Source organism: Pimephales promelas, chromosome 23 (assembly GCF_988280905.1).
Source record: "Pimephales promelas chromosome 23, fPimPro1.hap1.1, whole genome shotgun sequence".
NCBI lineage: Eukaryota > Metazoa > Chordata > Actinopteri > Cypriniformes > Leuciscidae > Pimephales > Pimephales promelas.
In genome coordinates this window covers 9,443,634-9,557,232 of record NC_142791.1, presented here as the reverse complement: position 1 = coordinate 9,557,232, position 113,599 = coordinate 9,443,634, and the positions used below count along the sequence as shown (strand labels likewise).

Here is a 113,599-nt window from a genome sequence, read left to right as displayed (position 1 = left end):
CTGTAACGATTTAAAAATGTTTGAGTGCAGGGCAATACTTTAGTCTTAAATCTCGAGTCGCTGTATTCCGTCCTGTACAAACTGCAGAATGGAATTCCTTTGGAATAAGGCATTAGTATGAATGATGGCAGGCCACTGTCAGTGTGAGACGCAAGGGTGGACGTGAGACAGATGGAGACATTATAAAGAGGGAGGATCAAAGTCATTCTGAATCTGCAGAGGGAGAGAGAGAGAGATGACTACTGCCCAATATGGGTGATCAGGAATGTAGCAGACGACTAGATTACAGACAAAACAGTCCTCGTGCTCACTATTGATGAAACTTCTGACTACTTAGTTCTGTTGTTCAGAGTTCAGCTTTCTTATGTCTCGTTAAACTAGCTCTTGAATATGAGATGGTTTGCAGTCTGTTTCTATGCAAATTTAGTGCGAGTTTCAGGGCTTTAGTTTATACTCTCTGCGTCCACCAGGTGGCAATAAAACAGTGTTGGGAGATGAAGTGAGTTTTGACCCCAAAATACAAGGTGTACTAAATGTGTCATGGAAAGATTACACCCGTTGATCAATGCATCCACAAAATAAATATTTTAATAACATGAATAGTATCAAAATATCTCAAGATTTCACCAGCCCCAAGTGGTTTAGGGACGGAGTAATTTGCAACAGTTACAGCAACGTTTTGCATTACAACACTTGCAGGGCTGGAAGCTCCGAGGTCAGTTTGAATAACTCTGATATATTTAACTATCTAGAGCGAAAATCAACTCCCGTTGTGGCCTGTAATGGATGTTATGTTTTGAAAAAAACAGGAGCATCAGTGTAGATCAGCGATTGGTCATTTGATTTGAAGATATATGATAATGGATGTCATATTCTTTTTAGTAGTCAATATTTAATTTGTCATTCTGTGCTGCTAATACACTACAGTTCAAAGGTTTGAGGGTCACACACATATTTATATAATTACACTTTCATTCTTCTATTAAGCATTGAATTGATCAAACGTGTCAAACCTTTTTAATGCTACAAAAGATTTCGGTAACACTTTACAATAAGGTTCATTATTTAACATTAGTTAATGTATTAACTAACATGAACTAACCATGAGCAATACATTTGTTACAGTATTTGTTAATCTTCGTTGATGTTAGTTAATGATAATAAAGCTGTTCATTGTTTGTTCATGTTAGTTCACAGCACATTAACTAATGTTAACAAGATTTTAATAAAGTATTAGTAAATATTGAAATTAACGTTTACAAAGATTAATAAATGTTGTATAAGTGCTGTTCATTATTAGTTCGTGCTAACTAATGTAGTTAACTAATGAACCTTATTGTAAAGTGTTACCAAGATTTCTATTGCAAATAAAAAGCTGTTCTTTTGAACTTTATCAAATAATCATGGAAAAAAAATCACAGGTTTCTTAAAATATTAAGCAGCACAGCTGTGTTTAACATTGATGTTAAGAAATGTTTCTCGAGCAGTAACTGCATATTAGAATTATTTCTGAAGGATCATGTGACACTGAATACTGGAGTAATGATGCTGTAAAGGCAGCTTTTCTTCACAGGATTACATTTTAAAATAAGAAATGAGTTGTAATAGTATTTTAATATTTTGTAATATCTTAAATTATAACAGAATTATAGTTTTTACTGTATTTTTCAAGGTCTGTATGCAATTTTGCGTTTTTCGTGCACAGACGACAATGTTGTCAAAACGATCCGCGAAAACGCTGTATTCATGCCAGGCCAGTTAGTTGGTAAATCGATGTTAATGTGTAAAGAAACACTACGTGCCTATTAATGGGAATGAAAGCGAAGCTGTGAGGGATAGACATACAGTGGGCTGTACTGTTATTTAAAGAGTAACTAAACACTTAACCAACTTTTTTTAGTTAATGATCTGTAAGAGATCATTGATTCGAGTAACTTTTTTGACATTTTTTTTTATAAAGTGTTCTATTTCTACAATATATGGTGTAAAAGCATCTTAGTGCTGCCCTCTTCAGGTTGAGCGGTGGCTACTGCAGTTGAATTTTCCTATTGGATGTTCCGCACTTCGTGACGTACGCAGGTTTCAGCTCACCACGCTCAGTCAGGCTCTGACCAGCCAGGGTTTAGTTACCCTTTAATGTGTTTTTTGGGTTGTTCAGCTGATGAAATATTGCAAAAATATCTCAGATAATCTTCAGTAGACAAAAAATCCTAGACAATATAAGCTGTAGAAAATCATAAGTGATCTAGGAGCTTTTTATAGTGGATGCCATTGAAAATGCGTTAGTTCTATCCCTCACAGCCTGGCTTTCATACCTATAATGTCTTTAGACTAAACACGTAATACAGATGCGCATGACGTCAGTTTTTACAAATTCGCTTCTTTGTAGTTTACACAGAGACGATAATGGTATAGTTTTCAGGCCGCCAGAATTACCGTGTAAATGAACGACGTAGTGTAAATGGCCCCTCAAACTTGACCCTAAACTTTTGAATTGTAGTGTATTTCGCTTTCTTTAAATGGCACTTTATTTCATTGGTTGCTGGTTCTTTCAACGCTGATGAATCTGAGTATCTGAGGCAAAACCAAAGAAGTTTTTTCCTGACTGTGATAGACTTTGGTTCTTGGTTACTCTTACAGGCCCAAGGCTAACATTTCGATGAGTACACAGCAGGTCCTTTAACTGTCCTTTTGGTCATGAGCATCCAAGTCGGGCAAGTCTCAGCTGATGCGTATCATGACGTGCACTTGTCAGCCATTGAGTGCTTTGCTCTTTCATGGTGGGACAAATCTAGCACTGGACATTAGAGGGGAATTCTTTGGCCTCTGAAGTGCTTGGTCCCCTTATTGACAGGGTTTAGTGACTGGACACTTGCCCAGGAGTCTTTGGTTATGTTTGCATGATTACACAGTGTTTAAGCAACCCCGTCCTTTGACTGTGACTGCGAAGAGGTCGGTCCTAAAGTATAACCTATTTGCGTTTCAAAGAAGAGCGTCTCTAGATCCTCTGTAGGAAGGGATCTTTGCGCACAAGTGTTTGTTGTGTTATGGGAGTGGTGGAGGAGCGGTGGAGGTCTGCTGGACTCGTTTGCTTCTCTTGCTGACTGTTGTAAAGCTGCAGGGCTGCAGGTCGGGCTGCTCTCCTGGAGGGAAGCGTTTCATGAAATGCACGTCTCGCTGGTTGGGTAACGTGTTCGGGCCCCTGCGCGGTCGGCCCTTTTTGGTGAAGCCCACGTACCAGCCCACGTAGTGCGCCGACATCCAAGCAGTGTAGTTATTCTCAAGCATTATCTCGATGAAAGCGCAGCCTCCGTTTACGCTGCTGTCTTTCTGAAACGGAACACAGCTCACTGGATTCATTGTGTTTTTTTGCCAGCTTTTTCAACAGTTGTGTAATTTTGTAGGGCTTTCACATTGATAAGTTGCTTCTGGTTATGGATTCAAATCATTCAGTCTGAACCCTTTTCAGAATGGGAATGATGTAAAGGATGTTGGTGATACTATATTAAGGACAGTAATTGTTCAGTGACTTACCTTCCCCACAAGCTTCCCTTTACGGTTCATGCACAAGTAGTAGTTGGTCTCTCTCCCTCGTATTCTCACTTGACTCCCAAAGGTGTCGGCCTCCACCACGAGCTGGGCTTGTGAAGAAACACAAAAACACAGACGGACAGGAATATAAACAGGAGGTAAATTATACACACACATACAGTATATTATATATATATACACACACACACACACACACACACATACAGTATATTATATATATATATATATATATATATATATTTATTTATTTATTTATTTATTTAAGGCTGTAGTACAAAGCTATGTTAATGGTTGTGGATATAATGGTATAACATTTACTATATATATATATATATATATATATATATTATATAATATATAGATTTATTCATGCATATTAAATTATGATTTTTTTTACAATGTTTTTAAGTCTCTCCTGCTGACCCTGCTGAAAGGCTGCATTTATTTGTTCCAAAGAATACACCAAAAATAATATTGTGAAATATTTTTTTTCAATTTAAAATATTTTTCTATTTGAATATTTTAAATGTAATTTATTCCTGTGATGCAAAGCTGAATTTTCAGCAGCATTACTCTAGTCTTCTAATTCTAATATGGATTTGCTGCTCAAAAATTTCTTATTATTATCAATGTTGAAAACAGTTGATGAATAGTTCAAAAGAACAGAATTTATTTTAAATATATATATATATATATATATTTTTTAACATATAAATGTCTTTACTGTCACTTTTGATAAATGTAATGCATCCTTGCTGAATAAGAGTATGAATTTCATAAAAAAAAAAAATCCAAACTTGTGAATGGTAGTGTATAATGTTACTAATCTTTCCATTTCAGATAAATGCTGTTCTTTTGAACTCTTTTCAACATTGATAATGGACTTTTTCAAAGAATCCATCAGTTTTCTAAAACGATATTAAGCAGCACAACTGTGTTCGACATTGATAATAAATATTTATTGAGCAGAAAATTACATTACAAAATGAATTTTGAAGAATCATGTGACACTGAAGACCAGAGTAATGATGCTAAAAATTAAGCTTTGATCTTCGGAATAAAATATATTCTTAAAATATATTCACATAGAAAACAGTAACTTTAAATTGTAGAAAATATTTCACAATAATACTGCTTTTGCTGTATTTTGGATCAAATAAATGCAGCCTTGATGAGCAGAAGAGACTTTATTTAAAGTATAAAAAATCTTACCAATCTGAAACATTTTATATAAATTCAGAATATTAAATATTTTTAATTATGTACATTATAATTATATGCTTCACACACAAGTGTTTATTTATTTATTTATTTTTTAATCAGTAAGTTATTCAGAGTGTTAATCTAATGTCATCCTATTGTACAAGTGAATGACGACACATTCAGATTGTTTCTTACCATATTTGTCCCCATCCTCTCCCATGGCAGTGATTTTCTTGCCGAGCACCTGGATGTGTTTCCCGCTGGTCCGGCTGTAAAGTTGGTAAACCCGATGGTGCTTCCGGCTCAGGCCATCCCGCACCCCAGTCTGATTCTCTACGTGAACTCCAAAGTTAACATTTTCAACTGCTAACACCTGCACAAACACAGGAGTCACCACAAATCACTTTTATTGATTTATTAACTTTCAATTGATATATGGTTTTATTATCGGTAACACATTGCAGACTATAAGCACCTGTAATGGGCTGTAGAACAGTAACACGACCTGGAAGCATCTGGGCAAAGAGAAATAGAAAAGACACATGTGATTGTGTGACATTTGCATTCATTTGAGTTGCTTTTCTAATCTATTTAGGGGAGAATAAGGTTGGTTAGCACACTTTTCATTCTTTGTTAAATATTTCTGGTGAATCAAACCACTAGATAGCTCTATAACACAACTCTACTAGATGTAAATGAAAGCTTAAGTCGTGAGGTAAAAAAAATAATCCATAAATTTAGTATAACAAAATATTTCCCCATTTTTTTTAATTTTTTTTTTTTATGTATGGCTATTCATTGTAGGGGTTGGTTAGCACAGTGTTAAAAAAAACTACAGTTTTAAGAGGGAGGCAACAAGAAAAAAAATGAAAATGTTTATTTGAACCCAAACTAACACCACATGTGAGTGTCTGCCTGTATTTAAAGATCAATGTTCAGGTCTGCTATGAATTGTTAATAATACTTTGTACACATGCCAACCAAGCTCACTCCCTCTCTTTTCTTAAATGTCAGCCAGGCATCATAATGTATCACAGGCCTTTAAATTTTATGCCATAATATAATTGCTTCCAATCTTTATTATTAACCAACATTTATATATTTGTATCTTCCTCTAATTATTTTAAATCCGTATTTTAGCTGAATGGAGTTAAGGGCTTTTTGTTTTGACATAAAAAAAAATCATAAAACGAACTCTCCTTCGCAAGTTTTAATCTATTAATGATCAAACACACAAAGGTCACAGTTTTGAACCCTGATCAATGAACCCTGATCCAACCAATTTATGAACACTTCTTATTCAACAAAGCAGTATGATTTTAATATATGGGTAAATGGGATGCTTTTGTGTGGATCTATTACAAAAAAAAAAAAAAAAAAAAAATCTGCAATTATAACAACTTAGTTGAGATAACTTAAATATCCAACTTAACTAAAGTTTATTAAACTTAATATTTTAAATCAAGCACAAACTTTTTAAAGTTGAAGCAACACATTATTTCTTATTCTAATGTTGAATTTTAAGTTGTGATACATAATCAAATAAATCATTTTTTACAGTGTATTAGCATTACAAAATAAATAAAAGCTAATTAAATATGAAATGGCCTGAAACACCTAATCTATGATGGAACATTTAAAGTGCTGAAATACTTGAACATATATATATATATATATATATATATATATATATATATATATATATATATATATATATATAAAGCAGTAAAGTAATTGTTATCTTAAATTGTCATTAAAATGTTGAAAAGAAAAATCTGGCCACTTAATTAAAGTTATTGTTGTGTAACCAACAAGCAGGAAGCCATTTTGTTGCAATGTTGTGTCAAGAAAAACATAAAACAGAAGGGACACCTTTATACAGTGCCACAATTACCATTTGTTTTACATTTTAAAACAATCAATTTTGACATTGTAAGACATTTGGGTCAAATTAAATGGAGTACAATATTTGTGATTTTCATAAACTGTTTTTTTTTTTTACTTTAAAAATAATATATGTGAAACGTTCGTATTTTGTAGCAAATTAGACAATAATTAATTCTCCATTTTATATAAATTGTCTAATTATTGTTAATTATAAATTTAAGACATCCATATATGTAATTGACTGACACATGACTTTTATTGAACAGGGCAAGCAGGATTCAGACATAGAGAATCTCATCATCATCATCATCATCCTCATCCTCATCATCATCATCAGTGCTGCTATCTGACAAGGTGGGATGTGTTATTATGGGAACACAGCATCTGCTGAGTCTATGTCGTCAGAGCCAGAGATGAGAAACACAACAAATGCTCAGTCTGGACCTACATCAGTAGATGGAGACTAACCAGAAAAAAAGCCTTCAACTCATACTGAATGATCTTACACGTGAAACTTACAGCAGGACAGCAGCGGACAGGATGGACTGCATCGCTCCAGCGCCCCGGACAGTGAGATCTTTGAGGCGATGGTTTTAAAAACTGGAGCCAAAACCGGACACAGACCCAGGTGAGCATCTGAGCGCGCGTTGGAGGATTGTTCAGAGAGAGTCTTCTCGCGAGCAAACCTGTTCAGATGGATACTGGAGAACGACAGGTGAAAAACAGGTCATCCTCCTGTGTGACCCCACACTCCACATGACACACTGACAATAGATGGATATTAAAAAGCTTCCCAGTGTTCCTTCTTGCAATATCCTTAAGAACGCATGCTGTCTTCACACAAAAACGCAGAATTCAGGGGTCCTCCTGCCCTTTAAGAAGTCTTTGCTAGATTTTCTCCTTTTCCAGGCTTCTTTTGTTTGGCTGTGGGGTGGAAAGGACCCCTCTCTCGCCACAGGACAGTGCGTTTGCTGAATGAGAAGGAAGCGCAGCTGAAGTGGAACGGAGATGGGCGGGGTGCGCGTCGCGCAGGGGCAGGGATGGTGATGGGACGATGTTTCTAGTTCACTTATCATCACCAAGGTGGGGCGATGCAAGAGAAGCGGTTCGACCGTCCAGTAATAACCTACATGAAAACTTTTAGCACTTTAAAACTGCTTAACCGAATGACCTTTTAAAATGAATCGTAAATGGTTTCTGAAAGTATTGAGGTCCTGTTTAAAGGGGCATTCAGTCATTTTTTTTTTTGTTGCTAATTAAACGAAATTAAATTTGTTTTGAGAACTACCATGTGCGAGACCACAGTCCTGTCAGTCATGTGGGGGGAAAAATTGTTTTATTCAACATGGAGCGGGGCGCCCCCTCATGGTCGCTGCCATGTTGACATCTGCTGCACAAACCAACTAGACTACAGCCCGCAAATAAATACAGTCATGAAAATATGTTGTGATTAATTCTAATGTCCACTGTATGGACACGTGTTGTGTAAGATTAAAAAACAAAACAAATGAGGAGGCAGGAACGAAACGACAAAAAACACAAGTTTGTTTACGAACAACAGGCGTCAGCAAAGAAACCTCATGCATCCACACCAACAGGTGTCAGTATAAATTCCAAAAACACTGGTAATGTTGGGGCAAATTAGAACCAGCTAAACCTAAACAAACACTTACTTATTGCATCCAAATGTGATTTCTGTACAGCCTGAAAGGAGCACTGAGCAATATTAGGCCATATTTGAACACTTCAAAATAGAAGAGAGGGTGTGAGAGAGGTATGTAAGCAACAAGTCGTTCCAAAATTAACATTTCACAGGGATTTCAGAAACAGAGCCCGCCACCCCCCCTCCTCTGACCACGACAGAACCGCAGACACCAGGGTCAGCCAACAAGCGCCAGCGCTGCATGCTCCTCAACCCCCCTTTTCTCGCCCCAGCACCCCTGTGCCCCATCCGTGAGGAGCAATAGATGTTTGCAAGTGAAGGAGATGGTGTAAATTAGCGAGTAACTAGACAGGTCATGGGCCGCTTGCCGGTTTTTGAAAATCCTAAATGAGCCGCGTCACATTTCCAAAATACAATAACTAATTTCCTCTCACTTTAAAAATCGAATAATTTCCAGAGACAACAAACATTTTTGATTAGTGAAATGGTTTGATTTTTTTTTTTTTTTTTTTGGTCCTGCTGAGGAATTAGCAGGTCATAATGACCTGATATTCAACGTATACACACCCGGGTGTGTGAACAGCCATATTAGACTCAATTAGGAAGCCTGGTTGACTGGATCACACTCACCGTTGTGAACTTGTGATTGTATAACCTTTCGTTCCAGCATTTCTCTGCTCTTTGTCTTTCAGTGTCTGGACTTCAGGCCCTCCACCCAGATTGAATTTTTAGATGAAGTCCAGAGATCTTCATGTGAAAGGTATCAAATGCACTTTCTCTTGAGTTCTTTGAATTTCAGAATAATCTGTTTTAGTTTTCTTAAAGGAACATTTTTTTGTTGATTGCCACACAGACACACACACACACACACACACACACACAAAATTACTCAACTGTTTTTTTTTTAAAGAAAAAAAATCAAGGTTACAGTGTTCTAAATCAGAAAAAAATATGCCTTTTTTAGTTTTTTTCAGAGGCACATACAATTGAGCTGTTTTCTTCTTAAATATTGTGCATTATTTGTACTAAAGCTAATTAATTAAACATTTTTGTTTTAAGGTTTGTGGTTTATGGCGTTGCATTGTTGTAGCTGTAAAGTTGTAAAACTAAATAGCGTGTTATTTAGAAGCGTGTTATATGTGCGTTGGATGCATACGCATTGTTAGAAGCGTCAGTATATGATGCACTGGGATGAGAATGTGTTGGAATATACTATTGAAACAGCAAGTATTTTAACATTTATGAATTAGCCCACACACTCTCATGGCAATTCATAACTACTTTAAGTTTGGCAAATTTGTATGAATTAGTAGCCTACAATCTCATTCATAATCTGTTTACACCCAGGTTTTCATTCAAATAATATGAAAGCGCATAAAATAGAATGTTTTCAACCCAGATTTGTATATATATTTAGGAAAGGATGGAAATAAATTTTTGTGGATGTAGATTGATTATGTGATTTATCAGATACCATAGTGCTAATGAATGTCAATATTTGAAATCAAAGGCTCAGTCAAAGCTCTGTCTGAATGGTTTGAATGTGTGCGCAGTCCAGAACCAAGTTCGTCTATTCTCTGAATGAAGTACCAAACTCTTCTTTTTTTTTTCATCCTCCACTCATTTCTCATGTCCAATTCTACCAGTTTCAGACAAAATAGGAGTTTTCCTTCTTCTGTTCGTCTCCCTCTGTCTCGTTCTTTCTCTTCCTTTTGGCTCATCTTCCATCTTTCCAGACTTTGAAGGGAGTTCAGACTTCTAATATAAGACAGGTCCTTACCACAACAAAGGAGTCAGCTTTAAGTTTGAATAAACACTTTCTCTCCTTTTTCAGCCTGTCTGTACCCCCACTCCCATTTTTCCTTCCCTGTGTTATTTCTCTCTTGGCCCGTGCTGAAGTATGAGCACTTGTTATGCGTTCTCCATGGTAGCCTTTTCTTCTGGAATAGATTAGCAGGGCCGGGGAGGAAGGGGAAGCGGCGGCAAAACCGAAGGGAGAAGAAGGTGTAAAAGGGAGTGAAGTGTGAAAAGAAAGGGACAGAGCGATGGAAAAAGGAAGCGAGGAGCTGAATAATGGAGGGAAAAGAGGATTGTGGAATGTCAGAAGGAAAGAAGGTCACTGTAGGTAACAGAAACACGCTGTTTGGCTTGCGCCCGACGCCAAATCGTTTTTCTTTTTCTTTTGAAACTCAGCTGTGATGGATGTCATCATGCTGGTGATTGCTCCCCTAAAACGCCTTTCCAAATACCTCGCGTGTTTTCGCTGCTTTCACAAGCCTGTTTTTAGCTTCTCCATGTCCTTACATACGCGGCATTATCATCTCTGGACTCTTTCCCTCACTCTACGGCTTATTAACCCGTACTCAGTCACTTCCCCGGCTCGCATTTGCGATGTATAACATCATGAGCTGTCATCACTCCTCTCCCCTTCCCTCCTTCCCTCTCTTTTCCCCTCCTCTGGTGTGATTCGGCTGGGTTAAAACCACAGGTCTCCTCTCTCTGTGCGCTGGCAAAAGCACATGACCGCAGCCACTGAACTGCACGTACGTAAATGGACATTCTCTACCTCCTTTCTGCATAGTGGAGATGGATTCGCTTTAGTCTGCCGACCACAGGCCTATTGTAACCACATAGACACATACGCATGTAGACGCACTTTCATTTTCATGCGTGTTTTGGAGAATATTATCGTCGCATTTGGTACTTTCAACACCTAATTAATCCAATCTGCCTGCAAACGTGATTTTAGCGCTGCCTAAAACAACTCTGAATCCAGAACGAACCATTTCTGTAAGTAGCAAGAGGAAAAAGAATGCGTGTGCGTTTGAATTGCTAATAGGTAGAACTGTTCCTTTGAGCTTTGTGGAAAAAGTGTTTAACATTCAGGCAGGGCCGTCCTCACAGACTGCCCGAATTCCTCAAATCTGTCAGCCATGCTAGCCAGCTGTCACTCACCTCTAATTTGCTACAACATCATTGACCTTAGGGCTCCTGGCAAATAAACATACACACATATGCTGAAAAAAAAGGAAAATTTCTTGTCTTGTGAGGAGCAGTTTTTGTGTGTGTGTGTGTGTGTGTGTGTGTGTTTCCTGATGCTGGAATGTTGGGTTGCATTATCGTCAAGTTTTGCAAGAGCTGTGCGGCTGCCAGGTGCCTTAGCAAACATGCTATTCTACAGAGAACGTCTGTATATTTTGGGGAACTGTTGTTTTAACCCAGCGGTTTGAGCAACAACATTGACTCTGAAGGATTAACTGCCCTGAAATCAAGAGAATGAAGGCTGAGATGAAATATGAGATGGATAAACAAAAATTAGATCAGGTGCAATCCATAACAGTGTGTGTGTGTGTGTGTATGTGTGTATGTTAGCTGTTCATTCATATAATCAGACACCATTGTTATTATTTATTAAATATAATATTTAGGGTTGTCAAACGATTAATCACATCCAAAATGAAAGTTTGTGTTTACATAATATATGTGGATGTACTGTGTATAATTATATATATAAATATGTTAAAATATGGACAAACCCAGCCATTGGGTTAAAAATGTAATTTAAAAATGTAACCCAATGGCTGGGTTTGTCCATATTTTACCCAAAATTGGGTTAAAACAACCCAGCATTTTTTAGAGTGTATATATATATATATATATATATATATATATACACACACACACGCTTGTATATATTTAAGAAATATTTTCATGTATATGCTAGATTTATATATAATTTATATTCTATATAAATATAGATATTTTATATATAAATAATATTTTTTGTCACATGTATGTGTGTGTGTATTTATTTATATATATTGAAGAGTTCAGATGCAAAAGCCTCTAAGTGCCATTTGAAATTTTCTTCTAGAATGATCATTTTCATCAAGCTTGTATATTTAAGTTCAGTGATTTCACTTAAATGGCAATGATAATTACCTATTAATTGTTATTTAAGTGAAATTACTGAACTTAAATATACAAGTTTGTTAAAAATCATCATTAAAGAAGAAAATTTCAAATGGCATTTAGAGGCTTTTGCATCTGAACTCTTCATATATATATATATATATATATATATATATATATATATATATATATATATATATATATATAATGTAAACAAAAACTTTTATTTTGGATGCGATTAATTGTGATTAATCATTTGACAGCCCTAATACAATTATTTATTTAAGATAATAAAATGTAGGCTTTTTCTCATTTAAGTGCTTGGAAATTTCTCTGGTTATTCATTTTAAACTGTATTATTATTATCTATATTATTATTATTATTTACAAGGAAACCAAAAAATATATTTTAATTCAAGGACTACATATATTTAACTTAATATAGCTGTTTCCATATTCCGAAATCAGAAACATGCTATTCTCTCCTGGCCTATACTAAACGGAGTAACATTTGATTTGAAACAGCTCTCATTTTTTTCTAAAAAGAATTCATTTTAATAAAGTATCAGTGTAGGAGTGTTGTGTTTTATGCAGGTAGAGCAGTTGTTGTGAAAGACTATAATGAAATATAATGCATTTGACAGATGTTGGGAGGACACGCGCATGCACTGCCCTGCGGACACACTCTCACTCTCTCTCTCACACACACAGTGAACCGTATCAAGGTCAAGCCCTAATGCACCTGCTGTGCGTTTGCCAGTCTATGGTGCTTTCCTCTGGACTCCACCAGATGATGTTGCACACACACTGAATGCTCTTAAAGCTCTTAAACTTGTCTTCTCCATTGATTTCCACCACATTATATAGATTTAGTGTTCAAAGAGAACATATTTTGAAACCGTTAAACAATGCTCAAAGAGATAGGACTATTTTGTGAAATTATTAGCAGATGTGAGATAAAAGGATTCCTGGGACTCCAGGTAAGTGTTATTCTGATTTACAGGTGAAATCAAAACCGCTACAGTTCACAAATGCATCCAATTATTTAGATGCCTCTCATTAGAGGATTAGAGAATCCACACTGCTTAATCTGTAATCAAATAGATCAGGATAGTGTATCTATTTACAATATTACATTCTCTCATTGAATTAAGCATCAAGCCACTTCTAGCTTATAACCTGTGTTTTGATCAGGGTCAGAACAGGGTTAGTTGTACCTATATAAGATTTCACTGTTCATATAATTTTGTGGTTTAGGTTACACTACGAATTCATGATAGTCATTTAGCTCTCACACATTTTTGAGAGAGCGAAATCTGATTTAAATGCATTACATGTGGCTTTTTGCCACGTGCCTCATCTGTTTTCACTTATAAGTAAGTTTTAGTCAGGAGCAGTGCTGCCGCCACCCTTCGGACGTATAGAGAACTGCTTTAAAAGTTTGCCCAAATGTTTCATAACTGTTGACATGAAAGTCGCTATTTCTAGATACACACGTGCTTTTTTTAAACGGCGTTGCGTTCTTATGTTTCCCATACAGCAAAAATAATTAAAAAAAATATATAACTGTATTATAACAGAATTTAAAATATGTAAATATATAATACATTTAAAATAAATAATTATTTGTAAATAAATAATAATTATAAATGTAGTTATTTGTTTAATAATTTGATAATAATCGGGTAAAAAGAAACGTGCATTTTCTTTTTTATTGACGTACATTTTGTAATATATATATATATATATATATATATATATATATATATATATATATATATATATAACATAGAGTATATATATATATATATATATATATATATATATATATACACACACACACACACACACACATTTATTTATATACAAATTTGTATACAAATTTATTTATTTATTTGTGTTTAAACCTCCAAATGCCAAAGATATAATACAAAATGTACGTCAATAGGAAATAAATTGTACTTTTCTTTTAACCAAAAAAATAAAAAATGAACAATAAAATAATATATTTAGTTTGACAATAAATTAATGTTTAGATCAATTTACATAATATATATTTTTTGAAAGTAGGCCTAATACATTTACAACAAATTATATTATATATATATATATATATATATATATATATATATACTGTATATGTGTGTGTGTGTGTGTGTGTGTGTGTGTTTATTTTATATTTATTTATTTTATATTTTCAACATGTATATATTTTTTAATGGCCAAAATATATTTCAAATGTTGGTTTAAACCTCCAAATATGAAATGTACCTCAGGGAAATGCTTCACATTCGTGTCCTCTTTTTGGCCATTAATGAGAGTAAATGTGTTTGTTTGGTGGGTCAATTTAAGTTGCTTTATTTCCGACTCGGCTCTATGCCATTTAGTATGCACTTAAGGTAATGGAAAGCAGGAGAATATCATGGGAACCATGTAGTCTGCTTCTCAACCAATCGCGAGCGGCTGGATTATGCCTCACAAAACCTTTTAATACCTCTGTTCACTAATGATCCGGACCCGCGGCCCTTTAATCCCCACTACATTAATTAAAAAGAGCACGAGCCCTCGGAAGATCGTGCCATCTGCCGCAGTTTCATTCCACAGACAGATTGTGTTTGATGCTTATTTAAAACAGAATTTCTTTACTTGTCAGGAAAAGCAGGAGGAATGAGAAAGGAATAAGACTGCAGGGATAGTAGGGAAGAAGCTAGTTATTTTAAAATACGTTGAAACCTCTTTGCCTCAGCTTCATCTGCTTTTGTAACCCACCACAATATCTTATTGCTAAATGTTAGCCTGAATATTAAATGTAGGAACTAATATCGAAAATTATTTAAGATTAGGCCTATTTCGTGTCTTTTTTATGTTTATAAGCTGTGTGTAGCCACGCCCCTTTTCAGGGCTGCACATGTTGTGTTCTGTCTTCTGGTTTGTATTTCTACAGCATGGAGGTAAGATCTTACGGATTTATGAATGAGCCACTCGTTTTACAATCTTTCCAGTTTACTGGCATTTGTTATGACATTCGCTTTAAACATTACAATGCTTGAGATAACTTTCATTAACTCTACAATTAGTAAATCCACTTCACCAATTACATTTCAACAGCGATGGTGCCATAGAAATATAGATCTACCACTCAAAGGGAATTTGTAAGAAAATTTGAAAGAATGTGCATTTGTTTCCAGCGAATATGGATAATGATGGCTTGTTGGCTTAGCTTTCTCCCCTTTTGATTGAGATGCACAAAATAACAACAGAGTGGATGTGGACAGGATGGGTGGATGATTTCCTATCTCTCACACACAACCAGTTACATTATTACTTTAGTTTGAACTGGATTGAGATGGGAAACAACATGTAAAACATTGTCAAATAAATTTAAATACCCAAATTCAAACATAAATTACTTTCACAATCACTATTTACACACTTGGTGCAATCTGATACACTGTAAAAAAAATATTTTTATGATTTGTAATCACAACATTTTTTCTTTTGTCAAATCAACTTAGATCATTTATATAGTGCAGATAACATAATATTTTGAGTTTCTGGTGATTAAATTAAGCTCCTTCATTGTATTAACTCAATTTTTCCATTTTAATGAACTTAAAATTTTAAGGCAACCAGATTACTTAATTTTTTAAGTTAAACCAACAATATTTTTTACAGTGTAGGTCTTATTTAACAAGGTAGAAACAGGGTTGACATTCTGACCTAAAATCAACCACTGCACCATGTCTGAGCAAAAAGAAGCAATAGTTCGGTTTATCTAATAAAGAATAGCATAGTTTTTAAAGTGATTTTTTTTTTCTTAATTTTTACCTTAACAGGCTGGATGTTGTGTTGACCACATCAAATTTGAAGGTTAAAATTTGTCAAAATAGACAGTTAAATCTCATTAGGATCTCACTTTGCCAAATTGTTTTTTTCTCCAAAGTAGTGATGGACAGCTTTATGATGTAATGTAATTTAATTTCCCAAATATTCATTTAAAGGGACAGTAGTCAAAAACAACAGGGTGGACAATAAATTGAGGCACTAGCTAAAAACCTTGATTATAATTTCAAAAATTGATTAGATTGCAAGTGTTGCATTTTGCCTGAAATTGGGATACACAGACCTGGAGACATAGGTCTATAATATGGTTCAGAATGCTGTAAAATGTCAACTTCCATATGTTAAGAATTCAAATTGTGTTATTTATGACTTTACATGTCTAAGTAAGATCATGATCTTTACTGGGGACCCAAAATGCAAATAAAAAAGATAGGCACCATTCTGTAAAACGAATGTAATCACTCAACATATTATGGTTAATAGCAGGCAAATTGGGGTAATAGTATAAGCCGACGTTTGTTTTTTTTTTTTTTACGTAATGGCAAAGGGAGATAGCCCCCAATTGTGAAACCATTCGAATTTTAACAGAATGTAATAAGAAATGTATTGAAAATGAAACCACAATAAAAGCATAGTGTTTAGTGTTCACCTCCTCCCCATCTGTCTCCCTCATCCAAACACACACACGCTCTCTCACTCTTGCGCACGTGCCATTGGCCAAAGACGCGCACTCCAGAGCTAAAGTACGAGGTTCAGGGACTTACCACTTCATTGTCATTAGCGTGCTCATTCTCTCACGAAATGTTACTGTGCGTTTGGGTGGATTTTTTGTCTACCATTTTAAAGCTTCAGCTATGAGTGTTTTGTTTGGTCGTTCATTTGAAGGCACGCAGGAAGGGGAATATATTTAAATGGAGCTGTGGATATGGACATGGCAGGTAACCTGCCTGGCGCTCATCGCGTCTGTGACGGATGTGGTTCAGGCACAGATTCGTTACACGATCCCAGAAGAACTGGAGCACGGGGCTTTTGTTGGAAATATTGCGGAGGATCTGGGATTAGACACCAACAAACTCTCAGTCCGCCGATTTAGAATAGTCTCAGGTGCAAAACGGCAATATTTAGAGGTGAATTTAGAAAACGGGGTTTTATTTGTCAATGAAAGAATTGATCGAGAAGAGTTGTGCGAACAAAATCCATATTGTTCATTCCATCTTCAGGTTGTGATCGAAAACCCATTAGAATTGTATAGGGTCGAAGTTGAAATATTTGATGTTAACGACAACTCTCCAGTCTTTCCATGGAGTGAATTTAACCTGGATATCTCCGAATCCGCCGCGCCGAGATCGCGCTTCCCACTGGAAAGCGCGCAGGACCTGGACGTCGGTGAGAACTCTATGCGCTCGTATTTGCTGAGCGTCAACGAACACTTCGTCCTGGACGTCCAGACGCGTAGTGACGGCAGTAAATTCGCAGAACTGATCCTTGAAAGTCCGCTGGACCGGGAGCAGCAGAAGACTCACTTGATGGTTATTACAGCGGTGGATGGAGGCTCGCCAGAGCGATCGGGCACTGCGCAAATAAACATAACGGTACTGGATGCCAACGATAACGCGCCTGTGTTCGATCAGAACTTTTATAAAGTGAAGCTGGCTGAAAACGCACCGCGAGGCACAGTCGTGATAAAACTAAACGCCACTGATATCGATGAAGGATCCAATGGAGAGATCACATACTCTTTTAGCGGCCACGCTCCAATGAGAGTGCGCGAGCTGTTCAGCGTGGATTCCCGCACTGGAGAAATCAAAGTAAAAGGTCTTATAGATTATGAAAAGGCACGAATGCACGAGATTTATGTACAAGCCAAAGACAAGGGACCGTCTGCGGTGGCAGTGCACTGCAAAGTTATGGTTAACATCATAGACGTCAACGACAATCTTCCAGAAGTGATTCTTACATCAGTATCTACGCCTGTCCAAGAGAATGCGCCCCCTGGCACAGTGATAGCAGTCATTAGCGTTATGGACAAAGACTCTGGGGAAAACGGAAATGTTGATTGTGAAATTCCTCACCACGTTCCCTTTCAGCTGCACTCATCTTTTAAAAACTATTACACTTTGGTTACGTGTGATTTTCTAGACAGAGAGACCATTTCAGAGTATAACATCACCCTCACGGCGCGTGATATGGGCTCGCCTCCTCTTTTTACCAGGAAAACTATTTTAGTGCAAGTGTCTGACATAAACGATAACGCGCCGCGTTTCAAACAGCCCTCCTACACGGTCTACCTGACTGAAAACAATGCGCCAGGAGCCTCGATTTGCACCATCACCGCACAAGACGCAGACGCGGATCAGAATTCTTACTTATCCTACTCTATTCAAGAAAACGACGTCCAAGGAATGCCAGTGTCCACTTACGTGTCCATCAATTCAGATAACGGCAACATTTACGCACTGCGTTCTTTCGACCACGAGCAGCTCAGAAACTTTCAGATCGTGGTTCAAGCCGAAGATGCTGGTTTTCCGCCTCTCCGCGCTAACGTAACAGTGAACCTGTTTGTTTTGGATCAGAATGACAATCCTCCAATCATTGTATCCCCAATGCCCGAGAATGACACCACAGCGGTTGTAGTTGTCCCTAGAAATGCTGATGCCGGATACCTAGTGGCTAAAATCACCGCCATGGACGCGGATGCCGGGCAAAACTCGCGTCTTTTTTATGAAGTCCTTCAAGCTACAGATCTCAGTTTGTTCAGCGTCGCGTTGTACACTGGGGAGATCAGGACAATCCGCCGGCTGATAGATAACGACCCTAGGAGGCAGCGGCTGGTGGTTTTGGTCAAGGACAACGGTCATCCGCCCCTCTCGGCCACGGCCTCCATCATGTTGTCAGTTGTTGACAGCGTGCCAGAATCATTGCCTGATTTTGGTGACCTCGCGCTCAGCCCTCACTACAGGTCAAACCTCACGCTGTATTTAATCGTGTCTCTGGGCGCGGTTTCATTCACGTTTCTCGTGGCTATTATTGTCCTGGCTACAATTAAGGGACACAAGGACAGAAACTCGTGCTGTGGGCTTCATTCTAAGGACCCCTCCAGTGACGTCATTAAAAAGTCTAACTTGAACATTCACATATCACCGGGATCAAAGGGGCCCACGCACTGTGTGGAAGTAAACGCGAACCACCCAATAGGTCAAAACTACTGCTATAAAATGTGTTTAACTCCAGAGTCATCTAAAAGTGACTTCATGTTCCTCAAGCCTTGTAGCCCAATGGGAACATCTTCGCGAAATAACATCAAGGAAGTGGAAAATAAAACTTTGACCTGGGGCCCAACCAGCCACAGTCTTGGTACAAGGAATGGGACGACCTCTCCAAACGAGGTAATAATCAACAAGCCCGTTTTCACCCCAAGGCGTCATATACTGACGCTTTTGCCAATGCATATCCATCCAATGCACATGGCACCCTTTAGCGTCAATATGAGACGCATATATATATGGGCCAGAGGGTGCCTCCTAGTGGTCTAACCCTAACCCTACCCCAGACTTAAACCTGTCCATTCCCGAAGCGTGTTATATTGACGCTAAAGGGTGCTATGTGTGTTAGATGTTATATCAAGTTACAAGTCCACTAGATGGATACATGATGTTCTTAAATCAGGCCAGAAATTGGCAGGAGATTAAATAATACAAATGTGAGCAATAGCCTGTAAATTGTAATTTAATTACAAATATAAACAATATCTGGGCATGCCAATGCAAAATGCAAAAACCACACGCTGTGAACTAGACCTTAAAATTCTTAATGCACAGTTCATAAATAAATAAATAAATAAACAAATGCATTTTTTGTCACTGCTGCAAATTGTAGGTATACTGCAACCAGGTGATGAATTAATAAAGTCACTTAGGCTTTAGTGACTGTTTTTGATGTGTTCTGAGGTCTTTTCTTCTTCTTGGCATAGACATTGTGCTTGTAGTATATTTGTGTGCCTCTCATGTGTAAGTGCGTGGAGTAAATATTTCAACTCTTTTTTTTTTCTTTGCAGCTCAAACAGGGGAACAAAGACCAAACACAGACGAAGAACCAGCTCAATTATACATGCAAAAGGTGATTAAAATAAAAGCTGAGTTTGCTCTCTCTCTCTCTCTCTCTCTCTCTCTCTCTCTCTCTCTCTCTCTCTCTCTCTCTCTCTCTCTCTCTCTCTCTCTCTCTCTCTCTCTCTCTCTCATGCACAAAGCATCTGACTTGTCCATGTTTTTGTTTTTATAGCCATACTCCAATAAACACAGGTAGGACTCTGCAGCGCAGACTGATTCAGGACTCAGACAACTATGCTTACACATCTGTTCCGCATTACTGGACCTGGGGAAATCACATGCATGGTAAAATCATTATATTTGATTTATATTTGATATCCCATCCCCAAAAACTGTTCAGTTAAAAGGCATGACTTTTCTTTGTCATTTAAAACAGATTATAAGACCTCACCTAAGGTTGGGGGCTTTCCAAACCACTCATGGACACGTTACAACCAACCGGATTCAATTCAACCCTCACCAGACTATCAACATAATGTTTACATTCCCGGGACACCATCAACACTCTGTACACTCAAGCTGGCAAACAATGGGGAGATTGAAGTCTACAACTCTTTCTCAACTTTTGGCAAAAAGAAAAAGCCGAACAATAACCGCCAAGAGGATGCAATAATAACCAATGATTTTTTCAAATGATTTTTCCATTTGTATTTTTCATGTTAATTCCTGTATATAAGATGTATATATTTCACTCGGATTATATGTGCCGTGCAATTTGCCTTCATAACTTTCACAGCAAGACAGCACTTAAATTGTTTTTGTTTTCCTGATATCTTCACGTTAAACAGATAATTTCTTTAATTATAATCACCCATATTGGTGAGAATACAAATTATATTTTCCGAAATTAAATCCTTTTTTCCACAATGTATTGAATAAAGAATATCATTGAATTGATTAATTTTTCCTCTTTTGTCCTCCTCATTGTGGTTCTTGCATTCCAAAATGACAAGAAAAAGCATGATGGTATAAAACTGCATTTCTTGTCTATTCTTTTACAGAAAAAAAAGTACAGGTAAAGTAGCAACATATGCAGAGCTTGAATTTATAGGTGGATCTTACATGTGTAAGATGAAATCAACATGGCATGGTTAGTTACACAGTGGCATTAATCTACAAATGACTTGAATAGAAATGTATTCACAGTGCTTCTTTATTAATTACACACATGTGATTGTTACTGATTACGTTTAATCTTTACAATTTAGATATATAATTACAATAAATTATAGCAGCTTGTGTGGAATATGAGTGTTCATATGTTCAAAAAATAAGTTTTCATTACAGTAATAAGTGATGATTCTCGGGCAGACATGATTGTTGTTGTTGTTGTTATTGTTTTTGTTAATTTTACGCGCCCTAAACATGCTTTTATTTTGCTTGTCTTGTCAGCGGAACCAAGTCACAAGATGGCTCTGTCCGTGGTGCTGAACTTGCTTCTTCTTGTTTCCTGACGCCCAACAGGAAAAGAAAAAGAAAGGAAAAGAAAATGTAGTACCATATATATATATATATATATATATATATATATATATATATATATATATATATATATATATATATATATTTATTTATTTATTTTATTTTTTTTGCTACTTTCAACATTTGTAGACAAGCTGTGCTAGCTTTAAGACTCACAGAAAGCTAGGTCAAAAGTAATTATATATATATTTATTTTTATTTATTTTTTATTTTTTTATTTTTTCCTAAAATATCTATAAATTTTCTATGTAAACGTATATCTTCACACGATGTCGCTGCACTAATGCTATTCACTTTAAGGGGGATGCGAGCACAACCCATGCTTTGCTCTCACAATGCTGTTGGACAGAGACTGTCAGCACTGATGCTCAGATGAATCTGATCAGCGGGTGGGATCCACGGCACGGCGCTATATGGCGGTGCTCTGCTGGATGCTTTTAAGATGCTTTCTAAATACCTGCTTATCCTCCATTCGTTATCGAAAACATTGCTATAATTCTTGTGAAAGGCAGCGAAAGCATTGACGTGTGCACTGCAATGGATCTAAGGAGGAGATGGCGCCTCGGTTTCGCAGTCATCTCCGCGCTGTGGAGTCTCGCCTCGGCTGTAACAAGATACTCCATCCCAGAAGAAATGCCAGTGGGCTCCGTGATCGCAAATATCGCCTCGGATTTGGGCCTTGACGCGCAGAGCCTGTTGGAACGAAAGGTAAAGCTGGATTATATTAATAGCAAGAAATACCTAGAAATAAATAACGTCACCGGAGAACTGTTTATCGCTGAGAAAATTGACCGGGAATATTTATGCCCGGCCAAAACATCATCGTTCTGTTTCCTCAAGATGGATGTGATAATCGAGAAACCAGTACGCATATTTAATATCGAATTGGAAATTATGGACATAAATGACAACGCGCCTCAGTTCAGACGGGAGAGAATACCGCTCGATGTTTCGGAATCAGCGACACCTGGAGAGAGATTTTCTTTAACAAACGCGGTGGATGCAGATGTTGGAGAGAACTCGATCGAGACCTATTACCTGAGTGAAAGTAACGAGTTTACCATTGAAATCCAGACTGGAAGTGACGGGACTAAATATGTCGACCTGGTGCTAAAAGCTAGCTTGGACAGGGAAAAACAGGCCGTCCACACACTAACCCTCACCGCTGTGGACAGCGGCATACCTGCGCGTTCAGGCACGGCCAGTATTATCATTCAAGTGCTTGACATCAATGACAACGCCCCTCAGTTTGATCGACAAGTGTACTCGGTTGACCTCATTGAGAATGCACCTATAGGGACGCTGATTATGCAGCTGAATGCAACAGATTTGGACGAGGGTGTCAATGCGGACGTCATATACTCTTTCACTTTATACACATCTGAGAAAACACAAGAAAAGTTCTCTTTGGATCCTAGCAGTGGAGAAATAAGAGTAAAAGATGTGATCGATTTCGAAGAAGTGAAGAGTTTTGAGATGTATGTTGAAGCCAAGGACAAGGCAGTGAATGCGCTTTCAGGTCAGTGTAAAATTTTAGTGTTCATCACCGATCTAAATGACAACCATCCTGAGATCACGATCAAATCTTCACAGACTCTGATTAAAGAAAATGACCCCGTGGGAACGGTGATCGCCGTCATCAGCGTGAGCGACAGGGACTCCGGAGATAATGGCAAAGTTGTTCTCTCCATCCACAATGCTCAGATGTTACCTTTTGCACTTAATAAGTCATCGGAAGACTTTTTTACGTTAACAGTTACCCAATCACTTGACCGTGAGCAAATCCACAGTTATGACATCACTCTTCACGTGAACGACAGGGGAAGCCCTCCTCTGAGCGATAACGTAACGATCAGTGTTACAATTCAAGATGTCAATGATAACGACCCAACGTTTCCTCAAACCCTCTATACCATTCATCTGATGGAAAACAACGAGCCCGGAGCGTTGCTAGCCTCACTAACCGCTCATGACCCAGACCTGCATGAAAATCAGTATCTGGTTTACTTCATCATAGAAAAGGAGATAGCCAACACCTCAATGTCCATGTTGTTTTCCATCAATCCTGAAAACGGCAACCTCTACGCTTTACGCACCTTTGACTACGAAAGGGAGAAGGAGTTTCTGTTTCACATTGAAGCGAGAGATTCTGGGCTCCCTCCTCTTAGCAGTAATGTGACCGTACACATCATCATCCTGGACCAAAACGACAACACGCCCCTCATAGTTTCTCCCTGGCGTCCGCAGGGCACTGTCATAGAGCAAAAAATCCCAAGGTCGAGCGATAAAGGATTCCTGGTCACCAAGGTTATCGCGTTGGACGCCGATTCCATGCAGAACTCTCGTATAACGTATCAGTTCCTGCAGGTCACAGACACGCCACTGTTCAGCATCGACCAGTACAACGGCGAGATACGAACCACGCGAATGTTCAGTTACAGAGACCCCAAAGATCAACACCTGGTCATCATAGCCAGAGACAACGGAGAACCTCCTCGCTCTGCCACGGTGACCATCAAGATCTCCACAGTGGACCAAGTGGTCACGCAGTTAACCGAAACCACAGAGGTGCCTGTCGAATACGACCTGATCACTGATCTAAACCTGTACTTGCTGATCGGTTTGGGGTCGGTGTTGTTTCTGCTCCTCATTACCATCCTGGTGATCATCGTGCTGAAATGTCAGGAACCGAAGCCCTCACAAGCGGCTCCCCAGGGTAGGAACAGCATCCTCAGCCAGAGGAACTCCTCCACCATCGCTGACTCTACTCTCATCTCAAGTGATGCCTACTGGTACAGTCTGTTTCTGGCAGAGACTAGGAAAGGGAAGGTGGTGGTGCGGCAGCCTCTTCCTAACGGGACGGGGTTTATTGTGTCCAGTATCCCAGGAAGTGCTACGCTTACTGAGACCAGTGCATCAAGGTCTTCCACTTTACAGGTACTGGAACCACTATATGCACATACAGTGACCCCAAAAAGTACTCATAGGCAACACACATAAACAAGTGTGCATTAACATCAAGCCAAGTGCATTTATTTGAAATAAATATAGCTCAAGAACACTTTTTAAGCAAAACATTTAACCCTCTGGTGTTGTTCGGACATTTTTGACTGAAAATTTTTATCTGTGGGATGGAATTTGGTAAAGGTTTTGGTACTTGCTGTGTGAACAGAAACAAACAATGAAACAACAATAAAAAACATGCATGATTCAAAAAGGTTGGTCCTGAAAAACAATAGTCACACTTGTATTGGTTGCGGTCAAAAATGAATTGGAAATGAATGATAAATGAAGTTCATCTATTGGGTTCTGCGCACAAACAAATTCGTAGTGAAAGCTAATTTTTTTGGAGATATTAACCTCAAATTTGGAATATATATTTGGAATATAAGTTCATATATAAGTTGACTTTTTTAAACTTCATCAATAATCTGGTAAGTGTAATCTTTAAAGGGTTAGTTCACCCAAAAATGAAATTTATGTCCTCAGTTCATCTTCGGAACACAGTTTAAGATATTTTAGATTTAGTCCGAGAGTTTTCTGTCCCTCCATTGAACATGTATGTACGATATACTGTCCTTGTCCAGAAAGGAAATAAACACATCATCAAAGTAGTCCATGTGACATCAGTGGGTTAGTTAGAATGTTTTGAAGCATCAAAAATACATTTTGGTCCAAAAATAACAGAAACTACGATTTTATTCACCATTGTATTCTCTTATGGTTCTGTTGCCAAGTCGCATTCAGTGACGCTGGTGACGTAAGACGCTGCTCTACTGACGTGTATCTATTGGTAATATTTCCATGTGGGTCATGTCATTTTTGACCCACATGCAAATATTACCAGAGGGTTCAAATGAATAAACTAATATTGTTCAAAATCACTAAGGCACATTTTGATTATCAGACAGTAAATGTATAAATGTAAACCTGACTTCAAACATCAACTGAAAATTACTTGACCTGTTTGTTAAAGGACATTTGGAAGAAAAAAAAAGGTTTAAAAAGTGTGTACTGTAAACGATAAACAGCAACAAAACAGATTGTTTTCTTATATTTATTATACATAAAGTTGGACACCCAGTGTTAACGCATCAGTATGTGTCTAAATTTGGATGTGAGTGTGCCCGAATCTGTCTCAGATAGCTTATTCTGAGCTGTCTCTAAACTGTTGCTATCACTCACACTATATGCAACCTTAATTTTAGAGTCTAGACCTCGAGACTGCAATCTCTCAAATTAGAGATTGCACATAAAATTGCAATATAATGTATACCTAAAATGTATTTTTGTGTATTTAAGATTGGAAATGTGTTTTCTTGTCCATTGAAGTACATTTGTAATACATTTAGCTATTTGGAGGTTTAAATCTATCATTCATCATTGATTCCTTCAGCGCAAGCACATAATGAAGCATGTTTCCTCCAAAAAAATTGACACCTTCCCATCTGACGGCAGGTCTTCTCTGAGCGTTTGGTGCCATGTTTTATAGGGTTGGCCCAGTAATATTATGTTTTTCACCCTATTTTGTTTCTAAAATCTAATGTTCCATGTTACTATAACAAAAACCACAACTAAGCTATTCAAGAGCTGTATAAATGCATGAAGTTCAGCATTCCTATAGCTCAAACTATAGCAATGGCAAGGTTTCATTTCCAAGGAGTGCACACACTTATAAAATGTAGATCTTTGAATGTAATGTAAGTTGCTTTGCCAAATATAAAATGTAAACATTCTGTTCTGCAGTCTTGACTGTTGGATTAACTGTGTTATCTTTATTGACAGGAGTCGAGCAGTGATTTACCATGATCTGGACATGTTGACTGATGGTTTACAACCTTCCGCACCAGGCTCTGTCCATGAGGGACAGATTGAACTTCTGAACCATTTTTCAGGGTTTCATTAGATTCAAGACGAATTGGTCAAGGATCTAATTTGAGTTTTTAAATAGCAACCTGTGTGTGTAGCTTCAAGAGAGCATTTTGAATATTCGTTCATGTTTTTTATTCATTGATACGATTAGTCATTTCATTTATTACCGTAATTGATCACTTCTTCTCCTGCTTCCACTTCTTCACGTTGCCTTTTGGGCGAATTTAAGAATTCATTTTAATTCAAATTGACAATTTCGGAGACCAAGACCAACATTGCGTCCAGTGAGAAAGACATTAATTCAGCACAGCTGGATCTCATATTTGTGGTAATTTAATGCTGGGTCTAAGAACTATATGTGAGCCATTTGTAATCACATTGAGCATGACTTTGCATGGCTAAGACAACAAGATGGACTTTTTGTATCTAAAAGATTTCTATACAAATTCTTTGACAGAGGAGAGAGATGACTACCTGAAGAACCTGGACTTTCACCCATTTGTGGTTCCTGTACGATATGAACTACAAAGACAAAGATGGATCAAAGTTCTGGTATCATATTTTTGCATAGTTTCAACTCGCTGATGAGAAAGCTGTGATCAGATGAGCACAAGCGAATGAGCAGGCATGGTCTACTCTTTACCTCTAAACATTTGGTTTGACATGTAGTGCATATGTACACATAAATACATGTTTATTTTTCTCCTGCCCTGTAAACGGCTTAAACTGAAAATTGAAGTATTTTAAATCGGACAAATGCAACAAGTAATAATTACATCAGCATGGCAATTGCCATAGTGATGTGTCATTTTCTGAAAACCAAGGAGACAAAAAATTGCAAATTCAAAAAAAGAGTATGAATCTAGCCAGTGCCAGAATATTATCCTGCCACAAAAATGGATTGAAAACAATAATATATACATTTTTTTTTGTATGAGAATCAACAATTGTATTGTTAAATTGCTATTCAGTGTCATTTATGGCCTTGTTTACTAAAGTTTTTGAAGTTTATATTGTTTTTTATTATGAAAACAAGAAAAAAATGTATTTAATGCTCCTTCTTTTATGATGACAGTGTAATGTTTTAAGGAATTATTATATGTGGTGAGATATTTGGCAGTTTCGTTATATCCTTTTAACCTAATTATATCATTGCAGAAATTCAAACTACATTCCTTTCCTTTTATTAAAATGATTTGTCGCAGCTCCTGAAGAAGGAGTGGGAAGGTGGAAAGGAGTACAAGAAAATGTTGTGTAGGAGGAACAAGGAGAAAAAGAGAGGGGAAAAACAGCAATATAGGTCACTTGAAACATATGATCTGTATTGATACATGCTGTGACCAGGACACAGAATGACACTCAAAGTTACCATTATTTGAAAGCCATGTAATTCAGTTGAAATTACTATGCTGAACGGTGACAGCTCAAATTGGAGTTCCGAACAGCAGATTTGGGAATTTAGAAATAAATGACACAAGTAAAAAAACAAAACTGCTGTGTGCCTTAGGGCAAAGAAACGTGTGCCTGAAATTTAAAACAGCCAAAACTGGATGAAGTTTAGTATTGTAATACTATTAGCCTATACTCATACATCACAATCTCATCGACATGCCTTGGGTTACTCATTTCGGTATTTGTTTTTACTTTCTGTTGCCTTACTTGCGAAATGTCCTTATGCAAACAATGCCTTTGTGTCCTTGCTGGACGTTATGATTTGCCCTTTGCCTGTAAATACAGCTGTAAATAAAAGCTTTTACAGTATATTTCTGGAGTTTCAGACACACTGTCTTGAATTGTGAGAGTGTGTGTGATCTTACAAAACACACCGTCCGTCTCATTGGTGCTGACCTAGGCAGCACTGCCTCCATAGAAACAGTCACCATGACAACACCTCCATCTCTTCATATTTAGAGAAGCACACCATTTTTTAACCTCCCCAACTCATACTTTCAAACTGCCCGATTCTCCCTCTGCCTCTCTCTCTCTAAAACATGCAGATTCTCATGCACACATCACATCTAACATCCTCTAACTGAAGCGATAGTTATAAAATACACATATTAAAATAATTAGACAAACTGCTGTAGCGGGTATTGAGAAGAGAATATTGTCGTTTATGATTGGTTATTTCATTGGTTCATGTAGTTTGTTATGGTGCAGTACCGAAAGACTCCAGCAGGGGGTAGGGCGAGCATGGAGAGTTATTGTCAGACACACGGTTGCCTTCCCCCTACTCATAATAGAGAATAGGAACGTGACGTTAGAGATTTGAGGGAAACGCAACAAGTGTTTGTCCTGATAATATTTCCATGTTCCCCTCTTCAGGTAAGCCCTTTAAATATCTGAATATTTGATGTTAAATCTTAATAACTTATGTTAATATGAGTTGTGAATATAGAATGTTCGATAATTGTTATATACCCGTATTGTGGAAAAAGAGATGAGATTGTCGCACATGGCGAACGTGAATATTTTTCGATGCTACCACACGTCTCAATGCACTGTAGTACATAAAGTTTTGGTTTCTAACAATTCATATAATGAAAGGACAATGTTATTATGCTGTTAACATGAGTTTGGCTGTAATATTATCGTCTAACACTGTTTTATGTTTATTTGAGTTTCTATCCTATACGAGTGAGTGTTAAAGGGTCACGTGCTGAACCGTCCATGTTTAAGCTATATGTGTGTGTGTGTGAGAGAGAGAGAGAGAGAGAGAGAGAGAGAGAGAGAGAGAGAGAGAGAGAGAGAGAGAGAGAGAGAGAGAGAGAGAGAGAGAGAGAGAGAGAGAGAGAGAGAGAGAGAGTAGGCCTACAGATTATAATATACAGTATTACATTCATTCTGATTAGGTTGTATCAATTTCAATTTCTTTATGAAATATTTTATTCATTTTCTTTATTTAATCTTTTACTTTGTCACACATTGTGTGTAACAGTGTGGACATAGTGTTTTTTGCCAATTGATGCTATATGCTTTATTTGTTCTGACTTTGTGTCACTTGAGAATGCAATATTGTAGCAAAATTCCTGGTGAAAATTTTAAGTTGACTAGTGTGATCAACAATACCAATTTTCTTCAGATTTTATTTAATATTTCCAAAATGATTACAAAATAAAAAATAAAAAAAATACACAAAAAATGAGATGCCTACTCTCAAATGAATGAAGCCTATGATTATTTAGATGCAAATCGAAATATAAAACCAGTCCTAATTGAAAGAGAACATGTTGACAAAAAGATCGAATCCAAGATTGGGTTAAAATATGGTATAATGAGTGATTTATACGTTTATTTTTTTGTTTTGTTTTTTTAATGGGCCGGTCATTTTTGACTGGGAACACCACAGGTGTTATAGGGTTTTGAACACCACATGAGGGTTAAAGACAAGTGGCAGCATGTTTACTATTAGAGTACTGTTGGCACACATCTAATGCACATTCATATTTGAAAGAATATATTTGAATAATTGTATTTTTCCTGATATAGGCTATATTTGGCAGTTTCTGTATGTTATAAGTTGCACGATTACCATTTACAAATGTTCAAATATATCAACATGTTTTTTGTTTTTTGTTTTTATTAGATTTATATAATTGTATGGATTCAAGACATTTATTTTCCTAATATTTGTCAAAATATTTAATCTTTCGTCAATTCTTCCAGACAATTTATGGCTTTATGCATTTCCAAAACAACCTATTTAAAGCTATAAAGGATGTTCAGACAAATTCACATTGTTTATTAGCTTGCATACATGTGCTTATTTATATAGAATGAATTTAGAATGAATTTAAGCATTAGTAGGTTTTGTATTGTTTTTTCTTTATCTTTTTTTGTGAAATATTATGTAACTTTGTCAGCTATTCCAAAACATTATAAATGTTTTTGTTTTAGTTTTTTTTTTTATAAGAAGGGAATATTAGAGTCAATTTAGAGTTTATTATCATTACTGTGTACACACACACATCAAACTGATTTTGCTTATCGAATCATTGGACTTGATCATGCTGCTGCCATTTGGTCTCTGCTTCCTGCCTCAAAATGTCCAGTATGTGCTTCAATGTGGCCTCTGTGTGAATATTGTTTGTGTCATGTCATATTGTTTTATTGTATGACATTTTTTTTATGCCTTTGCAATCTGTGTCTGCTCGTCTATTTGTTTGAATTGTGTGTCACATGTTTATATGTCTCTCCCCTTATTTTACCACTGTTGTCTGTTCTTGTCCAGAGAGGTAAAATGGAGTAAGAAATTGCAATGAGATTTATTCATAAATTACTTTGGATGATTGTTTATTTTAGAAAATTATTGTTTTTTTTTTGTTTTTTTTTACTTGCTTTACAAGGCTTGCTGTTTTAAATCGAGTCATTAAATCGAGTCAACAGCAACAAGAAAAAACAAGGTTTTAAAAATGTAGTGGTTGGTTGTACTTGATGTGGCATGATTCAAGTTGACACTTGGACCTCAACTTCTTCTTATAAAACATAAAAAGGCAGAAGAGCACAGAGTAGTGCAGTCCTGAAGACAACCAGGGAAACGATCAACACTTAGCACTTGAAATCATCTTAGATTGAGTACTTATATGTCAACATGAAATTCACTGAAACACGAGAGATGAACAGAGCTTATGAAGAAGAGGGTGAAATCTATGCCAATGAAGACGTGATATATGATGATGTCAGAACAGGAACGGAGGACTTGGATGCAAAAAGACTTCAATGCACAGGTATACACACTCACCTCATTATGATAGTGAACAGGAACACACACAGAGAACATGTTCAAATTGTAAGCTAAAGAAATTGTCATAATTTGTCATTTTTAGGACGAGATTCTGTGTGGAAGAGAATGTACGGAGCAGTTCTGGTGTGTTTGGTGCTGCTGTGTGTTCTTCTGCTGACTTTCATCATAGTGCTACTGTACGTGTTCAGCTTAATGCAGAGACTCACCAACATCAAATGGACAGAGAGACCTTTGCAAATATGTTAGACCAGGTGCAAAATAATAATACAATCCTCATAAGACAGAGCACACTGTTACTTAAGAAGAGTACAGACCTTGAGAAAGAGAGAGATAAATTACAAAATGAGAAAACCGTACTCGCATATAATGTAACCCAGTTACAGAGCACTATTACCTTCCTCAAGAATGAGAGAGACCAGAAAACAAACCAGTCTATAACCAATACGACCATTACAACTACATGGATATGATTGAGAAGCCATCAGTCTATATATTGTTAATTATTATCTAATAATAATAATAATAAAAATCTCACACAGCAATGCAAGTGTCATGGTCTGGAGAGTCTAGCAGAAACAAAGTAACTAACTTTAAAAAGCAGAAACAAAATGTTTCTAAAAAGATTTCCCTAACCCATTACAAGAATTTGTTTATTTGGAACAATGTAAACATTCATAGAGGATATTATCTCTGCAACACCATTACATGTATGTGATATTTTTATTTTTTTTTTAAATACATTGCTTTTGTAAATTTAACATGTTCTTTTTGTTATGCTGGATTTTTCAAAATAAAGCTTTGAAGTGATGAAACCAGACTCATTTCAAATTTGTCATCCATGCAGAGCAGAAAAGAAGTAACTGCAATAAAACAACAAAACAATTAGTGAATTAAAGTATGTGGTGGTGGCAAATAATTGTACTGTATGCGTAATGTATGCGCTTACATGACAACAAACGTCCAATAGTGGAAAATTACTTAGTGGAAAATAATCTATAGACTAGAGAATGAGAGATGTTTTTTTTTTTTTTTTGTCTCCATATATGGTATAGATCTTCTTTCTAAATTAAAATTACAGGAAATCAACAGAGTGAGGTGTGGATGATGCATAAAAAGGAAGTCCGCCTATAGGCGAGGTTGCCCTTCACTGCAGGAAACTAGTTTAGTAGTTTTATACTGCAAGTAAACTTGTATTATTATTTTTTTAAGTGAACTTAACATCATACTTATAATTTATATTATTTTTGTGAGTATAGGAACAATTGAACAATAATTTAATATGCTAATTTGATGCAAAAAAAAATATTATCAATGTTGGAAACAGTTTTTTTCAGGGTTCATTGATGAATAGAAAGTTCAAAAGAACAACATTTATTTGAAATATAATACTTTGTAACATTATAAATGTCTTTACTCTAACTTTTGATCAATTTAATTCATCCTTGATGAATAAAGTATTGATTTATTTTATTTATTTCCCCTAAAAATGATAAAAAATAAATTCTTACTGACACAAAACTTTTGAACAGTAGTGGATATATAATAGAGTATATATTATATACTCTATTATATTATATATATTGAAGGGGTGGTCAAAATCCCTTGCCTCTTCAGTATATATTTCATAATATCATTTTGAATGATTATGTATTTCTTTTATAAAATCAATAATTAAGTATGTTTATTGTTACTTAATCATTTATTGACATAAATGTATTCTTTGTGCTTTTGCTTGTGAAATAATATTCTTAAATGCATGCTGATGTAAGTCACCAGCTTCTTTTAGGTGCACAAGGCCATTTGTCTCTTTCTCTGGTCTCAGGAGAAAGGTTTATGGATCCTAAAGGCGTCGTGAACACATATGTCCAACACATATGATACTTCTCTGTACAGATGGTCAAGCTATATTGAGCATTGCTTTATTGAACTTTAATTGTTATATTAAACTGTATTCTTTCTATTATATTTGCTTTCTGAGAAGCAAATGTTATCTGTTTTTCTCCCAAACGAGTGAATGTTTTACCATTATGTTTTGGTACACTTAACTGATAATAAGCCGCTCAGACTCTCTTCAGCCTTGATGGGAGCTCCTATTTGCTAGTGTCCTAGGTGAATGCAGTAACAGTGAAAATAATAGGGAAATAGATATTTTGGTTTATGTTTGAGTGTTAAAACATAAAGGGGTCATTAAATCCAACAGTTTAAGGCACTATTTCTTTGTTAAAGTCTTACTCCAGTTAGACTAAAGTTTAGTGTTAGTCTTCTTGGTTGCAGGTTAAGGAACCACTGCCATTATTGGAGATTGAATGAGTTGTTCTGGACACACTGGCGCCAGCAACCCAAATCTGTGACCTGGAAGGTCATGACATGCCTCATCGATGGAGATATGTTTCGTCTATCTGTATATGTGTGGAAAATTACTGTGTTTATCTATATCTTAGCCAATGAGAATCATTCAACGTGTAAGCAATGACGTAGCTTAGACCTTGAAAACAGTATAACTGCTGTGATTGTTGTAACTGTAAGGGGGCGGCCTACGAACTCCTGAGTGAGTCTTGAAGCTGACTTCTGCTGATGAAATGGCAAACTATGTTCAGTAAAACTTTCTTTAATTTTTATAATTCCGACTCCGGGTCTTCATTCTTCATATCTGGTTCTGGGTCCTTTAACTGTTAACCCCTAACAATATTATATATACTCTTTTATATAATATATAAAAGAGTATATAAAAGTGTATATCTTTTTTTTTTCTTTTCTCCAGAAGACGTACTAATAGCACAATAATAGCATAGCCATGAGATGCCCTCAGGACAGAGATTGTGCACTCTAAATTAAACATGGAAGAATTGAAAAAAAAGGTTTTTTTTTGAACAGTTTAAATGGTTCTTTAAACTTTTGAACAGTTTAAATGGTTCTTGTGTTTTGTTGCTTTGGGCGGTATTATAACACAGAAAAACACTGAGCAAAGAATGCCGAGTTCCGTGTCTGCTGTCTGTGACGTCACGTAAGAGACTTTACGTGCGACAGTACAGAAACCGCAGACCATCTACACAAGAATACAGAGACTGTGGCCTGTGGTGAGATACTGATCGCGTTGCATCTGCAGTCTGCTGTGCCGAGCTTTCGCATGCTAAATAACCCCCACTAGTGGCAGAAATATGTATAACGCATCTAGACGGTGTCGGCAGTATTTCTGTCCTGCCTATACAACACCAGATCATCACCATTTATTAGGTTGTGTGTGTATCCTTGACTTCCCAAGTCAAAAAGATCTCAATCCTGAAGAAATACACAGACAAATTATAGAAGCACAGCAACATAAATTTGAAATGGGCAGTGTACTAATGCACAGTGTACTAGTCTTCCTGAAGAGGGGAACATAGAAATATTATCAGGACAGACACTTGTTGCGTTTCCCTCAAATCTCTGATCAAAAATAATATAAACTATAAGAATGATGTTAAGTTCACTTAAAAAAAAAATATAATAATACAAGTTTACTTGCAGTATAAAACTACTAAACTAGTTTCCTGCAGTGAAGGGCAACCTCGCCTAGGCGGACCTATTTTTATGCATCATCCACACCTCACTCTGCTGATTTCCTGTTATTTTAATTTAGAAAGAAGATCTATACCATATATGGAGACAAAAAAAAAAACATCTCTCATTCTCTTGTCTAGATTGTTTTCCACTAAGTAATTTCCATTGGACGTTTGTTGTCATGCAAGCGCATTACAAGTACAATTATTTGCCACCACCACATACTTTAATTCACTAATTATTTTGTTGTTTATTGCAGTTACTTCTTTTCTGCTCTGCATGGATGACAAATTTGAAATGAGTCTGGTTTCATCACTTCAAAACTTTATTTTGAAAAATCCAGCATAACAAAAAGAACATGTTAAATTTACAAAAGCAATGTATTTAAAAAAAAAAAAAACTCGTCACATACATGTAACGGTGTTGCAGAGATAATATCCTCTATGAATGTTTACATTGTTCCAAATAAGCATATATTTCATGTAATGGGTTAGGGAAATCTTTTTAGAAACATTTTTTTTTCTGCTTTTTAAAGCTAGTTTCTACTTGGAAATGCTAGTTACCTAAAGCTAGTTACCTTTATCACCAGACCATGACACTTTCATTGCTGTGTGAGATTTTTATTATTATTATTAGATAATAATTAACAATATATAGACTGATGGCTTCTCAATCATATCCATGTGGTTGTAAAGGTCATATTGGTTATAGACTGGTTTGTTTTCTGGTCTGTCTCATTCTTGAGGAAGGTAATAGTGCTCTGTAACTGGGTTACATTATATGCGATACGGTTTTCTCATTTTGTAATTTATCTCTTTCTCAAGCTCTGTACTCTTTTTATAGCAACTCTCCTCTCTCTTTCTCATGGTCTGTACTCTTCTTAAGTAACAGTGTGATCTGTCTTATGAGGATTGTATTATTATTTTGCACCTGGTCTAACTTATTTGCAAAAGCCTCTCTGTCCATGATGTTGGTGAGTCTTTGCGTCGAGCTGAACACGTAGCACTATGATGAAAGTCAGCAGAAGAACACACAGCAGCACCAAACACACCAGAACTGCTCCGTACATTCTCTTCCACGCAGAATCTCGTCCTAAAAATGACAAATATGCCAATTTCTTTAGCTTACAATTTTGAACATGTTCTCTGTGTGTGTTCCTGTTCACTATCATAATGAGGTGAGTGTGTATACCTGTGCATTGAAGTCTTTTTGCATCTGAGTCCTCCGTTCCTGTTCTGATAACATCATATATCACGTCTTCATTGTCATAGATTTCACCCTCTTCTTCATAAGCTCTGTTCCTCTCTTGTGTTTTAGTGAATTTCATGTTGACATATAAGTACTCAATCTAAGATGATTTCAAGTGCTAAGTCTTGATCGTTTCCCTGATTGTCTTCAGGACTGCACTACTCTGTGCTCTTCTGCCTTTTTATGTTTTCTAAGAAGAAGTTGAGGTCCAAGTGTCAACTTGAATCATGCCACATCAAGTACAACCAACCACTACATTTTTAAAACCTTGTTTTTTCTTGTTGCTGTTGACTCGATTTAATGACCTAATTTAAAACAGCAAGCCTTGTAAAGCAAGTAAAAAACAATCATTTTCTAAAATAAATAATCGTCCAAAGTAATTTATGAATAAACCTCATTGCAATGTCTTACTCCATTTTCCCTTTCTGGACAAGAACAGACAACAGGGGTAAGGGGGGGGAGAGACATATAAACATGTGACGCACAATTCAAAAAAAATACTGTAGACAAGCAGGCACAGATTGCAAAGGCATAAAAACATTTATAAAACAATATGACATGACACAATCAATATTCACACAGAGGCCACATTGAAGCACATACTGGACATAACATTGAAGCAGGCAGCAGAGACCAAGTGGCAGCAGCACGATCAAGTCCGATGATTCGATAAGCAAAATGAGTTTTGATTTGGAAGACATAGCATTGTAACAAGGTAAACAATTTCTTTCTTATGAAACTCAGGCCTAGGCAATCGTTTTTTGTAGTTTCAGCTGCGATAAACAACAGAAAAAAGTAACTTTGAACATTGCAATCTTTATCCTCAATATGGTTCTTATGGAAAAACAGAATACAAAGGCATTTCATGAACTGAGACATTCTGAGCAATAAAAGATATATACATTTTGCGCACAATGTTAGATCTTTTCAAAGATTCACAACTAAAAGTGAAACTAAGTTATAGATCCACTGTCTGTTTTCAATTGTTTTTAAAGTTGTTCTTACATACCGCCCTCACATAATTTTCATAAAATTGAAATAAGGCCAATCAATGGATAGTTGTAATTAACACACCTAAATATGTGATTAATTAACATGATTTGGATTCAATGATTTATGTATTTAGACAATAGTGATTGCAGTCTGGTTTTAGCTTTACATGTATTTTTAATTTTTTTTCTCATTTATGGTGATTGTATGTAATGCACTTTTATTGTCACTGTCTGATTTGATCTCTACAATTTGACAGATGTTTGATTTAATCAACAATCCAGCTGAAGTTATGGTGAAACAGGTTGTTGGACTCAATAAGATTGTGGGTCTTTTTTCATCCAAATGAGAAACTGCAAGTGAGACACTTTGAAGTAATTTGAAGATTTTTAACAGTTGCAGTTTCATCAACTTACTACAGATCATATCTTGTTTTGGCAAAAGTATTTTTTCTGATCTGAATATGTATCTGCTCATTTATTGTCTCAGTACCAGTCTTATCACTTTGGTAGTGTTTTGTCTTATGTAGACAAGAAACACAAAAAGAATAATTAATTTGGTAAATGGTCAGAGCCAACATGGTAACATGCACACATGCTCAGCATTCTCTCTACTCGTCTCTCCTCTCACTTCACAATTAACTACAAATAGGCAACTTAAGTGTCTTCTAGTGGTGCAAAATAGTCATGTTTAGCAACGTTTAAAAAGTACAGTTTCATTAGTTTGGACGTTTATAAAATATTATGAAACAAAATTATTATTTTTAAGTCTTAAAAAATAAAAGACGATTTTTCACTTGTTAATAGGATGATACATTTTGTTTTAAGTTGTTTCAGCATCGTGTTACTTTGTTGTTTTAATTTTGTTAATAGATTTATGCGCAGCTTTGGGATTTCATCAATTGATTTGCTTATACTTCTTTTCTACTTTCTCCGTGACTTTTTTTTTTTACAGACTACAGGAGTATTTTTTATTAACCAACTTCTTGACACCTTAACCTTCTCTTTTTTATGTTGGAACACTTATTTTGTTATATCATCTTGGTGTTTGTTTATTAGCTTGCATTATTGCCAAACTGTAGCCTTCTGTTGCAGAGCAAAGTCACTTCAGTACCATGGACAGCGGTAATTGCGTTGTATATTTATTCTCATACATTTAGTTGTTGTATACAAAGCATAATATTTTTTTCTGTTTTGTAATGACTGTGTAAATATGAAGGTTGACTTTATGAAGATGGTAGCATGATTATGTTTTTTATAGAGTAGAGCCTAGCATTTCAATGTTTTGTCACTGTTATAACACGTGGTGGCACTGCAGACCATGACTTTGATTTGAGAGTCACCTAAGCTCCTCCTTTACAGCAACAGAAAGGGTGCAAATAACCAAGGCTTATAGTAGCAAGTGCGTCGTGATTTCGGATTGTATCGAGAGAGGTTTATTTAGTTGTTTTAATTGCTTTTAGTCGCTGGATATTGACTGCACAATCATGGGTGTTACAGAATATTATGGCTTCTGGATCGTTGCATTTCTGTCTTTATGGAAATCTTCGGTTGGCCAGATTGTCTATTCCGTCTCCGAGGAGGTAAATAAAGGAACCGTGATCGGGAATATTGCAAAAGACCTCAAGATCAGCGCTCAGGAACTGGAATCACGCATGTTTCAGATAATGCCTGGATCAAATGCAAAGTATTTTGATGTAAATGTGAAAACGGGGTCGCTGTTTGTCAAAGACAGGATTGATCGTGAGGAGTTGTGTGGCTCTAATCAGAAATGTACATTGAATTTAGAGGCTCTTGCTCAGAATCCGCACAGACTTTATCGACTTGAAATTATAATTGTGGATGTGAACGACAATGCTCCGTTATTTTCTACCAGCATGCACGTTGTCAATGTTACAGAGAATGCAAACGACGGGGACAGATTTCCTCTTCCGATTGCAAAGGATTCCGATGTTGGCAGTAATTCTCTGAAAGATTATAAACTGAGTTCAAATGAATATTTTTCTTTAGATGTTCATAGCGGGCAACAGAGTATATCTGCTGAGTTAGTACTACAGAAAGCTTTAGACCGAGAGAAACAAGCCGTTATTCACTTAATATTAACCGCTGTTGACGGAGGAAAACCTCCTAAATCTGGAACCTTGAGTATTGTTGTTGACGTCATGGATATAAACGATAATAAGCCTATTTTCAGTAAACCTTTATACAAAGTTAAAGTAAAAGAAAACACACCAATTGGAACCAAAATGATTTATGTTTCTGCCACTGATTTGGATGAGGGCATCAATAGTGAAATTCAGTTCGCATTCATTGGACATGGAAATACCGATGAATTGAAACTGTTTAGCATCAATCCTAACTCTGGAGAAATTGTTGTTCAAGGACAAATTGATTACGAAGAACACCCTGCAATTGAACTCCGTGTTCAGGCGAGAGATAAAGGCAGCCCTCCAAAAAGTGCACATTGTAAAGTTTTAATAGAAGTTGTGGATGAGAATGACAATGTGCCAGAGATAGTTACGACTCCTCTGTTGGAAAGTGTGAAAGAGGACGCAAAGTCAGGAACTGCTGTTGCTTTAGTCACAGTGTCTGATAAAGATGGAGGTAAAAATGGCATTGTTCACTGTGCGCTGAAAGGCTCGTTTCCTTTCAAACTGGAGACGTCATATAACAATCATTATTCTCTAGTGGTAGACGGACCTCTGGACAGAGAGAGTGTTTCTCAGTATAACATCACAATTACAGCTTCAGATGAAGGAACTCCGGCTCTTTCCAGCAGCACTGTTATAACTGTTCATATCTCTGATGTTAATGACAATGCCCCACATTTCTCAGCACCCGTTATTACCGCTTTTCTAAGTGAGAATGGTCAAGCTGGAGGTCTCGTGACAAAAGTGACAGCTGATGATTCAGACACTGGTGATAACGCACAACTTTCATATTCACTGTTAGACAGTTCCAGCTCCAGAGTTCCTGTAACAACACTGATCAATATAAACTCTTTGAGTGGAGAAATATTCAGTTTACAATCATTTAATCACGAGGAAACAAAAAGATTTCAGTTTGAAGTGATGGCAACAGACTCTGGTATTCCTCCTCTGAGCAGTAATGTGACTGTAAATGTGTTTATTCTGGATGAGAATGACAACAGTCCAGTTATTTTACCGCCTTATTCTGATCCTGGATCAGTTAATACTGAGAACATTCCCTACTCTGCTGAAGCGGGATACTTTGTAGCCAAGATCAGAGCTGTTGATGCTGACTCTGGATATAACGCTCTTCTGTCTTATCATATAAGTGAAGCCAAAGGAACTAATCTCTTCCGCATTGGAAGCAGCACTGGAGAAATAAAGACTAAGAGAAGAATGAGTGACAATGACTTAAAAACTCACCCACTTATTATTACAGTGTCTGATAATGGAGAGCCATCACTCTCAGCGACTATGTCCATGGATGTTGTGGTTGTTGAGAGTCTGGATGACATAAAGACATCATTCAGAGAAGTTCCTGTTAAAGAGGAGAGTTTCTCAGATCTGAATGTGTATCTGCTCATCGCTATCGTCTCAGTATCAGTCATCTTTTTACTGAGTCTCGTGGGTTTGATAGCAGCTAAATGCTACAGGACAGACGGCAGTTTCAGCAGGTACAGCGCTCCAGTGATCAACACCCATCCAGACGGAAGCTGGTCCTTCTCTAAATCTACTCAACAGTATGACGTGTGTTTTAGTTCGGACACAATAAAGAGTGATGTAGTCGTTTTCCCCTCGCCGTTTCCACCAGCAGACGCGGAGTTGATCAGCATTAACAGTGGAGAAGACACTTTTACGCGCACACAAACTCTTCCCAACTCAGAGAAGGTAAGACACTGGTGATTTCTCGTTACATAGGCTACTATTATTTATTTTAAAAAATTTTTTCAAATGTTTGGTTATCATTATATTTGTTCTGGAATTTTAATTATGTGGCCAAATTAGTCTATGTTTTTTTTGTTGTTGTTGTTATTGCTTTCAAATCGTAGCAGAGTAAAATATACGCAACCACATACGCTTTCTTCCAAAAATACTTTGCTATGTCTCTTTACTTATCTGTGCTAAGAGCTCATTGTTGAATTTTTATTATCTTTGAAGATTTTTCAACTTTCAGATCCTCTAGTTTCTGGATAATCCACGTTACATTTCAACGCATTCTCATCCAAAAGCGCCATATAGGACGCTTTTGCAAAAGCGTAAATATCCAACGCACATGGCACCCTTTAACGTCTAATGAGACGCTTCGGTTAATGGTTAAGTTTAGGTATGGTGTAGGGTAAGGGTTAGACCACTAGGGGGCGCCTTCTGCCCAAATATATATGCGTCTCATTTCACGTTAAAGGGTGCCATGTGCGTTGGATATTTACGCTTTTGCAAAAGCGTCCTATATGGCGCTTTGGGATGAGAATGCTACTGCATATTAAAATGGCTGCAAAATATGCGCGCTAACATTTTGCCAACAATAATGGAGGATTGTTTTATTGTTATTATTTTCATTTTCCGTGAATAATGTAAAAAAGAACATTAAAAATTACGTATTTTTTCTATTTCAGCAAATAGTTCCTTTCTGAAAAATTAGACCGTCAACCTCAAGAGGTTTTAATATGAGCTATATAATTTTTTTTGTATTTAGTTTGCGACCTAAATTTAGGACTCATTCACAAAACCTACACAAAACTATTCATAATAGTGGCGATGGTGATTTTATTTTTTATTATTTCGTGTTTGATCTTGTCTTAGTATCATATTTCGGAACTGGACAGCGACAGTCCAGCCCTTACTGTGTAACATCCCATTTATAACTGCCATTTTTTGTCATCACAGTTTGTTTTGTTAATGATTCAAACACGAACCTAAGTTAAGTCTTTCCTCTTTACGAATGTGCATTTATTTTTGCAAAACACCTACACTAGATTATGTGATGGTTATCAATTGTGGAATTGACATGGGTATAGGCTATTTACTCAAACAGTCAATCTAATATTTAAACTAATATAATCCCACAAAACCTTATTTTCCGCCCTGTTGTATTTTGTCGTGGAAGTGAGTTTTAAAAGTCAAACTAACGCATTTGTAGTTTGTATTTCCTTAAATGTGAAGCTATTCCTTTGGAAACTTTGATATTGCACTGCAATTCCATTAGAAACCGCCTGGAGTCGCTGTTAACCGTGAAAATTTAGAGCACCATAAATACTCGCGTATTTGTATATCTCCTCCTTCCAAGGCACCATTCTTAAACCATCTCATATCAGCATTGTCGTCTGCGGTTCTAGTGAACCACAATTCAGCTGGTCTTATGATTAAATATTTGTTTGTTTCTTTTAGATTTTGAATAGTTGATTTTGAGCAGAGATGAATCAATATGTTGGATCCATATGGACTGCGATTCTGCTGTCTTATTGTTGGACTTTATCCTCCGGTCAGATTACCTATTCCGTCTCAGAGGAAGTGAATGTTGGAACCGTTATCGGCAATTTAGCAAAAGATCTTCACATCAATGTGCTGGAACTGCAACCTCGTATGTTTCAGATTGTATATGGAACCAACAAAAGGTATTTTGAGGTGAATTTAAAGACTGGGACTCTGCATGTGAATAATCGTATTGACCGAGAATCGCTCTGCCCGCCTGATGAGAAATGCACGATGCTTTTAGAAGCGATGGCGCATAATCCACTGAGTCTGTATAGAATAGAAATAAATATAATTGACATTAATGATAACGCGCCATTGTTTCCGATTAGCAGTCAGGTACTGAACATAACAGAAGTGTCCTCTCTTGGAGAGAAATTTTCTCTTCCTTTGGCTGAAGATCCGGATTCAGGCAACAATGAGGTTAAATCCTACAAGCTTAGTCCCAACGAACACTTTTCTTTGGATGTACAGAACGTAGAACAGAGTGTTACTGTCGAACTGGTGTTGATTAAAGCTTTAGATCGAGAAAAACAGCCTCTCATTCATCTAACACTGACTGCTGTTGATGGAGGGAAACCTGCAATGTCTGGAACATTAGAGATAATAGTCAATGTTTTGGATGTTAACGACAACTCTCCAGTTTTTAGCAAATCTCTTTACAAAGTGAAAGTGAACGAAAATATTGCCCTGGGGTCCCACATCATCTCCCTTTCCGCCTCTGATTTAGACGAGGGAATAAATAGTGATATAACATTTTCTATCTTCAAGCAAGGCAGTAGCAAAGCGTCAGATCTGTTTTCAATTGATCCAGATAGCGGACTTATAACAGTTAAAGGTAATATTGATTATGAAGAAAATGCTGCTGTTGAGTTGAGGGTGGAGGCTAAAGATAAAGGCCAGCCTCCCAAGAGTTCACAGTGTAAGGTGTTAGTTGAAGTAGTTGATGTGAATGACAATCCGCCCGAGCTGATGGTGACTTCGTTGGCCAATACTATTAAAGAGGACTCAAAAATCGGAACAGCTGTGGCTCTTATTACAATCTCTGATAAAGACGGAGGTAAAAATGGAGTAGTGCACTGCAGTATTGTAGGTCAGGTGCCGTTTAAGATCGAGTCCTCTTATAAAAACTACTACTCTTTAGTTGTAGATGGAGCACTGGACAGAGAAGAAATTGCCCATTTTAATATCACAATAATAGGTTCAGATGAAGGGACCCCTTCACTCTCTAGTACCAGTGTTATCACTGTTCATATATCTGATGTGAATGACAATGCGCCACGCTTCCCTGAAGCTTTGATGAACGTGTTTCTAAAGGAAAACAGCCCAGCAGGTGCAATTATAGCGACAGTGACCGCGCAGGATCCAGATATCAACACGAACGCTCATATTTCCTATACTTTAGTTAACAGAGACAAAACTGTGATTCCATTGATCTCTATGATTGACATAAATAGTGAGAGTGGAGACTTGTACAGTAAGCTATCATTTAACTACGAAGACCTTAAATCATTTCAGTTTGAAATTCAGGCGACAGATTCAGGTCTTCCATCACTAAGCAGCAGCTTGATAGTAAATGTTTTTATAACTGACGAGAATGACAACAGTCCAGTTATTTTACCGCCTTATTCTGACCATGGATCGGTTAATACTGAGAACATTCCCTACTCTGCTGAAGCGGGATACTTTGTAGCCAAGATCAGAGCTGTTGATGCTGACTCTGGATATAACGCTCTTCTGTCTTATCATATAAGTGAAGCCAAAGGAACTAATCTCTTCCGCATTGGAAGCAGCACTGGAGAAATAAAGACTAAGAGAAGAATGAGTGACAATGACTTAAAAACTCACCCACTTATTATTACAGTGTCTGATAATGGAGAGCCATCACTCTCAGCGACTATGTCCATGGATGTTGTGGTTGTTGAGAGTCTGGATGACATAAAGACATCATTCAGAGAAGTTCCTGTTAAAGAGGAGAGTTTCTCAGATCTAAATGTGTATCTGCTCATCGCTATCGTCTCAGTATCAGTCATCTTTTTACTGAGTCTCGTGGGTTTGATAGCAGCTAAATGCTACAGGACAGACGACAGTTTCAGCAGGTACAGCGCTCCAGTGATCAACACCCATCCAGACGGAAGCTGGTCCTTTTCTAAATCTACTCAACAATATGACGTGTGTTTTAGTTCGGACACAATAAAGAGTGATGTAGTCGTTTTCCCCTCGCCGTTTCCACCAGCAGACGCGGAGTTGATCAGCATTAATAGTGGAGAAGACACTTTTACGCGCACACAAACTCTTCCTACTACCGATAAGGTAAGCCATTGCAACTTGTGCAATGTATTGCAATCACTGCTTGACTTGCAAAATTACATTTTTAGAAACGATTCAGTTGAATGTTGGGTTTTTATAAACTCCCATTACAGTTTATTTTCCAGTTTATGTCTGTGGAATAATATAAAAAATAAATATCGTTTTTGTAGCTTTTTATTTTGTTTGCTTTTTATTACGCGCATCCCGATACTCAAGTTAATACCTAACATACTGGACATCTTTTTCAAATTAGAAATGTTATTTAAATTTCTCACTTGTTGTTACGATGACGCAGTTTAGTTTTGCAAATTAGTTCATTGTCTTGTGATTTTGGAAATACACTACTTACGATGACGCAGTTTAGTTTTGCAAATTAGTTCATTGTCTCGTGACTTTGGAAATACACTACTGGAATAATGACCTTATCTTACAAACTGCTGTTTATATATATATATATATATATATATATATATATATATATATATATATATATATATATATATATATATATATATAACGTTTAACTGTGGCCTATTTTGTATTTAAAAAGATAAACATATTCAGCACCTTGGACAGCGGTATTGGCGTTATATATTCCTTCTCAATATTTGTATTTGCTGTAATACAAAACAAAATCTTTTCTGTTTCGTAATGATTGTGTTGATATGATGATTTCGATTTGAATTTACGAAGATATGTTTTCGTTTAGTTTACTCTTTGCTTTATAGAATCCTTTATGAAGTACCATTTTGTTTCATCACTATTACAACACGTGGTGGCACTGCAGACCACAACTTTGAGAGTCATCTGAGCTCCTCCTTTACAGCAACAGAATATGCGTTGAAAGGGTGCAAATAACCAAGGCTTATAGTAGCTTCTGCGTCGTGATTTCGGATTGTATCGTGAGAGGTATGTTTAGTTGTTTTAATCGCTTTGAATAGCTGGACATTTTCTTGCACAATCATGGATTTCTCCGGATATTATGGCTTCTGGATCGTTTTATTTCTGTTAAGGAAATGTTCGGTTGGCCAGATTGTCTATTCCGTCTCCGAGGAGGTAAATAAAGGAACCGTGATCGGGAATATTGCAAAAGACCTCAAGATCAGCGCTCAGGAACTGGAATCACGCATGTTTCAGATTATGCCTGGATCAAATGCAAAGTATTTTGATGTAAATGTAAAAACGGGGTCGCTGTTTGTCAAAGACAGGATTGATCGTGAGGAGTTGTGTGGCTCTAATCAGAAATGTACATTGAATTTAGAGGCTCTTGCTCAGAATCCGCACAGACTTTATCGGCTTGAAATTATAATTGTGGATGTGAACGACAATGCTCCGTTTTTTCCTGACAGCGTGTATGTTGTCAATGTTACAGAGTTTACAAACGAAGGGGAAAGATTTCCTCTCCCGATTGCAAAAGATTCAGATGTTGGTAGTAATTCTCTGAAGGATTGCAAACTGAGTTCAAATGAATATTTTTCTTTAGATGTTCATAGCGGGCAAAAGAGTATATCTGCTGAGTTAGTACTACAGAAAGCTTTAGACCGAGAGAAACAAGCCGTTATTCACTTAATACTAACCGCTGTTGACGGAGGAAAACCTCCTAAATCTGGAACCTTGAGTATTGTTATTTACGTCATGGATATAAACGATAATCAGCCAGTTTTCAGTAAACCTTTATACAAAGTTAAAGTAAAAGAAAACACACCAATTGGTACCAAAATAATTTCTGTGTCTGCCACTGATTTGGATGAGGGCATCAATAGTGAAATTCAATATTCATTTCATGGAAATACCGATGAATTAAAACTGTTTAGCATCAATCCTAACTCTGGGGAAATTGTTGTTCAAGGACACATTGATTACGAGGATGATTCTGCAATTGAACTCCGTGTTCAGGCGAGAGATAAAGGCCATTCGCCAAGGATCACACACTGTAAAGTTTTAATAGAAGTTGTGGATGAGAATGATAATGCACCAGAGATAGTTACGACTCCTCTGTTGGAAAGTGTGAAAGAGGACTCAAAACCAGGAACTGCTGTTGCTTTAGTCACAGTGTCTGATAAAGATGGAGCTAAAAATGGCATTGTTCACTGTGCGCTGAAAGGCTCGTTTCCTTTCAAACTGGAGACGTCATATAACAATCATTATTCTCTAGTGGTAGACGGACATCTGGACAGAGAGAGTGTTTCTCAGTATAACATCACAATTACAGCTTCAGATGAAGGAACTCCGGCTCTTTCCAGCAGCACTGTTATAACTGTACATATCTCCGATGTTAATGACAATGCCCCACATTTCCCAGCACCCGTTATTAACGCTTTTCTAAGTGAGAATGGTCAAGCTGGAGGTCTTGTGACAAAAGTGACAGCTGATGATTCAGACACTGGTGAGAACGCAGAACTTTCATATTCACTGTTAGACAGTTCCAGCTCCAGAGTTCCTGTAACAACACTGATTAATATAAACTCTTTGAGTGGAGAAATATTCAGTTTACAATCATTTAATCACGAGGAAACAAAAAGATTTCAGTTTGAAGTGATGGCAACAGACTCTGGTGTTCCTCCTCTGAGCAGTAATGTGACTGTAAATGTGTTTATTCTGGATGAAAATGACAACAGTCCAGTTATTTTACCGCCTTATTCTGATCCTGGATCAGTTAATACTGAGAACATTCCCTACTCTGCTGAAGCGGGATACTTTGTAGCCAAGATCAGAGCTGTTGATGCTGACTCTGGATATAACGCTCTTCTGTCTTATCATATAAGTGAAGCCAAAGGAACTAATCTCTTCCGCATTGGAAGCAGCACTGGAGAAATAAAGACTAAGAGAAGAATGAGTGACAATGACTTAAAAACTCACCCACTTATTATTACAGTGTCTGATAATGGAGAGCCATCACTCTCAGCGACTATGTCCATGGATGTTGTGGTTGTTGAGAGTCTGGATGACATAAAGACATCATTCAGAGAAGTTCCTGTTAAAGAGGAGAGTTTCTCAGATCTGAATGTGTATCTGCTCATCGCTATCGTCTCAGTATCAGTCATCTTTTTACTGAGTCTCGTGGGTTTGATAGCAGCTAAATGCTACAGGACAGACGGCAGTTTCAGCAGGTACAGCGCTCCAGTGATCAACACCCATCCAGACGGAAGCTGGTCCTTCTCTAAATCTACTCAACAGTATGACGTGTGTTTTAGTTCAGACACAATAAAGAGTGATGTAGTCGTTTTCCCCTCGCCGTTCCCGCCAGCAGACGCGGAGTTGATCAGCATTAATAGTGGAGACGACACTTTTACGCGCACACAAACTCTTCCTACTGGAAAGGTAAGCCATTGCAACTTGCTTGCTTGTGCATTGCAATCACTGCTTGACTTGCAAATATTTTTATTTTTATTTTTTAGAAACGCTAAGTTTTTTTTTTTATAAACTGTCATTAGGCTACCCTTAACATTCCAGTTTAGATGTTTCTAATAGTAAATTAGGAAATAATAGGAATTATCTTCTTATTTATTTTATTACACGCATCCCAACCCGATACTCAAAATAATACGTAACCTACTTGACAGATTTGCCAATTTAGAAATAGTATTTTAATTTCTCACTTGTTACGATGATGCAGTTTAGTTTTGCAAATAAGTTCATTGTCTCATGACTTTGTAAATACAGTACTGGAATAATGACCCTATCATACTAACTGTTGTTTGTGTATTTTTATATTTTTTTATTTTTTCAAGGTTTAACTGTAGCCTATTTTGTTTTTAAAAAGCTATATCAATTCAGCACCACGGACAGCGGTATCGCCGTTGTATATTCCTTTTCAATATTTGTATTTGCTGTAATACAAAAATATTTTCTGTTTTGTAATGATTGTGTTGATATGACGATTTCGATTTGAGTTTATGAATGTTTTCGTTTAGTTCACTCTTAGTTTTATAGAATCCTGTATGAAGTAACATCTCATTGTTTCATCACTGTTACAACACGTGGTGGCACTGCAGACCACAACTTTGAGAGTCATCTGAGCTCCTCCTTTACAGCAACAGAATGTGCGTCGAAAGGGTGCAAATAACCAAGGCTAGTAGTAGCAACTGCGTCGTGATTTCGTATTGTATCGTGAGAGGTTTATTTTTATTTGTTTTAATCGCTTATAATAGCAGGACATTTTCTTGCACAATCATGGATTTCTCCGGATATTATGGCTTCTGGATTGTTTTATTTCTATTATGGAAATCTTCGGTTGGCCAGATTGCCTATTCCGTCTCCGAGGAGGTAAATAAAGGAACCGTCATCGGGAATGTTGCAAAAGACCTCAAGATCAGCGCTCAGGAACTGGAATCACGCATTTTTCAGATTATGCCTGGATCAAATGCAAATTATTTCGATGTAAATGTGAAAACGGGGTCGCTGTTTGTCAAAGACAGGATTGATCGTGAGGAGTTGTGTGGCTCTAATCAGAAATGTACATTGAATTTAGAGGCTCTTGCTCAGAATCCGCACAGACTTTATCGGCTTGAAATTATAATTGTGGATGTGAACGACAATGCTCCGTTTTTTATTGACAGCATGTATGTTGTCAATGTTACAGAGAATGGAAACGAGGGGGAAAGATTTCCTCTCCCGATTGCAAAAGATTCAGATGTTGGTAGTAATTCTCTGAAAGATTACAAACTCAGTTCAAATGAATATTTTTCTTTAGATGTTCATAGCGGGCAAAAGAGTATATCTGCTGAGTTAGTACTACAGAAAGCTTTAGACCGAGAGAAACAAGCCGTTATTCACTTAATATTAACCGCTGTTGATGGAGGAAAACCTCCTAAATCTGGAACATTGAGTATTGTTATTGACATCGTGGATATAAACGATAATCAGCCTATTTTCAGTAAACCTTTATACAAAGTTAAAGTAAATGAAAACACACAAATTGGAACCAAAATAATTTCTGTTTCTGCCACTGATTTGGATGAGGGCATCAATAGTGAAATTCAATATTCATTTCATGGAAATACCGATGAATTGAAACTGTTTAGCATTAATCCTAACTCTGGGGAAATTGTTGTTCAAGGACACATTGATTACGAGGATGATTCTGCAATTGAACTCCGTGTTCAGGCGAGAGATAAAGGCAGCCCTCCAAAAAGTGCACACTGTAAAGTTCTAATAGAAGTTGTGGATGAGAATGATAATGCACCAGAGATAGTTACGACTCCTCTGTTGGAAAGTGTGAAAGAGGACTCAAAACAAGGAACTGCTGTTGCTTTAGTCACAGTGTCTGATAAAGATGGAGGTAAAAATGGCATTGTTCACTGTGCGCTGAAAGGCTCGTTTCCTTTCAAACTGGAGACGTCATATAACAATCATTATTCTATAGTGATAGACGGACCTCTGGACAGGGAGAGTGTTTCTCAGTATAACATCACAATTACAGCTTCAGATGAAGGAACTCCGGCTCTTTCCAGCAGCACTGTTATAACTGTACATATCTCCGATGTCAATGACAATGCCCCACATTTCCCAGCACCCGTTATTAACGCTTTTCTAAGTGAGAATGGTCAAGCTGGAGGTCTCGTGACAAAAGTGACAGCTGATGATTCAGACACTGGTGATAACGCACAACTTTCATATTCACTGTCAGACAGTTCCAGCTCCAGAGTTCCTGTAACAACACTGATCAATATAAACTCTTTGAGTGGAGAAATATTCAGTTTACAATCATTTAATCACGAGGAAACAAAAAGATTTCAGTTTGAAGTGATGGCAACAGACTCTGGTGTTCCTCCTCTGAGCAGTAATGTGACTGTAAATGTGTTTATTCTGGATGAGAATGACAACAGTCCAGTTATTTTACCGCCTTATTCTGATCCTGGATCAGTTAATACTGAGAACATTCCCTACTCTGCTGAAGCGGGATACTTTGTAGCCAAGATCAGAGCTGTTGATGCTGACTCTGGATATAACGCTCTTCTGTCTTATCATATAAGTGAAGCCAAAGGAACTAATCTCTTCCGCATTGGAAGCAGCACTGGAGAAATAAAGACTAAGAGAAGAATGAGTGACAATGACTTAAAAACTCACCCACTTATTATTACAGTGTCTGATAATGGAGAGCCATCACTCTCAGCGACTATGTCCATGGATGTTGTGGTTGTTGAGAGTCTGGATGACATAAAGACATCATTCAGAGAAGTTCCTGTTAAAGAGGAGAGTTTCTCAGATCTGAATGTGTATCTGCTCATCGCTATCGTCTCAGTATCAGTCATCTTTTTACTGAGTCTCGTGGGTTTGATAGCAGCTAAATGCTACAGGACAGACGGCAGTTTCAGCAGGTACAGCGCTCCAGTGATCAGCACCCATCCAGACGGAAGCTGGTCCTTCTCTAAATCTACTCAACAGTATGACGTGTGTTTTAGTTCAGACACAATAAAGAGTGATGTAGTCGTTTTCCCCTCGCCGTTTCCACCAGCAGACGCGGAGTTGATCAGCATTAATAGTGGAGAAGACACTTTTACCCGCACACAAACTCTTCCTACCACCGAGAAGGTAAGAAGATGGTTGAAAGTGTGTGTATATTTTTTACATCTTTATTATTTTGATCAGCTGTTTTCAATTATTTATTATGGTTGTCACAAGTCACAACTGTTGATTTGGTTTTCACAACGTGGTTGTTTCACTTGTTTAACATTTACGAATTTGTCTTGATAACTTATACGAATTATGAATACTATTATTTATCTTGTCCAGGATGCAGGATTTTTTTTTTGCCATATATATTAAAATAATTAGTATAAAAATAATGGAATAATCTATATAGTTTACAAAACATAAAAAAATGTCAATCAAATATAACAATATTAGAGACGTAGGTTACAGGAATTATGCAATTAAAATAAAAAAGAAACTTATTATTATTATTATTATTAATAAGTCCGGAGCTAAATGCAGATTGGTCAATAGGCTACAGCATTCCAACATTGTTATTTAACATGATAGTAACTGCTTTGACGTCTTCAGTATTTCTCTGTGCAGCTCCCCAAGAGGATCATTATTTTTGTTGCAAAGCAGTTTTCCTCTGTCATAACCTGGCCCTAGAATATTTTTAGCCATTTCTTCTGTTTGTTTCCAGTCTTATAGCAGCATTAATAACTGAATTATATAGGCTATATATACACCCTAGTGAAAAAAGTAGGCCTATACTTTATTGTATTTAAAATATATTACATTTTTCAATAGTACATTGCAAATATAACAAAAATAGGCCTACTTTCTTCAAATATTTTAAAAGTATATTAGCATCATGCTTTTACCTTCACAATACAACGTTTAACACACTTTAAAATAATTATACTTAAGTATATTTTCTAAAAATTTAATTTAGAAAAATATGCTTGAAGTGAAAATTCAGTTTATTTTTTAAAAGTGTATTTATTTGCACTTCATTAAAAAATTTATTTTAGGTATATTTTAATGTGTATATGCTGGAAATGATCATTGTAACAATGCACTGAAAGTATACTTTCAAAATAATACATTATACAATAATTTTTTGGTCAACGTATAATTTTATTTGTGTAATAATGTACATTTGCTATTGAAAACAAAGTTCAACATGTAGTATTTGGAGTAAGCCAAATGTATTAATTAGCCTTTACTTTTTATTCAAATATATCAGACCACCCGTTATATCATTATACACCACGATAGCCTCGTGGGCCAGTGCACCACCCAAGTTCGAGTCCCGGCTGGAACTTTCCTGATCCCCTATACTTGAAGTTGGTATTAAGTACACTAAATGGACTTAGTTATGCTTTACTATTAAATTACAGCTAAAATATACTTAATACAAAATTAGTCACTTCAGGTTAAATAGCTAATCATTAACACACCTACTGATAATTAGTTTGGCCGCAAGTATACTTTTACTTTTTTTTCATCAGGGTAGTATTGCGGTGATTTTCATTGTTGGATTACTTTGAAAATGGCTGTTGTTGTTTCCAAGCATAATGTTGTTCCTTCAGCTATTTTGTATTATTCCTGTTGTGGCATAGTTTCAGCACATGGTGTCACTGCAGACCGTCAGTTAGAGGCTTAAAGGATTTGTCCTGAAGCCTGTCTCAGAATCTTGGTGTTATAGTGTATCTGGCGTTGAGGCATGGTGATGGTCTCTGTTCCGTCTCGTGTTGCCTGAATGCAAACAAGATTCCCGTGCGTTTATATTTTGTTTTTATATCATTACGCCAGCTGTGAATCCCCATTATGGAATTTGCGGGATATTTCGAGTGTGGATTTATATTTTTCCTTTCATTGCTGGATTCTGCGTTTGCTCAGATCGTCTATTCCATACCGGAAGAGGTAAATAAGGGAACAGCTGTTGGCAATATAGCGAAAGACCTGAACATAAATGTTCACGACCTGGAATCTCGCATGTTTGAGATCGTGACTGGATCAAACAAGAAGTATTTTGATGTAAATCTGAAAACGGGCGTGCTGTTTGTTAATGAAAGGATTGACCGTGAGGAAATATGTATGTCGAACCAGAAATGCTCTTTGAATATAGAGGCCCTCGCAAAAAATCCTCATCGTCTTTTCAGAGTAGAGGTTAAGATCTTGGATATAAACGACAATGCGCCACATTTTCCTGTTAAAGTGTTTACTATAAATATAACTGAAACAGCCAATCCTGGCGAGAGATTTCCTCTCCCGGTGCCCGATGACTCTGATGTTGGCAGTAATTCACTGAAAGAGTACAAACTGAGTCCGAATGAACATTTCAGTCTCGATACACAGAGTGAAGACCAGAGTGTGTCTGCAGAGTTAGTGCTGAACAAGGCTTTAGATCGAGAGAAGCAAGCGATTATTAAGTTAGTTCTCACCGGGATAGATGGTGGAAAACCACCTAAATCAGGGACTTTAAATATTATTATAAACGTCATTGATGCTAATGATAATAACCCAGTGTTCAGTCAACCTCTTTACAAAGTCAAACTGAAGGAAAATGTTGTTGTTGATACTAAAGTTTTATCTGTGTTTGCCTCTGATTTGGATGAAGGAATAAATAGTGAAATCATGTACTCATTTGCTGGTCACGGAAAAAAACAAGACACTTTTACCATAATCCCTGAGACAGGAGATATTGTTGTAAAAGGACAAATTGATTACGAGGAAAATCCTGCTATTGAGTTACGAGTTCAGGCAAGAGATAAAGGCCATTCACCAAGGACCACACATTGTAAAGTTTTAATAGAAGTTATGGATGAAAATGATAATGCACCAGAGATAATTGTGACTCCTCTGTTGGAAAATGTGAAAGAAGACACAAAGTCAGGAATTGCTGTTGCTTTAGTCACAGTGTCTGATAAAGATGGAGGTAAAAACGGCATTGTTCACTGTGCGCTGAAAGGCTTGTTTCCTTTCAAACTGGAGACATCATATAACAATCATTATTCTCTAGTGGTAGACGGACCTCTGGACAGAGAGAGTGTTTCTCAGTTTAACATCACAATTACAGCTTCAGATGAAGGAACTCCGGCTCTTTCCAGCAGCACTGTTATAACTGTTCATATCTCTGATGTTAATGACAATGCCCCACATTTCCCAGCACCCGTTATTAACGCTTTTCTAAGTGAGAATGGTCAAGCTGGAGGTCTCGTGACAAAAGTGACAGCTGATGATTCAGACACTGGTGAGAACGCAGAACTTTCATATTCACTGTTAGACAGTTCCAGCTCCAGAGTTCCTGTAACAACACTGATCAATATAAACTCTTTGAGTGGAGAAATATTCAGTTTACAATCATTTAATCACGAGGAAACAAAAAGATTTCAGTTTGAAGTGATGGCAACAGACTCTGGTGTTCCTCCTCTGAGCAGTAATGTGACTGTAAATGTGTTTATTCTGGATGAGAATGACAACAGTCCAGTTATTTTACCACCTTATTCTGATCCTGGATCAGTTAATACTGAGAACATTCCCTACTCTGCTGAAGCGGGATACTTTGTAGCCAAGATCAGAGCTGTTGATGCTGACTCTGGATATAACGCTCTTCTGTCTTATCATATACGTGAAGCCAAAGGAACGAATCTCTTCCGCATTGGAAGCAGCACTGGAGAAATAAAGACTAAGAGAAGAATGAGTGACAATGACTTAAAAACTCACCCACTTATTATTACAGTGTCTGATAATGGAGAGCCATCACTCTCAGCGACTATGTCCATGGATGTTGTGGTTGTTGAGAGTCTGGATGACATAAAGACATCATTCAGAGAAGTTCCTGTTAAAGAGGAGAGTTTCTCAGATCTGAATGTGTATCTGCTCATCGCTATCGTCTCAGTATCAGTCATCTTTTTACTGAGTCTCGTGGGTTTGATAGCAGCTAAATGCTACAGGACAGACGGCAGTTTCAGCAGGTACAGCGCTCCAGTGATCAGCACCCATCCGGACGGAAGCTGGTCCTTCTCTAAATCTACTCAACAGTATGACGTGTGTTTTAGTTCGGACACAATAAAGAGTGATGTAGTCGTTTTTCCCTCGCCGTTTCCACCAGCAGACGCGGAGTTGATCAGCATTAATAGTGGAGAAGACACTTTTACGCGCACACAAACTCTTCCTACCACTGGAAAGGTAAGAAGATAATTGAAATTTAGAGGTAAAATATTTCCATCTTTGGTCTCAGCAGTTCGCAATTGTTTGTTATTGTTGTCGTTGTCCTAATTGTTGGTTTGGTTTTCACAACGTGGTTGTTTCACATGATTTTTTGAGTCACATGAGTTGTTGTGCTAAATTATGAATACATTTAATCTGTAGTTTTACTAAAAATACTATGATTAATATATATATATATATATATATATATATATATATATATATATATATTGCCGTTTTAAAGGATCAAAACAATTAATGTTTAAAATAATGTAATAATCGATATAGTTTACTGCGATGTCAAGCAAACATAAAGTTAGACAGACGTACAGACGGGCAATGTGAAATGAAATTGCTGACCGAAACGAAATAATAATAATGACAATTATAAGAATAATAATAATAGCCTAATAATTCTAATCCTTAATGGCAATTGGTCAATACAGCATTCCATTTTTTTTTTCATGATATAACTGATTTGACCTCTTCATTGAGTTATTATTATTATTATTATTATTATTATTATTATTATTCATTGTGTCTCTGTGCAGCTCCCCAACAGGATCGTTATTTTCTTTCGCAAAGTAGTGTTCTGTGCCTCTGTGCATAACCTGCCCTAGCCTGACTTCGTCATACAGGCTAAACCTGCCCCGTGTAGAATATCTTTTAGCCAGCTCTTTATTTTCCCCTATTTGGACGGTTTTTTTTTTTTCACTTTGTTTTCAGTCGTATTAGCTAATTAGTGGCATTAGGATTATACAATAAATAATCTGTTACTAATATATATATATATATATATATATATATATATATATATATATATATATATATATATATATATATATATATATTGGGATATTTTTTATTGTTGAATTACTTTGAAAATCAGTATCTTTTTTGTTGTCTCCAAGGCAAGAATTTTGTTGTTCCTTTAGCTGTTTTGTATTATGTATCATTCCTGTTGTGGCATAGTTTCAGCACATGGTGTCACTGCAGACCGTCAGTTAAAGGTTTAAAGGATTTGTTCTGAAGCCTTTCTCAGAATCTTGGTGTTATAGTGTATCTGTCGTTGAGACATGGTGATGTTTTCTGTTCCGTCTCGTGTCGTCTGAATGCAAAGAAGATTCTCGTGCTTTTATGTTTTGTTTTTACTATCATTTCGCCAGCTGTGGATCCCCATTATGGCATTAACGGGATATTTCGAGTGTGGATTTATATTTTTCCTTTCTTTGCTGGATTCTGCGTTTGCTCAGATCGTCTATTCCGTACCGGAAGAGGTAAATAAGGGAACAGCTGTTGGCAATATAGCCAAAGACCTGAACATAAATGTTCACGACCTGGAATCTCGCATGTTTGAGATCGTGACTGGATCAAATAAGAAGTATTTCGATGTCAATCTGAAAACGGGCGTGCTGTTTGTTAATGAAAGGATTGACCGTGAGGAAATATGTATGTCGAACCAGAAATGCTCTTTGAATATAGAGGCCCTCGCTGAAAATCCTCATCGTCTTTACAGGGTGGAGGTTAAGATCTTGGATATAAACGACAATGCGCCACTTTTTCCTGATGAAATATTTACTGTGAATATTAGTGAAAACGCAAGTCCTGGAGAGAGATTTCCTCTCCCTGTGCCCGATGACTCTGATGTTGGCAGCAATTCACTGAAAGAGTACAAACTGAGTCCGAATGAACATTTCAGTCTCGATACACAGAGTGAAGACCAGAGTGTGTCTGCAGAGTTAGTGCTGAACAAGGCTTTAGATCGAGAGAAGCAAGCGACTATTAAGTTAGTTCTCACCGGGACAGATGGAGGAAAACCACCGAAATCAGGGACTTTAAATATTATTATAAACGTCATGGATGTTAATGATAACAACCCAGTGTTTAGTCAACCTCTTTACAAAGTCAAAGTTAAAGAAAATGTTGCTGCTAATACTAAAGTTATCTCTGTCTTTGCAACTGATTTGGATGAAGGAATAAATCGTGAAATTATGTACTCATTCGTTGGTCATGGAAAGAAGCAAGATCTGTTTTTCATTATCCCAGACACAGGAGATATTGTTATAAAACGGCAAATTAATTACGAGGAAAATCCTGCTATTGAGTTACGAGTTCAAGCAAAAGATAAAGGCAGTCCACCAAAGAGCACCCAATGTAAAGTTTTAATAGAAGTTATAGATGAAAATGATAATGCACCAGAGATAACAGTGACTCCACTTCTGAAAACTGTTAAAGAAGACACAAAGTCAGGAACTGCTGTTGCTTTAGTCACAGTGTCTGATAAAGATGGAGGTAAAAATGGCATTGTTCACTGTGCGCTGAAAGGCTTGTTTCCTTTCAAACTGGAGACATCATATAACAATCATTATTCTCTAGTGGTAGACGGACCTCTGGACAGAGAGAGTGTTTCTCAGTATAACATCACAATTACAGCTTCAGATGAAGGAACTCCGGCTCTTTCCAGCAGCACTGTTATAACTGTACATATCTCTGATGTTAATGACAATGCCCCACATTTCCCAGCATCCGTTATTAACGCTTTTCTAAGTGAGAATGGTCAAGCTGGAGGTCTCGTGACAAAAGTGACAGCTGATGATTCAGACACTGGTGAGAACGCACAACTTTCATATTCACTGTTAGACAGTTCCAGCTCCAGAGATTCTGTAACAACACTGATCAATATAAACTCTTTGAGTGGAGAAATATTCAGTTTACAATCATTTAATCACGAGGAAACAAAAAGATTTCAGTTTGAAGTGATGTCAACAGACTCTGGTGTTCCTCCTCTGAGCAGTAATGTGACTGTAAATGTGTTTATTCTGGATGAGAATGACAACAGTTATTTTACCACCTTATTCTGATCCTGGATCAGTTAATACTGAGAACATTCCCTACTCTGCTGAAGCGGGATACTTTGTAGCCAAGATCAGAGCTGTTGATGCTGACTCTGGATATAACGCTCTTCTGTCTTATCATATACGTGAAGCCAAAGGAACGAATCTCTTCCGCATTGGAAGCAGCACTGGAGAAATAAAGACTAAGAGAAGAATGAGTGACAATGACTTAAAAACTCACCCACTTATTATTACAGTGTCTGATAATGGAGAGCCATCACTCTCAGCGACTATGTCCATGGATGTTGTGGTTGTCGAGAGTCTGGATGACATAAAGACATCATTCAGAGAAGTTCCTGTTAAAGAGGAGAGTTTCTCAGATCTGAATGTGTATCTGCTCATCGCTATCGTCTCAGTATCAGTCATCTTTTTACTGAGTCTCGTGGGTTTGATAGCAGCTAAATGCTACAGGACAGACGGCAGTTTCAGCAGGTACAGCGCTCCAGTGATCAACACCCATCCAGACGGAAGCTGGTCCTTCTCTAAATCTACTCAACAGTATGACGTATGTTTTAGTTCAGACACAATAAAGAGTGATGTAGTCGTTTTCCCCTCGCCGTTTCCACCAGCAGACGCGGAGTTGATCAGCATTAATAGTGGAGAAGACACTTTTACGCGCACACAAACTCTTCATACTACCGAGAAGGTAAGAAGACTTTGAGTTCTGTAAAACCTGTGGAGTTTGAAACGTTGTTGTCACTGAAGTTGTGTTTGTATTTGCAAACATTTTTTTTATCGCTTCTTTTCTTTGATTTCGCTGATAATAGTTTCCTTAATGCAATTTTTCAATGGCAAAAGAAAAAAAAATCAAGAAAATGCCATTTATAATTAATAAAGACAATAAAAAAACGGTGACGACTGATGATAATAATAATAATAATAATAATAATAATAATAATAATAATAATAGATCATAGTATGCATATTATAATCAAGTTCTTATGCTGTTTTATGTTAAACATTTATAAACTTAAGGGTATTTTCATTTTTTTTTTTTTTTGAAAGAAAGGGCTTCAGCACCATGGATAAAGAACACTTAATCTTCTCTTTACATTCTGTACATTTTTGTAATTAGACGTAAACATATTTCAATTAGCTTCCTACTATCTTAGACCTACTTATTATATCGAGTGGTGCAGATCTTTACCCAAAATTTGTCTTTTTATTTGCATTCATATTTTGCAATTAACTATTTCTTAAAAAAAAAAAAAAAAACATGTGAAGTGTGAGATATTGCACTCTAAATAAAATATCCCATTCAGCATGCAGTTGAAACGCGCGATGTCGTTGTAGACCATGGATTTGAAGCACTTCTCGTATTAAAATGAGGCTCCTCCCCTGGAAGAACAACCGCCTCTTATTACCATGAGCAAATGATCGGGTATACAGGAGCCTACATGCTTCCGAGACGAAGAGCCTGGCAGCAACAAGATACACATTTACGTTTTTTTTTTTTAAAGATGATTCATCTTTGAAGCTTTGAAGGAACAACGATGGAAATCTTAAGATATTTTTGCGTCATAACAGCTCTTCATTTTGGATTATGGCATTTTTCATTCGGCAAGATTATGTATTCGGTGTCGGAGGAGGTAAACAAGGGAACTGTTGTCGGAAATATTGCAAAAGATCTCAAGATGAGTGTTCAGGAGCTGGAATCTCGTATCTTGCAGCTTGTATCCGGATCCAACAGAAAATATTTTGACGTGAATTTGAAAACGGGAGCGTTGTTTGTGAATGAAAGAATTGACCGGGAGGAATTATGCTTTGCTAATCAGGAATGTGCTCTTAATTTGGAGGCTGTTGTTCAAAATCCTCATAGTCTTTATCGAATTGAAATTAATGTTCTGGATGTTAACGATAATGCTCCATATTTTGTGGACAGCGTTGTAATGATAAATATTACCGAGGATGTTGTTCCGGGAGCCAGATTTCACCTTCCTGTAGCTGAAGATAAAGATATTGGCATTAATGCACTGAAAGAATACAAACTGAGCAAGAATGAACAATTTTCTGTTGACGTGCAAACTGAAGAGCAAAGTGTGTCTGCTGAGTTAGTGCTTCAAAAACCTTTAGATCGTGAAAAGCAATCGGTTATTCCTCTTGTATTGACAGCTGTTGATGGAGGAAAGCCCGCAAAAACAGGCACATTAAACGTAATAGTGAATGTACTGGATATAAATGACAACTGGCCTATCTTCAGCAAACCTTTGTACAAGATCAAGGTGAGAGAAAACGTTTCTGTTGGTTCAAAAATCATCTCTTTGACTGCCACTGATTTGGATGAGGGCACCAACAGTGAAATTATTTATTCCATAGCTGAACATGGAAACATAAAAAAGCAAAGTATATTCACTGTGATTCCTGAAACGGGGGATATTGTTGTAAAGGGTCAAATAGACCATGAGATAAATGCTGCAATTGAATTGCGAATTCAGGCAAGAGATAAAGGCAGCCCACCAAAGAGCACCCAATGTAAAGTTTTAATAGAAGTTATTGATGAAAATGATAATGCACCAGAGATAGTTACGACTCCCTTGTTGGAAAATGTGAAAGAAGACACAAAACCAGGAACTGCTGTTGCTTTAGTCACAGTGTCTGATAAAGATGGAGGTAAAAACGGCATTGTTCACTGTGCGCTGAAAGGCTCGTTTCCTTTCAAACTAGAGACGTCATATAACAATCATTATTCTCTAGTGGTAGACGGACATCTGGACAGAGAGAGTGTTTCTCAGTATAACATCACAATTACAGCTTCAGATAAAGGAACTCCGGCTCTTTCCAGCAGCGCTGTTATAACTGTACATATCTCTGATGTTAATGACAATGCCCCACATTTCCCAGCACCCGTTATTAACGCTTTTCTAAGTGAGAATGGTCAAGCTGGAGGTCTCGTGACAAAAGTGACAGCTGATGATTCAGACACTGGTGAGAACGGAGAACTTTCATATTCACTGTCAGACAGTTCCAGCTCCAGAGTTCCTGTAACAACACTGATCAATATAAACTCTTTGAGTGGAGAAATATTCAGTTTACAATCATTTAATCACGAGGAAACAAAAAGATTTCAGTTTGAAGTGATGGCAACAGACTCTGGTGTTCCTCCTCTGAGCAGTAATGTGACTGTAAATGTGTTTATTCTGGATGAGAATGACAACAGTCCAGTTATTTTACCGCCTTATTCTGATCCTGGATCAGTTAATACTGAGAACATTCCCTACTCTGCTGAAGCGGGATACTTTGTAGCCAAGATCAGAGCTGTTGATGCTGACTCTGGATATAACGCTCTTCTGTCTTATCATATAAGTGAAGCCAAAGGAACTAATCTCTTCTGCATTGGAAGCAGCACTGGAGAAATAAAGACTAAGAGAAGAATGAGAGACAATGACTTAAAAACTCACCCACTTATTATTACAGTGTCTGATAATGGAGAGCCATCACTCTCAGCGACAATGTCCATGGATGTTGTGGTTGTTGAGAGTCTGGATGACCTAAAGACATCATTCAGAGAAGTTCCTGTTAAAGAGGAGAGTTTCTCAGATCTGAATATGTATCTGCTCATCGCTATCGTCTCAGTATCAGTCATCTTTTTACTGAGTCTCGTGGGTTTGATAGCAGCTAAATGCTACAGGACAGACGGCAGTTTCAGCAGGTACAGCGCTCCAGTGATCAGCACCCATCCAGACGGAAGCTGGTCCTTCTCTAAATCTACTCAACAGTATGACGTGTGTTTTAGTTCAGACACCATAAAGAGTGATGTAGTCGTTTTCCCCTCTACGTTTCCATTGCCAGATGCTGAGCTAATCAGCATTAATGAAGGAGACACTTTTAATAGGACTCAAACACTTCCAAGCACTACCAAGGTAAGATAAGTTTGAAAATGATCATCATACTGAACAGACTCTTGGTAGCAGTTATGCGAGTGAATGTGTGATTTTGCAACATTGTGGCATAGTTCATTTTCACATGTCATTCTAAGGACAGTTGTATATGAGCAATTGTGTGCAGCATACCCACATATACACTAATTGTTTTCAGCATTCTTTACTCCAGTGTAACATTGGCCTTTCAGTTCCATTTTTCTAATAGGATATATCTTTATGTTGGTAGATGTAGATAACATGCATTTAGTCAAATTGTATAGGTTGTCAGTGCAAGGGATAAAGTGCAGCCAGGGTGTATATAATGGCAAACAATTTCTTAATAATTAATATTTTTTTATGTCCTTGTGTCTATCGTTCTTTTCAGGTCATGTTTGTTCTAGGGAGAGTCAAAAAAGAGGCTTATTGCTGGAAATGTGCATTGTTGGAAGATTATCATATTTTATAAACTGCATGCAGGACTGTGAAAGTAAATCTGAAAACAAGTGTTCTGTTATATAAAGAGAACGATAAATTACCATAAAATAGCCAGTTTTTTAAACAAATTTATAGCAAATATTAAGGAAAATTTTGTTGACTCTCTGGTAAACAACAACAACAACAACAAAACCTAATGCAGTAGTTTTTTATTTTTATTTTTTTTTTAGCTGATTTTCCCCCTAATCATATCTTTATGTTAGTAGGTTTACAAGTTACATATCTGACTCAGAACTAGTGTCCACTAATTTTCACTCTTAAAATTTTAAGACCAAATATTCTGACTTGTGTTTTGGTGTAGCCAAATTTAGACTTTTTATAGACTAACAAACTTTTCCAGTGTTAACTTAATTTACACTAGGTGATATTTTATTTTGTGATGCTATAGCCTATGTATAATATTAGTGTGGTTTCGTCACAGAACCGCACGTAATCCGCGTGGTGTCACTGCAGACCGCGAAACTTTAATAATTTCCATATTATCTCTGAACTCCGCCTACAATTTGACTGAGTGACGTGCTATAACCGAGCGTCACAATCTAGGTGCTTTTCGCTTGCATGTTTCCGTAAAGTGTCGTTCTTTATTCTGGGTGTTTAGAGTTTTGATCACCGGTGTAGTGTTTTGGGCACGTTGGCGTCTCACACGGAAGGATGGCAGACAGAATGGACTTTATGTTCCCGCATATCATTTGCCTCTGGCTCGTGCTGTGTGTTTCAGTGCCTGCGTATGGTCAGATTGTCTACTCCGTTTCCGAGGAAGTAAATATCGGAACTGTCGTTGGGAATGTGGTAAAGGACATGCATTTAAACGTCCAAGATCTGGAATCACGGGCGTTTCAGCTTGTATTCGGCACGAGGACGAGGTATTTCGATGTGAATCTCAAATCTGGCGTCTTGTATGTTGCTGAAAGAATTGATCGCGAGCAGTTATGTCCTAAAACACCATCATGCTCCTTGAATTTTGAAGCGATAGTTAACCACCCTCTTAGTCTGAGTCGAGTGATAGTTAATGTTAATGATGTGAATGACAATTCTCCTAAATTCCCTGTTGAAACTCAAGTTTTGAATATCTCTGAATCAGTGCAGCCAGGAGCTACATTTTCCTTGATCAGTGCAATGGATGAAGATGTTGGACCTTTCTCTGTTAAAAGCTATAAACTGAGTCCTAATGAACATTTCTCGTTAGAAGTGCACCCGGGTGGTGAACATGGCATGTCTGCAGAGTTAATCCTTCGAAAAGCTTTAGACAGAGAGAGAGATCCTGTAATTCGACTTGTCTTGACCGCTTCCGATGGAGGGAAACCGTCAAGATCTGGGACATTACAAATTGTAGTTAACATTTTAGATACAAATGATAATGCTCCAGTGTTTAGCAATCCGCTTTATAAAGTCAGTGTGACAGAGAACACACCACGAGGAACTAAGATAATCAAACTCAATGCTACTGACATGGATGAAGGCTCAAATGGAGAAGTTACGTATTTGTTTAGCAGTCATGGCCAGGAAAAAAATCTTGATGCATTTGCAATTAGTCCTGATTCTGGAGAGATTGAAGTAAAAGGAAATATTGATTTTGAGGACAAAGCTTTTTATGAACTTAGAATAGAGGCCCATGATAAAGCCTCTTCCCCCATGACAACTAATTGTAAGGTACTAATCGAAGTCATAGATGTAAATGATAACGCACCAGAAATAGTCATAACATCCCTGCTGTCTTCATTAAGGGAAGATGCAAAAATCGGCACTGCTGTGGCTCTGGTCACAGTTTCAGACAAGGATGGTGGAATAAATGGGAAAGTGAGTTGTAAGCTTCAAGGAAATTTACCTTTCAAACTTGAATCTTCCTACAAAAATTATTACTCTGTTGTTTTAGAAGGCCAGCTTGACAGGGAAAAGATCTCCAAGTATAATGTCACCCTAATAGCAGTGGACGAGGGAACCCCACCTCTTTCAAGCACCAGTGTGATATATGTTGATGTTTCAGATGTGAATGACAATCCTCCACAATTTAATGGAAAAAGCATTAGTGTCTATGTAAAAGAAAACACGCCACCGGGAACCCTTATTCACACAGTGTCAGCAGTGGACAGAGATTCAAATGAAAATGCTGAGATTTCTTACTCTCTTGTGGATAACAAAGCAACAAGCATAAATTCTGTTAGTGTTAACTCTTTGACAGGCCAGTTGTATAACCTACAGTCTTTCAATTTTGAAGAACAGAAAACCCTAAGTTTCCATGTTCAGGCCATAGATGCTGGTGTTCCTCCTCTGAGCAGTAATGTGACTGTAAATGTGTTCATTCTGGATGAGAATGACAACAGTCCAGTTATTTTACCGCCTTATTCTGATCCTGGATCAGTTAATACTGAGAACATTCCCTACTCTGCTGAAGCGGGATACTTTGTAGCCAAGATCAGAGCTGTTGATGCTGACTCTGGATATAACGCTCTTCTGTCTTATCATATAAGTGAAGCCAAAGGAACTAATCTCTTCCGCATTGGAAGCAGCACTGGAGAAATAAAGACTAAGAGAAGAATGAGTGACAATGACTTAAAAACTCACCCACTTATTATTACAGTGTCTGATAATGGAGAGCCACCACTCTCAGCGACTATGTCCATGGATGTTGTGGTTGTTGAAAGTCTGGATGACATAAAGACATCATTCAGAGAAGTTCCTGTTAAAGAGGAGAGTTTCTCAGATCTGAATGTGTATCTGCTCATCGCTATCGTCTCAGTATCAGTCATCTTTTTACTGAGTCTCGTGGGTTTGATAGCAGCTAAATACTACAGGACAGACGGCAGTTTCAGCAGGTACAGCGCTCCAGTGATCAGCACCCATCCAGACGGAAGCTGGTCCTACTCCAAATCTACACAACAATATGACGTGTGTTTTAGCTCAGACACAATGAAGAGCGACATGGTGGTTTTTCCTTCACCATTTCTGCCTGCAGAGGCTGAACTGGTCAGCATTCATGGAGAAGATACTTTTACGCAAACCCAAACTCTTCCTACCACTGGGAAGGTGAGCATTATTTAAGACCTTAGTTTACAAAGTAGCTGAAGTTCACTTATATGGCCTTTTCACTTATTCAATACACATGTTTTTCCTTTGATTTATTTTTAAGCTCTTATTTAATTACTAGAAATATAAAGAAGTGAAGCAAAACATCATTCAGTTTTCTTCAGTTATTTTTGGCCTGCTACTTACACTGTAAAAAATTAATATGCTTTATCTAATCAAAAAATGTGGGAACGGATTACAAGCAATATTATTAATTAAATTTAACAAATTAGAATTGAGTAATGATTAATCAAATTAATTCCTTAAAAGTTAACCATCTAAAATGAGTAAAACTTAACAACCAAAAAAAAAAAAAAAAAACATAAACTGATTTAAGGTTTGTTTTAAATTACAGTTTTCTCCTTCAGTGATTCTGCTTGTTAACATCAGGTGTCTTCAATGTTGGCAATATAAAATAAAGAGTTCTTAATAAATTTTTGACATTTGTCTGTTTTCGAGATTTTTTTTTTTTTAATTTTCAGGTGTAAACTTTACTCATTTTAAATGGTAAATAATTTGATAAAGGAATAATTTGATTAATTATTACTCAATTCTAATTTGTTAAATTTAATTAATATTATTGCTTGTAATCTGTTGCCACAATTATATTGATTAGATAAAGCACATTCATTTTTACAGTGGTAAAATTATGCTTAATATGTGATCCATGCACAAAACTTGCATAACAAATCCTGCTACATTCAGTTTACTTAAAGTAAATTATATATTAATGAGGTTTTAGCAAGTTGTTACCATTCTTTCTATCACATTTATATGATATAAATGATACAGAGTTTTCCTGTGTCAATTATAACCACAAATCTGTCCTGCAAAGCTTGTATGTGGTGTCGTTTCAGCACCACCAGTGATGGACAGCACCACCTCACTGATACACAGGCACACCAAGAGCTTAGTAGTACTGCTCTCATATTGCACTAAAGATTTAATGATTTGATTATGAATTAATCAAAGACATCTGTTTTAATTATAACTCTTTAATTACATTAAACTGCAGTTTCATGCAGGTTGCGACAGCTACTCCCCAGTCTTCAAAGAGAATTTAAATGATGTTTAATAAGCTTCACTAACCTACTGCTTAGAATACTGAATTGAGTTGGTAATTTATTTAAGAGTTTTTGTGTAACTTTACCGTTGCTGAGTTTTGTCTGAGCATGGTAAGTCACCAAATGCTTTTGTTTGCATGTTCAGTGATACTGCCAATATATGGATAAAAGTGTCTGCTACATGCATAAATGTAAATATGTATGTTTAACGTGAGTTGGTTGGTCTCGTATGCTCCATGTTCCTTCGCCTCATGGATAGTCATGCCTCTTGAGTATTTTTTTTTTTCCCCTCTTAGTCCTTGAGAGAGGACATGGATCGTGTAAATTTCTGTGCAATTGGGTCAGTACTGGGTTCTGCTTTGCCCGGCTGTTTGAGGGAGATAGATGGATTAGAAGTCTGTGAGTCTCTGGGCTGCTTTAGTGCTGCAGTCCCACCTGCATTATATCGAATTCTCTCAAGCCCCCTCTCACTCAGTGCATAATGAGTGGGACATACTGCAGACTCTATGAGAAAAAAGACACAGTGTTTATGCTGTTTAAAGAAACTGATCCTCTCTTCCCTCTGTGCAACCCATTTCATGCTGCTGTGCTTACAGTGTTTTTATTGATTATGTTTAGATAATTAACAAGTTTGTTAAAATTAATTTGTTAGTGGCACCATTTTTTTACTTTCCACCTCAGGTTTTCACGCTATTCAGTTTTTAATTTATTATGACACATTATTCCGATAAATGTGACATTCAGGCTGCAGTTTATTGTAATTTGTCATAGTTTTGAAGGAGATAGTTCAATTAAACCATCAAAAATATGAGGAAACTATCATATATATATATATATATATATATATATATATTTAATATTTTAAAACACTAAACTTGGTTAAGGTAAAATAATTTGACAAAAAAGGGCTTTATTTCAACGTTTTATTTTACTCTTAAAAAAGACAAAAAACAAAAAGCCCGACACTACAACATAATCAGTTATTAATATTTCATTGGTTCTCTCTTGTTTTTGAATTTGTTCATAATTACTTTGTATGAAGGCCTGGATGAAAATTGTCTGCACAATTTGGCATGTTTTATGATATTATCACACATAAAACAATTGACTCTAAGGCAAATATATTTTAAATATTAATGACAACTGCAGACAGATAAATGAAGACTGATATTTTAGAGTTTATATATATATATATATATATATATATATATATATATATATATATATACTGTATATATATATAGATAGATAGATATATATACACACACACACACATCAAGGTTTAATAGAATCTCACCTCTTATTTCATGTTTCAGTTATGGCATTACTGCTTCAGCCAGCTGTGAATTTGTGGTTAATGGACAAATTTCAAGTCTATTTGCAGAGTGTAATGCTCGGAGGTTAACCCAAGAAAGTCTGTTTGTGCTTGTGTATGTTATTCATTCGAATATAAGCTTGGCAGAATCATGGAATTGAGTCAGTGCTTAAGCATTGTATGAGTCATAGTACAGAGACTGTGCATGGGTAAGACACTATCATTACTTCAGTGTTATTTATCGTGAACTGACTGTAAACGGCTAAGCTGTTGTCTGTGCACTGCAATACATAAACTGTGTCTGCTGGCTTATGTTTCTATCAGACAGAATGACCTGAGCCTTTTGTTAAGGTCACACTGGGATTTCTGTCCCCGGATGGATGCATTCTTAGCCTGAAACGGAGGTTCAGTGCACAATAAACAGATTGCCATGAATGACAAATGTTCCTTTCTTGGTTTTCACAAATTCCCCATTTGTCTCTGCAGGTCATGCAGGTTCTCTAAATTCCCTAAAGCTCAAATTAGACGTGGATCTGCATAATTTCTTGTTTACAAGGTTATCAACTCATGCAGAATCATTCTGAAAATGTCAGAACGCTCAAACCACATGTGATTTGTATCTTTGCTGTGATCCATTAGGTTGTCATTATTGTATAATGAAATGCTAATGCATTCAGGCATTCAGCAAAGCATTTTAAGAGCACTTATAGTGCTATAACATATATTATTGGTTTATGGCATCATTTATTTGCTTATGCTAGTTTGCATATCTATTCTGTTCAGTTGCCTCTCTCGGGTTGCTGGGTCTGGCAGTAGAAAGAACAGTCGATGATTCCCTGCAGTGTATCAGTGAGAGGATGGGTGGGTCATCTCTGCAGAGGGCTGCAGGTGGCAGAATGAGTCAAGCTGAACAGAATGCAGAGAGAAAGAGAGGGATGGGGGTTCTGGATGGCTTGCTAGTGCCCTCTGTTGGTTGCAGAACTGGTGATGGCTTCCAGAGCTGTGTGGGGTCTTTACTATGAAGTGTTTATTTCCTACCTCAGCCAGCAGAGGTCTTACAAAGTCCTTTTCAAGCATCCTCTGTGCCCAATCCTTTCATACCCTCTCTCTTTCTCTATTTTTTACTGTCACTTTGTGTTACACACAACATGCCTTCTGCTCCCATAATGTTTTGCCTCCCATTTCTTTGACGACGTGCAGTCCTTTTACATATTTCTTCCTCTGTCTTCTCACATCAATGCGTCATGAAATAATATCAGGAATATCTAGGAATTTTGCAAGTCTCTTTTGCAACACAGATTAAGCAAACAAACAAAGAAAGTAACAAAGAATAAAATTAATAATTTATTTTCAATAAAATATCTAAAACAAATCCTTTAAACAAGAGTCATTTACTTTACAATTTACAAGATTCATTTACTAAAAGACAGCGAATAAAATACTGACTTGTTTCGATGTATCTTAAGTGTATTCTGTCTCACTCTTCAGCAGATTGTTTTACTTGTTTTGACCGTTTATTCTGTTTATTTTAAACTGTCAAATATATAAGCTAAAAAAGTTTAGTAAGAAAAACATTTGCATTAAAGACCCACTACCAGTATGGGGTCAGTATGATTGAAAAAGGAAAGAAAATCAGCAATGTGACTTAAGATATTACCTTGTACATGTAATGATATTAAGACATTGTCATGACCGGCCTTGACATTCACTTTTTAACACGGGACATTGTGGCTAGTGGTTTTCCAAAGTTACTAGCCACTCAGCATTTTCACTGGCTATAATTTTGACATCGATACCATATACGGAAAAACTGCCCTATAGATATTTTTAATATTATCTAAAAATTCGGCAGCCAGTATATTAGGCTGCTGTCACTTTAGAAGAGTGCTTCCACTCTTTGGAAGAGTTTCAAATATTTCAGTATTGATATGTATCAAACAAATGAATGTTTTTTGCTTTATGGGTTAACTCAACTGTCAGGTGGTTGGTTTTGACATTGGCTGTCATGAGGTCATTAACATTTTAATGACAAATTCAATTTGCACCACTGTAGTTGAGGTCAAGAAAAATATTCATGACACAGTTGTAATGGCCTCATGACAGCCAATGTCAAAACCAACCACATGGCAGTTTTATGTAATGTTAAACCATAAAGCTAAGTTGTTTAAGTTTGATAATTCATAGAATGATCATGTGACACTGAAGTAATGATCCTGAAAATTCATTTTTAAATATATTAAAATAGAAAACACTTATTTTAAATTATAAAAAAAGATTTCACAATATTTAGTACGGTTTTTGCATTTACATGTTTTGTATGTTCTCTGAAAAATAACCTTAATGTCTTAAACGGTGTTACTTCTTAATTAGTAAAAATAGCATATTTATATAGACCAACATACTCTGTGCCTGTGTAACTTGAGACTATGTTGTCCATTCTGGGAGTTTCATAGCTATATATTCAGTAGTGCAAAGAAATATATGGCTCTAAATTTACTATTCGGTTCTATGACCTACATCAACTCCAAATATAGGCTAGAACTGGCAGAGTAGAGAGAAAGAATTAGAGAAGACGACATGCATGCAAAGAGAGTGGAAAAGAGAGATGGAGAGGTTTTTTAGTGCACACTGCGGTGAGTGGTGTGACTCTGGATGCCCTTGCTGAGGGCACTGTTGGTGCAGGCTGTCTGTGCGGTGTCTCTCAGATGGGTGCATCTCTTAAAATATGGCACACTTATGTAAGTAGGGTCAGGGGAGGAGCAGTACCACTTGTAAATGGGTCTCTACCATGCCAAAGACCAAAGGTCACAAGTCAAAGCTCAACACACTGTAATATCCTTCAGTTTTCATCTGTTTAGCTTGTCTTTGTAACCACAAATGACAACAGTGTAGCTTTATGTATATATATATATATATTATATTAATGAAAAATTTAACAGGTGTTCCTAATAATCCTTTAGGTGAGTGTGTGTATATATATATATATATGTATGTGTGTGTGTGTGTGTGTGTGTGTGTGTGTGCGTTTGATTCCATAATAATATAAATTGTTGATTTTTTTTTTATTCGTTTATTTTCTTGATTCTCTTTAGACATTATAGCCAGCTAAATGTTGTCAATTAAAGATAAAGGGAGGCAATTCAGCTCTATATTTCACAAAAAATAATAATAATAAAAAAAAATCATCCCGTTTTCTTAGGTTTCCATTTACATCTTAATCAGTCTCCCACTGCAATTAGTCTGATGCTCTCTAGCGTGATTAGCCTATCACAAATATACAACACTTAGTCCAGCAATGTTTGAAAAATTGACTGTTATTCTTAAATAGGAGCTTTGTTTTGGGGATGTCAATTGGCAGTATTATACTCATACCATTTTCTCTATCATTCACAACTTAACACACTCAGTTCCTCAAGGCTACTACTCACTTCTGCAAATGTCAAGACAGTCTTGTTATTGCACACTGACAGTGAAAGTACATGCATGCATGATGAGGCCTGTAGGTTTTCTGAAGCAGAGACCTTAATAGATCTAGAAGAACATCAATTCCATCGTTAAAAGACTTGATTTTTTTTTTACCATATGTGCATTGTGTGTGTGTTCAGGAGAGACAGCAGGGGTGGTCAGAAACTAAATCTGGATTGTAGATATCTGAAAGTCAGAACTAAAGTAAACGTGTGGGTATCTGACCCAGTGGCTTACAGAGCGTTTTGTGCTGCCAAACATGTGGTATCACTCACAGTACTTTCCAAAAAGATCAAAACAATTACATTATGAAAACAAAGCTTAAACACTGCCTAGTGTTTAACATACACATACAGTTCAAACCTATAATCCCAAGCCTGTAAGACCTCCGTTTATTTTAGCTTTAGTCCGAGACCTTTCTGTCCCTCTATTGAAAATGTATACGTTTTACTGGCTTTGTCCAGAAAGGAAATAAAGACATCATCAAAGCAGTCCATGTGACAGCAGTGGGTTAGTGAGAATGTTCTGAAGCATCGAAATACATTTTGGTCCAAAAATAACAAAAACTACGACTTTATTCAGCATTGTATTCTCTTCCGGTTCTGTTGTCAAGCTGCGTTCAGTGACGCTGGTGACGTAAGACGCTGTTGACGTGTATCTGGTTTGTCCGTGTATTCGGGTTCAAATAAATATGGCTGGGCAAAAAATGCCTTCCTCTGGGTCGAAATCCTTAGACATGTTTACGAAGATTGTTTTGTTTACTGTAAATGAAGCTTGCGTGCACCAGATTACACGTCAGCAGCCAGCGTCTCACACTGAACGCGGCAGAAAACTCTCGGACTAAATCTAAAATATCTTAAACTGTGTTCCGAAGATGAACGGATGTCTTACGGGCTTTGGACGATATGAGGGTGATTCATTAATGACAAAATTAAAATTTCTGGGTGAACTAACCCTTTAAACTTGTTGTGACCTTTGAATGACCCCTCCCGTTTGACCTTTGACATGTGAATGGCCCATTTTATTCTTTAAATATATTGCACGACAAAATATCTTATAACAACTAAAATCTGATACAAATAAAAGTATTTGATTAGTATTTTTATTTCAAAATTAATCGAGTTTTCATCTTGAAGATTGTTTTCTATTGCCTTTTTTGGTGATGACATGAGCCGACCCTAATGCGACGGGTTTACGCTGACAGTCTGCCCTGGCTTAGTTTATGTCATCGGTTTCAGAGTGACACGCTCCCTCACTGTGGCGCATTTTGACGGATGCACAGAGATCGCGCCCCAGGCGCGCACGCCCGAATGACCTGGTCTGTCTGAAGTCAAAGCCACAGACGGGGAGAGGGAGGCGGGAAAAAAACGCATTCTGGGGCAAAGATAATTATAGCTTTTTATTATGGATATAAGTTATAATCAATATAGAATAAAGCTGTTTTGTATTTTCCCAAAACATTAGCAACATTTTTGTGACACAATTGAGCCGCTTGCTTATAATGAGGTTTGCCGTTCTTTGGCAGCGCTGACAACGATGATCATGTTTGAGAAGTCGCAGCCTGTCATGACAGTGCGCGAGATTGTGCGGGCTCTTTATATGACACAAACCTACGGATTAGGCTAACATAGTAAAAGTAGGGCACATTTATTTTTACTGTTAAATATTGTAAACATGCCAACTTTGATGACCACCACCTCGATACAGTGGGCTAACAGATACTTTGTTGCAATATTTAACAAATACATTTTATATGATAGATTTACCCATACCGTGTAAAAAAACTCTTTAAATATAATTGTTACATCAATTAAATATAGTTGTATTTCATATATGGCTAGGTGTTTTTTATTTTAGTTTTTTACTGCTGCTTAAGATTTTAAACACATTTCCACTTTTTTATTTATTATAAGTGTACTAATTACAGTGTAGGGAAAGTATCACAGCCACTCATATTAAGAAGAACTTGCAGCAGAATCCAATTTCTCACAGAAAACTACTTCGAACGCATTTAATTTTGAGTGTTTTTCCTCATCTGACTGCCTTACATGATAAACGTACTGTCGTAGTTAAGGAAACGATATTAATATTTTCCAAGTACGTGTAGCTTTTTTTTTCTTCAATTTGCCAAAAACCTGATAGGCTAATTTGATGGCAATGCATAGGCTATATATTTTACTTTGTGGTGGCTTCCATCAAGCTGTTATTTCTTACAAGGTCTCGAATATCAGAATATATTTGAGTAGGCAGCCCCTCCCCCGGTGTGCCGCACCAACACCATCGAAATGAGCCATGAGGAAGAGGAGGAAAAGGAGTAGAATGGGAGGGGTGGCTTGAAGCGGAGGGAGAAAGAGAGAGAGAGGAGAGAGAGCGCGCACGGCGAAATATGCAGCACCAGTGGCAAGGAAACACACCCGTCAGCGGCGCGCAGAGGGAAAAAAAAGGATAAGCGCGGACAAAGGAAACATGGACGCATATGAGAAGTCTCCGTGCGCTTCTAGAATGGAATTGACAATTAGGCCATTGTGCACATAAATGAAAAACCTTTAATGCTGAAGTGGGAGGCAAGATATTGCAAACTGACAAGGCGGAGTGCTGTTTTAATCCGTCTGCGGATCCTATGATCTTGCGATGGCTGTTGCAGGGATATGTGATTGCCTAGATAAAAAAGTGCCTCTTTCTTTTTTGCTATTTTTATTATTTTGTGGCCTTGCTCTCGGACAAATACGATATTCCGTGCCAGAGGAATCGGATAGTGGGACGATTGTAGGTGATATTGCACAGGATTTGGGTTTGGATATTCGAAAGCTCTCCACCCGAAAGATTAAGGTAACCTCTGACAGCGGCAGAAGGTACGTGGACCATAAGAATGGAAAATTATTGGTAAACGAGAGAATTGACAGAGAGACATTGTGTGACTCGAGCACCGCGTGTGTTTTGAATCTTGAGGTTCTTCTAGAAAACCCATCTGAAGACCATAATGTCGAGGTGGAGATTACAGACGTGAATGATAATACGCCGCAGTTCCCCAGAGACGAGTATCAATTGGAAATCACTGAATCGGCTTTGCCGGGCTCTCGTTTTCCGATCGAACACGCGCAAGATCCGGACATTGGAACCAATTCGGTTCGATTGTACCGGCTCAGCCCAAACGAGCATTTTGCTCTCGATTCCAACAAGCCTTCATTGAATACTAAGCACATCGAGCTCGTTCTCAAAAAGCCCTTGGATCGCGAGCTCTCACCTTACCATCAGTTAATCCTGACAGCGACCGACGGTGGCACACCAGCACGAACAGGTACCGCAAAAATTAACGTTCGCGTCTTAGATTCGAATGACAACAATCCCGTTTTTGACAGCTCGGTATATAAAGTCAAATTGCTTGAAAATTCGCCCAAAGACACTTTGGTTATCAAACTGAATGCCACAGACCAAGACGAGGGAACAAATGGGGAGGTGTTTTATTCATTCAGCAGTTACACCCCAGATAGAGTCAGGCAGATGTTCAGCATGGACACCAACACTGGAGAAATCAGAGTAAAGAGCAATGTGGACTACGAGGACACCACTTCGTATGAAATGTACATCCAGGCCATGGACAAAGGCCCAGCTCCAGTTGCAGCCCATTGCAAAGTGGTGGTGGAGGTTGTGGATGTCAATGACAATGTTCCAGAGATTGTGATCTCATCTTTGTCCAGTCCAGTGCGTGAAGATGCCCGTGCAGACACCGTGGTGGCCCTGATCAGCGTGACGGACCGGGACTCTGGCCCTAACAAACAGGTCACCCTTGAAATTCCACCTGGTCTTCCTTTCAAAATCAAGTCGTTTAGAAATTACTATACCTTGGTAACCTCAGCCTTTCTTGACCGTGAGAACACAGCAGCCTATAACGTCACCCTCAGCGCTACAGATGGCGGCAACCCTCCACTTTCATCGAAGAAGACCATTCAGGTGGATGTCGCTGATGTGAACGACAACCCTCCACGCTTTGACCAGACCTCCTACACTGTGTATGTCATGGAGAATAATGCACCCGGAGCCTCGCTCTGCACCATCAAGGCTCAGGACTCAGATGTCAATGAAAACGCTCGCATCACCTACACGGTCCTAAACGACAACAATCACGGGATCCTGGTCACCTCCTATGTGTCGGTTAAAGCGGACACTGGTGTTGCCTATGCTCTTCGCTCTTTTGACTACGAGTCATTACGGGAGTTTCACTTCCAGGTTAAAGCTCAGGATGGTGGTATCCCACCACTCAGTCGTGTAGCCACTGTCTACATCTACATAATGGATCAAAACGACCACCCGCCTGAGATTGTGAATCCCCCAGCCAACGGCACGCGCTCAACAGAGACGGTGTTGAAAAATGCAGAGCCAGGTACATTGATCTCAAAAGTGGTGGCCTATGATGCAGATGCAGGACAGAACGCGTGGGTCATCTATCTGCTGGACCAGGCCAGCGATCTGGATCTATTTAAAGTGCATGAACACACAGGAGAAATTCGTACAACGAGGCGTGTCCTTGAAGACAACTCCACCTCTTTTGGTCTAACCGTACTAGTAAGGGACCATGGCGAACCACCTCTATCATCCACCGCTACCATTAACATTGCTGTCATGGAGGTGCCACCCAAAGTCATGCCTGACCCCAAACGAATCATCCGCCCTCACAGCGCTCTCTTGTTTTCTAAAGTGACACTGTACCTCATCGTGGCCTTGAGCGCCACCACCTTTGTTTTTTTGGTGACTGTTGTTGTGCTGGCCATCGTGCGCTGCCATGCGTACTGCACCCAGCCAGGATCCTGTTCGCCATGCTGTGTGTCCCAGAAGGCCCAAGCAGAAGGTGGATCGGGAGGGGGCGGTGGAGGAGGCGGCGGCGGCGGTGGTGGTGGTGGTGGTGCTCAACCCAATAACAACGTGGTGCTCCGAAGAGACCTCAAGGTTGAGCCTCATTATATTGAGGTCCGGGGTAATGGGTCTCTGACCAAGACCTATTGCTACAAGACCTGTCTGACTGCCACGTCGGGCAGTGACACCTTCATGTTCTACAACACAGGCCGACCCATCAGTGGCACCTGGGGCTCCGAGCGCTTTTTTACAGGAGGGAGTGGATTTGTCCGCAGGCTTAGTATGCCAGATGCAGCAATACAGGTGTGTCCTATCACAAAGTTTATTTCTGTAATAAATCAATGAAAAATAGCCTGAAAAAAAACAAGCAGCTGTAGTTTCCATCATTCTGGGTAAAATTATGATGACAGAAACATAAATAAAATATAATCATGCAGGGAACTAAACATTAACACAGTATACCCCAACTCTGGTTTCCAGTATGTTTAATATGTTTTCGTGTAAAAAAAAAACAATTTAGTCCAACCAGGAACTGCACTGAAGCTCTGTGTCCATGTGTCAGAAGCTTTTGACCTTGTCATCTCCTGTTGTACTGCGTGGTTATATAGCGCTGCTTTACAGTGCTTTGCTTCACCCTGCATTAGTGTCAAACATCAAGACTTTCTAGAGTAGCACACTGCATTTATGATGATTCAGGCATTCGCTTCCATGCTTGATGATGTCATCACATTTTCAAGATTATTTCCTTCCTCCCATTGCCACACCAGGTCATGTCACTGTCTTTATTCCAAGTTTGTGCTCGAATTTGAACATTAGTTTGTGTAAAATAAATTACAGTGAAGTAAATAATGGACTTATTTATACCAATTCCAAACATAAAAACCCTTACAGTTTATGCAGATAAACTGTGTTTTATGCCTGTGCAATGCATATGCTGTCATAGATATCCAATTGATGTGTGTAATGTGTAATTGGCGTGAATTCATGTTCACTCTGTCAGCCATGGATTCGTGAAATGTGTTTTAATTAGCCAGAACATGATCCAAAGGCTCTGTGGCCTTGATTTCTGCACGGGAGTGGATGTTGCACTTGCAGATGGTTTAAAAAAGGATGTAAAGGAAGACAAAAAATAGTCTAAAAATGTCTGCAGCTCAAGAGCTAGAGTTTATAGAGTGATGCTATTGACAGCGTAATATCCTCTCTCATGTGTTGGTGAGAGACACTGCAGCTCGTTTGACACTGCAGAGGATTTAGGAGCAGAGGCCGTCTGTCCGAGATAAGAGAGCAGGCTATGAAATTAACCTCCAGCTTTTGATTCTCAAGCCCTGCAAATTACATTGTGAGAGCGAGGCAGAGTCTCTTTGCACGCTCTCTCTCCCCCCTATGAATTCACCTGATTAAAGAATGTTATTTACTCAAATTATCTGGGCCAATCTCTAATGCCTCATCCCAATCGCGTATTCTACAACCCAGGTTTTTTTTTTAAGGATTTTACTAGGGCAAATATAAATGGCAACTACGTGCTTGTGCTCTCCCTCTGTGTAAAACCAATTCATTCACTTACAGTGGACTGCTGGAGAAACAGATGGATGTTTTTGAGGCTTTGTATGGTCATTGTGTGACCAGTGTTCAAATTGAGTTGCCCTAGTTGAGGGCAGGAAATGCTCTAGTATCATATTACATGGGGTCAGCTGGTATTCCAGGATGATATCATTCCTGCACCTTGGGGAATTGGGTGGATGTTGGGAGAAGAAATGCAGGAACTTTTTTTGAGCAGAAGATTGGGGTTATTTAAAAATGTGTGGTAATGGCTAGGGATGCACGATAATACAATTTTAGCTGATGTCAAATACATTTTTTTCAGTGTTACACCCGATATTTAAATTCTATAATATTTTGTAAAATACAAAAATGAATAGATTTAAAAGCTGCAAGTGAATCTAGTCAAACTAATTGGGGGTACGAAAGACGGTTATTCATTCAAGATTACATTTAACAGTGTTATTAAATGATTAAATATAAAATTGAATGAGCTCTAAATGATGGCAAAGACTGTCTAAATGAAAAAAAAATAGGCAAATATGATCATTGTTTGCAAAATGATGATATTTTAGTGTTATGGCTGATATTTGAATTCCTTAATATTTTGTAAAAAACAAACAAACAATAGATTTAAAAAACTGTAAAGTGAGTTTAGGCATAACATCATAATTGGATGTATGAAAGACAGACATTCACTCAAGAATAAATTCAATAGTGTATAACTAAATGATTAAATCTTAATTTTGAATGAGCTCTGGATGATGGCAAAGACTCTCTAGTCTAAATGCAAAAATGATCAATGAATTGTCCAATATCGACCAATGTCCATAAGTTAAAAATCACAAATATTGGCCATTAACCAATCTCGTGCATCCCTATATGGGTTGTGTTATTTGGTGAATGTTAAGTGTCCTTCATATGCTTTATTATGAAGCACTCTCTCCACATTCACACGATTATACAAGTGAGTCATGGACCATGTAATCGTCTCTCTAGTCCTGGTCTCCTTTAGCTGTGGTTCTTATTAAAATGCAAGACAAACACACACACTCAGAGCACCATGATTTATTGATGAGAATGTATCTAACCCTTTTCTGTCCTTCCACCCCTTCTTTCCATCTATTTCTCTTCATCTATCTCTCACCTTCTTTCCTTCTCTAGCCCAAAGGGCCAAATGCTGACTGGCGTTACTCTGCGTCGCTGAGGGCAGGAGTGCAGAGGTAAGCACTTTTGCTGTTAATAACGTCCTGAAAGAGTTACAGTCCTCTCTATACCGATAGGGAATGCACCTCATTTTCTGTAGCTAAATAATAATTAAATGTTAGGTTTTATTCTGTACTTTCATAGCACTAACTATTTTCTCAATTTATGAGAAAAGACCATAAGCCCAAGGTTTGGTAGCTGAGTCAATGTAAAAGCACCGTGAAACATGTCCAATTCTAATTTCCTCATTTCCTGACCCACAATAATCAAATTCTGACCCTTAATGTCATTATGCTGGAAACCATCTTGTTTGAACTTAATCTAATTGAAGTGAGAGCAGAAGCTATAAAGCACCCTCAATATATTATACATAATACAAAAAAAAAAAAAAAAGTTGAATTTTTCAGATTAAACCTCAAGAATAGTTATTTTACACTTTCAAAAAAATACCGATAATACTTTACAGCAAGGTTAGATTTATAACAGTAATTAATGTTTTGGGTACCATGAACTAACAATGAAACTAAATTTTACAGCATTTAATAATCTAGATTGATGTTTCATTTTTTTAAATTTATGGTAACAATTTAGTTACACATCACTACATGTACTTTCTATGGTAATAATTAAATTATCCATAAATATATAACTAACCCTAAACCAAACCCTAACCATAACTCTATAGTAAGTACATGTAGTCAATTAATGGTTACAACATAACCTTTTAATGTCACCTCAAAATAAATTGTAACCAAATTGATAAATATGCTATATTGTTAATTGATTGATGTTCACTTGTAATACTTGTAATGACTAATGGTAATCCGTGTTGTTTTAATATTCTTTAAATAATATTATAGTATTTATTTATATTTTAAATGAGCTTTAAATTTTTTTTATATCAGTGTAAACTAAAGCTGAAAAAATACAAAACTTAATACAACGGCATACGCATAACAAAGTTGTTAGTGCTTAAGCATAGGTTGTGTCCATTTAAGTTAGCTGTAAAGTTAACAAAAGAAGATGGAATGAAGAATTACAGAGGACAGGGAGCATATTAGTAAAACACAAATAAGATTGTCAGTGCTGATGTTTGCTGATGGCTATAAAGAGCCACCAGAATCATGACCACCAGGAGATCTCTGACTTCTTCCTGACCTCTTGCCTCTTCCTCAGTGGACCAACTGTGCTCTGTCTGCCTTCATCACACACAAACTCAAGCTTTGAAGCATTTGCTAAGGGCCTTTCCCTGGCATAGTGGCTCTGCAGTCTGATCTTGAGTATGTAGGTCATCAGCATTCTCCACAGCAGATGCACAGTCCTTCACAACCAAGCATAAAGGACAAGCTAGCAGATGAGCTGATTGTGTGAGCTTACCCACGCCCGATAAGCAGGCAATTCAAATCTCAGGGGGAGCATTTCAGTGCACAAAAACTGACGAAATGAGTCATCTCTAAAATGCTAAATATTTATTCTCTCCCTAACTCTTCACACATACCCGCACACACACTTATATCCAGAGACAACCAGGCCCCCTCCCCTATCACCACACATATACAGTTTCCAAAGGGTGAAGTGCTGTCTGTTTTATGTGATAATGTTGTGCTACCCTGTGGGCTCATCTCCAGGGATTGTTTAGTCTGTGTGTGTTTTATGTGCTTGTCTGTGACTGAAGGCTGGTGGGAAAAAGGGGCACAGGAGACATTACACACAAGGGCTGACAAAAGCAAACCCATTATAATCAGTGATGCTGTCTACACTGGATGCAGTGCAGCACAACATAACAAATTCACAATGGTAAACCGTTGCCCCAATCTATTCCTGAATTACTAGCGTTATGCTATTTTGGATAAAAAGAAAAATGGATGGATGGACAATTTCTAGCTGTGTGTCCCGTCCGGTGTAGACACTGTGTGAGCCACTCTGAACACCAAATAAATGTTGTACAACATTAAATACTAATGAATTACATTTAGACATACACCAATGTAAAAATTCTGTCAGATAAGCCAATTATTATGTCATGGTAGATTACAGAAAAAAAGTAGATATTAAAATCCCTTACTGTTTTGTCTAAAAAATTATTAAAAGCACTAATTATTAAAATCAATATTTTTATGCATAATTTGGGAATTTAGGTATCACAACGCACACACAGAATGGAAAAGGGTATTCAATTTGAGATTTGCTAAATATTAGTGCATACAGTATTATTAAATGAATAGTGTTTTTAAAGATAAAGTAAGCATTAGATGGAAGTGAAGGTAATGTAGCATAAATGTAAGAATGGGAGAAATAAGCATGTGCTTTTTAAAAGGAATTAATACTTTTATTCAGTGAGGATGCAATAAAATTTTCTTTAAAAGTGACTTTACATTTACATTGTAACAAAAATTTTTATAAAAAAAAAAAAAAAAATAATCCAAATTCCAAACGACTGCCGTTTCAATTCATCAAATAATTCTGAAAAAAATTTGCCATCACTGGAATAAATAAAACAAGAATATTTTCATACTCATAAGGCGTGTTCAGACCTTTATTTTAAAATAGCAGTAAACATGAAAAATCATAAAAAATGGTAGATACCTCAGTTTGTTTTCATGCCAAAAGTTCAAAAGATAGAATCCATTCAATTATTTTGGAAAAAAAAGGTCTGAAAAGTTTGAAATATCAAGAAAAAAATAATAAATTCACCATTTGTGACGTGGCAGCTAGCTATGACTTACATGCGTGTTCTTTGTATGTGTTTCTTAGAGGTTCAATACATATCAAAATCTGCCAAACTTCCCATGCTACTTCTGAATAGGATCTCTACTTCAGAAATTGTATGAAAATTGTGAAAATAATGGTTCATATCACTCAAAACACGAATGGAAATGCAGGCGCCCTTATATGGGCAGTAATGGAGTCTGATTGTGCCCTAGTGAAAAAGTTTGGTACTGCGCTCAAACAAAATCTTACTGAAAGCTCATTTTTTGAGATATCAACCTAAAATTTGAAACACAACTTGTTCATATTTTTGGCTTTGATCTTTCTGACATTTTAGAGTAGCCCAGGTTTTGAAAATATATATTTTATGTAAAATATGAATAATTAATATTTTTACATTGTACATTTCTATAAACTCAAACTTCTATAACTTTTTTTCTGTTTCACTTTCTTAATTTATTTCACTTCTACAAAAATCTGCCAAATGTCTTCTTTAAAACAAGACCAATCATATGTCTATATTCCAAAGCATTCTTGAATTACAACCATTTAAGTTCGAAATGTGCATTTTGTCTATTCAAAAAAGGGGGGGGGGGGTGACGGTTAACAGGTTAAAATAGAAAACTGTTATTTTAAAATTGTAATATTATTTCACAATGATACTGTTTTTACATTATTTTAGTCAAATAAATATGATCTTGATGAAAGTAATCAACCATATTAAACACAACCCAAACTTTTAATCAATGAATGTAATTAAAGATGTGCAATATACATACCTATTTCAATTTAAACCATTACTTGTAGCTTAATTTCAGTAGAGGATGTTTAAAGGTGTCTGTAAATGTCACATTATTATTATTATATAGTAGATTTACATTATTTATTCATAACTTCCCTTTGACCCTGAGTTAACCGAGAATTACGATGGTTAATTCCAGAATTGGAACTCTCTGTCATGCTTTCTCTTTGATTCGACTTATTCCGAACAGCTTTCCAGTGGCTTTAAATACACACCCCTCAATCGAAAAGCCTCTCCTTAGGCTAGAAAAGTTACTGATTCACTCTGCCTCAAGGCACAGGGTGCATTTCAGCTTTAAGGGAATTAGACAGATCCATCATGCTAACACACACACACACACACACACACTGGATCAGAGTTATGGATGCTGTATAGTGCCTGGGCACACCCTGTGCTGCATTGCAGATGCCCTGCTATACCCACTTCCTTTCTGCTCCTCATGTCTGTACATTCATAATGGATAGGAGTGCTGGCATAATTCACAGATCTGCTCTTTATGTGGGTGCTTGTCTGATCCTGGTTGCCATGGTGACAAACACACAGAGCCGTGCTAAAAGCAAAAGGCCATTGCTGAAAAGTGTATAGGTAATGAAAAGTCTCTTTAATGCAATGCATACTCGCAACTCTAGGGTGCATCGCTGTATTTGTTGAAATGTTAAGTATGTTGTACATCTTCAGCTGTCTACCACAAGTTCCCAGGCTTATGTTATGCATGGCCTGCTGACAGACTGAGAATGAGAAATGAAGAGAGGAATGGAGGGAAGATAAAGATGGTAAAGAAACCAAACAATGTATTAGGGGAAATCAGATTATGAAATGGGCTCTTGTGAGAGAAGGGGAATGTTGAAAATGTAATACATTTTCTTTGCAATCCGCTTTTTCTCTCTCTGATGAACGCTTTTCCTTTATATCATGTTTCTTTCTACATTTCTCCAGTATTTCTTTATTCTGGACATTTCTGGACTGCAAAACAATTATTTGTCCAATTTGTCAGTTTCTTGAAGCAAGATACATTTTACACTTCATAATATAGTAAGTTTATTCAATACATGCTCATTTTGGCATTTGACAGGTTTTGTCACATTTTAAGTGTAATCATAAACAAATTAAACAAAAATGAAAAATATGGCTGTTCTGGATATGCTAATTATTCCAAATCAAAATATTGTATTCAAAAGATTGTGGCCAGGTTTTTTTTAATTTATTAATTTATTTTAGGGCTGTGCAAAGATTAATTGCGATTAATCGCATCCAAAAGAAAAGTTTGTGTTTACATAATATATGTGTGTGTGAAAATACATATATGTGTAAATACATATGCATGCATATATATTTAAGAATTATTTGCACATAAATACTATATATATATATATATATATATATATATATATATAAATACATAATCTATAAATATTTTATATAGATTTAAATATTTTATATATGAATAACACATTTTCCTCAATATATACATGCATGTGTGTGTTACAAAATAATTATACACAGCACACACAAATATATTATGTAAACACAAACTTTTATTTTGGTTGCGATTAATCGCAATTAATCTCTGCACCACCCTAATTTATTTATTTATTTTTAAATATACTTAAGAAATGTACTTTAATTTACTTATTCAGCAATATGCATTAAATTGATCAAATGTGACAGTAACATTTATAATATTTTCACAAAAATAGTAAGCAGCACAACTATTTTCAACATTGATATTAATAATAACTTTTTTATCGAGCATCAAATCATCATATTAGTATGATTGATCTGAAGGATCATGTGATGCTGAACACTATAACTGCATTTTAAGATATGCCTGTGCAAGTTGCTTTTAGTTAAAGCTCATATATGCATTTTAGTCTGGGACTAGTTTTAAGCCTTGACTGAGAAACCAAGGATTGTGTATTTCTGTGTAGACACTCTGTCTATGTATTTTCCAGTCAACATGTCTGAAGTAGCTAAAGCATCATGACAACCACCAAGACAGCTCACACACACACACACACACACCACCTCACGCACTGACACATTAGATCACAGATAGTCTAGCACACACTGTCACATGTACTTTCCCCATCACACGCACCTTCAGACCAAAGCTCAGAAAAAGACACGCTAACACATCTGTCCCTGTTGCACACCTTATTTACTCTCACAGCCCAAAAGCGAAGCTGCATTTTATATTGAAATACATTTTACATTAGTTTTACTGAGCATTGTCTCTTGTTTTTTAAATAGCAGTCCAAAGAGGAACTGGATGTTTAAAAAATAAATAAGACTAATAACATGTCAACTGGTTTTGTTTTTAGCTCTGTGCATATGGAGGAGGCTTCAGCTGTGATGCAGGGAGCACAAGGCATGCTGGTCCAGAACTGGCCCACGGTCTCCAGCGCTGCAGGTGAGGTCACATCTTAAAGACGTCTGCATTGCTAACTGAGTGTAATTAAATCTTAATCGTCTGAAACTGACGACTCCATCATCTTCTTGCAAGACTTCATGCTCTTGCTAATCTGGTAATTTTCTCTCGAGCAAAATTATCATGTTTATCAACCTATTACATCTGTTCAAATTAAAATGCCTAATGCATGTGGCATTTCTGGATGTCTTGTAATGAATCTTAGAATTGGTTACACTTTATTTCGATAGTCACTTTAGACATTCTACTAATTATAAGTAACTTTTCAACTACATGTCAAGTAACTCTCATTAGAGTATTAGTATATTCTAGTAGACTGTCAGTAGACTGTTAGGTTATGGTTAGGTGTTAGGCTTTGGGTTAGGAGAATAAGTTTACTTGTAGTCGCCAAGTTACTTATAGTCAGTTGAATGGACCAACAAAATAAAGTGTTAGCAGATTTTAAGCTGACAGTCTACTAATACTCTAATGACAGTTTGTTGACATGTAGTTGAAAAGTTACTTATAGTTAGTAGAATGTCTAAAGTGGACTATCGAAATAAAGTGTTACCTAGAATCTGGGCCGGCCAAAACTTTTGACCCAAATTGAAGTTGATTCAATCTGACGTGGGCTCATGCATGTTTAAAACAACTTGTTTAAAGCAGGTTAGACATTCATCCAAAAATGTCAGCTCTTTCTCTGCTCTTTTACTGTCCTGAAAGATCTCCAATCCATGTACAGAGAGTGTTCTTTCCATTGTCGCTCTTTATTGCAATACTGTTCCCAAGATCTAAAATGACAGGGAACAAGTCTGCAAGCCTGGCTTTAGCATTATTTTTTTTCCAGACATCTTGTGACAATTACTTACTGTGGTTCAGTGCGGTGCGTCATTCTTTTAGATATATTATTATATTCTTCTTTATTCCAAAGTTTATTGCTTTTTTTACATTTTCAACTAATGTTGCCGTTTGAGTGTGAAAGGTGCGCAAATGTACATGTCCACTTCAGAGAGAGTTATTCTCTATAACATTAAGCGCTGTTTCTGAACTTTCTGATATTCTTCATTTGAGACTTCGCTAAGCCACGCCCGAAAACCGCCACTGGCCAGTCGTGTCTTAGCAACCGTAACTAGGCTTGGGAGGTCTGGCAAGCTTACGAGCGAGGGAAACATGCCGAAACATTGTGTGTATGGATTGTGCAAATCTGATACCCGGTATCCTAAAAGTTTGGAAGGGGAAGTGGATTTTTTTTTCCTTTCCGAAAATCTAAAAGCCGAGGGGAGAAATAATGGGCGTGATCAAGCAGTGTGGGAGACCCATTCACAACTAAATCGACAGGATGAACAAAAACACCTATTGCTTGGAAATATTGACATAATGCATACTGTATATTCTAATGTAAAATAAGACGATTAAAGACAAGACGGAGGCTCACTGACATACTTTACTATAATTATTATAATTATTAGGATTATTTTCACATTTCACTTACCCTTATGTGCACGAACATATCTGCTCCTCAATTTTTGTGTTTCACATTTGAAGGGTCAGCATACTGCTTGCGCTGGGACTATGGGCTTTAGCTTCAATTTTTAAGAAATTATTCTCTAATCGGTTGCGTATTATGTCATGGATATATCCCACGATTAGAATAGTGCAGTCCCTTTTGTCTTGCTCTCTCAGATATTTCACATGTTTGCCAAAAATTACTAATTATCTGATTGGGAATGTCTGACACCGGTGCATACACACTGTAATAGATATGCCAGCCGCGGAAGCTTGACAGGCGTAACAACAGTAACTAGGGAGGGCGGGGCTTAGTGAAGGGTCAATTGTAGTCTTGAGTTTTCTTAAATAATTCCCTCTCAAGGGATTCACAAAAAAAGGCCTGGTTGCTTTAGTAGTAGGTTAAAACTCAGTTATGGTAAGGGGCGTGACATTTCCGAAACACTCTCAAACGGTTGACCAATCACAACACACCGGTCCAACCGACCAATCAGAGCTCATTGTGATTTTCAGAAGGAGGGGCTTCATAGTGACCTGAACTAAACAAGTTACTGACAGACTGGGAAGAGAGGTGCTGCAATTATGTAAAATGTGTGTGAAAACAAGGAGTTTTTTTGAACATTCAAGCTACATTCTAGTAAACCCCAAAAAAGGTATTATAGGTTCCCTTTAACAAATACTGATGGATCAAGACAAGTCCTCTGACATGATTTCATTTGTAACACTTAATTAGGCAACATAATCATCAGTTGACACAATACACCAAATGTGGTTATTTTGAGTAAGAGCATGATGTGCCTTGGATGGCATCTTTCATCTACTCTACTGAAGTTCAGTACCAAAGGATCCAAATATTGTGATGCATGAAGCCTGTTATTGAATTTGCATTAGTGAGATATGCTTCTCCTCAAAGATGAGCCAGATAGACAGAGGACGATCAATCTAATGTGCCATTAGAGGAATGAAGGAAGTGTGGCTGGTCTCCTGGGGGGTGGATGGTGGAGATATTGACAGGCTGATAGAGCAGAGCTGGACTGGAATGACAGCAGACAGTGGGAAGAAATGGATAGAGTAAGTGGGACAGATCGAGAGAGACACACTTGACTTGAAAGAGAAAGAGAAAGGAGGAGAGGAGAAAGAGAAATACATTGATTCTTTACTAGCAGGCTGCAGAGAGGTTTGAAGTATGACCTATAAACTGTAAATCTGATAGACTTATGAAAACCAGTTTAGTTGTCCATTTAAAATTGGGTGTTGTGATTATAAGCAGGCGAATGTTGTGTTACTGAACCAGTGCAGGTGTGTTGTGTAAGTTGTGTAAGGTTTAGTGCTTGTAAATTATAACACAGTTGAGGTCAGGGGAACAGGATGAACATAAAAAAGGGCAAGCAGAAAAATGAGTCACAGATTAATTTGATTTAAGATATATGAGGTTGCTATACCGAGAGTCATTTAAAAGATAAAGCATGTGGGATGCAGAGAGACGAGTAATAGAGGAAGGAATGAAATGATAGAATGAGAGTGATGCTGAAAGAGAAGGGGGGAAGTGGGGGATGGAGATGCACAGAGGTTCAGGATTGGCAGACCCCTCCGGTGGTCCTGTTGCTAGGAAACACTGTGTGACTTGTTGCCAGGCAACAACAATGAATCTTACATACTGCAGCAGGAGCAGCTGGGAGTGGGCGAGCAGGGATGGGGGAGGAGGTTTCCATGGCAACCAGCCATACTCAAAATGGAAGAACGAGCAAGGTGTGGAAGGGGAGAGGAGTGGAAGGTAGAGAAAAAGATAGGTAGAAATATTGTACACTCTAAATATAATTCAGGGGACTTGTTACCACAACTTAATAAATGTATGGTTGCAAGATAAAAACAATTCTTAATTATTGTTTTAATTAAACCTTTTAAGTTGCAAAAAATATTTTGTAGAGTTCTGTTGATATGATAACGTTGATCATTACATCAACTTAATATTATCTGTAATTTAAACTTGAATAATTTCTTCACTAATTATTATTATTTAAATTAGGTTGTAGTAACTTAATGAAATTGTCTTGATAACTTAGGAAAATAGGAAAATTGGGGAGGGGATTTCTAGTTCCCATCATGCTTTGCTTTGGACTAAATATATAATTTACTTGTTTTTAGTGAAGAGAAAGACCTGCTAGCGTTAAATGCTGTTATGTTTGACATTTAAAAGAGTTTATCTAATGTTGAAGTTGTTGTGGTTACCATTGTGCTGAAGAGTAGATACATAAAGGTAAAAACATTGAATCTAAGCAATGATTTCTATTATGCCAGTGACAAGTAATACCTTGCTTTTTCATTGAATATGCATCTTAAATACATGTTAAGTTTTACAAGCATGTGCTATGATAGCTGATGATTTCAACTGAAATAGATAAGATTAATTGGTCCCAGGGTTATAGCTCTGGAAGTTGAAGCAAATTAAATATTTGAGGAATCAACTTTAAAATTTGTGTTTATACAAATTATTAAGTTCCTCAAGTAACTCAATGTAGCTTGCTGGTTGAAGATTAATTCACTCAAAGATAAATAAAAAAAAAGATGAAAATATTATTTTTTTAGAATGTAGGAAAGTTGTAATTTACTTTACTTTCTATTACTTTTATGCTGAATGAATGAATAACTTTCTAAAAACTTGGCAAATGTTTTTTTTTTTTTTTTTTTACTTTTATTTCTTTAAATCAGGAAGACTTACTTGTCATTGACCTTTACACCAAAGAGAGAAATGCAATAAAAGTTTGTTTTAAACTGTGTTCACACTATGTTGATCTTCTCTTTGGTCTCATGAGAATGAGAACTAGTCTGCTCAGTTGACCTGCTTTGTCATGAAACTTAACAAGCAGACACACTCATGCACTGATATTACTGCCATATTGAAAGCCACAGGGATATTGAGTGAGGTGTGACTAACACATGAACACATGAGTTACTCTCTCACCAGAGATCTGACCACTCTGCAAGTAAATGCTACCACTCTAAACCACAATTTCTGACCTTCTCAGCCAAATGTGATCCGTCAAGCTCAGGGGGCGGCATACGATGTGCATGTGAACGCTCTCTCATTGACTCTTTACTGCACCATCTGTGTGCAATGAGTGTTCTGTAGTAATGCAGAGGTGGCATATTTTCAACATGGTCAAGATTTTGAACAGTTACACATTAGATCAGTAGCCATAAGGGAAAAAAAAGAGCAGTTGGCATATTAATGGATGTATTTGAAGTGTCTAAATTTAGACGTGCCTGAAACTGAGCGCGAGAAGGATTCCTAATTTAGTCTAGTAAGTTGTTGCACGCACACATAGATCCACAATCCACCCATGCAGGTTCATTTAAGCTGAGGAAAGAATATCAAAATGGATAATCCCTGCTAGGTTTTGCATTTATTGAAATAAGCCGCGCGGTACTGTCATAAACGTACCGATCAAAAAACAAACAGAATTGCATTTCAGGGTCATGGTGAGATCTAAATAAAACACAGAAATGAAAGTAGGTCATAGAGTAACTGGTGTGGCAAAGAGCCCTGCATATGTAGGGAAAGTAGTACATAAGAGTCTCACTCTGTACTCAGCTCTCTGTCCCTGTTGGGGTAGTACACTTTCAAACATGAACATTGAATGAAAGTGCACTCAAGAGTGATGCTGTGTGTGTGTGTGTGTGTGTGTGTGTGTGTGTGTGTGTGTGTGTGTGTGTGTGTGTGTGTGTGTGTGTGTGTGTGTGTGTGTGTGTGTGCGCGCTCATTACTTGTAGGTTTAGATCAGTGTTAAATAAAGCAAAGAAAACATGTTTCTCCAATCATGCACTTGATGCAGATTGTTTTTGCCATTCATCTCCAGAAAGAAAAAAAAGTTATTAGAAGTATTCTCTTTGTTTTATGTTTGTTTGATATAGTTTTGAAAACAATAGTGCTTTCAGAAAATGTTTAAATGTAATGATTCTTGTCATGCGTTGCAATCAAGTAAAAAGTAATAACATTTTATTTATTTATTTGTTTATTTACAGACAGGGTCTCTCTATGACATCATTTCCCTTTTTTTCCCAGCATTGTTTCAGCTTTGTTGGTTGCACGACATGATAAAAATGTTGAAAATATTAATAAGCAATGAAGCTGTTTTAAGGGCTGTCCATTGATTTGTAAATGAATGTAAATCTATCTATCTATCTATCTATCTATCTATCTATCTATCTATCTATCTATCTATCTATCTATCTATCTATCTATCTATCTATCTATCTATCTATCTATCTATCTATCTATCTATCTATCTATCTATCTATCTATCTATCTATCTATCATATCTATTGATTTCTTCAGGCTTGAATTACACGTGCAGTATCCCTGGAGAAACTTGGAGTTAGGTGTTAGATAATAGTAATTAGTAATTGTTTCATTTTATTTTATGTGTTGAACCTGATTTTTATTTTTTTAAAGTGATGATGATAAAATCTAATCCTTGTAATTTGTCTCACTCAGATGGGGAGGGAGAGGGACAGCTGTCCCCTCCTGTAGGAGCTGGAATCAACAGTAACAGCTGGAGCTTCCGCTACGGCGCGGGCCCCGGCTACGGTCCTCCACAAGCCCTGAAGCCGGGAGAGATTCCTCCTGAAGCCTTCATCATTCCCGGCTCCCCTGCCATCATCTCCATCCGGCAGGATCCAGGTGCTGTTGATGACAAGGGCGAGTTCATCACCTTCGGAAAGAAAGAGGAGTCCAAGAAGAAGAAAAAGAAGAAGAAGGAAAAGAAGGACAAGAAGGATAAAGGGAAAGACGATGGCGAAGAGTAATGAAGAACGTCTTACTACAAAAGTACAGCGATCAACTTGTGTTTGTAGCAAACGCTGACAGAAAGAGAAAACCAAAAATACTGAAAATGTAAAGAGAAAAAGATCCTTCTACATACCGTACCTACCAATTCAAGTGAACATAAAAATCACAAGTTAACCCTGTAAACGTATTTCCATGACTCTGATTGGCTATTTTTCTAACTCTACTCTATCGTGCAGAAATTTATCAGAAAACACATAGTCTGCAAAATGCAAACCAAGTCCGCTGGCACCTTGTGAATGACCTTTTCAACCACGTCAAGGGAAGTCCCTCTTCTCTTTTAAAAGGATCAACCAAATCTCCAGGATATTAACTCCTGTAATACCAAGAGTTTTCTCTGACTCCATCCCTGCCTTCCTCCCTCAAATACAAATGGGGAAGAAGCAACCTCCCCGGGCCCTGTCTCACGCCTTGATCTGCTGGAAACAAAACTTTGTAAAAGAGACGCAAATCTAACTGCAATTATCAGAAAGACCAGTGTCTGGTTTCTAGAGCAGATCTAAAGTAAACGTCTGCAGAGATGGGAATGTAGCAGCGAATACAAGACACTTGCTTTACACAAAGAAAAAAAAGCTTCTGTCCCACTCCTAAACTAACGCTGAAATCTCAGTGTATTTTTATAAGAGCAAGTAAATCTCATCTTATATAGTCCCAAATCACGCACTGACAAATTACGTGCATACAGCTGCTCTCTAATGTATCACACCCCGAACAGGCTCTCCACTCGCTGTACAGCTAAACCCACAACAGGACTGAAGCACAACAGCCTCTCAAAAGTCTGTAAAATAGTAGAACGGATGTTGTTGCTTCTTTTCAAACACACCTACTTCCTTCGCTGCTGTTTTGAATGTTTGATAGACGTCATCCCCCTTCCCGCTGGCTTAATGTCTTAGTCCAGCTTCTTTCCCTCACCTACTGCTTGTAACTTTTCCATATCTTATTTTGCCAACCTTTCTTTATCTGGTGTGCTGTGCTGGTCCCATGTCAGTACTGCCCCCTGGTGGCCCGTATTGTACTGTGTGACAAGAAAGAGCAGAAAAAAATCAAGCCTGTGAAATTGCCAATATTATTGTCACTCCTTCTGCTGGAAACATAAGCACATGTACTGGCCCCTACATGCACACACAAACTCAATACACACCTGTGTTTATGCTCTCACAGCAGTGGAACCATAATGGACTATGCAGAAATGCTTATGGAGATGTTTAGCTATGGCGTATGGTGCTTTATAGGGCAATGACAGAGGGTGAGTGGAGATTAGACTGAAAAACTCAATAGTAGACAGTACAGATTTTTTCTACTGTATATAATCAATGGTGAGACATAACTTCATGACATAGTTGTTGTAAATAATAGGATTTTTTTTTAAACATTCGAACAGGTTTTTTTTAGAGGGATCACATCTCTCTTTTCTTTCCCTTCTAAGTCTGTAGAGATACTGTTCAGTAAAAGAGAGATGTTTGTGCTGCTATGAGACCATATCATCACAAAACGCTCACACACACACACTCAAGTCTCTTTCAGGTGTGGTTCAGTGCTGTCAGATCACCAAGTGACTGTTTTGCATGTTAAACGCAATTAAAACAAAAATTATATATAGATATAAATGAACAGATATGTTTTTCATAACTATTTTTTTCTCATTTACGATGGAACTGGAGATATGTATCGTCTCTGCTGAAGTATGTAGACATAAATCAAATTATTCACTCAGTCATACATGAACATAAACTGATTACATAGAGTGTACAAAGAAGACACAGAAACGATGTCGGCTCTGTGGCGATCAACGTTAACTTTAACATTCTAGATATATGTAATGCTGTAGTTTTATGGTCTAAATTGCTTTCCTTTACAACCTTATGATTTTTGCAACTTGAAAGGATCAATCCTTCGTTTTGTGCTAGGCTTTGAAATCAATAACACTGTATTGTGAACAAGTTCATACTTCCCTATTATATAAGCCTCTTCCTTCTGAAAAAAAATAAAAATAATAATAAATAAAAAAATCTCAAAAAATTATAAAAGAGATAATAAAAAGGGTCTATGTATTCTGCTTGTGTGTTGTAATTATATATAAATTCATCCAGTGCCTAAGTGGCACTACGCTTTTGACTTTGACGGTGCAAATATGTTGGACAAAATTTTTGTACACCTGCTCATCAGTGTAATGGTGTTTATTATTTTATATTACTTTATGAAATCTGGTAATGTGTTTTGTTTATAAATCACAAATAAAGTTTTCTTTCATAAGTATTCAATATTTTCTGTGGGTTTGATTTTTACCTATCCATATCGTCAGCAATATCATTACTACATTAATATTTAGTCGTTTATCTTCTGCACTAAACATATGCATTTTTAAACTTATAGGAGTAGTTCACTTTAAAAAAAACTTTTGCTGATAATTAACTCACCCCCATGTCATCCAAGATGTCCATGTCTTTCTCTCTTCAGTCGAAAAGAAATTAACCCCCTCAGACCTGAATTATGTTTCAAGTTTCTGAAAAATATAAAAGTACATTTTCCCAGCTCATGAGGTTTCTATAAATGAAAACAAATGAAATGTTTATATATATATATATATATATATATATATATATATATATATATATATATATATATAATTGGTTTCATTGTGATTTTTTTTTTGTCCATTCCAATGGACATCAGGTCAAAACAGGTGTACTTCCCAAAAATGGACCAACATGAAATACATTAATAAACATAAAATTTGTTGGTCTATACTTTAAGCTTTTTCTCAAGGTCAAAAAATTCCAGCAGTATACCATTTCAACTATAATTTTTTTGAGGTTTTTGTTTTACAGATTGCACATTGTTTTTAACAAACTAAATATATTCGAATCAATCAATCTGGTCATATTAGAGTCATTTTCTGTGTCCATCTTTCTTTTTTTAGAACAAAAACTTGAAAAATATAACATTACAACTTTAATCATAGGGTTTTTCCTTAATATTACACATTTGTTTATTCATAACAAAATAAACCTAGGAATCAATCAATGCATTCATGTTAGAGTCATTTCCTGTGTGCATCCTGTGTTTTCTTGTGTTTTTACAGTACTGGCAGGACGGTTGCCAGCAAGTCACTGTATTTCGATTTCCAGTAACTCTAGTCCAAGGCTGAAAAAAGGTCCTTTCCGTTATTGGGCCGAAGGCAAACGGACGTGGGTTGGCGGATGAGCGCACCGGCCCCCTAAAATTTTTGGGGGACCGGCCGATGGCGCCCCCGGGGGCGCCCCCTACGTGGGATCTCAACATCTCAGCTCTGGAATGGTCTAGAGACTCAATTTTTGCACTCAGGTCTAAGTCTCATGGCCGTCTATCAGAATCCAGCGTTTTGAGAAGATTGGATAAACTTATTTTTTCACACTGAAAAAAAAAAAAATGAAAGGGGTACCACTGTTGTTGTTTTTTTTTATTTTTTTTGGGGGGGGGAGGGGCGAAATTTTTAGTTTCTCTGATCTTCTTGAAACTATGGATTCTCATAGAGGGCCATGAGACTTAGACATGGATGCAAAAATGGAGGCTCTAGACCCTTCAAGAGCTGAGATATTGAGATTTTTATAGTGGCATAAATGCTACGTGATCTCAATATCTCAGCTCTGGAAGGGTCTAGAGACTCCATTTTTGCACTCAGGTATAAATCTCATTGCCCTCTATCAGTATCCAGAGTTTTGAGAAGATTAGAGAAACTTATTTTTCGTACCAGAAAAAAAAAAAAAAAAGGGGGGTACCACTGTCGTTTTTTGGGGGGGGTGTCGAAATTTTGAGTTTCTCTGATCTTTTTGAAACTCTGGATTCTGATAGAGGACCATGAGACTTAGACCTGAGTGCAAAAATAGACGCTCTAGACCCTTCCAGAGCTGAGATATTGAGATATTTATAATTCTACCAGAAAGACTCGGGAGATAAGTTGAAAAGCAGAATACATTTATTGACAGCTCAGCAAGCATAAATTTATGAGTTCTTTGGCGTAGGCCCCGTCCTTAGCGAGCAAAGCGAGGTTAGCCGAATCTGCATGTCCCGTCTGAGATGAAGGCGGGGGCGCAGCCGACACCCTTGGGTTAAGGAAGGGACCATCCTGGTGGTGGTGATGGGGAGGATAGATGGGGAAGGTATCATTTTGGTGGTGGTTGGGGAGGATGGAGGTGAATGGCAGCGTCAGCATCTGCGAACTCAGACAAGTGGAAGTACCAATCTTTTATACTGTGACTGTTAACACCTGATTGGATAGGATTGAGGTAATACATGACGCGCTGATTGAGTTTTCCTGACAGAACTTAAGCTAAAGCTTTCATTGGCATAAATGCTACGTGGGATCTCAATATCTTGGCTCTGAAAGGGTCAAGAGACAAAATGTTTGCACTCAGGTCTAAGTCTCATGGCCCTCTACCAGAATCCAGAGTTTTGAGAAGATTGGAGAAACTTTTTGAGCACCGAAAAAAAAAAAAATCGACAGGGGTACCACTGTCGTTTTTTTGGGGGGTTGAAATTTTGAGTTTCTCTGATCAACTTGAAACTCTGGATTCTCATAGATGGCCATGAGACTTAGACACGAATGCAAAAATGGAGGCTCTAGACCCTTCCAGAGCTGAGATATTGAGATTTTTATAGTGGCATAAATGCTACGTGGGATCTCAATATCTCAGCTCTGGAAGGGTCAAGAGCCTCCATTGTTGCTCTCAGGTCTAAGTCTCATGGCCCTCTATCAGAATCCAGAGTTTTGAGAAGATTGGGGATACTTAATTTCCATCCCCCCCCAAAAAAAAAAAAAACGTAAGGGGTAACACTGTCGTTTTTTTCTGGTCGAAATTTTGAGTTTAGATATCTCAGCTCTGGAAGGGTCTAGAGCCTCCATTTTTGCACTTAGGTCTAAGTCTCATGGCCCTCTATCAGAATCCATAGTATTGAGAAGATTGGGGATACTTAATTTTTCGCCCCCTCCCCCCCCCAAAAAACGTAAGGGGTAACACTGTCGTTTTTTTCTGGTCGAAATTTTGAGTTTCGATATCTCAGCTCTGGAAAGGTCTAGGGCCTCCATTGTTGCACTCAGGTCTAAGTCTCATGGCCCTCTATCAGAATCCAGAGTTTTGAGAAGATTGGGGTTACTTAATTTTTCGCCCCCCCCCCCCCCCCCCAAAAAAAAAAAAAATTGTAAGGGGTAACACTGTCGTTTTTTTTTCTGGTTGAAATTTTGAGTTTCGATATCTCAGCTCTGTAAGGGTCTAGAGCCTCCATTTTTGCACTCAGGTCTAAGTCTCATGGCCCTCTATCAGAAATCAGAGTATTGAGAAGATTAGGGATACTTAATTTTTCGCCCCCCAAAAAAAACGTAAGGGGTAACACTGTCGTTTTTTTTTTCTGGTCAAAATTTTGAGTTTCGATATCTCAGCTCTTGAAGGGTCTAGAGCCTCCATTTTGCACTCAGGTCTAAGTCTCATGGCCCTCTATCAGAATCCAGAGTTTTGAGAAGATTGGGGATACTTAATTTTTCGCCCCCCCCCCAAAAAAAAAATCGTAAGGGGTAACACTGTCGTTTTTTTTTTCTGGTCAAAATTTTGAGTTTCAATATCTCAGCTCTGTAAGGGTCTAGAGCCTCCATTTTTGCACTCGGGTCTAAAGGCCATTGCACACCGAGTACGAAATATTCGTATGCGTATTTTCGTGTTCGTCAGCCTAAAAATTCGTCACGCATAGAAACCTTGCACACCGAGTCCGTTGCGTATTTCTTAAACCTTTGCGGGAAAAAACGCAAAAATACCAAATGGATTCGTCAAGCAGTGAGGATGATTTTTGCCCTCTCTCTTATTGAAAAGAGAAGAAAGAGAAAATATTACGTCCATCCAATCCTGAAATTGCGCCGAGAGGAAGGAGTTCCACCTTATCAAGGAGTTGCGAATTTATCCTGAGCGATTCAAAATTTACCTCAGAATGTCAGTGGGACAGTTTGATGCTTTGCTAGCGATCCTGGAGCCACATATTAAAAACAAGACCACCAATTTCCGTGAACCAATCGATTCTGAACGGAGACTGGCAGTGTGTCAGTCTGAAATGGACCAGGTATGGACACACACACGGACAAACACACACCCGCGCGCGGCCCGTTGGAAGCGCTGGGCAGACAGAACAGCTAGGCTGTTATTGTGTATATTGTGCCCAAATAATACATTAGTTATCGAATAGGCTGCTCAATCACACCTTATTCGATCCTAAATTTCAATCTGATTGAAAGGGGAGGTTTATTAATTTCATAATCCAATATAGAGAAGAGAACATAAACACTTGATCGAATTGAAAACCGAAACTGAAAGCACGGCGCATATGTGCAATGATTTGAGGACGAGCTCCCTCCGGCCCTGAATTGTCAAAAGACCTCTCAAAATGCTGGCTCTGGATGCGAAAAACGCAGAAAATCGAACCCGATCCGATTAATTTTATGACGGACGAAAGTTTCGGAGGCGGTGTGCAAGCGTGACTGACATATCGTGAGGTCGAATTTTTTTTTTAACGTGCGAAAATTTCGGATGCGAATTTCGGACTCGGTGTGCAATGGCCTTAAGTCTCATGGCCCTCTATCACAATCCAGAGTATGGAGAAGATTGGGGATATTTAATTTTTCGCCCCCCCCAAAAAACGTAAGGGGTAACACTGTTGTTGTTTTTTTTCTGGTCGAAATTTTGAGTTTCGATATCTCAGCTCTGTAAGGGTCTAGAGCCTCCATTTTTGCACTCAGGTCTAAGTCTCATGGCCCTCTATCAGAATCCAGAGTATTGAGAAGATTGGGGATACTTAATTTTTCGCCCCCCCCCCCCAAAAAAAAAAAAAACGTAAGGGGTAACACTGTCGTTTTTTTTTTCTGGTCGAAATTTTCAGTTTCGATATCTCAGCTCTGGAATGGTCTAGAGCCTCCATTTTTGCACTCAGGTCTAAGTCTCATGGCCCTCTATCAGAATACAGAGTATTGAGAAGATTGGGGATACTTAATTTTTCGCCCCCCCCCCCCCCCCCAAAAAAAAAAAACGTAAGGGGTAACACTGTCGTTTTTTTTCCTGGTCGAAATTTTGAGTTTCGATATCTCAGCTCTGGAAGGGTCTAGAGCCTCCATTTTTGCACTCAGGTCTAAGTCTCATGGCCCTCTATCAGAATCCAGAGTATTGAGAAGATTGGGGATACGTAATTTTTCGCCCGCCCAAAAAAAAAACGTAATGGGGTAACACTGTCGTTTTTTTTTCTGGTCGAAATTTTCAGTTTCGATATCTCAGCTCTGGAAGGGTCTAGAGCCTCCATTTTTGCACTCAGGTCTAAGTCTCATGGCCCTCTATCAGAATCCAGAGTATTGAGAAGATTGGGGATACTTAATTTTTCGCCCCCCCCAAAAAAAAAACGTAAGGGGTAACACTGTCGTTTTTTTTTTTTCTGGTCGAAATTTTGAGTTTCGATATCTCAGCTCTGGAAGGGTCTAGAGCCTCCATTTTTTCACTCAGGTCTAAGTCTCATGGCCCTCTATCAGAATCCAGAGTATTGAGAAGATTGGGGATACTTAATTTTTCGCCCCCCCAAAAAAAACGTAAGGGGTAACACTGTCGTTTTTTTTCTGGTCGAAATTTTGAGTTTCGATATCTCAGCTCTGTAAGGGTCTAGAGCCTCCATTTTTGCACTCAGGTCTAAGTCTCATGGCCCTCTATCAGAATCCAGAGTATTGAGAAGATTGGGGATACTTAATTTTTCGCCCCCCCCAAAAAAAACGTAAGGGGTAACACTGTCGTTTTTTTTCTGGTCGAAATTTTCAGTTTCGATATCTCAGCTCTGGAAGGGTCTTGAGCCTCCATTTTTGCACTCAGGTCTAAGTCTCATGGCCCTCTATCAGAATCCAGAGTATTGAGAAGATTGGGGATACTTAATTTTTCGCCCCCCCCCAAAAAAAACGTAAGGGGTAACACTGTCGTTTTTTTTTTCTGGTCGAAATTTTGAGTTTCGATATCTCAGCTCTGGAAGGGTCTAGAGCCTCAATTTTTGCTCTCAGGTCTAATGGTGCGTTCTATTATTCATCCGTCTCGGAGATCCGAATCGGACGACAGACGTTGCCTAGCAACACGCCCCCTTTCCTCGGATTTCTCCTCTCGGACGTCGGACAACCGCGAGGACACCGAGCAAGAATTCCGTTTCGGAATTCAAGATGGCTGCGCCCTGTGACTTGTAAGAATGAATTGTTTTCATTGTTTTTGAACCGCTTTGGTATTTTAAATGACGCTCGTATTACTGCGTCCCCTGGAATCGGTTGTTGTGAGTGCAATTACTGACGTTGCTAGCGTTGCTAACAGAAGATTAACATGAAAAACATTAATAAAGTGAACATTTTCAAGTTCAAATGGCTGCGTTTTAATAAGGTGTAGTCATAATAATTTTTTTTTAATGTAAGTGCCTGGTACTCGGCCAGTGCTACCATTATAACAGCTTTCCGGGTGGCGTCCATTTTTTCTTCGACTCGGACGCGCAAAGCAAATAGAACGCTTGAAGTGTGGACGTGACGTCAAATCCGAGGTCCGAGTCGGTTCGTTGGCTATAATAGAACGCACCATAAGTCCCATGGCCCTCTATCAGAATCCAGAGTATTGAGAAGATTGGGGATACTTAATTTTTTGCCCCCCCCCAAAAAAAACGTAAGGGGTAACACTGTCGTTTTTTTTTCTGGTCGAAATTTTGAGTTTCGATATCTCAGCTCTGGAAGGGTCTAGGGCCTCCATTGTTGCACTCAGGTCTAAGTCTCATGGCCCTCTATCAGAATCCAGAGTTTTGAGAAGATTGGGGTTACTTAATTTTTCGCCCCCCCCCCCCCCAAAAAAAAAAAACGTAAGGGGTAACACTGTCGTTTTTTTTTTCTGGTTGAAATTTTGAGTTTCGATATCTCAGCTCTGGAAGGGTCTAGAGCTTCCATTTTTGCACTCAGGTCTAAGTCTCATGGCCCTCTATCAGAATCCAGAGTTTTGAGAAGATTGGGGATACTTAATTTTTCGCCCCCCCCCAAAAAAAAAAAAACGTAAGGGGTAACACTGTCGTTTTTTATTCTGGTCGAAATTTTGAGTTTCGATATCTCAGCTCTGGAAGGGTCTAGAGCCTCAGTTTTTGCACTGAGGTCTAAGTCTCATGGCCCTCTATCAGAATCCAGAGTTTTGAGAAGTTTGGGGATACTTAATTTTTCGCCCCCCCCCAAAAAAAACGTAAGGGGTAACACTGTCGTTTTTTTTTCTGGTCGAAATTTTCAGTTTCGATATCTCAGCTCTGGAAGGGTCTAGAGCCTCCATTTTTGCACTCAGGTCTAAGTCTCATGGTCCTCTATCAGAATCCAGAGTATTGAGAAGATTGGGGATACTTAATTTTTCGCCCCCCCCCCAAAAAAAACGTAAGAGGTAACACTGTCGTTTTTTTTTTCTGGTCGAAATTTTGAGTTTCGATATCTCAGCTCTGGAAGGGTCTAGAGCCTCAATTTTTGCACTCAGGTCTAAGTCTCATGGCCCTCTATCAGAATCCAGAGTATTGAGAAGATTGGGGTTACATAATTTTTCGCCCCCCCCAAAAAAAACGTAAGGGGTAACACTGTCGTTTTTTTTCTGGCCCGAAATTTTGAGTTTCGATATCTCAGCTCTGGAAGGGTCTAGAGCCTCCATTTTTGCACGCAGGTCTAAGTCCCATGGCCCTCTATCAGAATCCAGAGTTTTGAGAAGATTGTGGATACTTAATTTTTAACCCCCCCAAAAAAACGTAAGGGGTAACACTGTCGTTTTTTTTTCCGGTCGAAATTTTGAGTTTCGATATCTCAGCTCTGGAAGGGTCTAGAGCCTCCATTGTTGCACTCAGGTCTAAGTCTCATGGCCCTCTATCAGAATCCAAAGTTTTGAGAAGATTGGGAATACTTAATTTTTCGCCCCCCCAAAAAAAACGTAAGGGGTAACACTGTCGTTTTTTTTTCTGGTCGAAATTTTGAGTTTCGATATCTCAGCTCTGGAAGGGTCTAGAGCCTCCATTTTTGCACTCAGATCTAAGTCTCATGGCCCTCTATCAGAATCCAGAGTATTGAGAAGATTGGGGATATTTAATTTTTCGCCCCCCCAAAAAAAACGTAAGGGGTAACACTGTCGTTTTTTTTCTGGTCGAAATTTTGAGTTTCGATATCTCAGCTCTGGAAGGGTCTAGAGCCTCTATTGTTGCACTCAGGTCTAAGTCTCATGGCCCTCTATCAGAATCCAGAGTTTTGAGAAGATTGAGGATACTTAATTTTTCGCCCGAAAAAAAAAAACGAAAGGGGTACCACTGTCGTTTTTTTTTTCTGGTCGAAATTTTGAGTTTCGATATCTCAGCTCTGGAAGGTTCTAGAGCCTCCATTGTTGCACTCAGGTCTAAGTCTCATGGCCCTCTATCAGAATCCAGAGTTTTGAGAAGATTGGGGATACTTAATTTTTCGCCGGAAAAAAAACAAAACGAAAGGGTACCACTGTCGTTTTTTTTTTTCTGGTCGAAATTTTGAGTTTCGATATCTCAGCTCTGGAAGGGTCTAGAGCCTCAGTTTTTGCACTCAGGTCTAAGTCTCATGGCCCTCTATCAGAATCCAGAGTTTTGAGAAGTTTGGGGATACTTAATTTTTCGCCCCCCCCCAAAAAAAACGTAAGGGGTAACACTGTCGTTTTTTTTTCTGGTCGAAATTTTGAGTTTCGATATCTCAGCTCTGTAAGGGTCTAGAGCCTCCATTTTTGCACTCAGGTCTAAGTCTCATGGCCCTCTATCAGAATCCAGAGTATTGAGAAGATTGGGGATACTTAATTCCCCCCCCCCCCCCCCCCAAAAAAAAATGTAAGGGGTAACACTGTCGTTTTTTTTTCTGGTCGAAATTTTCAGTTTCGATATCTCAGCTCTGGAAGGGTCTAGAGCCTCCATTTTTGCACTCAGGTCTAAGTCTCATGGTCCTCTATCAGAATCCAGAGTATTGAGAAGATTGGGGATACTTAATTTTTCGCCCCCCCTCCAAAAAAAAAACGTAAGGGGTAACACTGTCGTTTTTTTTTCTGGTCGAAATTTTGAGTTTCGATATCTCAGCTCTGGAAGGGTCTAGAGCCTCCATTTTTGCACTCAGGTCTAAGTCTCATAGCCCTCTATCAGAATCCAGAGTATTGAGAAGATTGGGGATACTTAATTTTTCGCCCCCCCCAAAAAAAACGTAAGGGGTAACACTGTCGTTTTTTTTTCTGGTCGAAATTTTGAGTTTCGATATCTCAGCTCTGGAAGGGTCTAGAGCCTCAATTTTTGCACTCAGGTCTAAGTCTCATGGCCCTCTATCAGAATCCAGAGTATTGAGAAGATTGGGGATACTTAATTTTTCGCCCCCCCCCCCCAAAAAAAAAAACCGTAAGGGGTAACACTGTCGTTTTTTTTTTTCTGGTCGAAATTTTGAGTTTTGATATCTCAGCTCTGGAAGGGTCTAGGGCCTCTATTGTTGCACTAAGGTCTAAGTCTTATGGCCCTCTATCAGAATCCAGAGTTTTGAGAAGATTGGGGTTACATAATTTTTCGCCCCCCACCCCCCAAAAAAAAACGTAAGGGGTAACACTGTCGTTTTTTTTTTCTGGTTGAAATTTTGAGTTTCGATATCTCAGCTCTGTAAGGGTCTAGAGCCTCCATTTTTGCACTCAGGTCTAAGTCTCATGGCCCTCTATCAGAATCCAGAGTATTGAGAAGATTGGTGATACTTAATTTTTCGCCCCCCCCAAAAAAAACGTAAGGGGTAACACTGTCGTTTTTTTTTCTGGTCGAAATTTTGAGTTTCAATATATCAGCTCTGTAAGGGTCTAGAGCCTCCATTTTTGCACTCAAGTCTAAGTCTCATGGCCCTCTATCAGAATCCAGAGTATTGAAAAGATTGGGGATACTTAATTTTTCGCCCCCCCCAAAAAAACGTAAGGGGTAACACTGTCGTTTTTTTTTTCTGGTCGAAATTTTGAGTTTCGATATCTCAGCTCTGTAAGGGTCTAGAGCCTCCATTTTTGCACTCAGGTCTAAGTCTCATGGCCCTCTATCAGAATCCAGAGTATTGAGAAGATTGGGGATACTTAATTTTTCGCCCCCCCAAAAAAAAACGTAAGGGGTAACACTGTCGTTTTTTTTTCTGGTCGAAATTTTCAGTTTCGATATCTCAGCTCTGGAAGGGTCTAGAGCCTCCATTGTTGCACTCAGGTCTAAGTCTCATGGCCCTCTATCAGAATCCAGAGTTTTGAGAAGATTGGGGATACTTAATGTTTCGCCCCCCCCAAAAAAACGTAAGGGGTAACACTGTCGTTTTTTCTTTTTCTGGTAAAAATTTTGAGTTTCGATATCACAGCTCTGTAAGGGTCTAGAGCCTCCATTTTTTGCACTCAGGTCTAAGTCTCATGGCCCTCTATCAGAATCCAAAGTATTGAGAAGATTGGGGATACTAAATTTTTCGCCCCCCCCCCAAAAAAAAACGTAAGGGGTAACACTGTCGTTTTTTTTTTCTGGTCGAAATTTTGAGTTTCGATATCTCAGCTCTGGAAGGGTCTAGAGCCTCCATTTTTGCTCTCAGGTCTAAGTCTCATGGCCCTCTATCAGAATCCAGAGTTTTGAGAAGATTGGGGATACTTAATTTTTCGCAACCCAAAAAAAAATATAAGGGGTAACACTATGTTTTTTTTTTCGGGTCGAAATTTTGAGTTTCGATATCTCAGCTCTGGAAGGGTCTAGAGCCTCCATTTTTTGCACTCAGGTCTAAGTCTCATGGCCCTCTATCAGAATCCAGAGTATTGAGAAGATTGGGGATACTAAATTTTTCGCCCCCCCCCCAAAAAAAAACGTAAGGGGTAACACTGTCGTTTTTTTTTTCTGGTCGAAATTTTGAGTTTCGATATCTCAGCTCTGGAAGGGTCTAGAGCCTCCATTTTTTGCACTCAGGTCTAAGTCTCATGGCCCTCTATCAGAATCCAGAGTATTGAGAAGATTGGGGATACTAAATTTTTCGCCCCCCCCCAAAAAAAAACGTAAGGGGTAACACTGTCGTTTTTTTTTTCTGGTCGAAATTTTGAGTTTCGATATCTCAGCTCTGGAAGGGTCTAGAACCTCAATTTTTGCAGTCAGGTCTAAGTCTCATGGCCCTCTATCAGAATCCAGAGTATTGAGAAGATTGGGGATACTTAATTTTTCGCTCCCCAAAAAAAAAACGTAAGGGGTAACACTGTCGTTTTTTTTCTGTTCGAAATTTTGAGTTTCAATATCTCAGCTCTGGAAGGGTCAAGAGCCTCCATTGTTGCACTCAGGTCTAAGTCTCATGGCCCTCTATCAGAATCCAGAGTTTTGAGAAGATTGGGGATACTTAATTTTTCGAACCGAAAAAAAAAAACGAAAGGGGTACCACTGTCGTTTTTTTGGGGGGTCGAAATTTTAAGATTCTCTGATCTTCTTGAAACTCTGGATTCTCATAGAGGGCCATAAGACTTAGTCATGAGTGCAAAAATTGAGTCTCTAGACCCTTCCTGAGTTGAGCTATTGAGATTTTTATAGTGGCATAAATGCTACGTGGGATGTCCATATCTCAGCTCTGGAACGTAGTGATGTTACGTATGACACTGAAGCTTCGATGCACTTATCACATATGCAACACAATTTCTAGTGAAGCCCCGTGGTGGGGTGTGTATTGGTTTTCCCCGAGTCACGTGATCGATAACAAATGAAGCCTCACTTTTTGTCCAATCACGTGCAAGTTTCGCTTTGTGGGTCAGAAGGCTCGAACTCCAGATCTCATTTAGCGAGTCAATGTTGCCTCAGTCTGGTTGATGGGTGTTTGAGGAGAGTGCTGTACTTTGAAAGTTAAAAAATATAATTCATTAAATAACCAAAATTTATTTTTCACTACTTAGTCTATTCTTTTTTGTTTTGTCTTTTTGTTGTTGTCTACTTGAATATTTGAGACTGCAGAAACATGTCTACCCCCACCTATATACATTGGCATTACATTTTTTTTGTACCTCGGCCTCCTCTGTGCCATGTGAAAGAGTGTTCTCTAAGGCTGGGAAAGTACTGTGTAAGAGGAGAAATAGACTCAGCCCCAACACTGTGAAACAGCTTTTATTTCTAAATAAAAATAATTAAAAACTTTATCACCTTTCTTTCATTCCTACAGTTACATAAGCACTACCCCTGCCAAGTGTCATACATTTAAAAACATATGATCCTATCAGACAATGTTCTTATTCATTATGTGTGTGTGTGTGTGTGTGTGTGTACACAGAGAGAGAGAGAGATAGAGTAAGCCTACATTAAATATTATTGAATCATAGAAGCTTATATTATATTTTATTGTCACACTTTAATGGGAAAATGAATTTATTAAATGAAAAAATCAAACACAAACATGTAAGTTTTTTATTTGTACACATAACATTGAAACTATGTAGTGTGTTGTGGTTGCTTCATCTGCCAGAGCTTCTGGCTGCTTTATTTTAAATAAGCACGGGATGGCGCTGTCCTCGACACTCTCGAAGCCTTGAATCTTTTCCCGGAACAGTCAGGGGAAAGCCTCATTGCTTCATGAAGCTTCATTTCCCCAACCCTACTGGAAAGGTCTAGAGCCTCTATTTTTGGACTCAGGTCTAAGTCTCATGGCCCTCTATAAGAATAGAGAGTTTTGAGAAGAATGGAGAAACTTGTTTTTTCACACCGAAAAGAAAGAAAAAAACAACAAAAAAAAAACGAAAGGGGTACCACTGTCGTTTTTTTTTCTGGTCGAAATTTTGAGTCTCGATATCTCAGCTCTGGAAGGGTCTAGAGCCTCCATTTTTGCACTCAGGTGTAAGTCTCATGGCCCTCTATCAGAATCCAGAGTTTTGAGAAGATTGGGGAAACTTTATTTTTCGCCCCCCAAAAAAAACGTAAGGGGTAACACTGTCGTTTTTTTTTTCGGGTCGAATTTTTGAGTTTCGATATCTCAGCTCTGGAAGGGTCTAGAGCCTCCATTTTTGCACTCAGGTGTAAGTCTCATGGCCCTCTATCAGAATCCAGAGTTTTGAGAAGATTGGGGAAACTTTATTATTTGCCCAAAAAAAAAAAACGTAAGGGGTAACACTGTCGTTTTTTTTTCGGGTCGAATTTTTGAGTTTCGATATCTCAGCTCTGGAAGGGTCTAGAGCCTCCATTTTTGCACTCAGGTTCAAGTCTCATGGCCCTCTATCAGAATCCAGAGTTTTGAGAAGATTGGGGAAACTTTATTTTTCGCCCGAAAAAAAAAACGTAAGGGGTAACACTGTCGGTTTTTTTTCGGGTCGAGTTTTTGAGTTTCGATATCTCAGCTCTGGAAGGGTCTAGAGCCTCCATTTTTGCACTCAGGTTCAAGTCTCATGGCCCTCTATCAGAATCCAGAGTTTTGAGAAAATTGGGGAAACTTTTTTTTTCGCCCCCCAAAAAAAACGTAAGGGGTAACACTGTCGTTTTTTTTCCGGGTCGAATTTTTGAGTATCGATATCTCAGCTCTGGAAGGGTCTAGAGCCTCCGTTTTTGCACTCAGGTGTAAGTCTCATGGCCCTCTATCAGAATCCAGAGTTTTGAGAAGATTGGGGAAACTTTATTTTTCACCCGAAAAAAAAAACGTAAGGGGTAACACTGTCGTTTTTTTTTCGGGTCGAATTTTTGAGTTTCGATATCTCAGCTCTGGAAGGGTCTAGAGCCTCCATTTTTGCACTCAGGTGTAAGTCTCATGGCCCTCTATCAGAATCCAGAGATTTGAGAAGATTGGGGAAACTTTATTTTTCGCCCGAAAAAAAAAAACGTAAGGGGTAACACTGTCGTTTTTTTTTTCGGGTCGAATTTTTGAGTTTCGATATCTCAGCTCTGGAAGGGTCTAGAGCCTCCATTTTTGCACTCAGGTGTAAGTCTCATGGCCCTCTATCAGAATCCAGAGTTTTGAGAAGATTGGGGAAACTTTATTTTTTGCCCCCCAAAAAAAAACGTAAGGGGTAACACTGTCGGTTTTTTTTTCGGGTCGAATTTTTGAGTTTCGATATCTCAGCTCTGTAAGGGTCTAGAGCCTCCATATTTGCACTCAGGTTCAAGTCTCATGGCCCTCTATCAGAATCCAGAGTTTTGAGAAGATTGGGGAAACTTTATTTTTTGCCCAAAAAAAAAACGTAAGGGGTAACACTGTCGTTTTTTTTTTTGGGTCGAATTTTTGAGTTTCGATATCTCAGCTCTAGAAGGGTCTAGAGCCTCCATTTTTGCACTCAGGTGTAAGTCTCATGGCCCTCTATCAGAATCCAGAGTTTTGAGAATATTGGGGAAACTTAATTTTTTGCCCCAAAAAAAAAAACGTAAGGGGTAACACTGTCGTTTTTTTTTTCGGGTCGAATTTTTGAGTTTCGATATCTCAGCTCTGGAAGGGTCTAGAGCCTCCATTTTTGCACTCAGGTTCAAGTCTCATGGCCCTCTATCAGAATCCATAGTTTTGAGAAGATTGGGGAAACTTTATTTTTTGCCCAAAAAAAAAAAACGTAAGGGGTAACACTGTCGTTTTTTTTCGGGTCGAATTTTTGAGTTTCGATATCTCAGCTCTGGAAGGGTCTAGAGCCTCCATTTTTGCACTCAGGTGCAAGTCTTATGGCCCTCTATCAGACTCCAGAGTTTTGAGAAGATTGGGGAAACATTTTTTTTCGCCCCCCCAAAAAAACGTAAGGGGTAACACTGTCGGTTTTTTTTCGGGTCGAATTTTTGAGTTTCGATATCTCAGCTCTGGAAGGGTCTAGAGCCTCCATTTTTGCACTCAGGTGTAAGTCTTATGGTCCTCTATCAGAATGCAGAGTTTTGAGAAGATTGGGGAAACTTTATTTTTCGCCCGATAAAAAAAAACGTAAGGGGTAACACTGTCGTTTTTTTTGGGTCGAAGTTTTGAGTTTCGATATCTCAGCTCTGGAAGGGTCTAGAGCCTCCATTTTTGCACTCAGGTGTAAGTCTCATGGCCCTCTATCAGAATCCAGAGTTTTGAGAAGATTGGGGAAACTTTATTTTTCGCCCGAAAAAAAAAAACGTAAGGGGTAACACTGTCGTTTTTTTTTCGGGTCGAATTTTTGAGTTTCGATATCTCAGCTCTGGAAGGGTCTAGAGCCTCCATTTTTGCACTCAGGTGTAAGTCTCATGGCCCTCTATCAGAATCCAGAGTTTTGAGAAGATTGGGGAAACTTTATTTTTCGCCCGAAAAAAAAAAACGTAAGGGGTAACACTGTCGTTTTTTTTTCGGGTCGAATTTTTGAGTTTCGATATCTCAGCTCTGGAAGGGTCTAGAGCCTCCATTTTTGCACTCAGGTGTAAGTCTCATGGCCCTCTATCAGAATCCAGAGTTTTGAGAAGATTGGGGAAACTTTATTTTTTGCCCAAAAAAAAAAAACGTAAGGGGTAACACTGTCGTTTTTTTTTTCCGGGTCGAATTTTTGAGTTTCGACATCTCAGCTCTGTAAGGGTCTAGAGCCTCCATATTTGCACTCAGGTTCAAGTCTCATGGCCCTCTATCAGAATCCAGAGTTTTGAGAAGATTGGGGAAACTTTATTTTTTGCCCCAAAAAAAAACGTAAGGGGTAACACTGTCGTTTTTTTTTTCAGGTCGAATTTTTGAGTTTCGATATCTCAGCTCTGGAAGGGTCTAGAGCCTCCATTTTTGCACTCAGGTGTAAGTCTCATGGCCCTCTTTCAGAATCCAGAGTTTTGAGAAGATTGGGGAAACTTTATTTTTTTGCCCAAAAAAAAAAACGTAAGGGGTAACACTGTCGTTTTTTTTTTTCGGGTCGAATTTTTGAGTTTCGATATCTCAGCTCTGTAAGGGTCTAGAGCCTCCATATTTGCACTCAGGTTCAAGTCTCATGGCCCTCTATCAGAATCCAGAGTTTTGAGAAGATTGGGGAAACTTTATTTTTTGCCCAAAAAAAAAAACGTAAGGGGTAACACTGTCGTTTTTTTTTTCAGGTCGAATTTTTGAGTTTCGATATCTCAGCTCTGGAAGGGTCTAGAGCCTCCATTTTTGCACTCAGGTTCAAGTCTCATGGCCCTCTATCAGAATCCAGAGTTTTGAGAAGATTGGGGAAACTTTTTTTTTCGCCCCCCAAAAAAAACGTAAGGGGTAACACTGTCGTTTTTTTTTCGGGTCGAATTTTTGAGTATCGATATCTCAGCTCTGGAAGGGTCTAGAGCCTCCGTTTTTGCACTCAGGTGTAAGTCTCATGGCCCTCTATCTGAATCCAGAGTTTTGAGAAGATTGGGGAAACTTTATTTTTCGTCCGAAAAAAAAAAGTAAGGGGTAGTAACACTGTCGTTTTTTTTTTTGGGTCGAATTTTTGGGTATCGATATCTCAGCTATGGAAGGGTCTAGAGCCTCCGTTTTTGCATTCAGGTGTAAGTCTCATGGCCCTCTACCAGAATCCAGAGTTTTGAGAAGATTGGGGAAACTTTATTTTTCGCCCGAAAAAAAAAAACGTAAGGGGTAACACTGTCGTTTTTTTTTCGGGTCGAATTTTTGAGTTTCGATATCTCAGCTCTGGAAGGGTCTAGAGCCTCCATTTTTGCACTCAGGTGTAAGTCTCATGGCCCTCTACCAGAATCCAGAGTTTTGAGAAGATTGGGGAAACTTAATTTTTTGCCCAAAAAAAAAACGTAAGGGGTAACACTGTCGTTTTTTTTTCGGGTCGAATTTTTGAGTTTCGATATCTCAGCTCTGGAAGGGTCTAGAGCCTCCATTTTTGCACTCAGGTCTAAGTCTCATGGCCCTCTATCAGAATCCAGAGTATTGAGAAGATTGGGGATACTTAATTTTTCGCCCCCCCAAAAAAACGTAAGGGGTAACACTGTCTTTTTTTTTTCGGGTCGAATTTTTGAGTATCGATATCTCAGCTCTGGAAGGGTCTAGAGCCTCTGTTTTTGCACTCAGGTGTAAGTCTCATGGCCCTCTACCAGAATCCAGAGTTTTGAGAAGATTGGGGAAACTTAATTTTTTTGCCCAAAAAAAAAAACGTAAGGGGTAACACTGTCGTTTTTTTTTCGGGTCGAATTTTTGAGTTTCGATATCTCAGCTCTGGAAGGGTCTAGAGCCTCCATTTTTTGCACTCAGGTGTAAGTCTCATGGCCCTCTATCAGAATCCAGAGTTTTGAGAAGATTGGGGACACTTTATTTTTCGCCCGAAAAAAAAAACGTAAGGGGTAACACTGTCGTTTTTTTTTTCGGGTCGAATTTTTGAGTTTCGATATCTCAGCTCTGGAAGGGTCTAGAGCCTCCATTTTTGCACTCAGGTGTAAGTCTCATGGCCCTCTATCAGAAACCAGAGTTTTGAGAAGATTGGGGAAACTTTATTTTTCGCCCGAAAAAAAAAAACGTAAGGGGTAACACTGTCGTTTTTTTTTCGGGTCGAATTTTTGAGTTTCGATATCTCAGCTCTGGAAGGGTCTAGAACCTCCATTTTTGCAGTCAGGTCTAAGTCTCATGGCCCTCTATCAGAATCCAGAGTATTGAGAAGATTGGGGATACTTAATTTTTCGCTCCCCAAAAAAAAACGTAAGGGGTAACACTGTCGTTTTTTTTCTGTTCGAAATTTTGAGTTTCGATATCTCAGCTCTGGAAGGGTCAAGAGCCTCCATTGTTGCACTCAGGTCTAAGTCTCATGGCCCTCTATCAGAATCCAGAGTTTTGAGAAGATTGGGGATACTTAATTTTTCGAACCGAAAAAAAAAACGAAAGGGGTACCACTGTCGTTTTTTTGGGGGGTCGAAATTTTAAGATTCTCTGATCTTCTTGAAACTCTGGATTCTCATAGAGGGCCATAAGACTTAGACATGAGTGCAAAAATGGAGTCTCTAGATTCTTCCTGAGCTGAGCTATTGAGATTTTTATAGTGGCATAAATGCTACGTGGGATGTCCATATCTCAGCTCTGGAACGTAGTGATGTTACGTATGACACTGAAGCTTCGATGCACTTATCACATATGCAACACAATTTCTAGTGAAGCCCCGTAGTGGGGTGTGTATTGGTTTTCCCAGAGTCACGTGATCGATAACAAATGAAGCCTCACTTTTTGTCCAATCACGTGCAAGTTTCGCTTTGTGGGTCAGAAGGCTCGAACTCCAGATCTCATTTAGCGTGTCAATGTTGCCTCAGTCTGGTTGATGGGTGTTTGAGGAGAGTGCTGTACTTTGAAAGTTAAAAAATATAATTCATTAAATAACCAAAATTTATTTTTCACTACTTAGTCTATTCTTTTTTGTTTTGTCTTTTTGTTGTTGTCTACTTGAATATTTGAGACTGCAGAAACATGTCTACCCCCACCTATATACATTGGCATTACATTTTTTTTGTACCTCGGCCTCCTCTGTGCCATGTGAAAGAGTGTTCTCTAAGGCTGGGAAAGTACTGTGTAAGAGGAGAAATAGACTCAGCCCCAACACTGTGAAACAGCTTTTATTTCTAAATAAAAATAATTAAAAACTTTATCACCTTTCTTTCATTCCTACAGTTACATAAGCACTACCACTGCCAAGTGTCATACATTTAAAAACATATGATCCTATCAGACAATGTTCTTATTCATTATGTGTGTGTGTGTGTGTGTGTGTACAGAGAGAGAGAGATAGAGTAAGCCTACATTAAATCTTATTGAATCATATAAGCTTATATTATATTTTATTGTCACACTTTAATGGGAAAATTAATTTATTAAATGAACAAATCAAACACAAACATGTAAGTTTTTTTATTTGTACACATAACATTGAAACTATGTAGTGTGTTGTGGTTGCTTCATCTGCCAGAGCTTCTGGCTGCTTTATTTTAAATAAGCACGGGATGGCGCTGTCCTCGACACTCTCGAAGCTTTGAATCTTTTCCCGGAACAGTCAGGGGAAAGCCTCATTGCTCCATGAAGCTTCATTTCCCCATCCCTACTGTGAAAGAGGAGAAATAGACTCAGCCCCAACACTGTGAAACAGCTTTTATTTCTAAATAAAAATAATTAAAAACTTTATCACCTTTCTTTCATTCCTACAGTTACATAAGCACTACCCCTGCCAAGTGTCATACATTTAAAAACATATGATCCTATCAGACAATGTTCTTATTCATTATGTGTGTGTGTGTGTGTGTGTGTGTGTGTACACAGAGAGAGAGAGAGATAGAGTAAGCCTACATTAAATATTATTGAATCATAGAAGCTTATATTATATTTTATTGTCACACTTTAATGGGAAAATTAATTTATTAAATGAAAAAATCAAACACAAACATGTAAGTTTTTTATTTGTACACATAACATTGAAACTATGTAGTGTGTTGTGGTTGCTTCATCTGCCAGAGCTTCTGGCTGCTTTATTTTAAATAAGCACGGGATGGCGCTGTCCTCGACACTCTCGAAGCCTTGAATCTTTTCCCGGAACAGTCAGGGGAAAGCCTCATTGCTTCATGAAGCTTCATTTCCCCAACCCTACTGGAAAGGTCTAGAGCCTCTATTTTTGGACTCAGGTCTAAGTCTCATGGCCCTCTATAAGAATAGAGAGTTTTGAGAAGAATGGAGAAACTTGTTTTTTCACACCGAAAAGAAAAAAAACAACAAAAAAAAACAAAAAAAAAACGAAAGGGGTACCACTGTCGTTTTTTTTTTCTGGTCGAAATTTTGAGTCTCGATATCTCAGCTCTGGAAGGGTCTAGAGCCTCCATTTTTGCACTCAGGTGTAAGTCTCATGGCCCTCTATCAGACTCCAGAGTTTTGAGAAGATTGGGGAAACATTTTTTTTCGCCCCCCAAAAAAAACGTAAGGGGTAACACTGTCGTATTTTTTCGGGTCGAATTTTTGAGTTTCGATATCTCAGCTCTGGAAGGGCCTAGAGCCTCCATTTTTGCACTCAGGTGTAAGTCTCATGGCCCTCTATCAGAATCCAGAGTTTTGAGAAGATTGGGGAAACTTTATTTTTCGCCCGAAAAAAAAAACGTAAGGGGTAACAATGTCGGTTTTTTTTCGGGTCGAGTTTTTGAGTTTCGATATCTCAGCTCTGGAAGGGTCTAGAGCCTCCATTTTTGCACTCAGGTTCAAGTCTCATGGCCCTCTATCAGAATCCAG

The 113,599-nt window shown here is 37.8% G+C and overlaps 5 protein-coding genes and 1 long non-coding RNA gene across 14 annotated transcripts; 5 read left to right on the top strand and 1 right to left on the bottom strand.

Moving 5' to 3' along the window:
• Positions 1–3,045: 3,045 nt before the first annotated feature.
• On the bottom strand, positions 3,046–7,753 carry fgf18b (fibroblast growth factor 18b). Of its 2 annotated transcripts, XM_039675832.2 has the most exons (5): positions 7,162–7,753; positions 5,231–5,270; positions 4,951–5,128; positions 3,535–3,641; positions 3,046–3,330 (listed from the first exon to the last, which is right to left on the bottom strand). In XM_039675832.2, exons 1-5 carry the CDS (start codon positions 7,191–7,193, stop codon positions 3,046–3,048), a joined length of 642 nt encoding a protein of 213 aa, XP_039531766.2. In that variant the 5' UTR covers positions 7,194–7,753. The 2 variants fall into 2 exon arrangements, with proteins under 2 accessions (XP_039531766.2, XP_088982445.1); XM_089126319.1 differs by lacking the exon at positions 7,162–7,753 and having other exon boundaries at positions 5,231–5,320.
• LOC148969400 (uncharacterized) lies at positions 3,571–6,361 on the top strand. Its single transcript, XR_016149489.1, has 2 exons — positions 3,571–3,689; positions 4,981–6,361. It is a non-coding gene; the product is annotated as an uncharacterized LOC148969400 (long non-coding RNA).
• Positions 7,754–16,640: 8,887 nt separating the features above from the next.
• pcdh1a1 (protocadherin 1 alpha 1) lies at positions 16,641–21,076 on the top strand. Its single transcript, XM_089126318.1, has 4 exons — positions 16,641–19,446; positions 20,115–20,176; positions 20,339–20,451; positions 20,543–21,076. The coding sequence occupies exons 1-4, from the start codon at positions 16,972–16,974 to the stop codon at positions 20,800–20,802; spliced, it is 2,910 nt and encodes a 969-aa protein (XP_088982444.1). The 5' UTR covers positions 16,641–16,971; the 3' UTR covers positions 20,803–21,076.
• A 976-nt stretch (positions 21,077–22,052) lies between these two features.
• Positions 22,053–26,588, top strand: pcdh1a2 (protocadherin 1 alpha 2). The gene is made up of 2 exons (XM_039678188.2): positions 22,053–24,585; positions 26,434–26,588. The coding sequence occupies exons 1-2, from the start codon at positions 22,186–22,188 to the stop codon at positions 26,455–26,457; spliced, it is 2,424 nt and encodes an 807-aa protein (XP_039534122.2). The 5' UTR covers positions 22,053–22,185; the 3' UTR covers positions 26,458–26,588.
• An 11,835-nt stretch (positions 26,589–38,423) lies between these two features.
• On the top strand, positions 38,424–93,699 carry LOC120482022 (protocadherin alpha-C2-like). Of its 8 annotated transcripts, none has more exons than XM_089126217.1 (4): positions 38,424–40,898; positions 79,132–79,190; positions 85,006–85,094; positions 91,093–93,699. In XM_089126217.1, the coding sequence occupies exons 1-4, from the start codon at positions 38,529–38,531 to the stop codon at positions 91,401–91,403; spliced, it is 2,829 nt and encodes a 942-aa protein (XP_088982343.1). In that variant the 5' UTR covers positions 38,424–38,528; the 3' UTR covers positions 91,404–93,699. The 8 variants fall into 8 exon arrangements, with proteins under 8 accessions (XP_088982343.1, XP_088982344.1, XP_088982347.1 ...); XM_089126218.1 differs by lacking the exon at positions 38,424–40,898 and adding an exon at positions 42,310–44,792; XM_089126221.1 differs by lacking the exon at positions 38,424–40,898 and adding an exon at positions 45,649–48,110.
• LOC120481765 (protocadherin-10-like) lies at positions 56,474–58,415 on the top strand. The gene has a single exon (XM_039675576.2). The coding sequence runs from the start codon at positions 56,534–56,536 to the stop codon at positions 58,280–58,282; it is 1,749 nt and encodes a 582-aa protein (XP_039531510.2). The 5' UTR covers positions 56,474–56,533; the 3' UTR covers positions 58,283–58,415.
• Positions 93,700–113,599: the final 19,900 nt, after the last annotated feature.

What these genes read in the sequence shown, in the direction of transcription:
- fgf18b (XM_089126319.1), bottom strand. Translation starts at nt 5,320, where the DNA reads ATGCAAATGTCACACAATCACATGTGTCTTTTCTATTTCTCTTTGCCC. An exon ending in AGAGGATGGGGACAAATATG is followed by an intron (nt 3,642 to 4,950) that starts GTAAGAAACAAT and finishes TTTCTTCACAAG; the next exon opens with CCCAGCTCGTGGTGGAGGCC. An exon ending in AAGGGAAGCTTGTGGGGAAG is followed by an intron (nt 3,331 to 3,534) that starts GTAAGTCACTGA and finishes GTTCCGTTTCAG; the next exon opens with AAAGACAGCAGCGTAAACGG.
- pcdh1a1 (XM_089126318.1), top strand. Translation starts at nt 16,972, where the DNA reads ATGGAGCTGTGGATATGGACATGGCAGGTAACCTGCCTGGCGCTCATC. An exon ending in GGACGACCTCTCCAAACGAG is followed by an intron (nt 19,447 to 20,114) that starts GTAATAATCAAC and finishes TTTTCTTTGCAG; the next exon opens with CTCAAACAGGGGAACAAAGA. An exon ending in CTCAATTATACATGCAAAAG is followed by an intron (nt 20,177 to 20,338) that starts GTGATTAAAATA and finishes TTGTTTTTATAG; the next exon opens with CCATACTCCAATAAACACAG.
- pcdh1a2 (XM_039678188.2), top strand. Translation starts at nt 22,186, where the DNA reads ATGGATCTAAGGAGGAGATGGCGCCTCGGTTTCGCAGTCATCTCCGCG. An exon ending in CAAGGTCTTCCACTTTACAG is followed by an intron (nt 24,586 to 26,433) that starts GTACTGGAACCA and finishes CTTTATTGACAG; the next exon opens with GAGTCGAGCAGTGATTTACC.
- LOC120481765 (XM_039675576.2), top strand. Translation starts at nt 56,534, where the DNA reads ATGCAAAGAAGATTCTCGTGCTTTTATGTTTTGTTTTTACTATCATTT.
- LOC120482022 (XM_089126214.1), top strand. Translation starts at nt 74,209, where the DNA reads ATGGCTGTTGCAGGGATATGTGATTGCCTAGATAAAAAAGTGCCTCTT. An exon ending in CTGAGGGCAGGAGTGCAGAG is followed by an intron (nt 79,191 to 85,005) that starts GTAAGCACTTTT and finishes TTTTGTTTTTAG; the next exon opens with CTCTGTGCATATGGAGGAGG. An exon ending in CACGGTCTCCAGCGCTGCAG is followed by an intron (nt 85,095 to 91,092) that starts GTGAGGTCACAT and finishes TGTCTCACTCAG; the next exon opens with ATGGGGAGGGAGAGGGACAG.